The following is a 144,138-nucleotide window of genomic DNA, read 5'->3' as shown; positions in this document are numbered from 1 at the left end:
ACGATTATCACGAGACGACGGATAAACTAACGGTAAACGAGTATCCTATTGAAAATCGCCACTCCCGCCGCATCGCGCGGGTAAGTGACTAGTATATATATATATATATATATATATATATTATTGTTGCCACCTCCATATTTATGTGTTTTTATCTTTTATCACTATACAATTTGTTAGTCTTAATTATGTATCTTGTACTATCTCTATATAAGGTTAGGATATAATAGGAAGTTTAGTTGGGTAGGAAGCCTAAGAAGTAATCTTGACCATCCATTTATTTAATCAATGGCTAAGATTAAATGAGTGAAATTGAAGGAAAAAAGGAGGCGCGTGGGTTTGTTTAGAGGCATTCTAGTCAATTCAAGGCAATAGTTTCTCTCTCCTCCAATTCCCCCCCCCCCCCACCCCCCATTTTTTAAACGTTAATAACTCTTTCATACGACATTATTTTTTTATAAAAATTGCACCAAAAAAACGAGCGTTTTTTTAATCTTTAAAACGAGTATACTATTGCTATAATTTCAAATTTTTTTTGAAAACCCAGTTGCGTACAACGCAATGGAAAAAAAAACCTAAAATATGACATTTTTCTAAAACGCAATGCACAAAAAACACAAGGAAATGTCTTACTTGTAAAACGCAATGGCCAGAAAACACAAAGAAATGTCTTCTTTCTAAAACGCAATAGCCTAAAAACACAAAAGAAAGTGTACTTTCTAAAACGCAATGGACTGAAAACACATAAAAAAGTGTTTTACCTAAAACGCAATGCACCAAAAACACAAACAAATGTCTTATTTCTAAAACGCAATGGCAAGAAAACACTTAAATGTCTGTTTTCTAAAACACAATGGACTGAGAACACATAAAAATGTGTTTTACCTAAAACGCAATGCACCAAAAACACAAAAAAAATGTCTTATTTATAAAACGCAATGGCCAGAAAACACTTAAAAATGTATCCTTTCTAAAACACAATGGCCTAAAAAAACAAAAGAAAATGTTCTCTCTAAAACGCAATAGACTAAAAACACCTAAAAATGTGTTTTACCTAAAACGCAATGACTAAAAACACTTCAAAAATGTGTTTTTCTAAAACACAATAGCCAGAAAACACATAAAAATGTCTTAGTTCCATGGTTGTAAAAGTCCCGCCTAGGCTCTGAGTACTCCCCGAGTACTCGCTACAAGGTAGGCTGCCGAGGTCTGAGTACTGTTCGCCTAGGACCATTACTCCCCGAGTAATCCCCGTCTAGGCCAAGTACTTCCCGAGTACTCCCGAATCCAACTAGGGAGCGCCTAACGACTTTTGCAACCATTCTAAAACGCAATGGCCTAAAAACACCAAAGAAAGCGTTCTTTCTAAAACACATTGAACCAGGACAATAGTTTTGTCTGTGAATTGTCTGAACCAGTAAGTAGGAGATCAAAAACTGTCTACGAATGCAGCTCAACCCCAGCCAGGGGCTCTGCCCCTTGGACCCCGCCAGGGACTGCCGCCCCTGGGACCCTGCTAACAGGGACGCTGCCCCCGGACCCCCGCCAAGATCGTAAAACGCAATGACTAAATCAAAAATCCAGATCATAAAAATGAAATTAAAGAATTTCTTACGTGGATCGAAGCCGGTTTCTTCAATGATTGACGAAATTTGAATGATAGAAACACTTATCAGCGATCGAATCGAATGGATCTAGTGATTATCTTCAAAATCACAGGAAAAACGAGATTTTGTATGAAATTAAACTGGGTTTTCTTCAAGAAAGCTGAAGAACACGTTGATCGGGTGTTTGATTCAATGATTGGTGATGAAAATCGCACTATAATGTAGTGATTATTGAAAGTAGAAAGTGAAGAAATGGTTGAAGATGGTGGGTTTTGAAAATGGTGGGTTTTGAAGTTACTGGGGAGAAGAAGGAAGAAGAAAGGATACGATTGACTAAAATACCATTCCTCTTTATTTTAAATTTTGCCACATGGCATAATCCTATTACTTCCTATCCTTCCTAGCCAAAATAAACTTCCTATTTGATCCTCACCCTCTCTATATATAAAAAGATACATTATGAGTTATTTCAACAAAACAAAAATGTTGATCACCATACATATCTTGTAGTTTTATCGTGTATATTACATGTGTGCTTAAAGGGAGGATGTTAAAATACCAGTATAAACGTGCCTGTACTTTTATATTTCCTTTGTTACATTTGTCTTAATTATTTCCCTTTTCTTTTGTTTATGCGAGGTTTGGTCTCCACTTATTTAATGGGCTTATGTCTTGTTGATTCTGGGCTTATGGCTGCTTCATACTTGGGCTCGTGACAACTGGCTCATAGCTGTCTAGGGCTTTGTGCGTATATCTATAAGGAGGATCCAGAGGCAAAGCATTCATTCAGCTTTCTCTTTCTCTATCGCAACCTGCTCTTCCTGTTCATCTTTTACCAACGTCCTCACAAGTTCATTCGTGAGAGTTGAAGGTTCTTATTTTGTAAATCACTTTGTTTGATTCACCAGTCAATCTGTGATGACTGGTTCATCATTTACCTGTATTTGATTCTGTGATTAAGCAATAAATCTGTTCTGTTGATTGATCCTTGAGTTCTGACATGGTATCAGAGCTCCGAGGTTGAATCGGTGCTCTGGTGTTCTTCCGCTGCATATCTCGAAGGTCTGTTTCACTGTGAATCAAACTAGGGTTTTCTGATTGGAGGCAAAGATTGTATTTCCGGTAAAATTGAAGTCTTGGTAGTCCATAGGGTCTGTCGGCTTCAATCTTTGCTGATCCCCTTCTCTTGCTGCATGTACCATTACGGTGTTTGAAACCCTAATTTCTAGGGTTTGGTTGTTCTGATTCTAAAGTATTGGCTTCTGGGAGAAGGAGCTGCTCTTGGAAGATTGAAACCCTAATTTTGGTTTCTTCTCGGGTACATTTGAAGAAGGTCCTCGTTGGTCCCTTTTAGGGCAAACCAACAGGACTTGTGCTTGGTTTTCTAATCAAGAGCTTGTAACCCTAAGTGAAGGTTACAATCCGTTGGAGTTTACGCAACCACTGTGAGATCGTTCCTCTCTCCGTTTTACCTTTTTTTCCCTTTTGCATCACTGAGTCTTGTGTCTAGGCATATTGATACCGGGTTTTAGGCAAGACCGACTTGATTTGGGACATAGAGAGGATTCACTCTGTTGCATTTGGTTGTCTGGTAGTTGTCGTGTCTGGTCTATTGTATTGTGGCTCCCTGGTTACCATCTATAGAGGCACCCTTGAGTGACGAACCTCTGATCGGACCTCTGTCCAGGCTTCGCCGGCCCCTTCTTTGTGCTTTATTTTTCCTTTATCTGGTTGTGTTTTATTTGCTTATCTGTCTTCTTGGTTCATAACACTGTGATTATTTGCTTGTCTGATTGTTTTCCCTATTTGCTTATATGGGTGACAAAACTGAGACCTCTGTTACTTTAGTTAGCAAACTTGATGCTAGTGATCCTTTATATCTTCATGCTAGTGACTCAAGTGGTCTCACTGTAGTCAATATAAAGTTAAAAGGGACTGAAAACTATGTGGTCTGGTCAAATTCTATGAGGCTTGGACTAATGGCTAAAAACAAAATAGGCTTTATTGATGGTACATGTGTTAGGTCTAAAACTGATGATGTTCTAGCTAGTCGATGGGGTCGTTACAATTCTATTGTGTTTGTCACACCCCCAAAATCCACCTGCGGAGTATCACCGCTTGGGAGCGTGACTGACCAGGATCAAGCCACCAATCATATTGAACAAGTAATTAAATAGTAAAAGTTATCCATCAATACGAAGGGTGTTTATCAAAACCAACATAAGTAAATGTAGCGGAAGCATTTATGTAAAACCCAACCAAAAGTATTAATGTTTGAACACGACATAAGTGTTTAAAAGTAATCACGATCCATCTGCCCACAACGACCTGCTCCTCCTTGTGCAAGCTCCATTAGTACCTAAGGTCCTGCAAGGCATGCAGCAGAGAGTCAACAACTAGTTGAGCGAGTTCACAGAGAGTATATGCGTAATAGTAAGTTCATGAGTATCAGGTGGCTCTACTGGGCCAACATATGTTTCTATTGGTGGGGGCTTCCCATGTTATTAATCCACTAGACTATGCGTAACCATATGTGTTCTTCACAACCGAGAACAGTAATACGTACAAATTTACGCAGGATTTACGTAAGTATCCTTCACAACCGAGGATTGGGTACGTGGGGGTTCACGTAGGTTTTACGTAAGTGCCTGACACAACCGAGGCAGTAGTGAGTATCCGTTCACGCAGGTTTTACGTGAGTATCCTTCACAACCGAGGATAGCGAATAGCATAAGTGTACATAGGTTTTTCGTACGTGTCCTGCACAACCGAGGACGATGGTATGGTAGTCTAGTAATGGTATCCGTATGAATCTATTCAACCTTATCCTTTCAATCCCATTCCCAACACCCTGGGAATCCCATGCCTTGGTAAGAGTGTGAACTCACCTTGGGTTGCTCGGCAGATACACACTAAAGGGTTCTTGAACTAAAGTGGTCAACCACGTCCTATCAGGGTTACCATACAAGTCAGGTTTTGACTTCAAGTAATGCACGTATGTATCACATGGGTTAACACGTTACAAACACATATAGCTCATGGCAACAGTTTATAATCAAAGCAAATCCACTCAACTTGTGCAAATAATTATTAGCCCAAAAGTACCCCGGCCCAGCATATAAACAGTCCAATTAGCAGATACGTGAACAAGTCCAGCTACCCGGCCCAGACAATTGGGCCCGTGACAGTGCAAGGCCCAAATCCGTGTGCATGTGTAACTGGTCTCGAGTCGCAACAAGAAGGTCCCGAGTCGCAACGGGACTCGCAACCCTGGTCTCGGCTTGTCATGGTCCGGTTTCGAGTCGCAATGGGACTCGCAACCGTGGTTTCGGCTCGTGCTGCTGTGTGAGGTTTCGAGTCGCAACGGGACTCGCAACCATGGTTTCGGGTTATGCTGCTTGTGGTCTCGAGTCGAGATTGTGAGGTCTCGACTCGCAATCTATGTCGCAACTAGGTGTGTTACTGGTTTCCATAATTCATGCAACAATTATTCCGTGATTCTAGCAAACATATTTGGCAGTTTCGAAAATCAGATCAAATCAATTATCATTCCATATTCAAACATGTTCATGATCATCATCAATCAACAATTAACAGTTTCATAGCATGCTAATACCCGATCAAATAATCAATGATATTACTAACTCGTATGAACCCTAATCCAATCATGTGAACAATTTAACAAGCATGAAACCGATTACATAACAATTATATCATCATTTATCAAATCACAGCCGATTAACACCTAGTATCATTCAATTCGATTCATAGCATGTTATCTATAACCATAATCGTTTATCATACCATCCCAACCATCAAACCGATCATGAGAATTACAATATCATGCAACACACAAAAACGCAACAGAAATCATGAAACAATTAGCAATACACTAACCGATTGAGTGTAGAAAAGGGTGACCCGAACTAGAAGATGATCGCCGATTGCCTTGTGCCTTGTGCCGTCGGGTTTTAAGCAAACGAGAGGGAGAGAGAAGTCTAGGGTTTCTTGTGTGTGTTGTGTTTTGTGACAAATGAGAGAACTATCCCTAGATGGGTGTTTGTTTGCGTACAAAACAAGTGGGCCGAACCCAACTCGGGTGCCCTATGGGTCCGCGTACAAGGTGTGGCCCAAGTGGGCTTTGTGCGATTGAGCGGTGTTGTGCGGCTCGGGTTGTGATTATCATATATACGCGTAACACATATAGCACATGACATTTATTATTCACAAAGTTCATATAACATATATAACACATCATTCACATAAAATTCAATTAATAACGTTCTCATAACCACGTATCGGTACACAAAGTAGGTCTAAAGTTCGAGTTGTCACATTATCCCCAACTAAAAAGAAATTTCGTCCCGAAATTTGGTATGCACTCACTGAGGAAGCTAGGTAAGTTCAATCGTTCGTTCACTGCTTTTCCTGGGGTGTCACATCCTCCCCCCGTTCATCTGGAATTTCGTCCCGAAATTCCAAAGTAGTAGCTTCAGCCTCAGTAGTGGTTGCATTGGTTCCGAATAACTGGGGGTACTTTTCTGTCATCCTGTCTTCGCGTTCCCAGGTGTACTCTGGGCCACGTTTGGAGTTCCAACGTACTCGAACAAGAGGGATTCTCTTGTTTTTGAGGACCTTTACATCCCGGTCCGTTATTTCAACTGGTTCCTCGACGAACTGCAACCGCTCGTCGATAGTGAGTTCTTTGAAAGGAATGATAAGGGTCTCATCTGATAGGCATTTCTTCAGATTCGACACGTGGAATACATTGTGAACTGCACCGAGTTCAGCTGGTAGGTTCAACTTGTAGGCTACCTTGCCTATTTTCTCAATGATTTCGAACGGTCCGACGTACCGCGGATTTAGTTTGCCCCGTTTGCCAAAACGAACCACACCCTTCCAGGGTGAGACTTTAAGTAAAACCCGGTCCCCGACCTGAAATTCTAATGGCTTTCTACGCTTATCCGCGTAGGCTTTCTGACGGTCGCGTGCTGCCGCCATGCGTTGTCGTATCTGTGCAATCTTTTCTGTGGCGTCCACTACAATCTCTGGACCCGTAATCTGACTATCCCCCACCTCTGCCCAACAGAGAGGTGACCGGCATTTACGTCCGTACAATGCCTCGAATGGAGCGGCTTGAATGCTGGTGTGATAGCTATTATTATACGAGAACTCCACCAAAGGGAGGTGCTTTTCCCAGCCGTTGCCGAAGTCTATAACGCATGCCCTAAGCATGTCTTCAAGTGTTTGAATCGTTCGCTCAGACTGCCCATCCGTCTGAGGATGATATGCTGTGCTCATGTCTAACCGTGAGCCGAAAGATTTGTGCATTGCTTGCCATAGTTCTGACGTGAATCGTGCATCGCGATCCGAAATAATGGAGGTGGGCGCTCCGTGCCTCGAAACAACTTCTTTAAGATAAACGTCTGCGAGAGTGGAGAAGTTATCCGTTTCCTTTATAGCCAGGAAGTGTGCAGACTTGGTGAGTCGATCTACGATCACCCATATGGTATCATTTCCACGCTGGGATCTAGGTAGGCCTGTAACGAAATCCATGGAAATTTCTTCCCATTTCCATTGCGGTATCTTAGGCTGCTGAAGTAGGCCCGCTGGTTTCTGGTATTCCACCTTGACCCTTGCACAGGTCAAGCACTTGCCGACATAGGTAGCGATGTGAGCCTTCATACTAGGCCACCAATAAGTAGTCCTGATGTCGTGGTACATTTTGTCCGACCCTGGATGTACCGAATAGCGAGACTTGTGAGCTTCATCCATTACAAGTTCGCGTAGACCGCCATAAAGTGGGACCCAAATACGCCCCGTTAAATAGTAGGCGCCGTCTGCCTTCTGTTCTAATCGTTGTCGTGAGCCGCGTAGGGCTTCAGCCTTGACGTTTTCTGGTTTCAATGCTTCTGCCTGAGCATCCCGTATCTGTGCAGGAAGGCTAGACTGAATTGTAAGCTGTAGCGCTCGCACGCGCCGAGGTAAAGTGTCTTTCCGACTGAGGGCGTCAGCCACAACATTGGCCTTGCCTGGATGGTACTTGATAGCGCATTCGTAATCGTTCAGTAATTCAACCCATCGCCGTTGACGCATGTTCAAATCCTTCTGCTTAAGGATATGCTCGAGACTCCTGTGATCGGTGTAAATCGTGCACCTGGTACCGTACAGGTAGTGTCGCCATATCTTAAGCGCGAAAACAACAGCTCCCAGCTCTAATTCGTGCGACGTGTAGTTCCGTTCATGAATCTTAAGTTGGCGCGAAGCGTAAGCAATGACCTTGTCGCGCTGCATTAACACACATCCAAGACCCTGAATGGATGCATCACAGTATACTACAAAATCGTCCGTGCCCTCTGGCAATGAGAGGATAGGTGCGCTGCAAAGTCTATCCTTTAGGTGCTGAAAAGCAGTCTCCTGAGGATCTCCCCCAACGGTAGGTGACACCCTTCTGTGTCAGTAGTGTAAGCGGCTGAGCAATCTTTGAGAAATCCTTGATAAACCGTCTGTAATAACCCGCCAGACCCAAGAATTGGCGTATTTCCGTTGGCGTACGTGGTGCAGGCCAGTTTCTGATCGAGTCTACCTTGGATGGATCGACATGGATCCCATCCTTGTTCACTACGTGGCCTAAGAAGTGGACTTCACGAAGCCAGAAGTCGCATTTCGAAAACTTAGCGTACAGCTGTTCCTTCCGTAGGAGTTCCAGAATAAGGCGTAGGTGCTGCTCGTGCTCCTCCTGACTCTTGGAGTAGATCAGAATGTCGTCGATGAAAACAATGACGAACTTGTCAAGATAGGGTTTGCACACCCTGTTCATAAGATCCATAAATACGGCAGGCGCGTTCGTTAACCCGAACGGCATGACAAGAAACTCGTAGTGGCCGTAGCGAGTTCTGAATGCTGTCTTGGAGACGTCCTCTTCCCGGACTCTCAGTTGATGATAACCTGACCTCAGGTCTATCTTCGAATAGTAACACGACCCTTGCAACTGGTCGAATAAATCATCTATGCGTGGAAGAGGATAACGGTTCTTCACCGTCACCTTGTTCAGTTCCCTGTAGTCTATGCACATTCTGAACGTACCGTCTTTCTTCTTCACGAAAAGTACTGGAGCTCCCCATGGCGAAGAGCTTGGACGAATGAAGCCCTTTTCCAAGAGCTCTTGTAGCTGCTTTGACAGTTCTTCCAGCTCTGATGGAGCTAGACGATATGGTGCGCGAGCTATTGGTGCTGCTCCTGGAGCGAGCTCGATTTGAAATTTGACCTGACGGTGAGGCGGTAAGCCAGGTAAGTCATCAGGGAACACCTGAGGGTAGTCGCGTACGATTGGAATATCCTCCAATTTCTTTTCCTTTACTGATGCGTCTGTAACGAGTGCTAGAATGGCAGTGTGCCCCTTTCGTAAGCATTTCTGAGCCTTCAAGAAAGAGATGATGCCAACCACAGCACCACTCTTGTCGCCTTGAACTTCAAGAGGTTCTTGACCAGAACGAGGAATGCGAATTATCTTCTCACTGCATAAGATTTCTGCCTGGTGTTGGGATAGCCAATCCATCCCAATCACTACGTCGAAGCTACCCAATACTATGGGAATGAGATCGATAGAGAAGGCTTGACCAGCTAGGATAAGATTACAACCCTGAACTACGTGCGTGGCTTCTAGACTTTTACCGTTAGCTAACTCTACTACATGTTTGGTGGGTAAAAGTGTTGGTGCACGTTTTAGCAGTTGACACATTTTCACAGACGTATAGCTTGTATCCGCACCCGAATCAAACAAAACGGTAACGTAAATATTGTCGAGGAGAAACTTACCCATAACTACGTTGGGATCGTTCACTGCGTCGCCTCGACCTAGTACGAATGCACGACCCCTTGCCTCGTTGCCGTTGTTGTTTCCCCCGTTGTTGTTGTTGCCATTGCCCTGATTGTTATGGTTGTTGTTCTGGTTCTTGTTTAGCTGAGGACAGTGCCTCTTGAAGTGGCCTTCTGCCCCACACTGAAAACATACTTTGTTGCCCTGTTGCTGATTCTGCTGTGCCTGTGGCTGCTGCTGGTTCTGGTTCGCAGGACGAGGGCTTCTACAATCCTTAGCCTCATGACCCATCTTGAGGCATCTTTGACAGCGACCCTTGTTACACTGGCCACCGTGGTGTCTGCCGCAGTTGTTGCACTTTGGGAGGTTCCCTCGATATCCGCCCTGCCTGTGACTACCTGAGGAATGCTGACTAGGACTCTGATAATTGTCAGTCTTCCGCTGCTGGGCCTGAGACTGAACTGAAGCTGATCCCTTGCTGGAATCCCCATCCCATTTTCTCTTACCGTCACTGGGAGTAGTAGGAGTAGCTGAAGTAGTAACGGTAGCAGTAGCGCTGATACGTTTAGGCAGTTTGTTCTGATCCACTGCCTGGTCTGTAATGCGGTGAGCGAGGCGTTGAATATCCTGGATGTTATCAAGATTAGCCGAAGTAACATGGCTCTAGATCTCTGGCGCCAACCCTTTGAGATACAACTCAATGCGCTTAATCGGAGGGTCCACCATAGTTGGACACAGTACGGCCAGTTCGTTTGACCTTTTGGTGTAAGCTTCAATCTCCGATCCAGTCATCTTCAGATGGTAAAACTCATCCTCCAGCTTATGGATGTCTTCCCGAGTACAATACTCCCTCTTGATCAGTTCCTTGAAATCATTCCAGGGTGTGGCGTTAGCAGCTGCCAACCCTAAGATCTGAACTTGGGCGTTCCACCAAGTTAGTGCTATTCCTTCCAGTGTGCCAGTGGCGTATTTCACCCTGCGAGCCCCAGGGCATTCACACATCTCGAACACTGACTCCAGCTTCTCAAACCAGTGGAGGAGTCCAACTGCCCCCTCTGTGCCGCTGAAAGTACTTGGACGACAGTCCATGAAGTTCTTGAAGGTGCAGACAGGTTGCTGCGCTGGTTGACCTATTGTGTACGAATAGGGCAAAGTTTAAATACAAGGGCTAGTTTAGGAATGTAGGATCTAAAGATCCTAGTGTGTGCTATACTGCAGGATATACTACCTGCTTGAGCAGCTGCAAGTGCCGCAGCAACTTGAGCTTGAACGAGAGCCTCTAGCTGGGCTTGAGTCATGTTAATCCGTCCAGACATGGTCTTCATTGTAAAAGTAATGTAAGTGAGAGTGGTTCGCGAGTAGGGTGATGACAGAAAAGTGTAAGCACGTAGGTATTCTCATGTAATAGAGTCATGTGTATCTAAGCGTAATACGAGCAAAGTTCTAAGCAGTTCTAGCATACAGGTAATAAACATAAACCATATTACCTAGGATGTCGAGTCTTGCACGTGGAGCGAAGCGTCGTTGTGGATCGTTGAGAGCACTGTTCTGGTTATAGTCTGGTTTTAATAAAAACGTTTTCCCATATTAAAACCAAGTTCTCTATAACCAATGGCTCTGATACCAATCTGTCACACCCCCAAAATCCACCTGCGGAGTATCACCGCTTGGGAGCGTGACTGACCAGGATCAAGCCACCAATCATATTGAACAAGTAATTAAATAGTAAAAGTTATCCATCAATACGAAGGGTGTTTATCAAAACCAACATAAGTAAATGTAGCGGAAGCATTTATGTAAAACCCAACCAAAAGTATTAATGTTTGAACACGACATAAGTGTTTAAAAGTAATCACGATCCATCTGCCCACAACGACCTGCTCCTCCTTGTGCAAGCTCCATTAGTACCTAAGGTCCTGCAATGCATGCAGCAGAGAGTCAACAACTAGTTGAGCGAGTTCACAGAGAGTATATGCGTAATAGTAAGTTCATGAGTATCAGGTGGCTCTACTGGGCCAACATATGTTTCTATTGGTGGGGGCTTCCCATGTTATTAATCCACTAGACTATGCGTAACTATATGTGTTCTTCACAACCGAGAACAGTAATACGTACAAATTTACGCAGGATTTACGTAAGTATCCTTCACAACCGAGGATAGGGTACGTGGGGGTTCACGTAGGTTTTACGTAAGTGCCTGACACAACCGAGGCAGTAGTGAGTATCCGTTCACGCAGGTTTTACGTGAGTATCATTACAACCGAGGATAGCGAATAGCATAAGTGTACATAGGTTTTTCGTACGTGTCCTGCACAACCGAGGACGATGGTATGGTAGTCTAGTAATGGTATCCGTATGAATCTATTCAACCTTATCCTTTCAATCCCATTCCCAACACCCCGGGAATCCCATGCCTTGGTAAGAGTGTGAACTCACCTTGGGTTGCTCGGCAGATACACACTAAAGGGTTCTTGAACTAAAGTGGTCAACCACGTCCTATCAGGGTTACCATACAAGTCAGGTTTTGACTTCAAGTAATGCACGTATGTATCACATGGGTTAACACGTTACAAACACATATAGCTCATGGCAACAGTTTATAATCAAAGCAAATCCACTCAACTTGTGCAAATAATTATTAGCCCAAAAGTACCCCGGCCCAGCATATAAACAGTCCAATTAGCAGATACGTAAACAAGTCCAGCTACCCGGCCCAGACAATTGGGCCCGTGACAGTGCAAGGCCCAAATCCGTGTGCATGTGTAACTGGTCTCGAGTCGCAACAAGAAGGTCCCGAGTCGCAACGGGACTCGCAACCCTGGTCTCGGCTTGTCATGGTCCGGTTTCGAGTCGCAATGGGACTCGCAACCGTGGTTTCGGCTCGTGCTGCTGTGTGAGGTTTCGAGTCGCAACGGGACTCGCAACCATGGTTTCGGGTTATGCTGCTTGTGGTCTCGAGTCGAGATTGTGAGGTCTCGACTCGCAATCTATGTCGCAACTAGGTGTGTTACTGGTTTCCATAATTCATGCAACAATTATTCCGTGATTCTAGCAAACATCTTTGGCAGTTTCGAAAATCAGATCAAATCAATTATCATTCCATATTCAAACATGTTCATGATCATCATCAATCAACAATTAACAGTTTCATAGCATGCTAATACCCGATCAAATAATCAATGATATTACTAACTCGTATGAACCCTAATCCAATCATGTGAACAATTTAACAAGCATGAAACCGATTACATAACAATTATATCATCATTTATCAAATCACGGCCGATTAACACCTAGTATCATTCAATTCGATTCATAGCATGTTATCATATAACCATAATCGTTTATCATACCATCCCAACCATCATACCGATCATGAGAATTACAATATCATGCAACACACAAAAACGCAACAGAAATCATGAAACAATTAGCAATACAATAACCGATTGAGTGTAGAAAAGGGTGACCCGAACTAGAAGATGATCGCCGATTGCCTTGTGCCTTGTGCCGTCGGGTTTCAAGCAAACGAGAGGGAGAGAGAAGTCTAGGGTTTCTTGTGTGTGTTGTGTTTTGTGACAAATGAGAGAACTATCCCTAGATGGGTGTTTGTTTGCGTACAAAACAAGTGGGCCGAACCCAACTCGGGTGCCCTATGGGTCCGCGTACAAGGTGTGGCCCAAGTGGGCTTTGTGCGAGTGAGCGGTGTTGTGCGGCTCGGGTTGTGATTATCATATATACGCGTAACACATATAGCACATGACATTTATTATTCACAAAGTTCATATAACATATATAACACATCATTCACATAAAATTCAATTAATAACGTTCTCATAACCACGTATCGGTACACAAAGTAGGTCTAAAGTTCGAGTTGTCACAGTGTTAACTTGGATTCTAAATTCTGTTTCTGATGAATTATATGTTGGGCAAGTATACTCAAAACTTGCTTCTGAAGTCTGGGATGATTTGAAAGATACATATGATAAAGTAGATGGTCCAGTTGTTTTTGGCTTGTATCAAAAAATCAACTCTGTTAGTCAAAATGGTGCTAGTGTTTCTGAATATTATCATAAAATTAACACAATGTGGAAACAGTTTGATGCCATGCTTCAATTACCCTCCTGCACTTGCAATGCTTCTACAAAGTTTAATGAATTCAATCAGCTAATCAAACTTATGCAATTCTTAATGGGATTAGATGACATTTATCAACCTGTTAGAACCAATATGTTAACAAGAGACCCTTTACCGACTATCAAAACTGCTTTTTCAATTATCTCTAGAGAAGAATCTCACAGAGGATCAAACAATATTTCAAAAGTTCCTAATGTTGGTTTTGCTACAAAATCAAACAATTTCAATGATAACAAGAAAAAAAAATTAACAAAAGCCCTAATCCAAATCTAAAGTATTCTCATTGCAACAAGATCGGGCATACTGTTGATAAATGCTTTGAACTACATGGTTATCCTTCAAATTATAGACCAAAACCAACTCAAAGTGGTCACCAGTGGTCTAAGTCTAATAACTCTACTAGTATGGTACTGGTTCCTCTATGAATAATAATGTGAATGATAAAAATACTAGCTCTTTGAACTCTTTGACCGCTGATCAGTTTTCTAAGTTGCTAGGGATGCTGAATGAGAATAAAACAGAGGACACAAATAAGTCCAATGTAGGAGGTAAATGTTTTAGTTCTTTCTCTTCTTTAGGGGGGTACAAAAACATTTTTTGTTTCAACTCAAAACCTTTTTCATCACAGAATCTAAATTGGATTATCGATTCTGGTGCAAACCAGCATATGGTCATGTCTAGCAAAAACATGTTCAATCTAGTTGATGTCTCTGAATATAATATAACTAGCATCCAAATGGAACTGATGCGAAAGTCACCCAAATTGGTTGTTTTAAACTTTTGGATTCTGTGATTCTAAAAGATGTGTTTGTCGTTCCTGAATATTGTGTGAATCTCATTTCTGTATATAAGCTAGCTAAAGACAGTAAGCTTAAAGTAGTGTTTGATGAAAATACTTGCTACATTCAGGATTCATGCTTAAAGAAAACCCTGGTGACTGGTAGACAAACTAAGGGTTTGTATTTCTGTGGTAACTCTCTTAGTTCTAGTTTTTCCTGTCTGAGTAAGGCTGAAAAAATAAAGTTCCGGCACTCTAGGCTAGGTCATCTAGCTGAACAAGTGTTAAATGTTCTTCAAATTAAATCTAAGTCTGCTTCTAACCCTTGTGATATATGTCACAAGGCTAAAGAACACAGGGCTCCTTTCCCACTCAGTGACCATAGGTCAACTAAGGTTGGAGACCTCATTCACCTAGATGTTTGGGGTCCTTACAAGGTCACTAGTGTGGAAGGATACAAATATTTCCTTACTATCGTTGATGACTTCACCAGATCTGTTTGGGTTTATCTGATGAAATCTAAATATGAGGTCTTTGAAAATATACAAAGTTTTTACAATCTTGTTAAAACTCAATTTGAAGTTAACATTAAGATATTCAGGAGTGCTAACGGTTCTGAGTTCATCAATTCTCAAATGTCTGCCTTTGTTAAACTAAAAGGAATCATTCATCAAACATCCTGTACATATACTCCACAACAAAATGGTATTGTGGAAAAGACACATAGACACTTGTTAAATATTGCAATAGCTTTACTCTTTCAATCTAATGTTCCTCTTAGGCTCTCGTCTGAATGTGTTCTTACTGCTTCTTACTTAATTAACAGGCTTCCTTCTTCTGTGTTGCATGGCTGTTCTCCTTATGAAATGTTGTTTGGTTTCAAACCTTCTCTTGATCACTTGAAAATTTTTGGTCGCCTTTGCTATTTTACAATTTTGGATAATCCTGATAAACTTGAAGAAAAAGCTGAAAAATGTGTTTTTATGGGATACTCTAACGTTAAAAAGGGATACAAAGTCTGGAGTTTAGAACAGAAAAAGTTCATTTTCTCCAGGGATGTTAGTTTTCATGAAACTACGTTTCCCTTTAAGAATGAACCACATTCTGGTCTAGAAAGTCCAAATAACTTAAATCAATTAAACTTTTTTGATAACTTTGAATTTTCAAGTGATTTAAATCCCGATGATGAAGAGAAGGGTTCCATTGATTCAACTACTTTGACTCAGCAACACAGTGATGAAGTTGAATCAACTGTTGATAGTAATGCTCAGCAGTAATCAGGGACTGATGATATGTCTGAGAGTAATGAGTCTTTAGGTGCTGAAACTGGTCATGTGAGGGCTGAGTCTAGTAGTATTAATTATGAGTCAAACCTTCCTGAGGGTACTTTACCTACTAGAAGATCCACTAGATCTACGTCTGCTCCAAAAAAATTTGATGACTTTATTGTTGGCAATGCTAGATATAGTTACGACAAGTTTGTTGATTATTCTAATCTGCCTAGTGAAAATATATGTCTTGCTGCTAATATTAATAAAATCATTGAACCTTCCACTTATAAAGATGCTATTAAAGATAAAAAGTGGATTGATGCTATGAATGATGAATTGTCTGCTCTATATAAAAAACAACACTTGGGATATTGTTGATCTCCCTAGTAATAAAAAACCTGTTGGGTGCAAATGGGTGTTCAAAGTAAAATACAAATCTACGGGTGAAGTTGATAGGTTTAAGGCTAGGCTTGTTGCAAAAGGGTTTAAACAACATGAGGGCATTGATTTTGAGGAAACATCTCTCCCGTCGTTAAAATGGTAACCGTGAGGTGTGTTATTAGTCTTTCGGTTCAAAATGATTGGCCACTATATCAATTTGATGTAAACAATGCTTTCCTCTATGGTAATCTTAAGGAAGAAGTTTACATAACTTTACCTGATGGTTTGACTATTGACAATCAGAATAAAGTTTGCAAATTGAATAAGTCCTTATATGGCTTAAAGCAAGCTCCACGTATGTGGAATGAAAAACTTGTTCAAGTGTTAGTTAAAATTGGTTTTGTCCAATCAAAATGTGATCACTCGATGTTCGCTAAAACTGAAAAATCTACCTTTATTGTTCTCTTGGTTTATGTTGATGACATTGTGCTGACCGGGAACAATGAAGTTGAGATAAAAAGGATTAAGAATCTTCTGAAAAATGAATTTTTAATTAAGGATTTTGGCTTACTAAAGTTCTTCCTTGGTATTGAAGTGATTAAAGTAAATGATGGTATTTGCCTATCCCAAAGAAAGTATTGTATAGATTTATTAAATGAATATGGGATGAGTGGAAGCAAACCCTCTAGTTGTCCCATAGAACAAAATCATGTTTTGACAAACTTAACTATGAAAGACTCGCAAGTTGTTGATGTAACTCAATACCAAAAAACTGATAGGCAAACTCATTTACCTATCACACACCAAACCTGACGTTGCTTATTCGGTTCATTACTTATCTCAGTTCATGCATAAACCAACTGAGGCTCATACTCAAATCGCCTTCAAGGTGTTGAGATACCTTAAAGGTGCCCCTGGCACCGGGATCCTGTTTAAAAAGGGCCATACTTTTCATTTAACCGCTTTTGCAGATTCGGACTAGGCTAAATGTGTGGACAGCAGAAGGTCGATCACTGGTTTTTGCATATTTCTTGGTGAATCTTTGGTTTCATGGAAAAGCAAGAAACAAAGTGTCGTTTCACGGTCATCTGCCGAGGCAGAGTACAGGTCCATGTGCAGTGCCACATGCGAAGTGTTGTGGCTGATAAATGTCTTAAGGGAACTACACGTTGATGTAGATATTTTCGTTGTGTTGAAATGTGATAACACTGCAGCCTTGTCTATTGCTGCCAATCCTGTTTTTCACGACAGAACCAAACATTTTGAAGTTGACTTGTTTTTTTAAGGGAGAAAATTGCTTCGGGCCTAATCAAGACTCATGGGGTTAAAACCGAGCATCAGCTAGCTGACATATTCACTAAAGGCTTGCTGCCAAAGGCACATTCTGAGATGTGTAAGTCGTTAGGGCTTACTAATTTTTTTTTTGCACATTTAAACTGAGGGGGATGTTAAAATACCGGTATAAATGTGTCTGTACTTTTATATTTCCTTTGCTACATTTATCTTAATTATTTCCCTTTTCTTTTGTTTGTGCGAGGTTTGGTCTCAATTTATTTAATGGGCTTATGTCTTGTTGATTCTGGGCTTGTGGCTGCTTCATACTTGGGCTCGTGACAACTGGCTCGTAGCTGTCTAGGGCTTGGTGCGTATATCTATGAGGAGGATCCAGAGGCAAAGCATTCACTCACAGCTTTCTCTTTCTCTATCGCGACCTGCTCTTCCTGTTCATCTTTTACCAACATCCTCACAAGTTCATTCGTGAGAGTTAAAGGTTCTTATTTTGTAAATCACTTTGTTTGATTCACCAGTCAATCTGTGATGACTGGCTCATCATTTACCTGTATTTGATTCTGTGATTAAGCAATAAATCTGTTCTGTTGATTGGTCCTTGAGTTCTGACAGAGGAAGACTGTCATTAGGATTTAGGATGGCATAGAGAACCAAGGGGCCACGATTTAGATGAGACGTTGAGTTACTTAAATTGTTGCAAAGTCTTTTCCTAACCAACATAGCAAGAACAAGTGGATGTGGTCAATGGCCGACATTAGAGACTACATAGTCAATGCACGCGCGTTGATCTTTGATCATGTAACACTTGACATATGTGGTTCTATCATCAAGACTCGGCGGACCACCGCGTGAAGAAAGTATGCATTTTTCTATGGTGTGCACCACAAGAGAAGCTCATATGGTTGGTGGGTCTAGGTGGTCAGGTGTTTGTATTGTTGCTTCTACAACTTGAAGGATGTTAATTAAGACTTAAAAGGGTGAAGTTCGTGTATGTCATTTTAGCAATCTTAATATTAATTATTCACTTATATAGTAAAACTCCACACAAGTTTTTATGGGTTTTACCTTATATTAAACCTAAAACTTTAGATATAACTTGTCTGACTTATTTGTCCTCACATTTCCTTCAATTCTTCATACTTTTAAGTGCATGAATTTATTTATCATAGTGGTTTTTGCTTTTCAAAAGTTTTTTCTTTCTAAAAAAAACCTAAGGAATTCTTTTAATTGTCAATAAAATGTTAATAAAAAGGTGAAAAGGGACAAATATAGTGGGATACTAGAAAGATTGTGATTTTGTGACACTACTGGCCAAAGCTAATAGATACGCTTTTTCGTTTTCACCAAAGTGTAAAGGTATAATAATAATAGAACATAGAAAGTAACCCAAAGTCTGAGCAAATTTATGAAATAATTGACGGCTTTTATGTAATAAAATATTTAAATTTCAGGCTTTTTATATCCTATATATTTAATTTAACGGCCAAGAGAAAGATTTATTAATACTAGCAAGGTACTAGGCACCACAATTACAAAAACATGAATCCGACGTTACACCAATACACGCCACTTGAGTGGACCAAACTACTTAAACTAGACAAAAACCGAGAAGCTACTCCAATCTTCCCACGACAAGGCTAAGTCTTTCAATCTATTTTTTACATAGAGAAAGCCAAGATATTTTACCTCCTCGAGCACTTTGTAAACATTCGGCCAAATATTATTAAAAATGGTTTCATTGCGTGTTTTTCATATGCACTAGACAATGATCAGAGCGATAGCATGAATGACCTTCTTTCTTTTACATATGTCGTCTTTCGTCCACACGGATGCATCCTCCACAAATTCCTACGTACGTTACCGCACAATGCTCGTAAAGAGAGGTATCAAGAACAACTATTAATCTCATTACTGATTATGATACCAGATTGTCTATATATAGTAGACTAACTACTCACTAACAAGTATCAACAAACTACAACAACCATAACTGACTGTTATACATACAAACTGTATATATACTCTAATATGCCCCCTCAAGCCAAACGTGACGCAACAACGTGAAGCTTGGACCTAAGAGTGTCAAAACGATCCATAGACAGCCCTTTGGTCAAAAGATTAGCAATCTGAAGTGTAGTAGGCACATAACGAACACATAGAGCCCGAGCTATCACCATATCACGAATAAAATGCAGATCAATCTCTATATGTTTTGTACGCTGATGAAACACATGATTTACTGCAAGATAAGTGGCCCCAATGTTGTCGCACCAAAGACTAGGTGAACAAGATAAAGAAATATGTAGCTCCTGCAACAAAGACATAATCCATCGAACCTCAGCAGCTGTATGAGCAAGTGCACGATACTCAGTCTCTGTACTAGAACGAGCAACAATGTGTTGTTTCTTGGAACTTCAACTAATAAGATTGGGCCTAAGAAAAACACAATAACCAGTAGTCGATCGTCGATCATCCGGGCATCCAGCCCAATCAGCATCAGAATAAGCATGTAAATCTAGACAATCAGATCGACGAATACATAATCCATGAGATATGGTACCCTTGAGGTACCGCAAAATACGCTTGACTGCAACCCAGTGACGATCAGTAGGTGTTTGAAGAAACTGAGACACCTTACTAACCGCATAAGCAATCTCAGGGCGAGTCAAGACAAGATACTGCAATGCTCCAACTGTACTCCAATATAGTGTAGGATCAGACAAAGGATCACCTGAATGACGAGAGAACTGTCGACCCGAAGAAAACGGTGTAGATAACGATCGACACTCAGCAAGCCCAGTACGCTGTAATAAGTCAAGTAAGTAGCGTTGCTGACATAAATGTAAGATGTCTCCCGAAAAGGTAGTGTGAACTCCCAAGAAATAGGATAACTCCCCCAAATCCTTGAGCGCAAACTGAAAATGTAAGCGCTCAATCAACCTAGTAACAAAATCTGAAGAACTCCCAGTAATAATGATATCATCCACATACACCAGAACATAGCACACAATAGAGTCTCTGCTGTAGATGAATAGAGAAACGTCGGATAAACACTGTGAAAATCCAGCAGTAGTAAGAGCAGAGGATAGCTTGGAAAACTAAGCTCTGGGAGCCTGATTCAGGCCATAAAGAGCCTTCTGCAGTAGGCAAACATGATGTGGTCGAGAAGTATCAACAAAACCTGGTGGCTGTGACATATACACAGTCTCTGATAAATCTCCATGAAGAAAGACATTGTTGACATCTACCTGCCTGATGGCCCATCTGCGGGAAAAAGCAACAGAAAGAACAAGACGAATAGTAGTGGGTTTAACCACTGGGCTAAATGTCTCAGTATAATCAATGCCCTCAGGCTGATGAAAGCCCTTGGCAACAAGCCGGGCTTTGTATCGACTCACAGAACCATCAGGATTGTGCTTAATTCTATAAACCCACTTACAACCAACGATGTTGGCATCAGTGGGAGTCGGAACCAGACGCCAAGTCTGGTTGGCATGTAAAGCACCAATCTCAGAACGCATCGCATCCCACCAAACAGACCACTGCTGAGCCTGTCTAAATGTGGAAGGCTCGGTGGTGGGAACAGTGGAAGCATTAAAGAGAACATGATCAAGAAACCAACGAGGTTGTCGAGTGTGATCGCGAGAACGAGTGACCATCGGGTGAGTGTGATCAGGAACAGGAGGAGGAGGAGGTGGTGAAGGAGGAGGAGGAGGAGGAGGTGGAGAAGAAGAAGGAATAACAGGAGAAGAAATAACGGGAGATGATGGAGAAGGAATAATAGGATGTGCCGAAGAAGAAGCAGACGAAGAAGAAGAAGTAGATCTCGGAAACGTAGGAGGAGAAACACTAAAAGGAATAGAATCAAAAGAAGATGTGGGAGCAGTGGAACTCCCTGGAATATCAAAAATCGTCTCATGGAATCGAACGTGACGAGATGTATATGTACGAGACGTATGTGGATCATAACAAAGATAACCAAGGTGAGATGGAGCATAACCAACAAAAATAAAAGGAATAGACTTGGGTGAAAGTTTATCCGCCCGAGTGTCACCTAGAAACGGATAACACAAACACCCAAAAGTACGAAGGATAGAATAATCTGGCCAAAAACCGAACAATGTCTCAAATGTCTTATGGGCCGTGCTCTATCCGTCGATATCACATTTGCATCTATAGGGTTCTATAAAAAAACCCATTGTAACCACTCTTTATATAGCAAATAAATGTCTTACCTTCTTCACATTAGAACATTATAAATAATACTAAAAGAGTCAAGTTCAATACAAAGGTAGACAAACCGAATATTTCAATATGTACGTTTACCCATATATGTTGACAAAATGTACGTTTTACCCATTTATTTCATATGCAAGGACACCAAAGTACCAAAAACGTATATTTATCAATGTTTAATATTATATGTAACAGAAAAATTATACTTTTAGTTAACAAACCGAATAATATATTTTTTTTTCTACAATCCATTTATAATGTGAGTGTAAAATCCAAAACAAATCAAACACCATCGTCACATCCTCCAAATGCTTGGGCACCAAAAACAGCTTTAAACAAAAGTTTCTTTCTTTTTCTTTAATGTCCCCTTTACCGTTGTGACAAAGAACACACTTGTTCTCCTTGTTATAATAAACATTCACCTTCAGTTTTCGGTTGTAGATCGAATCGGAGGGGAGCTTTGCCGTGTAATCTCGAGGTTAGTTTTTATGCTTAGTTAGTGATTCAATCCAAAATCGTTCAACTCATAATTCATTGTTTGTTCCTGAATGCTCGTCGCTACATTTCGTTAAGAAATTGCCTGAAGATAGATGAAAATCATGATTTTGTTTAAACTTATGTAAATTTGCGGTTTGTAAACATGGAAAAGGTTTCTATTATGGAAAAATCACAAATATGTATTTTTATGGGTATATTTAATTTATACAATGGTGTTAATATTACACAACCTTTTAACTATAAAATATGTAACACTATTTTGTGTATACAGTTTATATTCGTGAACTTTTAATAAACAAACTGACTAGATCACCTTATACTTAAAAATGATCTGGATTCTAAAAAAAGTTCTTGTATTTATACAAATTTAACATATATTGTATTTACTATTTAGGGATGGTAATCTAATCACGAAAATAAAAAGTACATACATGAAACGGATTATTTGGAGTTAAATCAAAATTCAAAACATACATACATTTTTTTTTAATGGCAGAATATATTAACCACAAAAACCAACTAGCGAGAAGCTAGGCCAACACAAAATACAGAAAAATGGAAACAAATTACATAAAATTAAATGCGCACCAATCCGACCAAACTAACAACATCATTTTAGCTCGGTTTTTCACCCAAAGAAAGCTTGTATTTTTTTACATCCGCCACAAGCCTCAAGATATCGACCCACTTGCTGGAAAATACCACTTCATTCCTTAATTTCCAATACATCATAAATATTTTGATTTAAAGCTAAAAGCTTAATCGATCCAAGTTAAGGGCCTAACTGAGTCACATTTACTATAAATTTCTCGAATGTGTTAGAAGCTTAATATTAATCGATCCAAGTTAAGGGCCTAACTTTCGCAAGCTTATACGAGCAAAATAGTTATATAAGTATACTATAGCATAATATGCAATTATATATATGCTCATTTTTATATTTTTTATATATATGATTTTTTTTTCAATTTGATGGAAAACGATATAGACCAGTCATTATGTTACTTCCGACCTGCCGCTGTCGAAGTACCCCACTTGCTACCATTCTTCCTGTCTCTTTGATTCTCACAATATTTTTCTCATCATAACTAGATATTTTTTCTCTACATCAAAATAATAAAAGAGAATATATATCACCATATGCTAGATATTTCCGAATATATAGATACTCAATGTTTTAAAAACCGGTAAATACCGGCCGGTTATACCGGTATTACCGTTTCTAGATGTAAATCCGGTACGAAACACCCCGGTAAATAAGTGAAACGGCATAAGGTTTGTACCGGCGGTAAAATCCGGTATACCGGTTTAAAACGTAATACCGGTATGGGCCCATGGTTATTTTACTTTGGGTGTTACTTATTTTTATTATATATGTTACTTATCTAACGCAATTTTTATATATTATGATTATTCGTAACTAAAAGTTCTTATTTAATATTGTATGAAACGAAAATATTTGATGTACTCAACACTCAAATGGCTTAAACATATCGTACACTTTCATTTAAAAGAGCTTGTTGGAAAATTGAATGATTTTCGATTATCTTTTGAATTATGTTTTATTATGGATTTAGTTTTGGATCATATTTTAATATGTAATCATGCATTTTTGGATTAACTTTTGAGTTGGTGTTGTAATTTATGAAATTATTGAGGTAGCTAGTCAACCCGGTTGAACCGTACGGTACAACCCGGTTCAACCGGTTGAACCATTTTTTAGCCTAATCCGGTTTGATTTAAAAACCGGTTTTTAAAACATTGTAGATACTAGATAATATGTGTCTTTTATTACATGTCAACATTATTTATGTCATGGTTTTTTCTATAACTTCATAAATATATAAATAGGTAGAGGATCCAATACATTAATCTAGAAGTGTGAGAAGTGTATTATAACACTATATAACACCATATAAACACCGTATAACACCATATAACACTATGTAACACTATATAACATTATATAACAAATATAACACTATATTTTGTCTGATAACATGTCTATGATAGATGTACAGTGTTATATATTGTTATATGGTATTATATACTGTTACATAGTATTATATGGTGTTATACAGTGTTTATATGGTGTTATATAGTGTTATATATAGTGTTATAATACACTTTTCACACTTCTGAATTAATGTACAGTATCCCTACCCTAAATAAATATATGTATAATTTTAAAATTCATCTTTAATTAGTAATTACATTTCTAAAGGTTGTGATTCACGCTTTCTTCATCTACCTAAACATGTGAAACCGAAATACGGTTGACCCTTGAAAGCAATGTTGTTTGTTACTAGCTAGTACTTTCCAACACAATAATTAAACATGTTTGATGGTTAATACTTTTGCTAACATAAAATAAAGGAGAAATGATTTGCATGCTTAAATGACATGCTTAAACTGTGAAACATCCTATAAATAAAAAGATAAATTTAAAGAGGGAGAATGTAAAAATCACGTGTTAGCCTTTGAATGAATTAAATATACCTTTTGGTTGATTTATTAGGGTTATAAATCCTTAAATGAATTAAATATACTTTAGATTGATTTATTAGACTTATAAATCACTCATGGGTGATAAGATTGTTGTCATATGATCTGGAGGTTACGAAGTCGAGTTATTAAAACATGCTCTTGTGTAAATGCATGATAAAATGCGTAGATTAGGCTTAAAGTGTCTCACCACCTATAGACTCTATGGATGCGGGAGCCTTATGCATCGTGGATGCCCTTATATATCACTCGTGAGATATCATCTATAATCACCGAATAAATAAATTTGAAAAAAAAATGGTAACATATTAATGATACAATTAGTTAAAAAAATAGTTGGATTAACTTGGTTTCCAGTCTAGTAACTAAGTGTGGATGAAAATAGATATTAACTTAGAGATAAACTCATCCACATATTATTTTTTTTACTAAATGGTGTCTTATAAATGAAAAATAAAAAAAGTAAGATGAACTATAAACTATGAATCTCATTATTCAATGTATATAGCCAACTTCACATTTATTTTCACCTTTTTAAAAACCTAATCAGACAAATCAGGTGAGCTGTCAAAATTAAGAATCAATTGTATAAACGGTTTTACTTAGTTCACATGAATCACCATACATTTAAATTGACCGGTCATCAGTCGGACAGACTGAACAAGCAACCAAGAAGAGTTTTAGACTGCATTTCAACGTTTTTTAAATACATTTAGTTCGAAGATCTCATTTACTTCTTAATATACGTTTTAAATCCCCACACATAAATTATTTATGATGTAATCCGTTTTCCATATACAATGTTAACCAACCAAACTAATAAGACCACCAAATCAATAACCAGTCCTGTTTCAAAAACATTTTTTTTATTTTCCATAATATTTGCCACAATTATATGCAAGAAACGAGAAAGTGGCAATAATTCTTTTTATTTTTTTTCTTTTTTTTTTTTTTCCTTTTGACAATTACAAGAAACCCTCCATTTCGGTTACTTAATTCCATTACGTGTGACGTAAGCAATCAATAAATAAATAAATTCATAAATTTATTCAAACTCAAGTCTCAAAAAACACACAATTAATTAATCACATAAATAAATAATAAATAAAATAATATAAACCTCATCATCACTATAAATCTGTCTTCCACCACCTGCATGGCTCTGTAAAACACACCCAAATCACACACCCTATAAACCTCACCACTTTCCCCCTTCCGGCAACCTTTTTCCGGCCACCCACCGGCCAATCTGCTCCTAGATTCTTCACATTCCAACTCAATTTTAGTAAGTCTGTGTTAAACTTTACATTTTGACAATCTTTCGAATAGGGTTTTCTTCATTTCTTGATTTTCTTGATTTTTGTTTTGTATGGACATGTTTTTGTTTGATTTTATGTAACATGTGGCTGCAAATATATGTTCCCCTAATTGTCGGTAAATTAGAAACGTGGGTATTTACAAATCTTGGACCAAAAGTAGTAATGGTAGACCCCAGATAGATTTATGTGATTCCGATTTGTTCTTTATGTTATCTGTTTCTTTAATATGTGTTTTAAAAGTTAAAACAACTGATGTGTAGATCATAGTTATGCCTGCAAATCATTACAATGGCAATTCGAGTGATCGAATACAGAGACTGTTGAGAGACAGAGAGATGAGAAAGAATAGAGCGTATTCGGGTTTGAACGAGTCGAATGGGTGCGGTGAAAGTATTGATCTCGAGTCGAATAGTTATGTGGAACAGTTTTTGGAAGGGGCGTCTGCTGCGCGGGAGCGGTGGGAGAAGCCGGATGGAGGGTTGTTTACGCAACGGTTGTTGGTTGTTGCGAATAGGTTGCCGGTTTCGGCGGTTAGGAAAGGGGAAGAAAGTTGGTCACTTGATGTTAGTGGTGGTGGACTTGTTAGTGCTCTTTTGGGTGTGAAGGAAGTTGAGGCGAAATGGATCGGGTGGGCGGGTGTGAATGTGCCGGATGAGCCCGGGCAGAGGGCGCTAACGAAAGCGCTTGCGGAGAAGGTAAAGTTTAAATCTTTTTGAAGTTTAGATTACTAAAGATTGTAGTGTTGTGAGATGGGTCATTGTTATAAGTTTATAATGAATAGTTGTAAAGTTGGCAAGGTGAGAAGAGGTCAACTGGTCAAAACGGATTCGGGTTCAAATGGTTCAAGTTGGGTTGACCGGCAAACAGTTTAATTTTGTCCTTTTTTAATATAACCTATTAGCCGATAATAATCCAAACTGTCAGTTTACTTAGTGTCGCTCCTAACTTTCACTTTCGTTACCAAGGGCAATCCGCTCACATAATCATCATAGATTTACACTAGATTTGCACTTGATTTTTACTCAATTTCACTCACAAGGAAGATACGTTTCTCCATTTAAATCGTACTCATCCATATGTGCGTAATCGAGTGAAGATCAAGTGTGTGCAAGTGGGATTGCACTTGGAAATGAACCTAAAAGTTCGGAGTGTCATTGGTTAAATTGTCAGTATGGACTATTCTCGGCCAATAAAATAGTTTCGATTATGAAAATCAAATTAGCGTATCTTGTATTAGTAATGAATGTGTTAATATGATTATATATAAGATATTGTTACATTATTAGTTTGAATCTTTGAATGCGTTAAAACGGACTCATTTGTGTATTGTAACGCAGAGGTGTATACCCGTATTTCTCGATGAAGATATCGTGCATCAATATTACAACGGTTATTGTAACAACATATTATGGCCTCTTTTCCATTATCTCGGTCTTCCACAAGAAGACCGTTTAGCAACGACCAGAAGCTTCCAATCTCAATTTGCGGCATACAAAAAAGCAAATGAAATGTTTGCTGACGTGGTATGCGAACACTATGAGGAAGGTGATGTTGTTTGGTGCCATGATTACCATCTTATGTTTCTCCCAAAATATCTTAAAGAACGTAACCCTAACATGAAAGTCGGCTGGTTTCTTCATACACCATTTCCGTCTTCCGAAATTCATAGAACGTTACCTTCTCGTTCCGAGATTTTACGTGCGGTTCTTGCCGCTGATTTGGTGGGGTACGTTTGTAATTTTCTCATTTTCGTTAGTCGATGGATGTTAATTTAATAACTTGATCGCATAAACATTAACTTGTTATATAGGTTTCATACGTATGATTACGCAAGACACTTTGTGAGTGCGTGTACTCGTATAATGGGACTCGAGGGTACGCCAGAAGGAGTAGAGGATAACGGGAGGCTTACTCGTGTTGCTGCTGTAAGTCAAAGTTGACTTCTGTAAAGTCAGCCTTTGACTTGATCTTATATCTGACGTTGGATTTTTTGGATGATGAAACAGTTCCCAATTGGTATAGATTCCGACCGTTTTATTCACGCTCTCGAAAATCCTGAAGTGCAAAAACATATTGCAGAACTGAAGGAACGATTTTCCGGAAGAAAGGTAGTTTCGACTTTTGACTTTAGATAGATAAGTTCAGTCGTTATGTTTAGCTATTTGACCACTTTTGACTTTTTTTCGTTCTTGTTGTGATAGGTGATGTTAGGTGTTGATCGACTCGATATGATTAAAGGGATCCCTCAAAAGATACTAGCGTTCGAGAAGTTTCTAGAAGAAAATCCATATTGGTGTGATAAAGTTGTTTTGCTACAGATTGCCGTACCAACAAGAACCGACGTTCCCGAATGTATGTTTTCACAATATTTATCTTTTAGCTATAACTATATAAGTTGTCGTTATGTTTGTTTCATGCTATAGTGAGTTGTCCCTTATACGTTACACAAAATATCGGTCTTTGATTATCTCATCTTGCAGATCAAAAACTCACAAGTCAAGTTCATGAAATTGTGGGGCGGATAAACGGTAGATTCGGGTCATTGACTACTGTTCCGATTCACCATCTGGTTAGATTTTTGTTGTTTAATTAATGATTAGAAGATAAGGTTTTTTAACTAGTGATTAAAAATTTAAAAAAAAAATTCCGTCATGTGATATCTGCAGGATCGGTCGCTTGACTTTCCTGCTTTATGTGCATTGTATGCTGTCACTGGTACTTGTCTTTTCTCATTTTGTCATAGTTTATAGAGTCAAGTACACGGAGAGTCCCTGTGATTTTATAAATTTTTGGATTTGGTCCGTAGCTTTCTAAAAGTACACAGATGGTCCCTGCGGTTTGCACTTTGTAACGCATTTAGTCCACAGCCAACAAATTTAGAGGCTTTAGGAGGTCCGAGTTAGGGACTAAATGCGTTACAAAGTGCAAACCACAGGGATCATCCATGTACTTTTGACAAAAGTTGGGGACTAAATGCGTTACAAAGTGCAAACCAACGGGACCATCCGTGTACTTTTAGAAAACTAGGGACCAAATCCAAACTTTTGGAAAACCACAGGGACTATCTATGTACTTTACTCTAGTTTATATGATAAAACATTTGAAATAAATATTTTAACGTCACAACTCACAACGGTATATTATTCGGCTCGTGTTGCCAGATATAGCACTAGTCACATCTTTACGAGATGGAATGAATCTTGTCAGTTATGAGTTTGTTGCATGCCAAGATGCTAAAAGAGGAGTGCTCATTTTAAGCGAGGTAATTATTTATCACTATCTTTATTAGTTATTATTACTTGTAAATTTCAATAAAAATATTCGAGCAAGATCTATCGTTTTATTTAAAATAAGCCATCTTGTGGTACGCTTGTAGTTTGCTGGTGCGGCACAGTCATTGGGTGCGGGGGCCATTCTTGTTAACCCGTGGAATATAACCGAAGTTGCAGCTTCCATAGGCCAAGCTTTAAATATGTCGGCTGAAGAACGAGAAAAACGCCATTTGCTTAACTTTTTGCATGTCACGACCCACACGGCTCAAGAATGGGCGGAAACTTTTGTCAGGTATCTTTTGACCTTTTAAATAACAAAAAAGAATTCTAAAGAAATGAATATAAAGGAAGTAATGGAATCGATATGGTAATAAAATGTATTCATTCCGTTATCATGGTCGTTTCAACACAAAACTGATCTTAGATAGGAAATCACATAAAAGTTTGTATGCATCGCTTTATGATACAAAAGGCGGTTACAAACAACATAACTACCTCTTTCTCTCTCTTTTATTATGTCTTACAATCATTACGTACAGATATATATGCGGTTCTACCAACTCTTCCCTTAAAATTGGTTTTCTATATATATGTATATTTATTATATATACTTATATAGATGCAGGGGCGGATACACCTTGTATCAAGGGGTAGCCTCCGCTACCGTTTGGTCGGAAAATTTTTGACGTTTTTAGTGTAAATTTGGAAAAATTTGACGTTTTTTCGATTTCGTTACCGCCTATTTATAAAACGTTCCCGCTTGGTCGGAATCCTAGATCCGCCACTGTATAGATGTACAAGTATATATGCCGTACCAACTCTCTACTTAAAATTGGTTTTCTATATATATATATATATATATATATATATATATATATATATATATATAGGACAAAGATCCGTTAGGAACCACCCTTTATTGCGAGAACCGCGAGAACCAATGTGAACACAACCAAAAATGCCTAAAAATAGCTAAAAAACACTCAAAAAAATTTTTTTTTTAATATTTTTTATAAAAAAATCGCTACTTTTAGTAGTAAAAATTTTTTTTTTTTATTTTTTTTGTATTTGGCTACTAAAAGTAGCGATTTTAACATAAAAAATATTAAAAAAATTTAAGTTTTTTTTTTTGTTTTTTTAGATTTTGGGGTTTAGTTTTTAGCATTTTAGCTTGGGGTGGGGGGGGGGGGTAGGTTTTTTTTTAGGTTTTTTGGGGGGTTTTAGTTTTTAGCATTTAGCTTGGGGGGGGGGGGGTGGGGGTTAGGTTTTTTTAGCTATTTTAGGTTGTGTTCACATTGGTTCTCGCGGTTCTCGAATTAAAGGTGGTTCTCGCATGAACCTTACCCTATATATATATATAGTGTATATATATAGTGAAAGTGTAAAATACAATATCCCTACGTACGAGATGAAATAATAACATGCGTGATTAGTTTTATAACATGCGTTATTAGGGGTTTACCCCATGCGTGATTTCTGATTTTGTACATGCGTGATTATGTTTTTTCAACATGCGTGATTAGGGTTTTGAGTTTTATAACATGTGTTATTTCATCTCATACGCATCGTACGTTAAGGAATATTGTACGTTAACCAACCACTATATATGTATATAAAGATCTGTGTTCAATATAAAACCAATTTTAAGTAGGAAAGCGCATAAACACTTGTACGTAGTGTTTGTCAGACATATAGTGTATCTTTTATCTCTATTTTATACATTTTAATGAGGTTTTAACAACAATAAAGCTCATTAAAACAATAAAACCTCAACTAGGAGTCTAGGATTATTAATTAAAAGCTATATTTTCTAGTTATATACTGAAAAAAAAATTAATTTACTGATAAAAAATTGAACTTCATTTAAAAAAAAGCCTAACTTTTTTAACTTCATGTAGTGAACTAAATGATACCGTAGTTGAAGCACAACAAAGGCGTAGAGAAGTTCCGCCACCTCTTCCCGTTGAAGAGGCTATCGAGCGTTATTCGCAGTCAAGTAACCGACTTCTTATACTGGCAAGTAAACAAAACAATTTAATTTAATATTATTAAATATGAACTTTGGCATATAGAATATTCATTTTTGACTACAGGGATTCAACGCTACATTGACCGAACCGGTTGATACACCTGATAGACGTGGCGGCGATCAAATAAGAGAAATGGATCTTAAATTACACCCTGAGTTGAAAGAACCTCTAAGAAAGCTTTGTAGTGATCCAAAAACAACTGTTGTTGTCCTCAGTGGAAGCGAAAGAGCTGTATTGGATGAGGTATGTCAACTTTCTCGGTGGCAAAACGGGCAAATTGGGTAACGGGTCAAAACTGGTACTTTTATGTGTGGGTCAAAACGGGTTGGGTCGATCCGCTATCCTTTGTTTTTGTAAATATTTAATGGAGTAAATTTTCATATTCGTCTCTGAGGTTTGGCCACTTTTGCAACCTTCATCCAAAGGTTTGTTTTTTCGCATCTGGGTCCTCGTGGTTTCAAAATCTTGCCATTTTCGTCCCTGTGGTTTGATAATTTATTGCGACTTTTGTCCCTCTAAGTTTAGCCCTCAGAGACAAAAATGACAAGATTTTTAAACAACGAGGACCCAGATGCGGAAAAACAAAACTTTGGATGAAAATCGCAAAAATGGCCAAACCCTAGGGACAAAAATGACAATTTACTCTATTTAATGTCTTACATAAATATTACAAGAACTGCGGTATTATAATAAAGAATCATTTAAGAACGATAATGACATATGTAATATGTTTAACACGTTCGACCCATTTGACCTGATTCATTTTTAGCTAATTTTCTATGTTTGACCCGAAGTGAACTATACCATATAAACATATGTCGATTTTCCCAGAACTTTGGAGAGTATAACATGTGGTTGGCAGCTGAAAATGGAATGTTTTTACGCTCCACAAAAGGTGAGTGGATGACAACGATGCCTGAACATTCGAATATGGAATGGGTCGACAGTGTAAAGGTAAACACGACAATATGACATGTTATGATCTTCTAAGGTTTAAGGTTTATCGTTTGTCTTCCATTTTGTCTTTTTCTGTTTTTATATCTTTACTCCATAAACTTTCCACAGCATGTTTTCGAGTATTTCACTGAGCGTACACCTCGTTCTAATTTCGACCTTCGCGAGACATCACTCGTTTGGAACTACAAATATGCAGGTATGTATATGCACGACTGACGATTCTTTCTTGTGTGTGCGCGCATGTGTGTGTGTGATATTATATGCTTGTGTATGTAGATGTGGAGTTTGGGAGGCTGCAAGCCCGAGACATGTTACAACACCTTTGGACGGGCCCGATATCTAATGCGTCGGTTGATGTTGTACAAGGAAGCCGGTCTGTGGAGGTTCGACCCGTCGGTGTTACAAAGGTGCCTGATTCATTTTTGGTCGTTGCCAACTCAGCACTAATTCTTAGATAACTAATTAAACATATTTTATACGTGAAAACAGGGTGTTACGATTGTTCGTATATTAGGAGAGATTGTTCATAGTAAATCAATTTCGGCACCAATTGATTATGTCCTATGCGTTGGTCATTCTCTTGGAAAGGTATGTACTCGATATCTTAAGTCTTAACTATATTTTATACATGACGAGTGAGAAGGTTGAGTAAGATGCCGAAACATGTTCGTGTCAGTGATCATTTTAATACCTGTCAAACGGGTTCGGGTCAATGTAGCATTGAATCCCTGTAGTCAAAAACATTATGAGAACCAAACGGCCCGAAGATGTGAATTTTGCATATGTGTCTTCCTCTTTTAGTAATATATCATTTTTACAGGACGAAGATTTATACACATTTTTTGAGCCAGAGCTTCCTGTAGACGGCATTGGCATCACGAGACCGAAGTATAGTGATGCAACAAAGCCGTCTGCAGAAAGAAGGTCTGGAAAATGCGGGTCAAAGACGTCTCAAAAACAATCTCACCAACGCCATACTGAAAATAAGAGAAACGGCAACAGTAATGGTAACTGTAACGGTAACGGTGTTGTTGCGAATGGTTCTAGACGGTCATCACCATCCCCGGATAAAATAACATGGAATGTACTTGATCTGAAAGGAGAGAATTATTTTTCGTGTGCGGTTGGACGAACGCGCACAAATGCTCGGTATTTACTTCAGTCGGATGCGGTGGTCTCGTTTTTGACAAATCTTTCTAGAGCATCATAACATGTAACTAGGAAATAGTTTTATGTAATAAATAGGTTTATGTAACCATGTAATGTGGATATGGATTATGGATTAGTAGGTAACTCATAAACATATTAGTATCCTTTGTTTGGTTTTGCAGTTAGAGGCTGGCTGATAACTTCTGAATGGGTAAGTGCTGAACCAATAAGAGGTCTGAACCATTAAGTGTTAAATCAGTAAGATGTGTCTGAACCATTAAGAGCTGGTATAATGCTTGACCATTCAGAGGCAAATGTCTGACCAATTCAGATAAGAGTTCTTAACCATTCAGACTTAGTATAATGCTTAACCATTTAGAGTCAAATGTCTGAACCGTTCAGACATTTCCTCGCGAAACAAACAGTCTGAACCATTAAGTACTAAACCAGTAAGAGATCTCAACGATTAAAAGCTGAAACAAATGACCCCTTAGTTATTTATTTCTTTCTTTGTGGTATATCTACCATCGTTCCCTTTACCCGATTTTGGGTAGATCTAAAACTAGTGAGGTTGGTTTAAACCGTACACAGTCCTTTTAGTTAAACTAGTATTAGTGTGCGCTAAACGGCCAGAAAAACTAACGTCCACATTTGGTGGCAAAAGTCAAGAGCCACAAAGGTCATGGCGCAAACCAGCGATGGGTTGAATCTGTTCTCTTTTAACTCTTGAAGGGGAAAAACTGCACAACAAACAAAAGTTTAGTGATCAAACTCAACGTCTACTGGCGCGATTAAGTTGTTTTTATGTATAATAATAATGCATCATGTACTAATATAGCAACATGAGCATATTTAATAATTGGGCTACACAAACCTTTTGGCGTAATTAAATCTAAGCAGTTAAATACATTAATGACATGGCGCGATATGACGTAATTAAATCTAAGCATTAAATACATTAATGACGTGCACAATATGTATAAAATGACACGTTTAACATGATAATTTAAAGGGATGGCTTCACATATGTCCTTAAAACTAGGTATAATATCACCTTAAAACTAGGTATAAAGGGATGGCAAAAACACATTATGTACACAATTTCAAAGTTATTAAAATGGATGATAGGTAGGGATGATAATGGATCAGGTATGTTAATTATTTAAATGTTGTATTGATTTTTTTATGATATATTTAACATGTTATATGCATGGTTTCTGTTCTCCACTTTTTTATTTCTAGCAATTTATTTTCATAAAACAAGATGTCAAGAAACCATTTTACTTGACTTTTATATAAACATTTGAATTTATATAACCCTAATAAGCTTTTATCCATCAAACACACTGCACTCCCTACCCACCATGTCTTATCCCTAACATCTAATTATTTGTAATTTTTTAATTCACTTTAATTTTACTACATGTCAACTATCGTAAATCATGTGTTGTTGACGACCAAATCTGTAAATATTCATTCTATAAATAAGCAGACTTTCTCATCATCTTTCTTCACCCCATCTCTTTCTCTCTCTACAAAACCCTTCACTTTCATTTCAATCAACAATTGCAACTAGGGGTGTAAACGAGTCACGTCGAGCCAGAGCTCGACTGGGCTCTAGCTCGGCTCGTCATGTTTTTATGAAGCTCGAGCTCGACTCAGTTCGAGCCTACTTATTTGAGCTCGAGCTTGGCTCGCAAGTGAAACCCAAAGCTCGAGCCCGGCTCGAGCTATTTTGAGAACAACCTCAAACGAGCTAAAAGCTCGGCTTGAGCTCGCTTCAATATCACTTAAACGCGCCAGAGCTCAGGTCGAGCTCAGCTCGCCAATGTTATAATCATTATTATTATATTATATAAAAAAATAAATAAATTTTTGTTTGGGCTCGTTTAGACTCGCGAGCCTAAACGAGTTTTGTATTTCAGGCTCGAACTAGGGCTCGATAACTAAACGAGCTCTAATTCAGGCCTCGAGCTCGGGCTCGGGCTCGTTAAAGCTCAGCTCATTCGACCTTTTAATCGAGCCGATAACGAGTAGCTCTCGAGCCTCTGGGCTTGTTTACACCCCTATTGGCAACAATGGTAGCAATTTTTTTAGAAAATCAATCGTTAACGTAGCTAAGGGATCATCAAAAAGCTTCAATTATCGTGGAAATGCTTCTACTTCCACGTTCCGTAAAAAAAATCAGTCTTTTTACTAGACCCACCACCGAGCTAAGATATGGTTTTGTTTCTTTAGTAAACAACAAAACCTTTTCGTCTTTAGCTCCAAACTCCGAGAATTTGATGAATAATCAGCTTTTGGAGGCATTTATGGACCCTATCACACATGAAAAAAATCCAGGCCCGTCTCCGAAAATGTAAAAAAAAAAACAGGTCCTGTGCGAGATAAAAAAACCGGGCCCTACCGTATCCGAAGATGTTTTTTAAATGTATATCAAACCATAACTCGTCATCCAGAGAGTCTCAATATATTATATTTTACAATCAACAGTGTAAATCAGTTAGCTCCCTTTGCTTATCAATAATCATATTTTGTACACAATGTTACATAGTCGCAATTGCGTAATAATTTAAGCAAATCTTAGCCGCTTTGCATTGTTTATTCCATTTGAACCAGTAAGATGTCTGAACCATTAAGTGTTGAACCAGTAAGATATGTCTGAACCATAGTCACAGGAAACGCAGATCCCTCCTCGAATCCCGAATCGGTTCGGCCGTACCAGAATCGGGTACAGAATCGAACCATTTGGCCCGGGTTCGCGAACCAGATCGGAAAAAAGGTCGTACCCGATTATCACAATACTCATTCCGAATCACTGAAAAACGTGTTTTCGATTGAAAAATTCGCCGTTTCGGAACGATTCGATTCGCGTACCAGTCAATAGATGCACGAATTGCAAACGTGTTTAGACACTTTTCCCGTCTTTTTAATGGATTATGCTATGAATTATGCTTATGAACTGCTTTTGTTTTATGAATTTTCTATTATGAACTTATGAATTATGATTATGGTTATGAAATGCTTTTGATTTTTGGATATGATTATCAAATTTGTTTTTCAGATTGTTTTTTTTTTTTTTATAAACTATATAGTAATAATTGTTTTATATACGATACGACGCACCAAACTATATGGTACGCCGTACCGCGTACCGAATTGGCGTTCCGAATGAACCTACCCCCTCTCGTACCGAATTTTAAAATTTCACGAACTACGTACGCGTTTTCGTTCCGCGAACCGGAGCGAACCGCGATCCATGTGACTATGGTCTGAACCATTAAGAGCCGGTATAATGCTTAACCATTCAGAGGCAAATGTCTGACCAATTCAGATAAGAGTTCTTAACTATTTAGACTTAGTATAATGCTTAACCATTTAGAGTCAAATGTCTGAACCATTCAGACATCCGCTCGCGAAACAAACAGTCTAAACCATTAAGTGGTGAACCAGTAAGAGGTCTCAACGATTAAGAGCTGAAACAAATGACCCCTTAGTTATTTATTTCTTTCTTTGTGGTATATCTACCATCGTTCCCTTTACCCAATTTTGGGTAGATCTAAAACTAGTGAGGTTGGTTTAAACCGTACACGGTCCTTTTAGTTAAACTAGTATTAGTGTGCGCTAAACGGCCAGGAAAACTAACGTACACATTCGGTGGCAAAAGTCAAGAGCTACAAAGGTCATGGCGCAAACCAGCGATGGGTTGAATCTGTTCTCTTTTAACTCTTTAAGGTGAAAGACTACACAACAAACAAAAGTTTGGTGATCAAACTCAACGTCTACTGACGCGATTAAGTTGTTTTTTTTATGTATAATAATAATGTATCACGTACTAATATAGCAACACAAACATATTTAATAAGTGAGCTACACAAACCTTTTGGCGTAATTACTAAGCAGTTAAATACATTAATAACATGGCGCGATATGTCGTAATTAAATCTAAGCATTAAATACATTAATGACATGCACAATATGTATAAAATGACACGTTTAACATGATAATTTAAAGGGATGGCTTTACATATGTCCTTAAATCTAGGTCTAATATCACCTTAAAACTAGGTATAAAGGGATGGCAAAAACACATTATGTACACAATTTCAAAGTTATGACTAAGGGTGGAGGGAGTGGTCTCGGGGAGTGTTTCGGGGAAGGGGGTTTACCGATTGGGGAACCATTGCCGGTGGATGTTCGGTGATTGGGGAGAGGAGGAGGCGGTGACTACTCACCGAGAGAGACACCAAAAGAGAAGAGAAGAGATTGAGGAGAGAGAGGGTTACTGGTGGACCCCATCATTTTTCAACCAATCACAATTTTTTTTTTAAATTGTTTACCACTCTCCATGTGTTTGACAATCGTTAGTGATTGAGTGCAAAATGGGGAGTGGAGTGGGGACTATAGCTGTAATTTTAGAAAGTTAGGGACTAAATTTGAAAAAAAAGGACAAACCACAGGGACTATCCGGGCATTTAACTCATTTCTAGGTGATGTGAGAGTGTGAGGCTGTCACGGAGCAAACAAGTAGGTGGAGATAGGGATGTTCAGGATTCGTTTTGAATTCGAAAAATTCGAAATTCGTTTAAATAATATCGAATTTTCGAATTATTCGCAAGAATTCGTTTCGATTATAAGAATTCGAATTCGATTCAATTCGAGTCAAGTAAATCGAATACGAATCGAATACGAATTTATAATTTCAAATTCGATTCGATTCGAAATTCGAATAAAAATTATACATTTTTATTTATTATTTTTATATATATTACATATATAACTTTTATTAAGCTATACTATAAATTATTTTCTAAATTTTTTCCAAGTATTAAAATTTCCCATTACCAAACCTATTACATGACCCATAAGTAAAATAGATTTCTAAACATAAAAATATTAACTTGTAATATGGAGTGATTATTCCCGGCTTCTCGTTTTGAAATTTTAGACTTGTGGTACTTTATTTGAAAATTTTAATGTGATATCGTGTTTTATGGCTGCTTTAAAATTTATGTTTCATTTTTATAGTTTTTTACATGTTTTAAAGAATATGAATTAAATCGAATTTATTCGAATTCGAAATTTTAATCGAATACGAATCGAATACGAATTGGGTTTTTTATTCGAATACGAATTCGAATCGAATTCCATAGGTTTTAATCGAATTCGAATCGAATACGAATTCAAGGAAAAATAAAAATTATTCGAACAATTCGATTCGAATAATTCGAAAATTCGATATTCGATTCGATGAACACCCCTAGGTGGAGATTAGCATAATATCTTGAAAACATTATTTTATTAGCATGTTTAAACGTGCCATGGCTTTATACCCTAGTGGCATCTTGGGGGTGGGATAAAGCTTTGAGACCAATAGGTCCTGAGTTCGATTCCCACAAAGGGGGTTTTCCCACATTTATTGGGTTTCCTCCTGAATTGGTGTATAGGCATTATGTCTAGTGGAGATGGATATGATCGGGTGGTTCCGCTGGTGACACGATGATACTCCAGTGGTCCATCAGTGATCCAAAATTTGCCGTTCAAAAAAAAGTTTGTTTAAACGTTTTTTTAAGCAACAGGTAGGGTATTAAACAAAAATGAATAGAACGTTAGATAGAAAATTTGGTTATGTTAGGTTATTTAATAAATGTTTAACAGAAAATTTGGTTATGTTAGGTTATTTAATAAATGAATGAATTTGAACAACATTGTCTATTCATTTAATTAAAAGAACTGAAAATATCCTTAGGTTATGCGGTATGGTGATGGTTCTCTTTTAGAGGATAATGCGTCACGTAGGCGCCACATCATAGTCCCTTAAATGATGATCCGCCATGGTAAAACACTGGAAATGGGAGGATGATCCTACCCCACCAAATTTACTTATTTTTTTTAATTCATCTACTTTTTTTAACATTAAATTAAATAAGGTAGAAAAATAAATTCATTAATATTAAAAAACAAAACATTACATAAGTTAAAAAAACATAAACTTAAAAAAAATTCCTAACTTTCATACTTTTCATGATTTTCTCTTACATTTTTTTAAAGTAGCGCGTTTTTGTTCGGGGTAACTTTCAACATCGGTCGTCGTTATGTCCCATTCTTTGAGTTCGTTTTTTTCTTTGTCCACCCGAACCTTTTCTTCCGCCACCCGAACCTTTTCTCCCGCCACGCGTACCCTTTCTTCCGCCACGCGTTCCTTCACCTTTGCCTTTTGGGCCGTGACCTCTATGTAAGCTTTGAATTGGGCCATAAACGCCTCCATCTTCGAATCGCCCCCCTTTTCGTTTTTTTTCTTTATAGCCGCCTCCTTTTTTGATTTGTCCCGGCCCGGGGGACGTTCCTCCGCTCGTACGGCGTACTCTTCTTCGTCAAATTCGGCGTCGTCGTTTAAATTAATTTGACATCTTGCGTCCGAGCTGCCGGCACTAAAACTACCGGTCTTCGAGGTTTTTTCGTTTTGCCATCTCAACCTCATTCGGAACCGGCGCCCACTTGTTGGCCGTTCGTAAAACTTCCCAAGCCCGAATGTGTGGGAAAGCGGTTCTATGGTTCGTATTGTATTTATCCATTGCTGCTTTGATTCTTTGAATACATCCTCGTCGCTCATCCCACTACGGCGCCCACTTGTATATAATTTATTATATTCCTCCGAAAACCGGTTCACGACCGGATTCATCTTTCGCCACTTCGAAGATATCGAGTCGAGATCTCGATGTGGTCCTTGTTCCATTATCTTAAGGAACTTTGATAATACCGCTTTCCAAAACCCCTCGTCGGTTTGGTTGTTACCTATATTTAACAAAAGTATATATTAAAAAAATTAAAATTAATATTAAAAAGTATATACAAAAGAAAATTAACTTTACATACCTTTAACGGGGTGTGTGGATGTGCTAATATATGCCTTCGCTAAGGCCTCCTCCTCGAGCGGCGTCCACTGTTTTGTCTTCGGTTTCGAAGGTTGATTTTGGTCAACCGCAACTTGCTTTCCTTTTTTACGTTTAGAAGATTGCGGTTGCGTCTCTGGAACGACTTCAATGTCGTCTTCATCGGGTTCTAGTGGTTGAGAAGTTTCAACGGGTTGTGGTGGTTGAGAAGCTTGAACGGGTTGCATGTTAAACGAGTTTCGCATCAAGTTTTGTAACGCTAGAGTTTGTTGCGTACTCGAAAAAACGTTCGGAGAATGTTGGAAACCCGCAAAAGCGTTGGAGGAAAATTGCAAGAAAGGGTTAGGTTCCATTGTAAAAAATAGAAGAATGTTTTATAAAAAAGAAAAAGGTTTTATAAAAAGTTGAGAGAGAGATGGGGTTGTAATGGGTTAAAATTGAGGTAAAAAGGTTGAATTTATATAAAAAAATTAAAAGATTTTGGGTTTGTTTTGAATTATAGTCGTTTGATATATTTAAGGCAATAATTTTTTTTTTTTTTTTTTTTTTTTGCAACGGCAACTTCATTGAAAAAGGGGGGAGTTTTGTCTTTTTGTGGCCGCCGGGCTCAAACGTCCCCCAGCATACGGAGACGACGCAGCTGGGGGGGGGGCGGGGCGAAATGGTGTACCACCCGACGCCCCAAGGCCGGAGCTCGTACAGACTGGCCTTAGTTCTTTCGTTTATGCTTCGTCAATAGTAACCATGTTTCATTTTTGTTTCACTAAAATCACTTAAACGTTTTTTTTTTCTTCAAAGTCACTCAAGTTTCATTTTTTGTTTCAGTTTTGCATATTAATGGGTTATCACTTGATGATGTGTTAAATAACCTTTTTCTTAATTCTTACTGCTTATGTGGATTATGTAAATAATGACATGGCATTTTTAATATAAAAATTTTAAAAATACTTTTATTTTTTATTTTTAATGGTTAGAAAAATATTCATACTTTATTTCTTTTATTGTTCTTGAGCCAGAAACTATTCCTCCATCGTTGTATGCCTGTATCGCACTATTGCTTCATAAGCATTTTTTTTTCTTGATTGTCATGGTAATAATAAATCCAAATAAAACACCTGTTGTAAAAACCTAAAAGGAAAAAATTACTGAATCGTGATCCGTTCAAACAATTCTTGTTCCCCGAAATGGATCAAAGTATGAACTGAGTGTTGATGGAGGTTGTAATTTTGATAATTTTTTTTTATTCAAGAAGTCATGTAAGGACATTTAAAAAAAATAATTGTGACCTGACACATCATCAATCAACCCTGGAAATTTGATAATTACATAAGATTGAGACAATAAATCAAACTTGAGTTACTTTAGAAAAAAAAAAAGTTTGGATAACTTAATTGAAACAGTTAACAAACTTGGTTACATTTCTATGACATTTTCCTTTATTTTTTAACAATCAATTACTATTTTTAAGCAAATAAGACTATGGGGTATGAGGTGGGGGTTGGGTACAAACGCCCACGTCACCACTCCGGGTGGGCTTGGGTTTCGGCGTGGCCCCTTGGGCGGGGGTTTCAGCCCGGACGTTGGGCGGGGTTACGAACATGACATGGCGGAACCTCGTTGGCCAAGAGCACTAGCCCTTTGAAATTAGTTTTTTTTCCACGCCACCGCAACCACGCCCCACCATACCCCTTTGAAATTGGCTTTTGGTCTTGGGTACCCCATACTTCACGTGTCGCACCATGCCCTCAACCCACGCCCCACGGTCTAAAGGGGAGGCTCTTTGTATAAACATCTTGATCAAAAGGAAGCCTAGAAACGTCAACCATGTCATCGTCTGTCCAGGTTACCCCTCCGACAACCAAAAACGTCCAAAAAAATACCACATAAATTTAAAAACACCCTTAAAAACATTCCTTAACTAATATTTGTGGTTCCATGTTCTAAGCCTTATTTGTGGTTCTAACACAAAATAATTTGTGGGTCCAAGTTTTTATTATCTCCGAATGGTACAAAAAATATCCTGTTGCCGGCGGACACCTACTCCACCGTATATATAAAACGCACGTTTCAGTTTATAAGGGTATACCTAACACCAATAATATTGTGGTTGTGCAAAATCAATATCATTCATTATATTTCCAAACAATTACTACCTTTGAAAGGCTGTCATTGCATTTCTGAACGTGAATTAATTACATATCTGTATATAACATTTTGAATATAATTTAAATTTAACAAAGTTTGTAATAAAAGATTCTCTCGGTTTAGAAAATGTTTGACCAATTGGTGTCACTCCAGTATTAGATATATAAATAACAAATAAAAAACATATTCGAATCATATATATAGCATACAAATCTTTTTAATGATGTCACGCGACAATTATGTTATGTTTGTGACCAGGGGCGGTCTCACATAGAGCGGGTCGGGTTTCTCGGACCACAATGTTTTTTTTTTTTAAATAGTAGAATATGTATTAAATTTTATAAGGACCCCGTAAATATAATTAGGTGAACACTATAAAAGAAAATGAAAGCTAGTGTAGTAGTAAACTTCCGTCTTTACCAACAAGAGATCATGTGTTTTATCTTTGTATATTTTCATCTAATTCAAATCTAGGGTTTCTTAAACAAACAAAAAAGTGAAAAAAAAAAAAAAAAAAAACAAACCGATCTTCTTTACAGGTAAAACTAATTGATTTTTTTTTTTAGTTTTATAACTTGAATTTTGTTACTTGTCTATTTTTTTAAGGATTTGTTACTTTGAATATTAAGTTAAGAAATTAGAATGCCAACGTATTTTTATTGTGTTTTTCTAATAAGTAATAATTATATATCGACTTGTCTATTTGTTTAAGGATTTGTTACTTTGAATATTAAGTTAAGAGATTAGAATGCCATCGTATTTTTATTGTGTTTTTTCTAATGAATAATAATTATATATTTTTGTTATATGTTTCTCGCTCTGACCCGACCCGAAAATTTTAACGTTTTATTGTGAAAATTTTCAACACCGGAAAATATGGACCCCATTAGAAAAAAATCTTGAGTTCGCCACTGTTTGTAACTCATATCTTTGCATACGTCGCATAGTGAATTTCTTGATTAATTACCATGTGTTTATGGATTGTATAGGTGCGTCATTGTATTAGCGAACACATGCGCTTACGCGATCATATAACCATCTGTTAGCAAAGTATATGAACGCAAGGTGATAAGAGAATCCACGTTGATAAGATATCCTTCAAATTATAACGATTTACACATTTTTTTATTATTCATTTGTTTATATTTTGTCAACTTGCCATCTGAAAGCGATAATATTTGTTAGGGTGTTTTGTTTTTTTGAACGACAAAATAATTTCCTAGTTAAGTCGAAGTTGCATGAATGATCTTCAGGTTATTATCTTCTTTCAGAGTGAGTCCTTTAACTATTAGTTACTACAGTTCAATCCCTTGAATAACATTTATCAACTCAGGAGTCCTCTTTGATTTTTTTTCTTATTCAAATGGTTATATGCTTTGATTTGTTAACTTCTATGCCTGAGATTCATATTCATAATTACATATATATGAAAAAATAGAATAAAAAAGGTTAAGAATATGTATAATAAAGTATAAAAATGTGTTAATGAATAGTGAAAAACTAATATATGATCAAAATTGTAAACGTGCTGTACAAATTACACGTAATTGCATGTGTGTGAACATTACAACTGGCCAGTTATTTGGAATAAATATATTTCAGTTAATATATTATTGAGTTTGATTTTCTATAAGAATAAAACTAATAAACATAAATTGGCCGTTAGTTATAATTATACGTCAATAGGCTCTTAGAGGGTAGAGGTGGTCATCACTCATCATTCACTCACAACTTTCAATCAAGTTCCGCCATGTCATCAACCATTATCCCATCACTAGGGATGGATTTTAGTGGAAATACCCATCACTCACCACCACACCCAACAATTTCCTTCAAAACCAACAATTTCCCTCACAACCCAATATCCCATCACGCGTCAAAAATACCACGCCTTCTAAAATTGACGCGTTGTACATTTGAGTGGCGGTGGTGTTTGGGAACTCATCACTCGTTATATAATTCCATCACGGGGGATTTGCTTTCCACCCTGGGTCCCCTTAGGGGACTAGGGGTGGAATCACTAGTGATGGATTCCATCACTCCCACTATCCAATCAACTAATGCCATGTCATCAATCCAATTTCCATCACTAGTGATAGAAATGTAGGGGGGGGGGGGTGGAATCACTAGTGATGGGGATTCCAATATACAAGTATTAATGCACAATGTACAAGTCATACCCTATAAAACTCAAAAGTTTAACGCGTAATGGTGGTAACGCGTTAGATATATAACGCGTAATGGTGGTAGCGGCGGCGGTGTGCTTTACGGCCATCACGCGTTCTTTTCTCCCATAACGGGACCGCCCCGTCCTGCCTTAGCCTAATGACATCAGGTTTTTTTATCTTTGTTAAGGTGGTACGAGTTCACCTTTCACAAAGTAAGCATTACATGGATTTTTAAGAGTATGTTTTTGAGACGATGTTTGTTCGTTCTTAAAAGTGTGTGTCCGTTGTTAAGAATGTCATATTTATACATTTATAACTTTAAAAGTATATAAATATTATAGTTTTTAGTTCTTCTTTTATTGAACGACAAACTAGCCTACTATTAAATACTCTTATACATGCATCATGTATGATTTGAACCATCTAGTGAGACACCTTACCATCACATCATGTACTTAAGGACATAGTTGTTAGAGAAAACTCTCATTTTAGTCCTTATGGTTTACCACAAATATCTATTTTAGTCCAGAAGATCAGTTTTGAATTTTAGTCCAATTCACTACCTCTATTCATTTTTTTTGTTAACTTTTTTTCTAAAATACTAAAATACATTTGTATAAAAAATTAGCGAATATAAGTTATTAAAAATTATCAAATTAACTAAAAAGCAAATATGATTCTAAAAAGGTAAAAAAATTATTAAAAATAGAAAATAAATGATAGAAGAAATATGGTTTAAGAAAAGAAAAAAAAAGTATGAAAATATGTTAAAAGTAAATATAATAATTAAGTATTACAATATTAAAACACTATATATTATATATTTAAAATCACTATTCATGGTTCTTCGTCAACAATATACATATTTATAGAATGTCGAGGAAAAAAATTAACAAATGTAAGCTATTAAAAAATTATCAAATCAACTAAAAAAGAAAATATGATTTTAAGAAGGAAAACAGAATTATTAAAAATAGAAAATAAATAATTGAAAAAATATGGTTTAAGAAAAGAAAAAAAGATACAAATATGTTAAAAGTAAATATAAAAATTAAGTATTAAAATATTAAAAAACCATATATCATTATAAATTTAAAATCACAAATGGTTCTTCCTCACCAATATATATATAGGGGATGGATCATGAGAAAACTAGTTTAAATAAGAAAACCAAAAAACTAACTAAAAGAGCCTAAAAAACCTAAAAAACATACCAATTTTTTTTTTTATAATTTTTTATAGAAAAATCGCTACTTTTTATGTATGGAAAAAAAATTTCAAATTTTTTTTTTTTTGTTGTACTGCACATGTGCACTAATACGAAAAGCCTAAACCACTTAACCCACCCCCCACCGACACCCCCAAAAAACCTATACCCCCCACCCCCACCCCCCAAAAACCTAAATTCACCCTCCCACCAAAAGCCTAACCACCCAACCCCCAAAAACCTAAACCCCCCACCCCACCCTCCCGACAACCTAAAACTAAACCCTAAACATAAACCTGAAAAAAACCTAAACCCCCACACCCCCACCCCCCAAAAACCTAAACCCCCCTCCCCCCACACCCAAAAACCTAATCCTAATCCTAAACCTCCAAAAAAACTAACCCTAAAAGCTAAACTAGACTCAAAAAGCTAATTTTAAACATGTAATGCACATTGTAGTACATGTTATATTGCACATGTGCACTACTGTAATAATAGTATTGAAAACAAGACGACACCATAAATCTTTTTTTATGTCATAAAAAATATGCTCGAATATACTTGAATGAAAGATAAGAAAATTTGTGATCTTATGGTGCCATTTTTGTTTTAAAATGATAACGTATGGAGAAATGAGAAATGTTTGAAAAGTTATATATTTTTTGTTCCAATTTTACCCCTACTTCATTAAAAGTCTCCCCCCTCCTTTTTAGTGGCTTTTAATTAGTTTTCTTGTTTTCTCATATATATATATATATATATATATATATATATGTAGTTTTCTCATGATTCTCTCCCTATATATATATATATATATATATATATATAGGGCTTGGTTAGATAAGAAACCCCTTCTTTTTAAGAAAACTATGGAAACCCATTCTGAACCATTGATTAGCTTACATCTAAGTTGATCAAAGGCCATGATTATTTTGGTGTTAATAAAAATAAAAGGAAATACAAAAGACTGCCAACTTGTACCATCCAAGGGCATTTTCGGTAGGTAACATAAACATCAAATCACCATAAAAGCTTCTCTTTCTCTTACCTCTTTCTCTTACCTCTTTCTCTTTCCTCTTTCTCTTTCCCATTTCTTCTTCCCTGATCTTGAAGACAACCATAGTCACAACCATAAAAGCTTATCCGGACGGTTTGAAGACCCTTCTTCGTGTTCAGGTGTTGTTGATTAGAGAAACAATAACCTTTAGAGAGAGAACGATGACAAGATAAATGTTTTTAGAGAGAGAAAGTTGATGTTTTAGAGAGAGAGAAACAACAATCTTCATCATGTTCATCTATAATCTTTATTTTTTTAGAGAGAGAGAGAGATTTGAATGTTCAAGTGTGTGTGAGAGAAGAAGGTTTGAAGACCCTTCTTCGTGTTCATCGGACGGGTATAGATCCGGTAAGTGTTCTTGAAATATCATTTCACACTTGATTTTTTGTTGAAATGGTTGTTAATATGTTTTTATGTGCTGAAAGTGTTTTAGTAATGGTTAATGGGGTATCCATGGTTAATGTTCATGTATTTTAAATAAATCAAAAACTTTAGGATGAAATTTTGAACGAGTTTTTTTTGTTGGTTTGGTTGCTTGTTAGGGGCTTTTGATCTTAACAGTAGCTGTTCTTATGTTGGTTTGGGTTGCTTGTTTGGGTTTATGATCTGAACAGTAAGTGTTTTTTTTTTTTTTGGTTGCTTGATTCACAGACTCAGGCCCATAACATGTGTTAAGCCCCATGTTAGAATCTTATATAACGTGTGTTAATTTATAGAAACAAACCCATAAAGATATTCAATTGACAAGCTTGATGGATTTAAATAAATCCAAAACTTTAGGATGAGATTTTGAACGGGTTTTTTTTGTTGGTTTGGGGCTTTTGATCTTAACAATAATTGTTTTTTTTTTGTTGGGTTGCTTGATTTACAGAGACAGACCCATAACATGTGTTAAGCACCTGTTAGAATGATATATAATGTGTGTTGATTTACAGAAACAGATCCATAAAAGATATTGAATTGACAAGCTGGATGGATGTAGGCGACGTTAATGCGGGGACATTGAATAAGTCACATCCTTTGGGAAAGATGTCTTCGTTCATTTATAGCATGTGTTGGTGGTTCATGCTGTAACAGAACACCATGATGTAACGTGTAATATGAAACGAGCCATTTATGGTAACACATGTACCGGTAATTTTGGAATATATAATATTGTATTCATGTATAAGCTAGTGGTTTACAAAACACCATGATGTGTATATACTGATCTAACATGTGTTACAATTTGTCTGTTCGGAACATGTAATTGCTTAACATGTGACAAGGGTGAAAACAGTCGACGGGGGCGATGAGTTTAATGGGGAGCTTAGTTAATATCGTAATCTTGTTGTAACCCCACTTGTCTACATATGATAACATGTAAGCATCCATTATAACCCGACTTGTATTCATGTATATGAAAGTGGTTTGCAAAACACCATGATGTGCATATACTGACCGTAACACGTGAACAAGTTAACATGGAACATACAAGTTAATATCGTAACACCGTATACCTGAATAAAATGTGTTAAGCCTCTGTTATACCTGAATACATTAGTATAAGCTAGTGGTTTCCAAAACACCATGATGTGTATATACATACTGTAACATGTGTTAAAGTGACTGAAAATGTATAACGTGTGTTAAGCATCTATTATAACGTGTGTTAAGACTTCCATAATGGATGAATAAACTACAATAGTAACTTAAAAACAACAGAGTAAACATGATATAACGTGTGTTAAGCTTCTATTATAACATGTGTTAAGACTTCCAGAATGGATGCATAAACTTCAATAGTAACTGTAACAGTAGAGGTACAAATACGGGCGCCTCCACCATTATAATCTTGTTGTAACCCGACTTGTATTCATGTATATGAAAGTGGTTTGCAAAACACTAAGATGTGCATATACTGATAGTAAAAACGTGTACAAGTTAATATGGAACATACAAGTTAATATCGTAACACCGTATACCTGGGATAAAATGTGTTAACCCTCTGTTATAATCTTGGTTTAACCTAACATGGTGTCATGTATAAGCTATTGGTTTCCAAAACACCATGATGTGTATATACATACTGTAACATGTGTTAAGCGACTGAAATGTATAACGTGTGTTAAGCATCTATTATAACGTGTGTAAAGACTTCCACAGTGGATGAATAAACTCCAATAGTAACTTAATAACAACAGAGTAAACCTGATATAACGTGTGTTAAGCCTCTATTATAACATGTGTTAAGACTTCTAGAATGGATGCATAAACTTCAATAGTAACTGTAACAGTAAAGGTACAAATACGGGCGCCTCCAACAGAAAATGTGTTAAGTCTAGACCGTTTTAAAATCGTGTACTAGAGAAAACAAGAAGAGTCTCACATTACATATTACTAGTAAACAAAAATACATAGCACTAAGAAAATGGTGGAGCTTCCTTTGAAAGTCTGCCTTAGCTTTTCAGCGGCTACCTTTGTTGCCTTAGCTTTCCAACGGTCCCGAGAATTGGATTTTATTTCCCTTGAATCCATCACCAGCCTAATAACAAAAAGATAAGATAACCGTTAAGTCGTTAACCAAACATAAATACTAACACATTGATAGCCAGAATTTTTTTTCTCAGATAACATCACAAAAAACAGTTACTATTCAGATCAAAAAGCCCCGAACAATTTTAACAATTTATTTTTAAGTTTATTAAAGACAGAAACTGTATCAATTGTCATTCCATAATTTCATAATTTATTATTACTTTTTTTTATAAATATGTTTTTGATTTAAGAGTTACAAAGTACAAATATCCACCGGCAAAACCCATGAAAAAAGATTAAAGATTTAACCATTTTCAACCTGGGGGTCAACTGCTAGAACATTCATGATATACTTTCTTTGAAAAAACATATTTTTCATTTGAAAAAATGAAAAATAATGAAAAATTGAAAACCCACCATTTTTTCGTCTTTTTTTTTGAAAATTGTGAAAAAGCCAATAAACAAGATTAAATATTTCAGAGATTTAACCTGGGTTGCCTGGAAGACTTCTTTTTTTCTTGATTAGTGGTTGAGTTTGATTTGGAGGAGGATGAGCAAAGTAATTTTGATAATTTGGATTATAACTGCTTCCATTTTCTTGACCTTTATTCTCAAAGCAAGAATTAACAGTAGTTGCATGAAGATCAGATGCAGAACTCAAATCATCTTCAGAATCACATTCTGCTGTTTCATCATCTTCTTGACTCACTAGGGTATTTTGGAGGGGCAGTGGTGGGGGTTGTGCAGCGGGGGTCGGCCGACGGTGGTAAAGGTGCAACGGTGGTGGGGGTTGAGCAACAGGGTTGGAGGTGTTTACGGTGGTGCCGGAGGTACAATATTGATGGTGGTGATGATGGTGGTGGTGCGGTGGTGATGGTGGTGTGGTGGGAAAAAAGATAATGATGAGAGAGAGATTTGATGAAGAGAGAGATCTGAATATGAATGTGAATAAGTGTGTGTGAGAGATATGTGTGAGAGAGAAATGTGTACTAACATGTCAATGTCAGGAAGAGAGAGAAAGGGCAATGTAAAAAGACCAAAATACCATCCATTTTGTCCTCTCCAATCAATGACGTGGCCAATTGTAGGCCTTGTAATGGGTTTGCTAAGTTTCCTAAAAAAATGAGGTTTCTTGTAGAGCATTATCCTATATATATATATATATATATATATATATATATATATATATATATATATATATATATATATATATATATATAGGGGATGGTTTAAATGAAAACCACTTTTATTGTGAAAACTCGAAAACTAACTAAAAAAGTCTAAAAAAACCTAAAAAACATACAAAATTTTTTTTTTTTACAATTTTTTTTTAGAAAAATCGCTACTTTTTATATATGGAAAAAATTTTCAAAAAAAAAAAAAAAATTTTGGTTGTACTGCACATGTGCACTAATACGGAAAGCCTAAACCACTTAACCCACCCCCACCGACACCCCCCAAAAACCTAAACCCCCCACCCCCCCCCCCAAAAAAAAAAAACCTAAATTCACCCTTCCACCAAAAGCCTAACCCCCTCCCCCCCCCCCAAAACCTAAACCCCCCCACCCTCCCGAAAACCTAAAACTAAACCCTAAACATAAACCCAAAAAAAACCTAACCCCCCCACCCCCCCCCCCAAAAACCTAAACCCCCCTCCCCCCACACCCAAAAACCTAATCCTAATCCTAAACCTCCAAAAAAACTAACCTTAAAAGCTAAACTAGACTCAAAAAACTAATTTTAAGCATGTAATGCACATTGTAGTACATGTTATATTGCACATGTGCACTACTATAATAATAGTATTGAAAACAAGACGACACCATAAATCTTTTTTTATGTCATAAAAAATATGCTCGAATATACTTGAATGAAAGATAAGAAAATTTGTGATCTTATGGTGCCATTTTTGTTTTAAAATGATAACGTATGGAGAAATGGGAAATGTTTGAAAAGTTATATATTTTTTGTTCCAATTTTACCCCTCCTTCATTAAAAGTCTTCTCCCCCTCCTTTTTAGTGAGTTTTAGTTAGTTTTCTAGTTTTCATAATAACTAGTGGTTTTCATTTGAACCTTCCCCTATATATATATATATATATATATATAACTTCATTCATAAATAGTAATTTCATTCATAAATTGATTCGTTTTTTTAATTTAATAATTATGGTTACCATTTATGGAAGGATCATTTGTTGATACAAGTAGGTCAATGACAAGAATATGAAGTTTGTAAAAGTAAAAGGACTGATTAAGGGCTGATCAAAAGTAGAAGTCTAATACTATAATTACCAACCACAGCTGGAATCCGAGGGTACTATATACGACACACATGATGAACAAACAATCACTGGACCACTGAATCCTCTAACTCGTAAAATAAAATTAATTCCTTTGAATCGAATTTGCTACCAGTTGTTGTAGCGATCAACGAAAACAAACAAAAATTTGGATTATTCAGTTACACGAAGAAGATCATCAAAGAAGAAGTTCAAGAGTTACTGCAAATGGCTGCTTTGAGTTCACCTCAAACGTTTGAGGCTTACAAGCAGGCTGCTGGAGTTGCTGGTTCGTATCTCTCCATCTCTTTTATTCAATTCACTTCACTCTGTGTTTGTTTGTTTGTGTGTCTATTAAGTGTTCGATGAAATGTCATATAGAGATGTTACGTCAAACTTGGTGATTTGTAGCAATGTGGGTTTAATTTCTCGTCTTTTTTTTTTTGCTGTTTAAAATCTTTGACTGTTGTTGATTAGTGTTGTGATCGGTAAGCCGTGGCGGATCCAGGAATCTTTTTTGGTTGGTTCAATTTTTTAGATACTCTAATATACTAGGACCGTATGTAAAAATATTCGGGTCGGTCCGACGGTTCGGGTCGGGTAAAATTCATTATAAAAATAAGATACCCTAATAAAAAAAAACATGGTCATTAGAAATTAAAAAAATATGTAATACAGATACGACGGTTCTTACAAATTAAAGGAAAGTACCTATTTCCCTATGAGTTTTCATCTTGAAAACGTTGCATTACATCTTCGAGTTTTCGAGCGAAACTTGTTGAAAGAACTCCATTTCGATGTAACAAATGCAAGCATCGTTCATATTTCCATCACCCATCCTATTACGCAATTCTGTCTTCACATGCTTCATTGTTGAAAAACTTCTTTCAACACTAGCCCTTGCAACCGGTAAAACTAGTGACAACTTTATTAAACGATAAACCAACGGATGATCAATGTATACGCTTGTTTCCACCATCTTTTTGGCAAGATCACTTACCCCATTCAAGGATTCAGAATGAATGTGAGCCGTGGGTTGTGAAATCGTGAATTCGAAGTGTTCTTGACGTTAATTGGGGGTTAATTTGCTTAGAGAATGCGAGATTTGGTAGGGTGTGTCGAAAAGGGAAGTGATAGAACAGAGGTCTGATGTGCGTGTTTTGAAAATGGGGCTACTCGGTCGAACCCGTAAGTATCAATGTAGATCCGCCCCTGTCTGTAAGACCACCTTGTTATCGCGAGCGTGAGGAAGAAGATGGTGGTGGGCCCCTCTTTTAAATTTATTGGATTTAAATATTATTTTTAATTAATGGTGTGTAGTGAAAATTTGTGAAACGATTACTAAAAGTGAAAAAAAGTGAGCGAGAGCTCATGACTACACGACACTGATGATGTGACAGTAACTTTATGACGTGACAATAAAAAATTGTGAAACAGTAACACATAGCCTAAAGGGTTGAGGGTAAATAGCTTAGGATTGCATAATTACATTTAAATGGCTTGGGTTTAATGATCTATTTCTAAAGCTAGACCTCGACTCGTGTATAATTTTTCAAGCTCGAGCTTGAGCTCGTTTTTTTTAATATTTTATATAGTTATATTATATATGTTTATTTATAATTATAGTTTTATATGTAACATAATATAAATTATTTAATTATTTTTATCCTATATATGTATATATGTACACATATAATCATATTTATTATGTAATTATATATTGATTATATTAATTAAAAATGATTATGTTAATTTAGCTTTATTATATGATCGTTTAACTTTCCAAGTGTAGTGAAGCTCGGTATATGAAGCTCGAGTTTGTTTATTAAATGAGCTAGGCTCTAGTTTGTTTATCTAATCATGCAAATTCTTGTCAACTTTTGCAGGGAACATATTTGCTTTTGGGCTCTTTGTGTCACCAATGTAAGTATTAACAATTTACCAAATGTAGTAGGTCTATTCAGAATAAATTTTCTAAAAAAGTCCTTTTATAAAAAACCTAACTCTTAAAAACATATTTATTTCGATTTCCAGACCAACCTTTCGAAGAATTATCAGAAACAAATCAACCGAACAATTCTCAGGAATCCCATACATCTACGCCCTCTTGAACTGCTTAATCTGTGCATGGTACGGCTGCCCCTTCATATCATACGATAACTTGTTAGTTACGACAGTTAATTCAGTTGGTGCGGTTTTCCAACTGTCATACATAATTATCTACATAACCCATGCTGAGAAAACCAAAAAGGTTAGAATCCTATATTTTCATAAACATATTAGAACATTATTTAAATCATCTAAACATGTGACCTCGTATCTACAGTTCAAGATGTCGGCATTACTGCTAGCAGTATTCGGTTTATTTGCAGCCATTGCGATTGGGAGTTTGCTTGTTACTGATCTTGAACTTAGGCATTTGATTATCGGGTTTTTAAGCTGCGCGACGCTGATATCAATGTTTGCCTCACCACTGTCTGTAATGGTATGTTCTTCCCATGTTGAACGCGTATCATAATCTAATCACTTTGATTAATTTTATAACTTATAATGAATCTTTTTTCTTCCAGAATGTAGTGATCCAGACTAGGAGTGTTGAATTCATGCCGTTTTACCTCTCACTCTCCACTTTCTTGATGAGCACCGCGTTTTTGTTATATGGATTATTCAATTACGACCCATTCATTTATGTAAGCTTCTTATTTTTTTATTTATTTATGTTTCGGATGATGATAATGATTATTATTACTAGGTAGGTAGAGGATCCTGTACATTAATTCAGAAGTGTGAGAAGTGTATTATAACACTATATATAACACTATATAACACCATATAAACACCGTATAACACTATGTAACACCATATAACACCATATAACACTATGTAACACTATATAACAACTATAACACTATATTTTGTCTGATAGCATGTCTATGATAGATGTATAGTGTTATATATTGTTATATAGTGTTACATAGTATTATACGGTGTTTATATGGTGTTACATAGTGTTATATATAGTGTTATAATACACTTCTCACACTTCTGAATTAATGTACACTATCCCTACCCATTATTACTATGTCTATTAGCAACTAACATCGCTGTTTTTTTTTTTTTTTTTTTTTGTCAATTTAAGGTTCCAAATGGCATAGGAACTGTCCTAGGAATTGGACAGTTGGCTTTGTATTTCTACTACAATGATAAATCAAAACAAGGAAACAGAGAACCGTTAATCGAATCGCTTGCGTAACAATTTCATGTTCATATCTTTCATAGGAAATCAATCAAACCCACATCAATAATTTGCTTATGTGAACTTGATTGGTTCTTGAGTTTGATCTCTGATTATCATTAAAGAATTGGTGAGGAATTGTCATGTTTGTGTCAATATGTGAATTTTGTAGTCCAGTTGTGCATTTGTTTGTTTGTGAAGATGAAGTCTGTGACATCTTTGTTATATCTTTGTTTCCATTTTGTCTTGTATCCCAAAGTTGTGAATTTGTAAGTTTTGAAATTTAGTGCATTGATGATGAATTTAGGCAAGGGCCGAAGCTCGAGCTTATGTCTCGGGATCGAGCTCAGCTTGTGAGTAATTTTTTAAGCTCGGCTTCTGAGCAATTTTTGAAGCTCGAGTTTGACTCGGGACAACTCATGTATTATTTATATTTATTACTTGTTTATATACATTTAGTTATTTTTACATATATTATTTATAGCTATAACATAATCTATATTATCTGGATATATATTTTCATAATTAAATATAATAATATTCGGTAGGTAAATCTAAGTTTATTATAATATATACAAATTATTATACTATATAAATAATAGGCTCGTTTAGGCTACTGTAGCTTGTATTTGAAGCTCAGGTCTGGGCACATTGATTGAATTATTTCCAATTTCAGCTCGAGCTTGTTGGTTAACCCCTACTCGATTTGAGTTTTTAACGGGCCGATCTTGAATAGACTATAGAGTGATGATATATACAAATTTGCCAAAAGAAAAATCGTTATCGAGCTCTTGGTCTTACTTCATGAAGTTTTACAAGATTTAAAGAAAATATGCGACTAATTACATTCGTATTTTGATACCAACAAGAACGAAAAATGATAATGAACTACAGAAGATCTCTCAAAGTAGCTCTTACAGTGGGTTGTACTTGTTCCTGTTCCTGCAATCAAACAAAAAGTGCAACATGTTCAAATGTGATGTAAACTTGTGATACATACTACATAGTATATGTGACACTTATAACTCATTCAGTTATACAGTTATATACGAGTCGATTTGTGTATACATAATGCATACCTGGACATCAGCAGAGTTGCCCTGATCTAATGGCTTCCCTCTTTCATCATATAGAATGAGCCCACTAAACCGCGGAAACTCGCATTTCTCCCCCATTAATATGGGCCGCTGCCACACCGGAGAAGCTGCATTATGGCTCGGCCACCCCACCTCACCCCCACCTCTAGCAAGCAACGGTGTGGGCTGTTCTTTCCGGCTTGCACTCAAATTCCCATCCCATTTACTACCTTTGCTCCATTGAACCGACCCGACCAACCCCTTCTTCACCCTAACCCATTGACCCGGTGACCCTTTTTGCTCAACCACACCGCCACGGTCTTGAACTTTTTTTGTATATCTCTTCCTATACGTCGTGGCGACACAAAGCCCGATAACTACGACGACTAGAAAAGCGGTCCCGGAAAAGAAGATTGTAGCTTCTTGTGTTGAAAGCTTCCACTTATCTTCTAAATTCCAAAGTGCTTCCATTGATGTGAGAATTGTAGGAAATAACTCAATAAGTTTTAAGTTTGTAGAGGTTGGGGGTAACCGACAATTGGGCCTGTTTTGGGCCTGATTAGCATGAAGTTGGTGTCCGGTCTCTTTCATTTAATTAGCCGTTGGGAATTTAATTATCTCGTCACGAGGATGTCGGAAGCTACGGTGGATCATTAAAGAGGGTACAAAAAACAAATGTTTTGAGTTGCAAATTTGATCTTATAAAGAACATGCATTTAAATGTGTGTTATTTTTATAATGTTGATGTCACAATCTTGGTTTACTAGCTTTCTATTAATTAAAGCTATAATATATATATGTATTAGGTTGTTTATTTTTTAAACGTTTGAATTTTATTAAAACGGGAGCTAGCAAGTTGCTAAAACCCCAACCACATACAGTGATTCGCTAATCGAGATACATATCTATTGCAGTTCAAACACCCCAGCCACCCTTTTGTTTAACCCACACCCCACGTTGCCTTTGACCCGATTGAAACAGCAAGGAAAAACTGCTGCAAACGGCTCCTCGCCCACCCACCGATCCATCCAGAAAAGAATATTTTCCCTTGTACTCGCGACCCCCATAATTATCTTCCTTATATGTATGTTAACATGCTTTATGTCTTCAACTATTTTAAAAATACCTTTCTAAGTGCCAAATATGGATGTTGATAACGGCATAGAGTCACTCGCCCCGCTATTGATAGTGACTTTGTCTTTTATCTTGAGAGCCTTGTTTGAAACACATCCATTACCTCTTGCGTAGGCACATAGAGATACCCCCTAAACTAGAAAACTATTCTAGATGGTTAATCTTATGGTTTTCGGTTTAGTTCTTGTCATCAGAAATAGTACAAGTTTAACAACTATTAAAATCAATTAACTAAGGTGTGCATCCTTTCCTGATGGTTCGAGAGATAAGTCGGGATTGCTAGGTTATTAGTTGGGCGGTGTTTGGTAATTGGGTGACTGTAGAGGTATGGTATTGGACCCGACTCGAGCGGTCAGACTTTCCCGTTACTTGTTGCTTTTTTATTAATTATTTATTATTGTGATGACTAACCCAACCGCGAGGCCCAACGCGTTGTAGTATATACTACATTGGGCTAAAGACTTGTAGAGATAACCCCTAACTGGGCCTGGCCCATTGAGGTTAGGGGAGGCCTATGTCCCCTATATAAGGAGGTGTTCACCTCATTATTAGGACAGGACAAGATGGAGCCGCCACACTTTTGTTACTGGAAACAGGGGATTCTTTCCCCTACCGGTCATCTCTACAAGCTCCACTTTCTTGTCTTCTTCATTGCAGATCTAAGTTCAAGAGGAGGAATAAGGTGTGATTCTTCACCCTCATGGAGAAAGCGGTCCAATCATCCCGACGGTGATTCCGTGTTTCAACATTGGCGCCCACCGAGTTTATGTTAACCATCTGTTGATCACATCTTGTTTTATCCTCAGATCTCTAGATCTGTGTTCTTAGAGCCACACTCCCGATCTTTGAATGGATAAACCCCACAGATCTGTGTTATGTTTTCAAAAACTTCTAGATCTGTGGTATTTCACTTGTTTCGGTGCTTCAAAATCTCCAGATCCACATTTGTTTCAAATGGGATTCACAACCTCATATACAAGGGAGCTCAGATCTGTTGTCGTACAAAGACTTCCTCAAAATAATCAAGAGATTCCTGTTTTGAGGGGTCCAATGCCTCGTTATAAAGGTTAGCCGTCATTTATTCATGAAATAAGGTAACTTATTCCCCTCCTTTTCTCGGATGAAAGCTCTTGTTAAAACAAAAATTGAAAACAGTCATGAGAAAAAGTTTTGCTAACTGGCAAAGTGATGTTACAAAAGAAAACAAATTGTGAAGTTTTCCCTTACGTCACTTCAAAAGTTCGAAAAGCTCATGATAGTCGTTTAATATTTTCTAATCAACATTTAAAAGGTCAGAGAATATTTTGTTAATGGCATCTTTCATTTCTTTCTCGACAAGAAAAAGAATCGAGAACATTTGCCACAATTATTTTTATTATTAAATTATTAATAAAAGGAAGCAGTCACCTTTTTGAAACAAAGCTTTACAGCTGTAAACACCTAATAAGGTGTCAGGCACAGCTTTACACACAGATCTATTTCTTCTAAAAAAATAAAAAATAAAAAAAATCGTTTTTCACACAAAGAAAAATGGTTACCTTTACAGCTGTCAACAGCTAATAAGGATAGACACTATAAATTTAGTCCTTTACAAAAATAATAAAATATTGTTTTTACAAAACACCTAATAAGGACAGACCCTATTTTCAGCCCTTTACAGCTGTCAACAGTAAAGTTGTCCTAATAAAGCTTCACACCTTTTGGTTTTCAAAAGACAAATGGTTTTTTTTACAAAGTCTGCAACCCTTGTTACACCCATGCTCCTCCTACGTTTGTTATCAGCGCCAAGTTGAAGTTGAAATATGAGTGTTCATACTTCACCATAAAAAGAAGGTTTCAGTGAAAACCACTGTGCATGGCAAGCCTCTACTCCGACACGCCGTGCGCCATACATCTGATAAGCTCAAACGCGCGGCGGCGCATGGTGCACAGCTCCGATACGCCGTGCGCCATCCGTCCGATAAGCTCAAACGCGCGGCGGCGCATGGTGCACCAGCTCCGATACGCCGTGCGCCATCCGTCCGATAAGCTCAAACGCGCGGCGGCGCATGGTGCACCAGCTCCGATACGCCATGCGCCATACATCTGATAAGCTCAAACACGCGGCGACGTATGGTGTGCACCAGCTCCGACACACCGTGCGCATCGAGCAAGCTCCGTTGGATAACCACAAACGCGTGACGGCGCGTGGCGTGCACAAGCTCCACCAACAAGACACACGAACAACACTCGCCTCACTAACATTCAATCATCAACAATCAAAATTACAAACCAAAACGTACAGTCTTTCCCTTAGTTCATGGGTATTTTTAGGTGTTCCAAGAGTTTTAACCAGACGTTGAAACGAGTTAACGGCCGTATTGATCTGAAATATCCCGGACGCAATAGCTTGGGTCAGATCTTGTTGCTTGAATCCATTGGTGTATTTGACGCCGGCGCGTGTTGTTGTTTGTATGTATTTGACGCCTCACTAACAGTTCATCAACACAACGAACTGTTAACACTCACGAACAGATCTATACAAGCTAAGCAAGATCTTTAACACACGATCTTTAACATATGCTCTGAATCTGGTCAAAGGGTAAAAACCCAAAGTGACTTTCGAAAGTTAGTAAATGAAAGAAACTTCTGTGAAAATATCTCTACTGATTGATTAACAAAGTTAGGTGGGTATTCTCTTATATCCGGTTGTTAAATAGATCTATACTTGGGTCTTTAGCACACCGAAAATAAGTAGCAACCAGCCCAACACCGAAACCCAGCAGCCCAAAGAGCCCAGTCAACATTCAGCATCAACATAACCAAAGTTAGCAAATTAAAACTGATTTAAACAAAGTATAAAACTGATAAGTTTTAAACTGATACAATATTTTAACAATACCTCGCCAGTGCAACCTTGTGGGTGGCTATCTCTTAATAATCGGAAACATTTGCTTCTATATTTAAATGAATTCCGACCTATGCTTTCTATACACCTCGTTTTCTAGAAAGAAAGGCATTGGAATCATTTAATATAACGAATAAATGGACATTTCGTCTTCTATACGACAGTTTATTGTTTGTGTGATGCTCATCATGATGTCACTAACCAAGAAACTTGAGGGACACTTTCTATACTCCCTAATTTAACAGTTATAAAAAAAGGGGCATGCAAACTAGTTTTTACATATATATATTCTTTGGAAATGTCTCTTTTTGAATAAACATGCCACACACTCGTTACTTATGGCATGTTTTCGAAAGTTGAGCTTAAACTCAAGACATTTTCACATAGATAAATAAATCCCATACAAAGCCAAACCAAGGTAACAACTCTAGTTACGATGTTGACGTTTTCAAATAAAATATCAACATTCGGTCGCTTTCAAATAACATTAATGTTTTGATCCGTTGCAAGTAAAAGCATAAAAGTGATATTTTATCATCACTATACCGTCATGAGTCCGTTTTTGTTTAAGCAATCATGTGACAGATGCATTACATACGGCACATTTATACATTTGTTACTTATCTACAACTAAAATGTTAGTTCACATGTCAACTTTATAATCTTGCACCATAACTTTCATTTTATGGCTAAAACACATTATTACGTGTTACAAGAGTCGGTGTATGACCTTTAAGTATGCATTGGGGTACATATCTGTCACGACCCCCGACCCCATCTGGCCGGAATCGGTGCCGTGAGCAGTCCAGTGGTACCGGTGATTATTTTTGAAAAACATTGCAGCGGAATTTTCATCAGGACCGTGAGTTAGGAAAAAATATCAGAGTTTATAAAACACCGGATTTGATTTAAATGGGATAAACCCCTGTTTTACAATGGTAGCTTTAATAAAGATAAATTTTATTTCATAAAACAATATTTCTTAATTTGATTAAAATAAGCCATTTCTTGATGCCTTTCAGTGCCGTATCCAGCCTTTACTCCAATCTATTGTAATTACCTGAAACATGTTTGAAAAAGGTTTTGTCAGCGGAAAATGCTGAGTGAGATCATTCCATTTTTTATAAAATATATTGTTATACCTTACAGTATTAAGGTTTTTATATTTATTTGTATTTACCTCACTCAATCAGTATTTTGTCACATGATGGCAGTTCCAATATAACAGCAATAATATCACTCATTGGCTTACTTTCGTCCAATAGTGAATTTATCAAATAACTATACTTTACTATTATTCAATTTATCTGTCATTAGGCGATTCCTATGACGGGGTCATATCACTGTTGATCATTCTTTCAACTAGTGACTCTGTTTATACCACTGTTGATCATTCTTTCAACTAGTGATTCTAATTATAACACTGTTGATCATTCTCTCAACTAGTGTCTTTGGTCATATCACTGTTGATCATTCTTTCAACTAGTGACGCTGGACATGATGATGTCTTATGACATTACTTTGTCAAATATATTATTTATGGCACAAAATCATGTAATCCAGAATAATGACATTTTATGTCAACTATTATAACTTATCCAATATGTCAATTCACTAATTGTAATACCATGATATAGTAACCTGACTACAAATAGAATACATTATACTTGACCTTATTATGGTATCCACCATTTAGATTTATTCTTAAGCATACATTAAATTTTATTAACAATTTAAGATAATATTAGTTATAGTTGTGGTCATGCTAATATTAGCTAACTTTTTGGTTAATCGTAAAGAGGATCAAATAATGCATAAAACTTCCCATCCCAGCAGTTATTACAAAATATAATAATTTAACCACTGTAAGTATAACTGGTAATCATTTAGGATTTTTAGAAAGCATTTGTAATATAATTGTATCACAAAAAGGTGATAAAATGTGATAAAGGAGTATGGACTCACAAACGGTGAGAAAAGAGAAATGAACTCACATTGCAGATTTCTACGGGCAAAGTTTAGTCTATAGGTAAGCCTTGATATATTGCAGATTCAATTCGGGCAGAGTCTAGCCTACTGATTATCCTAATAACAATTCACACAAACGGGGTTGTAACTAATACAGCAGTTACGACAATTCACGAGATTAAACCCTCACAACGATTAACAAGTGCAATACTTAACAATTCAATCGGATTCGCAACGAATAACAGAGCATAGTCCGAATTCGAACAGCACTCAAATATTCAAGTCGAAATCACGACGAATAATCAAAGTACAAGCTCAATTTGAGCAGCACCCGGATAATCGTTGGATAGTTACAATCGATCGGACGTTGAATCGTAATAGCGATCGAGTTATTACCCTGATTGCGGCAGCGTTTCGAGGTGTGTGTGTTTGGATAGTAGAAGAAGTATAACTCGACGTCAATTTGGAATTTGAGCGTCGTTTTTGTGCCCATAAGCAAGTCCCGAAGCCTGCTATTTATACACGAATTTGCTCCTGCTTACGGACCGTAAGCCTGAGCCCTTACAGTCCGTAAGGGACACCTATAATTCTTTGGCTTGCCCCCCACGGGACTAGCCCTGATGAGTCAGAAATTTGGTCCAATTAAATTTTAACAACGAGTTATTTTAGATAACTATCAACTAGGGTTTGCCCCCCTTGAGTTTTAGGGGCCCTGATTCTGATTCCGATTGTTCTGAAACTTTCAGGGTTTGTGTAAAATTACTTGGGTGTCTTAATTAGGTTTTCCTATTGAGTAAAATAATATAATAAATAGTGGTTTTGACGAGGGTTGTTACAATATCACTTTAGCTAATATATGGACAATGTTCATATGTAATCGGCTGTGAACACTTGAATTATTCAGAAAGGCATCGTTACACGTTTTCCCCGATAACATAAACCGGCTAACATCTAGCAAATGAAATTATTTAACGACATGGCTAGTAGTTCATCGTTTTAACGAGCATTAACCTTGCAATATTTCTGGCGCACACTAGTATCATTGCTTATTATTATTCAACTTCAATGCTACTGACATTTTTTAGCAGCTAAAATAAGCAAACGGGCTAGCATAGTCCAACACCATTCCGAAATTCGAAGTTGCTTTCACATATTACGGAGTTTGGATACATAGAACGAACTTCTCATAAGAACAAGGTTTCGGTACAATGCTTTCATATATCAAATCCTTTGTTCTAAATTACCTTGTTGACTTGTTTGCAGGGCAAACAATATACGAGCACGTAAGTCGCCATACGCGCCTGCTCCTTCTACATACGAGCGAGCACACATGCGTTTTGCACGCATGCTCCTCTATTTATGAGTACGTAAGCCGCTATACGCGCATGCTCCATTACAAACGAGCACGTAAGTCACCACGCGCGCATGCTCCTTCTACATACGAGCGAGCACGCATGCGTTTTGCACGCATGCTCCTCTATTTATGAGCACGTAAGCCGCTATACGCGCATGCTCCATTACAAACGAGCACGTAAGTCGCCACGCGCGCATGCTCCTTCTACATACGAGCGAGCACACATGCGTTTTGCACGCATGCTCCTCTATTTATGAGCACGTAAGCCGCTATACGCGCATGCTCCATTACAAACGAGCACGTAAGTCGCCACGCGCGCATGCTCCTTCTACATACGAGCGAGCACACATGCGTTTTGCACGCATGCTCCTCTATTTATGAGCACGTAAGCCGCTATTCGCGCATGCTCCATTACAAACGAGCACGTAAGTCGCCACGCGCGCATGCTCCTTTACTCACGAGCGAGCACGTAAGTCGCCACGCGCGCATGCTCCGTTACTTATAAACACATAAGTCGCCATGCGCGCAAACTTTTTTGCATACCAGTACGTCGGCCTCCATACGAGTCTAGTGTTCTACATACGATCATCTCAGTCTCCATGCGAGCCTAACGCCCCACACATGAGCACGCCATTCTCCAAGCGAGTTTGCTGCTACACATGCAAGCATGCTAATCTCCATGCGACCCTACTGCCTTTACATACGAGCGTGTATGCCATCCGCGCGCATGCTTAGCCATATATGAAAATGCTCACAACACGTAAACCGTGCTACAAATGCACGCACCACTTTGGGTATACGCAAAAACACATTGGCTAAAATAAAGTTTCGTTTACACCTACAATCTTCAAGACAAGCCACATCTCCTTGCTTCACGCCACATTGTTGTTGTGGCACAGAGGAAGATTAGCGCAGGCTCAGGTTTCCACTTCATTATCCTAACGCAACTTTATGCCAATTCTCATTCGCGATAACCTGACTCAAAGTGGATTAACACGTGCAAATATTGTAGACAATAGTTTACAAAGATTTAAACACCAAGTATATGTATTCCATAAGGTTAAACATGCGCGCGCCTTGCGTTAACCAACAGAAGTCACACCCAAAAGGTGAATATTCTACAGAAGCCACACGACTGTGCGCGGACCGCTAAAGCTAGGCCACACTCGAAAATCATCCGAAGGGAAGACACTCATCTAGTCCAGAATTCCACCCACTTGCCATCCGCGCGTGGGAGCAACACTGGACTAGGGGGACCTGAAGCGGTATGGTCCCAAATGCTGCATCAATCATACGCACGTTGGACCCTAACCACACTCAACCGTCAAAACTCAGCCAGTTCCAAGACTCGTGCACAAGACCTAACCACGTACGCACAACCTTAACAAGCTCATGGTAATGCGCAAATACAAATGGCAACTGACTACAGCCAATCAGCATGCGCCAGGTTTGCCCAACCAATTTCCACGATGAACAATCGTGGGATATTCACTGTTATATTATCTCTACTCGCAACGAAGGACAGACGCAATAAACATGGCCAGCAAAGCCCTTGCGCCTCGGCGACAGGTAAACATAGAATTAATAATTCTCATTTCCCAACACTCCTAATAAGTCTAGTGCTCCTCCCAGCGCTTGCACTCGTGAGCAACACTAGACTGGGGGACTTGTAGAGGTATGGTATTGGACCCGACCCGAGCGGTCAGACTTTCCCGTTACTTGTTGCTTTTATATTAATTATTTATTATTGTGATGACTAACCCAACCGCGAGGCCCAACGCGTTGTAGTATATACTACACTGGGCTAAGGACTTGGAGAGATAACCCCTAACTAGGCCTGGCCCATTGAGGTTAGGGGAGGCCTATGTCCCCTATATAAGGAGGTGTTCACCTCATTATTAGGGCAGGACAAGATGGAGCCGCCACACTTTTGTTACTGGAAACAGGGGATTCTTTCCCCTACCGGTCATCTCTACAAGCTCCACTTTCTTGTCTTCTTCATTGCAGATCTAAGTTTAAGAGGAGGAACAAGGTGTGATTCTTCACCCTCATGGAGAAAGCGGTCCAATCATCCCGGCGGTGATTCCGTGTTTCAACAGTGACCGTCATCTAATTTTTCGCGTCTAGAATTTCCTAGGATTTCAGTTATTAGGGTTAAATCAGCTTCACAATTTGAGGATTTTGGCACCACAGTTGCTATATATCTGATAACAAGTTGGCATCAACCCGCGCGTTGCAGCGGGATGTTAATTATTATTGCTCATTTGTACAAATACAGTTAAAGATACGGACAATTGCCGCTTTCCTAAAAACTGTAATTTGAATTTAGCAACCAAACACAAAGGCCTTTTGAGACTATAATTTCAATAGCTTATTTCCATGTGAAGACCACAAATTAGTAAAGCAATTTGTTTTTTTATTCCTGTGTGGTTCTTAAATTAGTGGTATATGTTACTATAGCGAGTATCGGTATCAAAACGAACTCGACCAAACTGATACTAACTGAGTTACCGCAGAATAGCGCGAGGGAAAACCAACTAGTTGGGATTAACAATAAGCATTAAACAATAGTAACCAAATATGGGATAATTTGACGTCACCGAAATTAAAAGTTAAAATTTAGAATTATGTTCAATGAATTCAAACTTTTCCATGGTCCTTTTTTTGCTTCTTGAATTTAGTTTATGTTTAAGGGATTGAACCTTTTCCATAGTTATAGTTTGTTTAATTCTTATATCGCAATTAACATGAATCAATTAAATTCAAAGATACCTAGAAATTCAATGTCACACCCCCAAAATCCACCCGCGGAATACCACCGCTTGGGAGCGTGACTGACCAGGATCAAGCCATCAATCATATCAAACATAGCATTTAATAATAATAAAAGTAATTAACGTAAGTCACCATGACATGATTGATGTTTCAAAACCAAATACTGTTTTAAGTAGCGGAAGCATAGTAAAGTAAATTCAAAACGAGTTATGAGTTCGACATCATTAACGATCCATCTGCCCACAACGACCTGCTCCTTCCCTGTGCAAGCTCCCAAGTATACCTAAGGTCCTGCAAGGCATGCAGCAAATAATCAACAAACTAGTTGAGCGAGTTCACAGAAAGTAAGTTCATAAAGTAATGCATAAGTATAGCTAGTGGGGGCTTCCCATACTAGTGTGTAATAAAGGTGGGGGCTTCCCATGTTCATCCTGGTTAATGAGGGCTTCTCATTAACGGTACTTACTAGACTAACTTCCGACCATGTGTTCTTCTTTACCGAGAACAGGAAAACGTACAGGGTCACGTAGGCTTTACGTGACGTGCCCTTCCCCGAGGACAGTGGTACGCGTGGGGGCTACGTAGGCTTTACGCAGCGTGGCCTTCCGATCTGGAAGCCAGTGGAGGGTATTGGGTTACGTAGGCTTTACGTAACGTGTCCTTCCCGACCCGGGAGACATATGGCAAAAGATCTGGGTTACGTAGGCTTTACGTAACGTGTCCTGACTAACCTGAGGACGATGGTCTATAGTCTGGTATATGCGTAAGTACGAGTAATCATTCCATTTCATCATATCCAACCCAATTCCCAACCCGGGAATCCCATGCCTTGGCTGTGTGAACTCACCTTGGTTTGCTCGGCAGATACACAGAAAGTACAAGTAGCAAGTAAATGATCACTCACGTCCTATCATGGTTATTATACGAGTCAGGTTCGTATATAGCACGTATATAGTAATCACGTATAGTCATGGCAAACATGTACGCACGTAAACAGATAAGACATAGCATGTGAGGATCCAATTGTTCTAAGTCCATTCATACCCGGCCCAATGACATAAGCAGCCCAATAACAAAACAATCCAGATTCTCAATCGGCCCAAATAGCAAACACATACAAGTCCATTAATAAACAGTCCACAATTCAAATCGTTGGGCTCAATAGATTGGGCCCGTGACAGTGAAGGCCCAACAGTGTGCGTGTAAAGGGTGGTCTCGAGTCGCAACGGAGATCTCGAGTCGCAACCGGAGATTACGAGTCGCAACAGCTGGTTGCGAGTCGCAATGGAGATCTCGGTTCATCATGGTCTGGTTACGAGTCGCAACGGGACTCGCAACCGTGGTTTCGGCTGGTGCTGTTTGTGGTTTCGAGTCGAGACGGGGAGGTTTCGACCCGCAATCTGAGTCGCAACTGGCTGTGTAACTGGTTTCCATAATTCTAGTCAATTAAACTCCGTGATTTCAGCAAACACTTAGGCAGTTTCGGAAATCAGATCAAACAAGGATTGTACAACATTCAATCATATTCATAATGTCTTCAAACCTTCATCATTTAGCAAATTCATAACCGTATCAAATCAATAATCGGATTATCAACCAACACTAAACCGAATCCTAATCATAACACCATCCTAGCATGCACCCTAATTCGCATGTACAAACAGAATCATCTCAGCCGATTACAAACATCAATCCGGACCAATTAACAAATCACTCATGCAACCTATTTCGTATGAAAACATGATCATCATTCACAGAAACCGATTAACAAGAGCACAATCAAATAACTCATACCAACCGAATACTAAATCATACAATCCGATTTATCATGGCATCACCTAAGCATAAAACACATAATCATAGATAATATACTAACCGATTACAAGTAACGAGATGTGATCCGAACAAGAGGGTGGTCGGATGGCCTTGTGCCGTCGGTTCCTCAACAAGCCGAGAGAGAGAGAGAGCAAAGCTTCTAGGGTTTGTGTGTGTTTGTGATTTGCAAAAATGGTAAAACAAAACCCCTAACTCGGTTTTGTGTTGCGAGTGGGGAGTGGGCCGAGCCCACTTGGTTGTCTAATGGTCCGCGTGCACAAGGAGTGGCCCAAAGGGCTTTGTGTGGCCGGTTTGTGTAGTTTGGGCTCGTGCAACACATAACATTCATACATACACAACACACGTAAACAATTATTCATTTAAAATCATATAATTCAGTTCTCATGAGCACGTAACGTTACATCAAAGCATGTCTAAAGTTCGAGTTGTCACATTATCCCCAACTAATTGGAAATTTCGTCCCGAAATTTGGTATGCACTCACTGAGGAAGCTAGGTAAACTGTACTGTTCACTGGTTTTCCTGGGGTGTCACATCCTCCCCCCGTTGATCTGGAATTTCGTCCCGAAATTCCGAAGTAGTAGCTTCAGCCTCAGTAGTGGTTGCCTTGTTCCCGAATAACTGGGGGTACTTTTCTGTCATCCTGTCTTCGCGTTCCCAGGTGTACTCTGGGCCACGTTTGGAGTTCCAACGAACTCGGACAAGAGGGATTCTCTTGTGTTTGAGGACCTTCACATCCCGGTCCGTGATTTCTACTGGTTCCTCAACGAACTGCAACCGCTCGTCGATAGTGAGTTCCTTGAAAGGAATGATAAGATTTTCATCTGATAGGCACTTCTTTAAGTTCGATACATGAAAGACATTGTGAACTGCCCCGAGTTCAGCTGGTAGGTTCAACTTGTAGGCTACCTTGCCAATCTTTTCTATGATTTCAAATGGTCCGACGTACCGCGGATTCAATTTACCCCGTTTGCCAAAACGAACCACACCCTTCCAGGGTGAAACTTTCAATAAAACCCGGTCCCCGACCTCAAATTCCAATGGCTTTCTACGCTTGTCCGCGTAGGCTTTCTGACGGTCGCGTGCTGCCGCCATGCGTTGTCGTATCTGTGCAATCTTTTCTGTGGCGTCCACTACAATCTCTGGACCCGTGATCTGACTATCCCCCACCTCTGCCCAACAGAGAGGTGACCGGCATTTACGCCCGTACAATGCCTCGAATGGAGCGGCTTGAATGCTGGTATGGTAACTGTTATTGTAAGAAAACTCCACCAAAGGGAGGTGCTTTTCCCAGCCGTTGCCGAAATCGATGACGCATGCCCGAAGCATGTCTTCAAGAGTTTGAATCGTACGCTCAGACTGTCCATCCGTCTGAGGGTGGTATGCTGTGCTCATGTCTAGTCGTGAGCCAAAGGATTTATGCATTGCTTGCCAAAGTTCTGACGTGAATCGTGCGTCGCGATCCGAAATGATGGACGTGGGCACCCCGTGCCTCGAGACAACTTCTTTAAGATAGACGTCTGCAAGTGTGGAGAACTTGTCCGTTTCCTTAATCGGCAGGAAGTGTGCAGACTTAGTGAGTCGATCAACTATGACCCATATCGTATCGTTCCCACGCTGGGATCTAGGTAGGCCTGTAACGAAATCCATGGAAATTTCTTCCCATTTCCACTGAGGTATCTTAGGCTGCTGAAGTAGACCAGCTGGTTTCTGATATTCGACCTTGACTCTTGCACATGTCAAGCATTTTCCAACATACGTAGCAATGTGGGCCTTCATACTAGGCCACCAATAGGTAGTGCTGATATCGTGGTACATTTTATCCGACCCTGGATGTACCGAATAGCGAGACTTGTGTGCTTCATCCATCACAAGTTCGCGTAGACCGCCATAGAGTGGGACCCAAATCCGGCCCGTTACATAGTAGGCGCCGTCTGCCTTCTGTTCCATTTGCTGCCGTGAGCCGCGTAAGGCTTCAGCCTTGACGTTTTCGGGCTTCAGTGCTTCTATCTGAGCAGCTCGTACCTGAGCAGGAAGGCTAGACTGAATCGTAAGCTGTAGTGCTCGCACGCGCTTCGGTAAAGTGTCCTTTCGACTAAGGGCATCAGCCACCACATTGGCTTTGCCTGGATGATACTTGATAGCGCATTCATAATCGTTTAGTAATTCGACCCATCGCCGTTGACGCATGTTCAAATCCTTCTGCTTAAGGATATGCTCGAGACTCCTGTGATCGGTGTAAATCGTGCACCTGGTACCGTACAGGTAGTGTCGCCATATCTTAAGCGCAAAAACAACAGCTCCCAGCTCTAAATCGTGCGTCGTGTAGTTCCGTTCGTGAACCTTGAGTTGACGAGAGGCGTAAGCAATAACCTTGTCGCGCTGCATTAACACACATCCCAATCCCCGAATGGATGCATCACAATATACTACGAAGTCTTCTGTGCCCTCTGGCAATGAGAGAATAGGTGCGCTGCAAAGCCTATCTTTTAAGTGCTGAAAAGCAGTCTCCTGGGGCTCTCCCCAGCGATAGGTAACACCCTTCTGTGTCAGTAGCGTAAGCGGCTGAGCAATCTTCGAGAAGTCTCTAATAAACCGTCTGTAGTAACCTGCCAGACCCAAGAATTGGCGTATTTCCGTTGGCGTACGCGGTGCAGGCCAGTTCCTGATCGAATCTACCTTGGATGGATCGACATGGATCCCATCCTTGTTCACCACATGGCCCAAGAAGTGGACTTCACGAAGCCAGAAGTCGCATTTAGAAAGCTTGGCGTACAGCTGTTCCTTCCGAAGGAGTTCCAAAATAAGGCGAAGATGCTGCTCGTGCTCCTCCTGACTCTTGGAGTAAATCAGGATGTCGTCGATGAACACAATGACGAACTTGTCGAGATAGGGTTTGCACACCCTGTTCATAAGATCCATAAATACCGCAGGCGCGTTCGTTAACCCGAATGGCATGACGAGAAACTCGTAGTGACCGTAACGAGTTCTGAAGGCTGTCTTGGAGACGTCCTCATCCCGGACTCTCAACTGATGGTACCCAGACCTCAAGTCTATCTTCGAGTAGTAACACGACCCTTGCAATTGGTCGAATAAGTCGTCTATGCGTGGAAGAGGATAACGGTTCTTCACCGTCACCTTGTTGAGTTCACGGTAGTCGATGCACATCCTGAACGTACCGTCTTTCTTCTTCACGAAAAGCACTGGAGCTCCCCAAGGCGAAGAGCTTGGTCGTATGAAACCCTTTTCCAAGAGTTCCTGCAGTTGCTTTGACAATTCCTCCAATTCTGATGGAGCCAGACGATATGGTGCGCGAGCTATGGGTGCTGCTCCCGGAGCGAGCTCGATCTGAAATTCGACCTGACGATGAGGCGGTAAGCCAGGTAAGTCTTCAGGAAACACCTGAGGGTAATCGCGTACAATTGGAATATCCTCCAATTTCTTTTCCTTTACTGATGCGTCTGTAGCGAGTGCCAGAATGGCAGTGTGACCCTTACGTAAGCATTTCTGAGCCTTCAAGAAAGAGATGATGCCAACCACAGCACCACTCTTGTCGCCTTGAACTTCTAGAGGTTCCTGACCAGAACGAGGAATGCGAATAACCTTTTCGCTGCATAAGATTTCTGCCTGGTGTTGGGAAAGCCAATCCATCCCAATCACGACGTCGAAGCTACCCAAAACTATGGGAATGAGATCAATAGAGAAGGCTTGACCAGCTAAGATAAGATTACAACCTTGAACTACGTGCGTGGCTTCTAGACTTTTACCGTTAGCTAACTCGACTACATGTTTGGTGGGTAAAAGTGTTGGTGCACGTTTTAGCAGTTGACACATTTTCACAGACATATAGCTTGTATCCGCACCCGAATCAAATAAAACAGTAACGTAAATATCGTCGAGGAGAAACTTACCCATAACAACGTTGGGATCGTTCACTGCGTCGCCTCGACCTAGCACAAAAGCACGACCACGAGCTTCATTGTCGTTGTTGTTCCCGTTGCCCTGGTTATTGTTGTTGCGATTCTGGTTCAACTGAGGGCAATCGCGTTTGAAGTGACCTTCAGCCCCACACTGGAAACATCCCCGGTTTCCACGCTGTGGCTGCTGCTGCTGCTGCTGGTTCTGTGGAGCTGGTTGCTGAGGCTGCTGATTCTGATTCGCAGGACGAGGGCTCCTGCAGTCTTTGGCCTCGTGCCCCATCTTAAGACACCTTTGACAGCGACCCTTGTTACATGGGCCGTGGTGATGCCTGTTGCAGTTGTGGCACCTGGGTTGACTACCCTGATATCTCCTCTGTCTGTGACCACCAGAGGATTGCTGACTGGGACTCTGATAGTGGTCGATTTTCTGTTGCTGAGCTTGTGGCTGAACGGTCGCTGAACCTTTACTAGAATCTCCATCCCATTTTCTTTTACTGTCACCAGATGTAGCAGGAGTAACTGAGGTGGTGACGTTAGCAGTAGCAGTAACACGCTTGGGCAGTTTATTCTGATCCACTGCCTGATCGGTGATACGGTGAGCAAGACGCTGGATTTCTTGGATGTTTTCGAGGTTAGCCGACGTCACGTGGCTCTGAATTTCTGGCGCCAATCCCTTGAGATACAACTCAATGCGCTTGTATGGAGGGTCCACCATAGTAGGACACAGAACGGCCAGCTCATTAGACCGTTTAGTATACGCCTCGATTTCCGATCCAACCATTTTCAAGTTATACAGCTCGTCTTCTAGCTTGTGAATATCTTCCCGCGTGCAATACTCACGCTTGATGAGTTCCTTGAAATCGTTCCATGGGGTGGCGTTAGCAGCTGCCAACCCTAAGATCTGGACTTGGGCGTTCCACCAAGTCAATGCTATCCCTTCCAAAGTACCGGTAGCAAACTTGACCTTGCGAGCCTCAGGGCACTCGCACATTTCGAATACTGATTCTAACTTCTCGAACCAGTGGAGGAGTCCAACCGCTCCTTCTGTGCCGCTGAAAGAGTTTGGACGACAGTCCATGAAGTTCTTGAAAGTGCAGACTGGCTGCTGCGCGTGTTGACCTATTGTGTACGAATAGGACGAAGTTAAATACGGGAGTTAATGTAGGATCTAAAGATCCTAGTGTGTGCCTATACTGCAGGATATACTACCTGCTTGAGCTGCTGCAACTGCCGCAGCAACTTGAGCTTGAACGAGAGCCTCTAGCTGGGCTTGTGTCATGTTGATTCGTCCAGACATGATCTTCATAGTAACAAGTAGCATACGTAAGAATGGTTCGCGAGTAGGGCGATGACAGAAAAGCGTAGGCATATAGGTGTTCTCATGAAATCAAAGCACGTGTATCTAAGCGTAATGCGAGCAAAGTTCTAAGCAGTTCTAGCAAACAGGCAATAAACATAAACCTTATTACCTAGGATGTCGAGTCTTGCACGTGGAGCGAAGCGTCGTTGTGGATCGTTGAGAGCACTGTACTGGTTATAGTCCGGTTTTAATAAAACGTTTTCCCATATTAAAACCAAGTTCTCTATAACCAATGGCTCTGATACCAATCTGTCACACCCCCAAAATCCACCCGCGGAATACCACCGCTTGGGAGCGTGACTGACCAGGATCAAGCCATCAATCATATCAAACATAGCATTTAATAATAATAAAAGTAATTAACGTAAGTCACCATGACATGATTGATGTTTCAAAACCAAATACTGTTTTAAGTAGCGGAAGCATAGTAAAGTAAATTCAAAACGAGTTATGAGTTCGACATCATTAACGATCCATCTGCCCACAACGACCTGCTCCTTCCCTGTGCAAGCTCCCAAGTATACCTAAGGTCCTGCAAGGCATGCAGCAAATAATCAACAAACTAGTTGAGCGAGTTCACAGAAAGTAAGTTCATAAAGTAATGCATAAGTATAGCTAGTGGGGGCTTCCCATACTAGTGTGTAATAAAGGTGGGGGCTTCCCATGTTCATCCTGGTTAATGAGGGCTTCTCATTAACGGTACTTACTAGACTAACTTCCGACCATGTGTTCTTCTTTACCGAGAACAGGAAAACGTACAGGGTCACGTAGGCTTTACGTGACGTGCCCTTCCCCGAGGACAGTGGTACGCGTGGGGGCTACGTAGGCTTTACGCAGCGTGGCCTTCCGATCTGGAAGCCAGTGGAGGGTATTGGGTTACGTAGGCTTTACGTAACGTGTCCTTCCCGACCCGGGAGACATATGGCAAAAGATCTGGGTTACGTAGGCTTTACGTAACGTGTCCTGACTAACCTGAGGACGATGGTCTATAGTCTGGTATATGCGTAAGTACGAGTAATCATTCCATTTCATCATATCCAACCCAATTCCCAACCCGGGAATCCCATGCCTTGGCTGTGTGAACTCACCTTGGTTTGCTCGGCAGATACACAGAAAGTACAAGTAGCAAGTAAATGATCACTCACGTCCTATCATGGTTATTATACGAGTCAGGTTCGTATATAGCACGTATATAGTAATCACGTATAGTCATGGCAAACATGTACGCACGTAAACAGATAAGACATAGCATGTGAGGATCCAATTGTTCTAAGTCCATTCATACCCGGCCCAATGACATAAGCAGCCCAATAACAAAACAATCCAGATTCTCAATCGGCCCAAATAGCAAACACATACAAGTCCATTAATAAACAGTCCACAATTCAAATCGTTGGGCTCAATAGATTGGGCCCGTGACAGTGAAGGCCCAACAGTGTGCGTGTAAAGGGTGGTCTCGAGTCGCAACGGAGATCTCGAGTCGCAACCGGAGATTACGAGTCGCAACAGCTGGTTGCGAGTCGCAATGGAGATCTCGGTTCATCATGGTCTGGTTACGAGTCGCAACGGGACTCGCAACCGTGGTTTCGGCTGGTGCTGTTTGTGGTTTCGAGTCGAGACGGGGAGGTTTCGACCCGCAATCTGAGTCGCAACTGGCTGTGTAACTGGTTTCCATAATTCTAGTCAATTAAACTCCGTGATTTCAGCAAACACTTAGGCAGTTTCGGAAATCAGATCAAACAAGGATTGTACAACATTCAATCATATTCATAATGTCTTCAAACCTTCATCATTTAGCAAATTCATAACCGTATCAAATCAATAATCGGATTATCAACCAACACTAAACCGAATCCTAATCATAACACCATCCTAGCATGCACCCTAATTCGCATGTACAAACAGAATCATCTCAGCCGATTACAAACATCAATCCGGACCAATTAACAAATCACTCATGCAACCTATTTCGTATGAAAACATGATCATCATTCACAGAAACCGATTAACAAGAGCACAATCAAATAACTCATACCAACCGAATACTAAATCATACAATCCGATTTATCATGGCATCACCTAAGCATAAAACACATAATCATAGATAATATACTAACCGATTACAAGTAACGAGATGTGATCCGAACAAGAGGGTGGTCGGATGGCCTTGTGCCGTCGGTTCCTCAACAAGCCGAGAGAGAGAGAGAGCAAAGCTTCTAGGGTTTGTGTGTGTTTGTGATTTGCAAAAATGGTAAAACAAAACCCCTAACTCGGTTTTGTGTTGCGAGTGGGGAGTGGGCCGAGCCCACTTGGTTGTCTAATGGTCCGCGTGCACAAGGAGTGGCCCAAAGGGCTTTGTGTGGCCGGTTTGTGTAGTTTGGGCTCGTGCAACACATAACATTCATACATACACAACACACGTAAACAATTATTCATTTAAAATCATATAATTCAGTTCTCATGAGCACGTAACGTTACATCAAAGCATGTCTAAAGTTCGAGTTGTCACATTCAAAATCATGAGCTTGAGAAAAAAGAGATATTGCTTAGTGATAGTTGATGATTTTTCTAGGTTTACATGGACTTATTTCTTACACTCAAAAGATGAGACTACAGGTATTTTAAAAGAGTTTTATCACAAATGTCGAAAAACAATATGATCTATCTGTAAAGTCTCTCATGAGTGACAATGGGTCTGAGTTCAGAAATCAAGAACTTGATGATTTCTGTGTGTCAAAAGGAATAGTGATACAATTCAATATTCCAAGAACACTAAAACAAAATGGGGTTGTTTGAAAGAAAAAAAAAACATAACCCATATTGAGGCTGCAAGAACTATGCTTGCAGATTCTGATCTTCCATTGCCCTTTTAGGTAGAGGCCGTGAATACTGCATGCTATGTTCAAAACAGGGTCTTAATAAACCCCAGGCATCAAAAGACTGCCTATGAAATTCTTTTCAAAATAACAACATTAATATAATTCTTTAAAATCTTTGGTTGTCCATGTTATATATTGAATCTTAAAAATTATATTTCAAAATTTACAGCTAAAGTGGATTGTGGATATTTATTGGGATATTCTTCTACAACTAAGGCCTATAAAGTGTTTTAACACAAGGACCATGACTATAGAAGAAACTTTGAATGTAAAATTGAATTATCATCCTTTAAAATCTCTAAAATTTAGTGGAACATTTTGATCTTGATAAATTAAATTTTGAAGAAGTAACTACAAAGGTTAAGGTTGATATAGGTAAATCAAATGCAGTACAATAGGATTACAGAGTTGACATTGAAATGCCATTTCAATATAAAGTTTATTCTGATCCACAAAGTTCAATTGCACAAAACAACAGTGAGTCGACAAAAACTGGAACCATTGTTAACCAAAGTCAACCCCAAACCACTGATGATGTGTGTGGTCAAACCACTAATCTATCATCTACATCTAATTCCGCACTTGGGCCAATCCCACCACCACCACCATTTCAAACCTTTGTTGACCATACCACAATGGCAACAAAGGTTTCATTAGAAAATTTCCAACTTTGCCCTTCACCACAAAATTCCATTATTCCATATACTGGAAACACTATCTTCCACAGATCTCATCCATAAGAACAAGTTATAGGAGATATCAATGCAGGTGTGCTAACAAGAAGCTAACACAAATGTCTGCCTATTTGCTGGTTTCCTATCTTTAATCCAACCTGTCAAATACCAAGTGGCATTAAAAGACAACAATTGGGTAGAAACTGTGCAAGAAGAGCTTCTTCAGTTAAAAGAAACAAGTATGGGAACTTGTACGATTACCAAAGGACCCGTATCCAATTGGTACAAAATGGGTCTCAAAAAATAAAACAGATGAAAGGGCACTGCTAATAAAAACAAAGCCAGGCTTGTGATTCAATGGTACAGACAAGAAGAAGGAATTGACTATGATGAAACCTTTACTCATGTAGCAAGGTTGGAAGCAATAAGACTCTTCTTGGCCTTTGCTGTCAACCACAACACGAAGGTGTATAAGATGGACATAAAGTGTGCTTTTCTCTATGAAAAAAATCCAATAAGAGGTCTATGTGTGTCAACCACCTGGATTTGAAGACACGTTTCATCCTGATTATGTCTACAAGCTAAATAAAGCTTTGTATGGACTAAAACAAGCACCAAGAGTCTAGTATGATACTCCATCCAGTTTTCTCTTATCGAATGAATTCAAAAGAGGTAAAATTGATAAAACTCTATTTCTAAAATGGAAATGGAAAGCTCTGTTAAACTAGTCACGTTTATTTTGTTTCAAAGTTATAATATGTGGGTCATAATCATAGGTTATGTTTATTTGTTTTTAGAAGCTTTCCGCATGCAACTTGTGCATGGGTCAGTAGTATTTAGTTGATGTTTAGGGTTGTTATTTGATAGAGTTTTTGTCTTACAGCTTTGGTTTAATTAAAGAAGTGTCGAGTCGGCTTACTCAAATTCTTTTTGGGTTTCTTTGTTTTTCATTCCTGATCAAAGGCCTGAAATCCAACATTTGGTATTAAAGCCTAGGGCTCATATTGTGGTAAGTAGGTTTGAAGATCGGAGATAGACACTGTAGAATGTAGTCAGGTATGTCGGTCGGCGGAGGGCATGCATGAGAAGGGGGATGGGGTCACAATTGAGAGAGGAGTAACAATAGAAGATGGAAATGGTAAGGTATTTTGGGCCAACCGTTGTTGTGGGGAAATACCGTTTGAGATGAAGACAATGATAAGTGATGAATATCAGCGATAAGTGGTTGTTATTAGTGATCAAAGGGGAGGAAAATAGGTAGTTTCCACTGATTTAAGTCGTAACGAGAGGTTGTTACTACGCTCAAATCAGGTTATGGGTACAAAAATTAAAGGGATGTGGTTGTATTAATCCAATAGCGGTGCTTAGCCAGGATGAAAGAGAAGGAATCGACTTGTTCGGGTGATAATCAGAGTCTACTGGTATGTGGAAAAAACGAGCACAAATGATTCACAGTATAAGAAATTGATCAACCATGCTTTGTTTATTACAATAAGACATATAAATACAAGAAGAGAAAACTAATTCTAAGGAATACATTTAAATTACAAATATATGCAAGGCTATAATGTGGGAGACAATCACTCAAACGGTTTTGACTAATTAATGTGATGGACTTGATTTTCTCTTTGATCATCTTGAGTTAGTTATTTTCCTTAATATGCTCCCACAAGATGGATGACCGTAGGATAAGTCCAATCTTGGTTAACAATGGATGAGTGTGGTATTTAAGAAAGAGACGAAGTTGATGAAGTTGAAGATGTAAACGGAGATGAAGTAGATGAAGCAAAAAAAGATATATTTTGTTGTTTTTTTTATAGGGTGAATGCAATAAAACATAAAAGATAGAATGATGGTTGCGGCAGTGATATGATTATAGGTTTTGCAAAACCTAACTCATATTGACGGAGAAGTTGTGTTTGAAGATGTAACCATGTGTAACGGTGATGTAGGTCGATGGTTTTTTTTAAACCTTTCTTTTGTTTTGTTTTGTTTTTGTTTTTTTTTTTGAGAAACATATGGATGGAAAATGGATTGTAGGTGACAGAGGGTGGTGGAGTTTGAGGAGAACAGACAGTTATGGTGACAACGAGGGTGAAGGTAGCGTTAGGTATTCTATTCTGATGGTTATTGTCGTGTGTGGTGGAGAGGAGTAATATTGTGATTGTAAGAGATATTACTTGAACATAGAAAGAAGAAAGGAGATTTTGAAATCTACGGAAGAAGAGAAGGGTCAGGATGTTGAAGTGAGAATGGAGGAGAAGTCATTGCTAGTGGTAGACTTGTTTAGGAGTGTTGGCTAAAGAAATGATGGTTGCAAGATCAAGAGCTTCTCGGTGGAGATAAGTGCTCTGATACCATATAAGAAATTGATCAACCATGCTTTGTCTATTACAATAAGACATATAAATACAAGAAGAGAAAACTAATTCTATGGAATACATTTAAATTACAAATATATGCAAGGCTATAATGTGGGAGACAATCACTCAAACGGTTTTGACTGATTAATGTGATGGACTTGATTTTCTCTTTGATCATCTTGAGTTAGTCATTTTCCTTAATACACAACAAGTGGCTTTGGATTAGGTTCGTTTGGCAGGTGAAAGAAAATGGTAAAGGATAGTAAGTGGCCTTGATTTCTAAAGTGGTGGAAGAAGGGTATCGGAATAAAGTTTAGTGACGACTTTAGACATGACCGAGTGAAGGTTGGGTGTCTGGGATAGGTCGAGTAGAGGGAAGACTTTGGACGTGACTGAGGTGAAGGCTGAGTGTCTGGAAAGGGTCAGTATGGGTCAAGACGAAGGCATGTTTTGACGAGAACGTTGCACGAAAGAATAACATTAACAAACAATAATTACAAGGGTGAGTGTTGGGTTAATTGAGTTGTTCACGGGTCATAGGTCATGGGTTCATAGGTTGTGTTTTGGATACAGGTCATTTTTTAGCCCCAAACTTGTAGGAGAAGGAGTTTAAATTAGTCATGTTTATTTTATATCAAAGTGTTAAAGAGGTGGGTCAAAATCATAGGTTATGTTTACTTCTTTTTAGGAGTATTTTTTGTGCAACTTTTGCATGGGTCATTAGTATTTGGCTGATGTTTAGGGCTGTTATTTGATAAAGATTTTGTTATGTGGTTTTGTTTTTATTAAAGAAAATTGTGGAGTACGTTTACTCAAATTCCTGTTGTGTTTCTTTTTTTTTTCTTTTCCGATTAAAGGCCTGAAATCCAAAAAACTAGTTAGCACATATCGATGGTTCTTCTTCTATTTTGACACCCAAAATAACTCAAGCTGGTGACAAGACTATCCCTAACCCTCTCTATACCACATGGGTCTCGGCTGATTAGAAAGCCATTGTTATACTACAAGCTTCACTTTCAGAGGAAGCCGAGGCTGAGATAATCGACATCTTCAATTGGCTTACAACGACACCTTCACTGAATGCGTCCAAAATCATCGAGATAGTCGATCTTGAACACTCCCAGTCAAATGGTCAAGGGTACAACCTCTGTTGCGAAATTTGGTCGGAAATTCAAAGGTATATATGACCAGTTGTTTGCAATCGGTCAGCTGATAGATGTTATCCATGAATACAGTGGGATTTGGAAGTTTGTTTTTGTTGGGACTTCGGGCAAAAGGTGTTAAGGGGTTCTATATATGTATGAGAGGACCCGTAGTTAAGTGGTAGCTTAGATCCGTAGCTTGTTGTGTGATTATTTGTAACTTGTGGTAGTTTATATCTTTATTTTTTTTTTGTAAAAAATCCCAAATGTTGTGGAGGACATTTATAGAAGCATTGTAGAGCTATGGCGGTCTCACAAGAGATCTACTTGGGGATTTGCCTAGGTAAACTGCTTCATTGCTACGTTTTTGTGTTTTGTGTGTGATGCATGCATGCCCAACTTTAAGGGAGGGCTGGGTGAGCGACAGCCCAGGGTCTCCCCGATAGCGAAGATTTTTTATTTATTAAAGACTTTAACCCATTAACATTTTTTTTTTATTTTAAGTCCATTAAACATTAAAACCTGTTCTAAATTAAGTCCGTTACTCTTTTACTTATCAATACCCATTAGTAAAGTTTAAATCTAGTTAACATTGGACCAATGGTCTAAATTAAACCTATTTAAGGTTTAAACCCTTTTAAAAGTGACCCAATAAGGGCCGTATTTTCTATTCGCCCCAGGCCAAAATGTTTTAAGGATTCTCGGGGACAGCCACGAATACCGGTATATATAATTGGCGATGGAGATGAATCCCGATATCTCAACACAACTCTATGCGTTAAAGAAAGTGGATGGATGAACATGAGAATGCATATATATCTTAGAATTTCCGGGTACTTTTGCTCTATTACATTCATACACCATTTTCCATAATTACCCATAAGTCATAAATTTTGTTAAATATTTTGATGGGACCTTACTTACAAATATTTAGTAAACATTTGCATAAACTGTGAAGGTCAAAGTGTCTGACTATCATATTTGAATAAAACAATATCTTTTAGCATGTTAAAATACGATATTATATATAGACTTACCAAAATTGGTTTCAAAATGTTGCAAGTGAGTGGATATTCTTTTAGCCAAATTAACAGTACCTTCAATCCTTCATATATAGATGGTTCATGATGTATACAATGACGAGAATCATATCTATACTATGATAAAAAGGAGAAGTGATGTACACAAACGTAATTTTGCCATATGTAAAAGTTTTGAATCAGTATGTACAAATAAATCTAAGCATATAGAATAGAAAGTGGAACAATTTTTTAAGACACTAAAAGGGCAATATAGTAATTTTACCCATCATAAATGGAGAATTTGATTCCCTATCATAAATGTATTGTCAACCCATTCATAGCCTTCGACTGAGTGATGGTCTCCTTCACCGCCTCACAATCAAGTCATGCATTAAATATCTCGTCTCTTCCTTCCCCTAACGGATCAAAACCCTAACAATTCATAAACTTCGTCTCATCGGCTCCTATCTGTTATTATTTCAGTACTTTCCCCAACAGAGAATGGGTTGAAGGTGATTTTAATTGTGACGGTGGAGGTGGTGGGTTGAAGGTGATTGATTGGATATTCCCGGTTTCAAGCTTCAACTTTCAACGTTTAACAAGTCTCACCTGCCATGCTGTGTGTGTGAAACCACCGTGATTGATTGATTGGAATATTCTACGAACCGACAGACGCCAAATCTTCCTGAATCCTGACGGTAAACTGCGTTCTCGATTGATCGATTGTTTGTTCGTTTGTGTACCCATAGTGCCAAACGCCCAAACTTGGTACTTGATTGATGTAGCTTCTTCGGCTAGGAAGAACCCATCGGCACTTTCACGTCCGGTAAGTGTTTGATGAAATGTCTCAGTCAGTAAGTGTTTTAAAGGGCTCTTGTATTTGTCTTTTTAGTCACTTGTTTAATGATTCTTGTTGAGATTAGTCATTCTGAAGTGATATTCTTGATGGGTATGTAAGAAATCCTGGAGATACGTTCCTATTTTCAAATATTGTTGGTAAATTAACCCACATTCAGATCTTTATTTGTTGTGAATCGTTAGGTGATGGAAGGAACCTTCTTGCTTTCTTGTTACGGTGATATATTGAAGGAACACATATAAATTGTTTGTAATGATATTGGTTTGTTTACGAGTTGATTGGTGTTATATGCAGTTGGGGAATCATTGCATCTGTTTGAGGAATAAAACTACTAGGCAATGGAAAAGATGGTAAATTGAAGTCTCTTCTTTATTTCTTTATTTGTTTTTCTTTCTTTTTTGAATTATTTAGTTGATAGTTGTTTATATTTAGTTGTCAGATTGTTACTTGCTTAATTTGAATATGGAGTTTATATGTATAGCACTATTGTATCTTTCATTTTCTATAGCATTACAAAACACTTTTTTTTGAAGATAGGGTGTGCTAAATTTGATTATTAAAGTTAGATAGCTTGAAAAATATCAGTCACATTGTTCTATAATTCTATTGTCCACAATTGTAAAGGGTATTCGGTTATTGATTGATCATATTTTACATTTTCAGTGCACGATTGAGGGTTTGCGCATGACTTTTCAACCTCAGCCTCAAGTTTCAATTGGTATGGGTGTGAACAATGAACTATATACACAGGTACTTATTTGATATATTGTTTATATGCTCACTTATGTTTTTTTTCCTCTCTCATTTGCAATGCTTATGTCTTTTTGTCATGTTTTTAGGTTGAAATAGATGGGGATGTGTGGGGTAAGGGAGTTGGGATGAAATGGGATGAAGCTAAGATGCAGGTACATATCTGTTCTATATTACTCATAATAACGTTTTTTTTTTGGCTTAAATGATTTAAGAGGTCTTATTCAATTAATCCTAGGGGTGTTATAAACTGTTAAACCGACTGTACTAACCAAACCGAAGCAAGTCTGCCGGTTGTGGAAAACGGTACTACGAACAATTACGGTTTTAGGAGTAGACTGAACCCGAAAATACACAACAACAACATATAGACCTCATCGGAACATGATGGTTCGCGACTGATATAGTCCTAGATCAGAACTTGGTCTGCGGTGGACCTGAACCCACTCACATTAAGAACATTAATGTAAACAGAAGTATTTTTCTTTTAACTAACCTCTTCATTTAACCTGTATAATTTTTATCACAAACCCACTTAAAAAATGAGGTTTCTGCATTCTACTCTTTAAATGACTTGTTTACGACTGTCGCAAAATTTTTTGAATTCGCCATTGTTCTGTGCTTTAGTCTAAAATCCAAAAGAACCTCCTTTTGTTTACGATTTTCAAAAAATATTTTAAATTCGCCATTGTTCTGTTCTTTAGTCAGAAGTCCAAAAGAACCTCCTTTTGTTTACGATTTTCACAAAATATTTTGAATTCGCCATTGTTCTGTTCTTTAGTCGAAAATCCAAAAGAACCTCCTATCGAGTATAAACCCTATTAATAGCTAAGAAATCTATTTTCATGATAAACATTAATGTAGATTTGGAGTAGCTTTAAACGTTGCATGAATTAGCCATTCTAAGAAACCGGAAGAGTAAAGAGAGAGCGCCTGCATGGAGGAATAAGATCTGGTGGCGGCTAATGACGACGGTGTGTATCGATCGTCATCAATCATCATCGATGTCACGATTCAAGATTAGACGGCGGCTCCGGTGCTTGACCAGTGGACGCATACTCAGGTAATAAAAATCCCTATTGAATTGTTTTTACAAATTGATGCTTGCAAGCGTTGTGTATGAGTTCAGTTTTCCCAAAAAAACACCTTAATCTGAAAAAACCCCATTTCAGACCAGATGCCAAACCTAAAATTGAGGTCGTCAGTTTGATGCTTTGCTGTTATTGTCGTTGCGATGGTCAGAACTCTGCATCAAGATCACCTCACGGCCTCCACTACCATAGGTGTTCATATTTCCAACCAACAAGGTATGTTTTTTTGTTCACCTCGCGACTTTGCTTGCAAGGAAGTGCAGATCTCTTGAATGAATATTATGATTACAATACTCTTAAAAAATGACCCAAAATGGAACTTTATATGTCATGTATTTTTATCAAAACCCATTGTGCTTAGTTTGAAAACAAACAAAAGAGATCTAGGAAGTGTAGATTTCTTAAATAATGATTATTACTGTTGAATGAGATTTTGTATTTGCAATATTTTATAGTATATCTTATCAGTTATCATCATAAAACTTTTTATGTTTTCTGGTCTTTGTTGAGAAATATACCATATTAATCAAGTTTTGTGTATTGTATGCATTAGATCTTGGCACCAATGAGTCTAGAAAGGTGAAAACTCCTAACTTTGTTCGCACTTTGCGGGGATCTTCTAACTCACAAGTTCGCTTGGTAATATTTTTTTGATATCATTTTGTTGTTGAACTTCTTGTGGAAATAACCGCTATCTTTTTATGTAGTATATTCCGAAGGAATTAGCTTTACAAAATGGATTAACTAATGGAGAATTGATCCTAAAAGATATGAAAAATGAAGGCGCGTGGACTATAACATAAGCAACCATTTGGGCAGATTCTACTACATTCATACAGGATTGAACGAATTCTGTATTGCAAATGGCTTAAAGAAAGGAGATCATGTTAAATTTGAACTCATCCGGAGCGGGAGAAAACCAATTGCCATTTTTCCAAGTATAACTTTTTGTTATTTGGGTTGAATTAATTTTATTTTCTATGATTTTGTTATAAAAGATATCTGATGGGTTCATGTATTTTTTTTAGTATACAAAGTGGCTTCTGTGCAGTCACTCCGGACCGCTTGCTATTCGGTGAAGTTGTGATTCGGGTCAAACATGCCTATAAACTAGAAGAGCATGCTCATGAGGTGTTGAAGAATAAAAGTGATTGAATTAAGTTAAGATTTTAGCCCATGTTTGCCCAAATGTTTTTTTTTTCTTTTTGTGTATATGGATTTAGGGCATTTGGCCTGTTAGCTGGAAAAAGAAATAGGGTAAATGAATATGTCATTTACTCGAAATATTAAATGTAAATTTAAGAAATGTGTATAGTTATGTAATAAAAAAACATATACACTATTAGGCTATAAGGTGTGGTAATGACTAATGACCCTCATTACCCTCTACATTAGTGCCACGTAACTCATCTCTAATCCACTATCCAAAACCACTACCCTAAGGGTGTGCTCATGACCCAAACCACTAGCCCCTTATTTATTTTACTTTATCTTTGTGTAAAAAAAAGAAAATGATTTAAAAAATAAACTATGTGAACTCGTTGGGCAACGTACGGCAAAAAATCATAAATACCCGCGGCAACGCGCGGGCCTTCCCACTAGTATCATTACAAAAAACCACTAAAGTTTATTTTGAACACATGAACCATTCATTTTTTGGTCAATGAAATGGTTAAGAAAAAGTGTCTTGTTTTCTTCTTTGAGAGATGGTCGGCCACATGTTTCTCATACTTCTTAAATAACACATGAATGATGGAATTTCCGAAATGTGAAACCAACAATGGTTCAAGAGCCACTCTAAGCACTTTTGATGTGTTTTTCCCATGGACTTGGCTGAGCTCATTAGAATCATTCATGTTTGTGTAATCCGTGTCATGTGGGTCCCAATTGACTTTAAAAACATTCAAGTTTTCAATGGAAAATGATCCCTCAGATTCAATAATGTTCCTAACTTCATCCTCACATGGAAAATACAATGGGATATTGAATGAGTTAATATCTTCTCCTTTAACCAATCCCTGTCTTGTCAGTTAAGCTTAATTCGTTAGTCATGTAAGCAAAGCAGATTAACTAGAACTTTTGACCAAAATAATCTTCTATAATTTGAGTTCGAAATCGGATACAAAAGAACCACATATATATACCTCTTTGACCATGTCGATAAGTGATTGCCTGAGTAGGTCAATGGATGCACAACTATCATCAGAAGCTGGATCAACTAAACTTCGACTAAGAATTGTTAAAACCATGCTTCCACCATGTACTACTTCCTCAGACCGCATTCGTAAAAATTTTGTGAAATCAGTGTGAAATTGTTTTCCATATGCTTGGTATACATTTGGAGGACTAGTTTTCGCCATGTATATATTTGATCCATTATTTTCTACTCCTTGAGGCATCTATAACATGTTATATGGACTATAATTTATATCTCAATATTTTAGTGCAAGCACTTTAAGGTATAATTATATATCGTAAGAGAACTAAAGATCTAGTTGAATATTAATATTATATGTACCTGAGAAAGCCAATGATTACTAGTAGCGCAGTGGACAAGGTGCAAACTTTTGTTTGGGAATAGTCTGCTGTAGAAGGAACCTGGAACAGCCGAAACGAAACAAGGGCCAAAAGCTTCTCCTTTGTTCTTCTTAAGATTTGCATAAAAGTCAGGTAATGATTTGAAAATAGTATTAAAATCATTACCAAAGAGGTCATTTAAACAAACTTGAAATTGAGGTACTCCACGGTTATTTTCTTGGCACACCTCATGCACTATATCAATGATATTAGACACAACCAACAACGTATTTGTGCCAGATGAGCATCCTAAATCTGCAACGGTGATACAATCTTTGAAGACACCATAACTAGCTATACCCTTGATTGAATGCTTTAAAATTGGTACAGCATTCCGTATCGCGGTTTCCTAAAGAGAAAATAAGAACAAAGAAGATGAGAACCATTGTTAAATGTATGCAAACGTTGTGGTGTTACTCAAACCTGAAGCAAGGAGTTATTGGAATAGCTTAATTCCCCATCTCCAGGATTCATATGTAGTATGTTTACCAAGGCCATGCTTATTATTCTTTACCTTTTGTTACCCTTCTTTGTGTTGCTTTAAATAGGCCTTCTTTTTCTTGCTCTAAGTAGGGCTAATACAATCTTGATCCTTAATCTTTTTCTATAGGCAAACTAAACTACTCCTAAATACTTCTATATTTACACATTGCAAGATTAAAACCCTTCACCTCATGGACAGAGGGGAGAAATGTTACCACCACATTGTCTTTTAGGGACTCTTGATACTTATCTATTATATTTTTAATTAATTCTCACGGATTTCTTATTACCTAAGAAAAAATATCAGAATTTCTCAAAGATTCTGCTAATAAAATAGTTTTTTAGTTTATTTTATTATTTCGTATATCACCATCGTAAAGAAATTATGTCATAAATAATGTTTAATTAAAATACATCAAATATGGATTGATAAAAAAATATCCAAACAACTTGCAAAGTTGTTCCCTTACAAACGGAAGGAGTTAGATTGATGTAATAACTAATAGATAGTTTGTTCTTTAAATACGATAAACATAAACACGAATCACCAAATAGAAAATGTAAAACACTTGAATTAATTAAATTAGACCTTTTCTTTTCAAGTGAGATAACTGGTATATATAAAATGTTATTATATTATATATACAAATTGACAATCTCTAAAAAATCTGACCGAAAAAGCCCAATAATCTTATAATACTCTTCTTTTACTAAACGGAATACATCATTTTATTATAAAAACCCATCTTTTAGATTAAAATAAAGTATCAACTGGAACAGGGCCGTCTATGAGGGGGTGCAGGAGGTGCCTGTGATCAGGGCCCAAATCAATATAGGGCCCGAAAATTTTTTAAAAATTATATATATATATGTATATTTTAAAAAAAAATCTGGATGTTTGTATAGATAAGGGCTTGCTAAAAGACCCATAATTTTTTTTAAATAAGGGTCGATTTAAAAGTTTTAAAAAATGGCCCAATTAACAAGCCCAAGTGACTAGTCTAAACAAAGATAAGAGCTTGTATACGGAGTTGAAGTTGATTAATACATTTTTACCGAGACACATTCATAAAGGACGTTTTTTTTAATTTACTCTTATATATTTGATTGAATGATTGATGAGTTTATATTATATGAAGATTTGCGAATAGGGCCCAAATTTTTTTTATCTCGAACAGGGCCAAATTTTTTTTTTTGTGATTTTCAGAGACGGCCCTGAACTGGAAAACGTGATTACATATAAAATTATTTAGCAAACTATTATTATATTATATTATATTATATTATATTATATTATATTATATTATATTATATTATATTATATTATATTATATTATATTATATTATATTATATTATATTATATTATATTATATTATATTATATTATATTATATTATATTATATTATATTATATTAATTCACTCTCTTCATGAACAGTAACAAAAATTTCGATTTTTTGTTATTACCATCACTAAAGAAAGCAATAGTTTATTCCATAGAAAATAGGTGACAGATATCTAATCGATAACGTGATTTTGGTTTTCAACCGTAAAGAACTCCAAAAGATTATATACACTCTCATTACTTAATTAGGTAATTAATATTTTTATTAATTATAATTATATTATTATTATATTAATTTTATTAGTCATAATATCTTAATATTATAATGATTAATTTTCAATATATTTTGTTTTTTAATAACTTTTAAGATATGATACGATGTTTTACAAATTAACGTTGTTTACCCTTTTTTTTATCCTTATAATAAAGAATAATGCCTTACAAAACTTTGAATATGCGTTGCAACATGTTTATTTTATCTGCTTTTCAATAAAGCTTTGTTCAAAACTGAACGAGTCAATTATATTTTTTTTTGTTCTTTACCATGAAAAACCAAATCGATATTGTCCAAACACCTCGGTAGCGGTGTAGAGTACCTTTCATATCATAAGCTATAAGCGAGTGTCGATGATGAAAAAAATTGATATCATCCGATCAACATTGGTACCATGTCAATTTTAACCGAACATCGGTCCCGATGTTTGTACTTTTCATACCTTAATCCATATTCATTCTTATATTTTTTTATTGATTTAAAACATGTGTCAATTTTCTAACGAGCACATCATGACTTTATTTTTTTGTGGTTTATCTTTCGGTCGCTAAATGCTGATCATGACATAAATGCTTTATCTAATCGAACCGATGATTCGGTCGCTAAGTGTTGTTCATGATATAAATGCTTTATCTAATCCAACTGATGATACCAACCGACTTCCTACTGCAACGCGTGGGGGGAAGTCCACTAGTTTTACATTAAAGTAAAGTATCAATTGGAAAACGTGATTGCTTACAATATTATTTAGCAAACGAATTTAGAAAACTTTATATTAAAATAAAGTATCAGTTGGAAAATCACTTTTCAAAAGGTTTGTTAAACACTCTAGAAACTCGGCTACCTAATGATTATTTTCTTGACACACACCTCATGCACCATATCGATAATATTAAACACCACCGATTGTGTATTTGTGCCAAACGACCATCCTAAGTCTACAACCGTGAAACAATCACTAAATACAACATAATTAGCTATACGCTTATGGATTATCATAATTAGCTATATCCTTATGGATTAGGATTAAATACAAAAGGTAAAATAACTAAAAATGATAAGAATGATTTTATTCCATCGATCTTAAATTTAAAGGTTAAGATTAGTTCTATAGAAAAGAAACTAGTGGAAGGACATAAAAGGTAATCCTATATTTATTGAGTTTCTCTCCCTATATGCAAGACACATGTCAATTCTACAGTCAATTTAAAATGTACACAACTTTTTCATACGATATTTAAAAAAAAACGAAGCATCAGTATGTTAATATATGTGTCTTATATGATTAAAATAGTCAAGAATATTCTAAGTAACCTTGTTTTATACTTAAACCGCGTCTTATACCGATTGTGCTGAGGGTGATTGTGGATTTATTAGAGGTGGCTTGAACCACAACAACAAATTATGAGCGGAGAGGGAAAATCAATAAGTGAATTCGGAAGGCCGGGGAGTTTTATGAGTGAGATGAAACTAAGGGAAGCCAAATTACAGGGAGTTACAGGAGTTCCAATTTCAATAGAGAATGCAAAGTGGAATATAAAGGGAGAATCGGAGTAGAACGTGGGAGTGGAATTTGGAAGAGGGTGAAAAAAACCGCTCCGAACCGCAAACAATCATGGCTGGATTAAGTTAGTTTAGGTAAAACATCTAAGTGTGTCCACGATTAAGCAATAATGAAACTTTTGTAAGTGTAGCATTATATTTTAAGGTGACAAGTTTTGATGAAACAATGTCTGGTACAAGATGTGTAAATTGAAGTAATATGAAGTTTTCACCCCCCCCATCTCTTGCAACTATTGTAAGTTATTATTAAGACACTTAATTCTCCCACTGATCTTTGATATTTCTAGAAATGCTACAAGAGAAATTTCAAAGAGGTACGTGACGTGGAAATCTATCATATATATGTTAGAATATATTTGATTTCCTTAGTATCCAGATGTCATAGGAAGCTTAGGGACATATTTAATAGAAATCATATCAAGTATATATATAAACAAACTTATTTTAAGACCATGGGCCATGTGAGGCAAATTTAGATACAAGTTGATAGTCTTTAATTGATAAATGAATTATGTCTGAATATTCCATTTGGAATAAGTTCCACGAATGTCAATGAATAACTTATGGTCATGGTTGTAAAACAAGGTTTCCAAGGCCGAGTACTCCCCGTGTAGTCGCTACAAGGTAGGCTGCCGATGCGACTTTCTCTAACTTCGCCTAATTACTCGGAATCGATCAAACGCGGTCAACCTCGACCAAAATCAGATCTAGTAGGTCAATTTGGGCCGAGTTTGACTTAAAAAATAATAAAACATAATTTATATGACTATCATATTAAATAATGAATATCATTTTTACGTATTTTGTTATAAATATTAGTAAATTTATGTTATTAGACTTATATTTAATTTCCGAAAGCTAATTTCTTTATAATTTAACATGTCCGAGTACTCCCTGAGTACTCTCCGCCTATGTCGGGTACTCTCAACTCCCCGGTCGACCGACTAGGGAGCGCCTAGCGACTTTTGCAACCATGCTTATGGTGGACCCATACTTATTCCTTATGCCAAGTAATATTTTAGGGCTTTTAACATCATGATTTAAAACCACTTAGAATGGGATTAGATGAAAAATCATACTCATTAACCATGTCATGATTTTTCATGAATTTCGGTTACAATGGATGAAATTTATAGGTCTCATTTTCCTTTTGTCAAATTCTCATATAACAAAAGTTGTGAAAGTGTAAGGTATCATCTAGTTTCATCTTATTAATGTTTCTATCTAGATATTGAGAACAAATAATATGAGAGTTTAAGGTAAGTGTGACTTTATGTTGGTTATGCAAATCTCACAACCTTCATGTCATAGCTTAAGTATGGATACTATATTCTGATTAATCTTCAGAATATGTAAGGTATCGAGAAGCGTTGTTAGAAGACTGCTTATTATGGTTCTTATGGCCTTAAATTTAATTCGTCACTAACTTTCATGTTAGTTATTTATTGAGTTCTGGTAAGGGGACATTTAGAACTAGATTTAACTTATCATGTGTTAATTGAAATATTAAGATTAGCAAACTTAAATATCATTAGTAGGTGACTACCTAATTAATTTATCCAACTGTTCTTTTGAATCATGAGTAGTCTCGTTGATTATGCCTAGTCTAATGACATGCAATGATATTCTCCCTTGAAGAACCTTAACTTTGGAATTTTGTACTTGTATTTGGACAATGGACCTTAGAACTATTCTCTCTTAAGATTTAAGTGGTTGTAAGGTGAATAACATTTTATTCTCCAATTTCAAAGATTTATTTCTTTGTACATATGTTGCTTATCAACACACGCCATTTCCTTTGGAAATTTTGAGTGTTATAGTTGATTTTTTAATCGATGTAAAACATCTGTCGATTTTCTAATGGGCACATCATGACTTTGATTTTTGGGGTTTATCTTTCGGTCGCTAAATGTTGATCACAATATAAATGCTTTATCTAATCGAACCAAGGATACCAACCGACTTCCCACCGCAACGCGTGGGGGGAAGTCCACTAGTTTTACATTCTAATAAAGTATCAATTGGAAAACGTGATTACTTACAATATTATTTAGCAAACGAATTTAGAAAACTTTATATTCAAATAAAGTACCAGTTGGAAAATCACTTCTCAAAAGGTTTCTTAAACACTCTAGAAACTCGGCTATCCAATGATTATTTTCTTGACACACACCTCATGCACTCATCATCATCATCATCATCATCATACACAGTAAATTCCACCAATATCAAAGCAAAGGTAGGGTCTGAGGAGGGTAAGATGTAGACAGCCTTCCCTCTACCCCATAGGAATAGAGAAGCTGCTTCCAGTGAGACCCCCAGCTCGATAGTACTTTTGCATCAAGCCTTGGACATAAGGCACATAACACTCAACAATCGGGACAAAGACCGATTAGTGCATGTACCCTTTTGTCTTTCAGCTATCAACGCCACCACATGATGCATGATTAACCGTCCCTCAGCTTTTAACGTTATTTTCATGAAATTAGTAAAATAACGTTAAAGTTAGTGCACTTTCACTTTTGCCCCCGATGGCCCATACATATATACATTATATGCGTATACCACAATCGGGGCGTAACACCTCATGCATTATATCGATAATATTAAACACCACCGATAGCGTATTTGTGCCAAACGACCATCCTAAGTCTACATCCGTGAAACAATCACTGAATACAACATAATTAGCTATATGCTTACGCATTATCATAATTAGTTATACCCTTATGGATTAGGATCAAATAAAAAAGGTAAAATAAAAAAAAATGGTAAGAATGATTTTATTCCATTGATCTTAAATTTGAAGGTTAAGATTAGCTCTATAGAAAAGAAACTAGTGGAAGGACATAAAAGGTAATCCTATATTTATTGACTTTCTCTCTCTACATGCAAGACACATGTCAATTCTACAGTCAATTTAAAACGTACACAACTTTTTCATACGACATTTAAAAATAACGAAGCATCAGTATGTTAATATATGTGTCTTATATGATTAACTTAAGCTTTCGTTTTGGAACAACTAAAGTCGTATCACTATTAATGTTGAATGTGGTAGTTAAGTATTTATCAATTATTTATGAATGGTTCAACATGATTAGTGGTTGGATCCTTGTTTATCACACGCCTCGCCGTAAAACCACGCATGTGGAATTTGAGGGTGTGATAGATTGGTATCAGAGCCATTGGTTATAGTGAACTCGGTTTAAATTTTCGAAAAACCAGACTATAACCTTTTTCTTTCAAAAAACTATAATGACCCTACACTCCAAATTGCATGGTGTATCATTCCCATGCATACACTACACATATATCCACTTAGCACTCATACATGCATTGCATTTCAGATATGTCTAATTCACAACACAGTAGTTGTAAGAAACCAGTCGTTACCTATTCACCCCACCGCCCCCAGATCCTACCCTGGGTCTAGGTTAAACCGACGTGAGAAGCGCCTACTCAAGATTCCTACTCATGAGGAGCCTACTCAGAGATTTAGAAACTATTAGAGAGACAGGCTGCCATGGAGTAGGCACACAACAATTTGCTCGCATGTGCTCGGGATACATTTGATCTGCAACATGCTCATGCAAACATTCAAGAGCTAAATACAAGACTCAATGATGCGTTAAACAATGTTGAGGATGAATAAGACCCGGAAAAAGAACCAGAGGAGGATCCGAAGGTGGAGCCAGCTGAAAGTGACGATGAAGGATCTGTCATCTCCTTTGTTGGTGATGACGTTTCACATCACCATCTATTCTTTCTATTTTCATACTACATCTCTTTTAAACTTAGATGGGAAGGGTTGTTCCCCATCCGACAGATAATTATGGATTTTGTTATTTGACTCAAAATATATTTGTGATGCTTACAATTAATTCTAGCAAAAATTATTGGGATATTATATGTCGTGGTTTTATATTCTTCTATTTTACTTATGCCATCATGATGAATTATATATGTTATATTTTTCTCATTTTTGTATTTTGTGAATGTAAAGACAATGAGAAGACACAATGGAGGACGTAACAGTGGACGTGGTGGACATGGAAACATTAACATGACACAGGCCGTGCTCACGATCCTAATCAATGAACGTGTCGCAGAAGCTCTGGCGGCATATCAAGCTGCTCATCCTAGAGGTATGTTCGTTAGTATATACTGTTCTAGAATATTAAATTCTATTTCAATTCTATCTTAGCCCTTATATCCTCAAACGCGCTAAATTCTCAATCTAGGTCAACCTGCTCAACCACCAGTCGGCACCTTTAAGACTTTTATGGACTGCAAACCCCACCCCTTTAATGGCACCGATGGAGCTGTTAGCCTCGTGCACTAGTTTGAGAACGTGGCATCACCCTTTCCAAGGTGACACCTTGAGTAAAACTTTATCACCAACCTCAAACTTGAGAGGTTTTCGCCTTTTATCAGCATAGCTCTTCTGCCTATCCCGAGCAGCTTTCAGGCGGTCACGAATCTGGACAATCTTGTCCGTTGTCTCAAAGACTATATCAGGACCTGATAATTGAGTGTCTCCTACTTCTTTCCAACAGATGGGCGTTCTGCACTTTCTACCATATAATGCCTCAAAAGGTGCAGCCTGAATGCTGGTATGGTAGCTATTGTTGTAGGAGAACTCGACCAAAGGTAGGTGCTTATCCCAGCTACATCCTAAATCAATCACACACGCACGCAGCATGTCTTCCAAGGTCTGGATGGTACGCTCACTCTGCCCATCCGTCTGAGGATGGTAAGCCGTACTAAAATTCAATTGCGTGCCCAGAGACTGTTGGAAACTTTTCCAAAAATGCGACGTATATCTGGTATCTCTGTCTGAGATAATAGCCACTGGTACTCCATGCAGAGATACGATTTTATCAACATACAATTGGGCTAACATGTCAGAGCTATAAGTCTCTTTAATGGGTAGGAAATGTGCTGAGTTAGTCAGTCTATCAACTATGACCCAAATAGTATCATTTCCTTTCTTCGTCTTTGGCAGCTTGGTGATGAAATCCATCGTCACCATTTCCCATTTCCAAGTGGGAATTTCATGTTGTTGTAGCAAACCTGACGGCTTCTGATGTTCAGCTTTGACTTGAGCACACGTCAGACATTTGGCTACATAGGCAGCTATAGACTTCTTCAAGCCTATCCACCAATAGTTTGCCTTTAAATCCTGGTACATCTTATCAGCTCCAGGATGAACGGAATATTTGGAACTGTGGGCCTCCTTGAGGATAACATCCCGAAGTCCTCCATAAACAGGAGCCCATATTCTTCCATTTAATCTCAGGATTCTGTCCTTGCCATAGGATAACTGTTCTTCAGTTACTCCTAGCTTTTCATTGGGATAGTTAGCTTCCAACACAGCTTCCTTTTGTACAGCTAACAACCTTTCATTCAAACTGTTCTTGATCTCAATGCTCTTGGCATTAATTCTTATCGGCTTTACTCTTTCTTTTCTGCTCAAGGCATCTACGACTACATTAGCCTTGCCTGGATGGTATCTTATTTCACAGTCATAATCATTCAGAGTTTCCATCCAGCGTCGCTGCCTCTTGTTCAAATCCTTCTGATTGAACAGATGCTGAAGGCTCTTGTGATCAGAATAGATCACACACTTGGTTCCATATAAGTAATGCCTCCATAGCTTAAGTGCAAATACAACGGCACCCAGTTCCAAATCGTGGGTGGTGTAGTTCTTCTCATGCACTTTCAATTGTCGCGAAGCATAGGCAATGACCTTGCCTTTTTGCATAAGCACACACCCCATTCCGGTGTGTGATGCATCACAACATACTACAAATTCTTCAATTCCCCTAGGTAACGTCAGCACTGGTGTCACGACCCCGACACACCCTGGACGGAATCGGGAGCCGTGAGTAGCCCAGTGGTACCGGTGATTATTTTGAAAAATATTGCAACGGAAATTTCATCAGGACCGTGAGTTAGGAAAAATATCAGAGTTTAGAAACACCGGATTTTATTTAAATAGATGGAATAAATTCCATTTTTACAAAGGTAGCTTTTAATAAAAACAATATTCTTTAATTTGATTTAATTAATAAAATAAGCCACTTCTTGAAGTCCTTTAGTGCCGTATCCAACTCTTATTCCAATCTACTGTAATCACCTGAAACGTGTTTTAAAAAGGTTTTGTCAGCGGGAAATACTGAGTGAGTTCATTCAGTTTGCACAAAAACATATTTGTTATAATTTACAGTATTAAGAGCGATTACAATGTTTCTGATATCAACCAACTACCCACAGTATTTGTCACTCGACCCATTGGCCCATTCGTCCAATGGTGTCTGTGACTATGGTCATATCACCCCTTGGCTAACTCGTTGTCCAATGGTGAAGATTATCAAGTAATGTATACAAAACCCCACATACCGGCTGTAACTTGGTGATTACATAGACTTAATCCCTGTAATTATAACTTTGAAAATAATTTGGAGTTTTGTAAAACAGTTGATAAAAAGAGAATGACTCACATTATAAGCATGCAGTATTGAATTAACAAGCTTCCTGATTCAGATTCTTCTGAGAATTAGTATCTACTTTGATTGTAAGTGTATAGGGTGAAGTTTAGCCTATTGGTAAGCCTGATAATCTAATTTAAGCGATAATGCACCCGAAACTAGGTAATTAACTAATACAGCATTTACGATAACTCACGAGATTAAAACCCTCACGACGAATGACAAAGTGCAATCACTTAAACATCAATCGGATTCACAACGAATGACAGAGTATTCCCCGAGTTCGGGTGGTACTCAAACATCCTGTCGGAATCACGACTAATGACAAAGGATAACTCAATTTGAGCAGCACTTAAACATTCATCAGATAGTTTAGATCGATCGGACATTGAATCGTAGCAGCGATCGAGTTAATACCCTGTATTGTAGCAGCGTTTCGGGATTGTGTGTGTTTGGTAGTAAAACGGCTATAACTCGAAGTGTAAGACGAATTTTTCCGTCGTTCCAACTCCAGAAATCAAGTCCCAAACACCCCTATTTATACACAAAATTTGACCCCCCTCGCGTGATGCGAGGGGTACCCCCTTGGGCGTCGCGTGGCGCGAGGGGTCACCTTATCTCATATGGTTGCCACGTGTGTTTGGAGTTCAGCTGAGTCGACGGAATTGATATTCTCGAATTTGACAGCAAGATATGTGGATAATCGTCGAGTAGGGAATACCCCCCCTGAGTTTTAGGGGCCCTGATCCTGATTCTGAGTATTCTGAAAATTTTAGGAGTGGTGCAGGATTACTTGGGTGTCTCAACTAGGGTTTCCTATTGGGTAAATAAAAAATAAGTATGACTTTTGATGAGAGTTGTTTACAAAATAGAATAATAAATAATAATTTTGGGTAAATCATAAAAAGGAAATAAGATGGTGAGAAAAGAGAATGGACCCACTTTATAACTTTAGGGTTCAATTAGAAAATCTCCTGGTATAAATTATGGGTATAACTTTTGGGCTATTAAGAATATATATTGCACTCGTGGTAAGTATAGTACCCCTAATTCAACCTTGTCCCGAAGTCCTGAGACAGAATCCCAACAACTTAGTCGGGCAGAGCCCTGACATAAGTTATGAAGCTCAGATCAATCGGAATGGGTAGCGGTGATCGGGAGTTAAAACACTTAAAACGAGGCAAAGCTTTATTATTATTTATAGGAAAAATAAAAAGAATATTAATGAGAGAAGGAGTTCGAGAGAGATGGGATGTTTGGCGAGGTTGAAGCAATTTTGGATACTGCTCTTTCATTCTTATTTATAGTAGATTGAAGGCTATTCTACTAAGGACACTTGTCCTTATTTCAATTTGTCAGAAATACGTGTATTGCATGATTCGTTCTTTTAGTTTTTAAAGTTAATATTATTTTATTTAAATGGGACAGGTAATGTTTGAAAGCATATATTATGTCTGACACATGTCCCACTTTCTAAATTTCCAATTTAGTTATTATTATAAATAAATATATAAGACACGAAATGACAGTAGCCATTGGTTTTATTTTTTTATTTTTATTTATTATTTAATATATATATATATATATATTATAATTAATTTAACTGCTTTACTTATTTGGTGTGTATAATTTTTAAAATATAACGTTTTATCAAACAATAAATATGTCTTTAGAATGAGAATATTTTTGTCTACATTTGGGTCTAAGTTTCATTAAAAATAGAGTAGGTTTAAATACAATGTATTTTTTATAGTTTAATTATTAAACGGTTCCTGGGTCCGTCCAGGTACTTCATATTTCTAGTAGTCAACTTACCCATAATCTACCCGTCTAATAATATAAGTTTTTATATACTTTTATTTTATTATAAAGGTCACTCATATATAGGCCAATTTATTACTATATAAAATAGTGTTAAAAACTATTTGAGTTGAATATTTATATTAAAAATAAACTAGTTACTAGTTACTAGGGGTAAATGAATTTAACCAAACCTATAATTCTTATATATAAAAATAGGAATGTTACATCCTCCCCACCTTGTTTTAAATCTCGTCCTCGAGATTTGGGTTACGATATTTCTTTTAGATTTATGTCATATTTTAGTCAATAAAAATAATATTAAGGTAGATGACACAGAATTAAAATATCAAATTTTGTGAATACGAGTTGCACCATAAGTAGGATTCAATGGTTCAACTGAATTAGTTTAAGAAATCAATGTCAAACGAATGAGATGAAATGATATAATTTTCAAAGTGACTAGGTTCAAGCCAAAAGATATATGGTCAATAGATATTTAAAATGAATGTGAAGGATTTTTAGAATCAATAAAATTCATTGTCAAAAGAAAGCTTACTTTGATTGGCAACTGAGGAAGAGTTAGAATTGACAGGTTTAAAATGAAATAAAAGCATGAAAAAGAATTGTCAAATATTAAATTATGATATGAGAAAGTCAATATGCTGAGATGAGTGAATTGCAAGGATACACGAAAGACAATAGAGTTAGTGTATTATTGTTTTAATATATAATTGCAAAAATTTTATTTTCCTTGAATAATATATATTTATATACACTTATGTCCGGTGCTTAGTCGAAATTATATAATAATTTTTTTTATTATTATATTAGATGTATTGTAAAAAGGAAATACTTATATTTGGAGCCCAGTTCACATTATTCAATTCAATTATAGTAACCTATGTAAAAGGAAACTTAGATCCAAATGTGTACTCGTATATAATATATAGTATTTACTTAATGTGAAATTATTACTGTGTTTGAATACAGTATATAACAATTGTTTTGTATAGATTACTATAGTAGATTACTTTGACTATTAACATTATAAAATGTTTATTTAATAAATATATATATTATAATGAAAGTAATATATTCTATTTTTCATATACTATGATTATATTTTAAATCTTAGTCACGTCAATATATTAAAATATTTTAATTAAAAATGTTTGATCAAAGATAGGTGATATTTTAATTTATTAAATACCTTTTCTTTTTATTTTATCATAAAGTAAAATAATAAATTAATATAGATAGTTTTTTTTATATCAAAACCCGTGGAAATTTTGACAAAATAATGATATATGTTTTATAAATATGTTTAATCAAATATCTTAGAACTTACGATTATCATTTTTTTAAAATCAAGTGTGTTTAACTATAAGATTTTACAATAAGATATTTTAAATCATAAAAGTAAAATAACAAATGTCTATTTTAATATCCAACATACTTAAATATTGGCTTAAGTGAATAATTTTTTTGATATTTTAATATATTAAAATACATATATTATAAAATAATATTTCTATAAGTATTTAATAGTTTGTGGAACATAAATCAAGATGAACAATTACTTATAAAATGTGTTGTTCATGACTACTTAGACAGTTATTTAGATAATTTTATTTGTCCCTCGAATTCTTACATCATTTTATGAAAATATGTCTTTTCTTTGTAGTACAAAGTATATATATTTTTATATATACAAAATATTTTTACATATAATTAAAATTTACTAAATAAGTATGATGACTTTAATTTATATATGTTAACTAGTTATTATCATGGTTGGATATTGGTTAGTGCTGCCTTGTTTAAGCATGGTTGATCAGTCCATGCCTAACTAAGGCTAGGCTATCCAATATTTGCCCTTGACAATAACCCTAGTACCTAATAATACTAATACTACTACTATTAATATATTATTACTAATAATAAAACTAATATTAATTACCAAAAATAATTAATAAATAACTAAACATAAATTTAAATGAGATTAGCGCAATCTTCAAATTTGTGAAAATGTCTCCACAAGGTGATCGTGATTAAAGAAATAATTCAGTGAAGTCGAAAGCCAAGAAAGCATGTTATAGTTTAATAGAATCGAAGTGCTTGTTGGGATTATTTTGAATTTGAATATGATGGCTTAAAAATATCATATGGGACCTGGAATTGAATAAGTTAACTTGGTTTGAATAAAACGAGTTTTAATAAGGAAGTTCAGACATGATCACAACAGAAACCATGTATACCCTTCAAATGAAAATCGAGTTTTTTTCAATAAATTCATTGATTCAATATCAAAGAATTATCGTTTTGCAAAAATGCGGTTTACAACGCAAAGATCAAGTATAGCAAAACGAGATTTGAACTTATGATAAAACAACAAATTGGAATGGTGCCCTCCTACGGTCTTCATAACTTAAACGAACCACATGTGCAACAAATAGTGCATGTGTAACGTGTGGATTTACCAAGAAATGAAATGGATTAATATTTGTTACTATGAAAGAAATCCTCCTGGTATGATGACTATCTAGGGGAAGTGGAAATGCGAAAGTCAACTCATTATAGGCAGAAGTCAGAATTGCAACGAAAGGAATATAAGAACTTTATCTGGAATTTCGTGTGATAACTGTTGTTAAATGACATTACCAGGAATGTTGAATGAAATGAAACGAAATAGGAAATTTGCAAAGGTATATGACTTCTTTTGTAGTGCTAATAATTATGACTCTGATTAGACTATGTACTGCTGGTTGTGAAATATTGTTCCAACGTACCTCAGCGAGATTTAGATCGCTTGTAGGATCATGTGGCAAAGTGCCGCTTTTTGATTAGTAGTACTGACGGAATTAGTATTGCTATTATCATGCCCAATTATATTTTCTAAAGGTCTTGCCTTGAAAGTCGCGTGTGATATATTTCGATGTCTGTGATTATATAGTTTAAGTTCCATGTGTTTACTTGTGCACTAGCACAACTTTACATGTTTCTTACTTACGTTAATAGTTTATGATAATGCTTTGGAAATTCTTTATATTTTTGATGGTGTTTCAACTTAAAGGGTTTTTATTGTCTATTTTGTCACACGAGCTAGGAGACAAATAATCAAACGAAATAATGTTTGATATCGGAAAAGAGATTCCTAATAAAGAAATCTAGACACATATGCTTGTGCTTTATTCCTATTTGGCTTTTGGAATTCCTTATAGATATACGTATCTATATAATCATATATTTCACATGTTGTAATATACATACCCTTTATAAGGTCAATGTATTTAGCAGATTCATATTTCCAAAAATAAGTCGGATATCAGGTCAAGATATTATTTAGGGAAATCTGGTCACTGATTTGATATATTATTTACCCCGTCTTATCCGGTTCGCACCGGAGAGGTAACCTCAGTATATCCGGACAAGCTGGAGAGTCTGCTACTCTATACCCAGTTTTACCGGAGAAAATTTTCTATTTCCCATAAATAGTATCTTTTCAAGATTTTAAAAGTGCCTTTTTTATTAGGGCTTTTATCCAGAATCAAGGAAATTTGTATTTCCGTAACATATCTTATTCTAGACCAAATAATATCACCAAGCAAGAATTAATAGTAATTAAGTGTTATTGTTTTTTTTTAATCATATCTTGCAATATTCTAATTACCATTCTTATGGTAGATCAATTATTCCTTACATTATACTTATATAAGTAATTTATCTTGAAGCTTATATTAAGGCAAAATTCTTAAGTTCAAGTCTAAATATCATCCGGAGTGCTATCAGATAATATTAAGTTCCTAACTCTCCGTTTAAACTTATGTATTATTACAACACCTAATTGCTTAAACAAGTGGCTTAGCTTTTACTAAGGCATCTTTTCTTATGTTCAAGTCTAAATATTATCAGATGTGCTACTAGTTAATAGCAATCTCCTAACTCTTTTATTTAAGCTTAAGTATTATTATCACAACACTAATAGGCTTAAAGCAGTGGCTCTGATACCACCTTTACTGTCACGACCCCGACCCACCCTGGACGGAATCGGGAGCCGTGAGCAGCCTAGTGGTATCGGTGATTATTTTGAAAAATATTGCAGCGGAAATTTCATCAGGACCGTGAGTTAGGAAAAATATCAGAGTTTAGAAACACCGGATTTTATTTAAATAGATGGAATAAATTCCATTTTTACAAAGGTAGCTTTTAATAAAAACAATATTCTTTAATTTGATTTAATTAATAAAATAAGCCACTTCTTGAAGTCCTTCAGTGCCGTATCCAACTCTTATTCCAATCTACTGTAATCACCTGAAACACGTTTTAAAAAAGTTTTGTCAGCGGGAAATACTGAGTGAGTTCATTCAGTTTGCACAAAAACATATTTGTTATAATTTACAGTATTAAGAGCGATTACAATGTTTCTGATATCAACCAACTACCCACAGTATTTGTCACTCGACCTATTGGCCCATTCGTCCAATGGTGTCTGTGACTATGGTCATATCACCCCTTGGCTAACTCGTTGTCCAATGGTGAAGATTATCAAGTAATGTATACAAAACCCCACATACCGGCTGTAACTTGGGGATTACATAGACTTAATCCCTGTAATTATAACTTTGAAAATAATTTGGAGTTTTGTAAAACAGTTGATAAAAAGAGAATGACTCACATTATAAGCATGCAGTATTGAATTAACAAGCTTCCTGATTCAGATTCTTCTAAGAATTAGTATCTACTTTGATTGTAAGTGTATGGGGTGAAGTTTAGCCTATTGGTAAGCCTGATAATCTAATTTAAGCGATAATGCACACGGAACTTAGTAATTAACTAATACAGCATTTACGATAACTCACGAGATTAAAACCCTCACGACGAATGACAAAGTGCAATCACTTAAACATCCATCGGATTCACAACGAATGACAGGGTATTCCCCGAGTTCGGGTGGTACTCAAACATCCTGTCGGAATCACGACTAATGACAAATGATAACTCAATTTAAGCAGCACTTAAACATTCATCGGATAGTTTAGATCGATCGGACATTGAATCGTAGCAGCGATCGTGTTAATACCCTGTATCGTAGCAGCGTTTCGGGATTGTGTGTGTTTGGTAGTAAAACGGCTATAACTCGAAGTGTAAGACGAATTTTTCCGTCGTTCCAACTCCAGAAATCAAGTCCCAAACACCCCTATTTATACACAAAATTTGACCCCCCTCGCGTGACGCGAGGGGTACCCCCTTGGGCGTCGCGTGGCGCGAAGGGTCACCTTATCTCATATGGTTGCCATGTGTGTTTGTAGTTCAGCTGAGTCGACGGAATTGATATTCTCGAATTTGACAGCAAGATATGTGGATATTCGTCGAGTAGGGAATACCCCCCCTGAGTTTTAGGGGCCCTGATCCTGATTCTGAGTATTCTGAAAATTTTAGGAGTGGTGCAGGATTACTTGGGTGTCTCAACTAGGGTTTCCTATTGGGTAAATAAAAAATAAGTATGACTTTTGATGAGAGTTGTTTACAAAATAGAATAATAAATAATAGTTTTGGGTAAATCACAAAAAGGAAATAAGATGGTGAGAAAAGAGAATGGACCCACTTTATAACTTTAGGGTTCAATTAGAAAATCTCCTGGTATAAATTTTGGGTATAACTTTTGGGCTATTAAGAATATATATTGCACTTGTGGTAAGTATAGTACCCCTAATTCAACCTTGTCCCGAAGTCCCGAGACAGAATCCCAACAACTTAGTCGGGCAGAGCCCTGACATAAGTTATGAGGCTCAGATCAATCGGAAAGGGTAGCGGTGATCGGGAGTTAAAACACTTAAAACGAGGCAAAGCTTTATTATTATTTATAAGAAAAATAAAAAGAATATTAATGAGAGAAGGAGTTCGAGAGAGATGGGATGTTTGGCGAGGTTGAAGCAATTTTGGATACTGCTGTTTCATTCTTATTTATAGTAGATTGAATGCTATTCTACTAAGTACACTTGTCCTTATTTCAATTTGTCATAGATACGTGTGTTGCATGATTCATTCTTTTAGTTTTTAAAGTTAATATTATTTTATTTAAATGGGACAGGTAATGTTTGAAAGCATATATTATGTCTGACACATGTCCCACTTTCTAAATTTCCAATTTAGTTATTATTATAAATAAATATATAAGACACGAAATGACAGTAGCCATTGGTTTTATTTTTTTATTTTTATTTATTATTTAATATATATATATATATATTATAATTAATTTAACTGCTTTACTTATTTGGCGTGTATAACTTTTAAAATATAACGTTTTATCAAACAATAAATATGTCTTTAGAATGAGAATATTTTTGTCTACATTTGGGTCTAAGTTTCATTAAAAATAGAGTAGGTTTAAATACAATGTATTTTTTATAGTTTAATTATTAAACGGTTCCTGGGTCCGTCCAGGTACTTCATATTTTTAGTAGTCAACTTACCCGTAATCTACCCGTCTAATAATATAAATTTTTATATACTTTTATTTTATTATAAAGGTCACTCATATACAGGCCAATTTATTAATATAATATTTCAACCAACTATATAAAATAGTGTTAAAAACTATTTGGGTTGAATATTTATATTAAAAATAAACTAGTTACTAGTTACTTGTGGTAAATGAATTTAACCAAACCTATAATTCTTATATATATAAAAATAGGAGTGTTACAACTGGAGCGTTGCTCAACTTCTGCTTCAAAATATCGAAGGATTCTTGCTGCTTAGGCCCCCAGTTGAACTTGCTATTCTTGCGAGTGAGAAGAGTTAGGGGTGCTGCAATCCTTGAGATGTTTTCAATAAAGTGTCTGTAGTATCCTGCCAATCCTAAGAAACTGTGAATCTCCGTAGGCGTCTTCGGCTCTAGCCAGTTCATGACAGCTTCAACCTTAGCGGGATCTACTTGGATACCGCGCTCACTCACAACATGTCCAAGAAATTGGACTTCTCGAAGCCAGAACTCACACTTAGAAAATTTGGCATAGAGCTTTTCTTGTCGAGGCAGTTTTAGAATGCAACGGAGATGCTTCTCGTGGTCAGCTTGATTCTTCGAGTAGATGAGAATGTCGTCAATAAAGACGATGACAAATTTATCCAGATAAGGCTTGCAGACGCGATTCATGAGATCCATGAATGCGGCAGGTGCGTTAGTGAGCCCAAAAGGCATCACTAGGAACTCATAATGACCATAACGAGTCCTAAACACAGTTTTGTGTACATCTTCATCCTTGACCTTCAATTGATGGTAGCCTGACCTTAGATCAATCTTGGAAAAGTAGCTCGCTCCTTAAAGCTGATCGAACAGATCGTCGATCCTGGGCAAAGGATACCTATTCTTTATAGTGACCTTATTAAGCTCACGGTAATCGATGAACAAATGCATCGAACCATCTTTCTTTTTGACGAACAAGATTGGCGCTCCCCATGGAGACGAACTAGGTCTAATAAAACCTTTGGCTAGCAGATCATCTAGCTGCGTCCTCAATTCCTTCATTTCTGTTGGTGCTAGTCTATAAGGCGCTCTTGTAATAGGTGCAGCTCCTGGAATGATGTCAATTCTGAATTCCACTTGTCTATCTGGTGGCAAACCAGGTAGTTCTTCCGGGAAAACTTCGGGGTAGTCAGAGATGACTGGAATATCTTCAATCTTGGGTTTCTCCTCACCAATGGTTACCCGTGCCATATAAATGGCACAACCCTTCTTCAAACATCTGGATGCCTTTAGCATAGTCACTTGCTCAGGTAATCCATGCTGAGTATCTCCCTGAATGGTAAGTGGTTCATGATGGGTGGTCCGTAGGACAACCCTTAAAAGGTTTAATACAACGCACATTCTATACTTATTTCGGTTAATTGCTTGAACTTGGTAACCACTATATGTGTGATGATGCAGGTGTTAAAGTGCTTAAGATGTGGATTTTATGATTATTGGATGGAAAGTGCAAGCGGTGGAAACAAGTTTGGATTTCCTTTAGAAGTAACAAGAAAACAAGGAAGAAGGACTCAAGTCAGCACCGTAACCTATGGCTAGGGGCCGTAGGTTACGGCTCCCATGTTTTTGTCCAAATGCACAGCCGTAAAACAGGAGCAACTGGCCGTAAGATTCCACTAATCGCCGTAACCTACGGCAGGTGGCCGTAGGTTACGGCCCTATGTTGACCTGCTGAATATGCTTGCAGCCGTAACCTACGGCTGGGGGCCGTAGGTTACGGCTCCGACTGATCTCAACTTGTAACTTCTGCATTTAATGGTCTTTTAATGGAGAATTATGATTCTTAATCATGTTTTTCAGTTACAACCTGGTAATGACCGAATTTTGGACTATTTCTAGGGACTTGGAGGGAAGGAAACAATATCTTATCATCTAGCTTTCATCTAGTTTTTGTTGGTGATCTTTGTGAACAATATTTTCTTCTACTTTTTGCATTATGATGTTTGTTGAAGCCATGTGTGGCTAAAAACTTTATGGTCATCCTAGGTGAAAGGTTTGTGAAACTATTGTGCTTATTTTATATTTCTAGAATGATAAATTAACTTATGTTTTGTTTATCATGGTGTGTTCTTATTTGGTTGTAAGTTGTTGATGTTTACAATTATTCTTCTTTGAAACCATACGTTCTTGGTGCCATTGGCAATCGAGATATCATGGGTAAAATAAGGATGGGGTAAGGGTCAATTGGTCATCGGGTAACAACCTCACGTTCTAGGAATCTGAGTACTTAGTTCCCTTTTATCACAACAAGTAATTTCACATGAACTATGTCTATGTAGTTCTTTCTAGTAAATGATAGCACAATTGTTGAAGCAAACCGGAAGCTTAGGATGGTCATTTGTCTCTAAATTGTTTACAAACTCAATTCTCATTTTGCAAATTAATTAGTACTCTTAGTTTTAAAAGAAACCAATCCAATCAAACCAACTCTTGAATTTTACTTTTCTTGCAATTAGTCTAAATTTAGTTAATCTAGATAAATTCTCCAATAACACATTTTCCACAAACTCCCTGTGTTTGATACCCACTTACCGCTATCTATTTAGTTGTATTTGGATTAAATTTGATTGTGACCACGACATCACGTCAGTTCACCAGACGGAGTCTTGATCACCACTTGTTTCTTGTTGCACACTATCTGAGCTTGGTTACGCGATAACCAATCCATGCCTATTACTATGTCGAATCCGGCTAGCTTAAAGGGTAATAAGGACAGAGGAAAAGAGTGGTTCCTAATGGATATGACACATCCATCTAACACAGTCGAAACTGTTTCCATGGTTCCATCAACTAATTCCACCTCGTATTTCGCACTTAAGGCTTAAACAGGTAATCTTAACAATTTACAAAACTTATTATCTACAAAGGATTTATCTGCTCCAGAATCAAACAATACTCTTGCGAAAACATCATCAATGAGAAACGTACCGGTTATAACATTGTCGTTCTGGATGGCCTCCTGAGCATTCATTTGAAAGACCCTGGCGTTGGTCTTTTTCCCTTCTTCAGCTTTCTTTGCCAGTTTTGGGCAGTTGGTCTTGATATGCCCTTTTTCATTGCAACTATAGCAAGTTGCATCCTTTAGCTTTTTGCAATCAAGGGTCCTGTGCTCAGAGGACTTGCAAATCCCACATGCCTTCGGCTGGGATTGGGATTTCTGCTCGTACCTGCACCTCCCAAAGTGGTGCTTCTTGCAAATCTTGCACTTGGGTCTATCACCCGTTTGCTGATCACTTTTCTTAGATCCTGACCCCTTTTTGTGATCCTGATTTCCCTTATGCTTCTTGCTCGACCGACGTGAATTATCATCTTCACGTTTCCTTTTCTCCGCATCCGTATTTCTCAGTGATCTCTGTCTCACTGCATCCAGTGTGAGGGACAGAGATATATCAGCTGCGGATCTAAATGTAGTGGGCCGAGAGGCCTTCACGCTTGCCTTTATTTCTGGGGCCAAACCCCCAATGAAACGTGCAATTCTCTTGGGTTCCGGGTCACTAGGTAAGGAACCAACCTTGACATAGTATTAAAACTTGTGAGATAAGCCTGGAAATCCAGGTTCTTCATGACTAGAGATAGAAAATCAGATTCTATCTTTTCAACCTCATGCTGAGGGCAGTAATTTTCTTTGATAAGAGCAACAAATTGCTCCCAAGACATGTTGTACAATGGAACTTTTCCAGAAGCTTGAATCAATGATCTCCACCATGCTAGGGCTTCACCCTTAAATGACTGGGATACAAACTTTACAATGTCCCTTTCAGCACAACCACTAATGTCCACAACAGTGTCCATTTCATCTAGCCAAGTCATGCAATCCACAGCGCCCTTCTCCCCAGTAAAATCTCGGGGCTTGCATGAAACAAAGTACTTGTATGTGCATCCCTTAGCGCGAGGTGCATTATCGAACACTATCTTCTTGGGGTGAACACTGTTCGCATTTGAAGAATGTCGATCATCATCTTTCTTAGACTCATCCTTCTTAGACTTAGGTGGGGTAGGTGGTGGTTTGCTGTGAGCCTCAGAATGGGTCTTAGGCTTAGAATGTGGTGTAGACAGGGTTCTACTTTGGGTCCCAGAGGACTCACTGTTCTGTCTATCTGAAGCTTTTGTGACAGCATTATCCACTAGCGCTTGCAGCTCCGCACCAGTTAACTGTATTCTAGCGTTATCGTGGTTTTCCACCGGATGACTATTCGCGTCATCCGACCCGGCCATGTAGCTTCAATTGCTACATATAAAAATAATGGGCAAGGTTTTATTTAAGAGCTTTTACATTATTTTATATTCCATTAACCATGGTTTTAAATTGCCATTTTAGGTTAATTTGCTACAAATTTTAGGATCTTTATCATTACCCTAAATTTTAAATTAATAATAGCACATAAGGCCTGGTGACAAGGACAATTTAATCTAATTATAAACCAGGATTTTATAGTATCCAGGTATTTAGGTTTGAACCACAGTTCATCACCTTTTCTTGACAGGGAGTCGTAAGCTACCACTGTCCTTAATCCCGGAGGACATTTAATTATTGCCTGCAGGCACTTCGCCTTTAAGGGGCGGTTATATAATTAAGGGAATTTAAATTAACCCTTGTTAAAAGATGGCCTGTGTGACTTTACTGATTCACAATTTGCCAAGAATGTTAACATACTCAGAGATGTTAACAAAATTTAGAATCCTTTGGACAGGTTCTACCGTCTTGGCCATGTCTACAATGACACGTGGCTAGGTTTTACCCCCAAGATTCTTTTAATAATTAACGCAGAGCAATCCTAATATGTTAAATTTGATCTAAATCTAATTATGGAACTACCATCTTGGCCTTGCTTTATGATAACATATGGCTAGGTCTTGTCCTTTTTAGATTTTTACCATTTTATTATAATGATAGATCTAGTAATTATTTTCATTTATTTTATGTTTCATGCATATAATTAATAATAATTAAAATGAAAATTTAAATTAAACATCTCATAAATAATTTTCAAACAAGTACATTTTGCCCTAAACGGGACTTCTACAAAAAGACATGCCCACGCAGGGGCGAAACAAACAACAAACCCACGCAGGGGTTAACTAAAAGACATGCCCACGCAGGGGCAGAATACTGAAAAAAAACAAGCCCATGCAGGAGCTGAGTACAGGAACAAAAAGTCCACGCAGGGACTAATTACAACTAAACAAACAAACAACAAAGGTCTTTAATGACCCCTTCTCTTGGACTTCCCTTTGAGTAGGTCTGACAGACCCTTGAAGAAACCTCGGTTGTTCTCCCGTACCGTTGGAATTTCCTCTTCACAGTGGCCCAATCTATCGAGGACCTCATGCTGGCGCTCTGGCGGAATCAGCTGCGGCTGCGGCAGCAGATACAGAGGTTGAGGAGGTGGCGGATGCTGGTACCCATAAGTTGGGTAACCAGTGGTCCAAAGACCACCATAGGGTCCCTCTGGGTGACGAGCATTGTAGTCCCATGCCTCCTGGTATGGGTCCACATTAGCATAGTCATAATGGGTATGAGCCGGCTGCTCAAAAAGGTTATACGCCGCTGAACCGGCGTATGTAGGGATTGGGTTATCAAAACCAATGGTGGCGCCATAGGCGCAGAGTTGATCTCTGGGATGGGGTTTGATGGACCCCCCATCTGCGGGTCTTCTTCTTCCTCTTGGAGTGGTGGATAATGACTGCCACTCGAGGGCTGAGGAGTGCTGATGCGGACTCCTCCTCGCACGGACATCCGTGCGTTTGACCTTCTCCGCCTCGGTGGCTCCGGAGGCGGTTGCTGTTCCACTAGTGGTGGTGGTGGCGGAGTGACTGCCACAAATCGAGAATCCTCGGAAGGATCCTGCTGCTGTTGCTGCTGCTGCTGCTGGTAAGGGGACGAGTGGTGAGAGGGAGTGAAGTACCAGTCAATCTGCCTGAACCTCGCCTCGTAACTGTCAGGACCACGGTAAGGTGATCCATGAAAAGATGACCCACCGGAGATTTCGATGGGGTGGTTCGGGGTCCCAGTGGTAGGCTCCATGGGATCCATATCTTCATCCATGTCATTTTCACCCGAGAAGTGATCCTCGGGTCCTAGTGGGCTGAAACCCACGGGTTCTTGAATAAAATTAGCCGGGTTGAACCAGCTTTAGAAAGCAGGGGTAGGGTCACCAAAAGAATGGTGCGAGTTTGACCGCTGCAACGGTACGAAGGAAGGCGGAGGGTGGTCGGGCTCATTTTCGGATTGCGGCCCGAAAGAATGCAAGTAAGACGTTGAGGAACTTAAGGAGACTGATCGCCTCCCGGGTTCAACATAAACCCTCCACGGCTCCTGAGGGCTAGTGCTCATCGTAATTGATGGGGTACGCCAGTGCGAAGGCCCGACTTCATGGTCGTGGCCCGTAACTGGGCCCTTGCCTCGTCCTCTCAAAAACCTTGGCGGCATTCTTAACCTGCAAACATGATTAAGATAACAACAACAAATATATAAAATACAGACCAAATAAAGCAAAACAAAACAGAGTTTGTCCTATGTTCTTTATCTAGACTCGGAACTCGAGGAATGTGCAATTTTGTGCACTAAGATTAAACACAAAAGGCTAGTGTTTAATTCACTCAGTGTTGGCTCTGATACCAACCTGTCACACCCCTAATTTCCACGTGTCACCGGTGGGGGATTATCGTGACGTAATTGATATCATCATAGTCAAACAACACAAATTATAATGCACAGCGGAAGCAAAAAGATAGATTTATTTCAACCAACAAATTGTAATATCCAAGTATCACAAGTAGTCGAAACAGATCCATAGGCGGATCAAAATAAAAAGGAGAATTGTTCAACAGATTCATTGCATCCAAGCTTGCGAGACTCTAAACGATGCTAAGAAGAGGCCAGCCTATTACGTGTAGAACCTGCACTTAATATTTTTGGGGAAAATACGTCAGTTTACACTGGTAAATACAATTTAACTGACTCATTTTGAAAATGTTTTAAAAATTGATTTGAATGCACATGGCACATAACTTTTTATAACTTGGGATAATTAATAACATTTAAACTTGTAAAAGAATTACATGTTTGTTATGCGTTTAGTCTGTGACAACCCTCAAAATTTCAGGTACTGTACAATTAATTAATTTTAAATTACGTGCTTAATGACTGTGCTTGATAACAACTGACACTTTAAACTACTTACTGATTTATGTTACGTACATACATGTGCATCACTTTACATACAGTCGCTCCATTTATTTTTATACAGACTCTTAGTGACAGACCTGATGCACAAAGCACAGTTAGCACAGTGAGCGGATATCTCAGACACGTGCTGACAATGCCAACACTTAGACAGACACTATTTTTAGGCCAGTATGGGCCAGGGATAAAACACTACACCAGTATGGAGTGTAGGGAAGTGAGGACCATAAGACTATGTCACTAGGTGATAGTTTGAGTGCCGGAAAGTGCCTAAAACGCAATTTAATTACAGAATTCCGCATTTTCAGTAACAATTCAGCTTTTAACACACTCATATTATACAGAGTATTGACTAAATGGTCCTGGACACTTTCCTAAGTGTTGGAATTAAATTCGTTACAAAAAGATGCACAAAAGACGCTTTACGGGTCAATTAAACGCTTTAACGGAACGATGCGAAACCGAACAACCAGACATTACCCGGGACATGAAAATATTGTTAGAAATATTATTTTATTATTTTAAATTAATCATGGTCACAAATATCCCCATGCACCATGCAAACATGACATACACCCACTATACTTGTAAATACCCTTAACCCTTTTATAATTACCTCATAATTAACAAAAATTTACACTTTGCCCCCCCCCCATAACCGAAAATCTGCCCTAATCATTAAGATATATTTTGTTTAAATCTTTTGTAAAGAGAATCTTGAGTTCATTGGCCAAATTTCATGTCATAATTCTCCTACAAGCTAGATGCACATTTCCAAGAAATATTCATCATTTCCTCAAGATATACACCTCTCTCTCTCCTCCCTCTAAAATCGGCTCATACCCCCCCCCCCTCTCTCCACAACTGAATTCCATCACTACCATACATCAAACCTCCATTTCTTCTCCATCAAGCTCACATTCAAGTGGTAAAGATCCTCCGTAGAAGTGAGAAGTTGGAGTGCTCTCAAGAAGCCTTGTTCAAGCTTTTCTCACCATCATTCTTTATCATCTCATCCTAAGATTTCAACCCTAGCCTTGTGCTAGTAGTAAGTCCATTCATACTCTTGTTCCACTTTGATTCTTGTTCGATTGTTGAATGTTCTTCACACACAAAAGCTTAAACAGCTTGCTGAGTTGGATTTCCAGCCAACTTCAACAGGCTGTAACGGGATCACTTTAAAACGAAAAACGGAATTTCTAAAGCCTAAAATGAGTATTTTGGAATAACTAAACAAATGGCACTGGAATCATAATTTTTCGAGACCGTTTACTATTTTTAAAAGGTTATTTTTGGACAGCAGCTCAAGCTGCATTTTTACTGCAGAAAAAGTGGGTTATTTTCGGAGTCACAACTTAAAACCTGAGTAAAATCAACTCATGAAAATTTTACAGTAGATAGACACCATTGTCAGGACGACCCTCCAACTGGAATTTCGTCAAACGGACTTACGGTTGATTTTTAGTGAATATTTCCGTAAACTGCGATCAGAAGGTAACAAATCTGATTGCAGTCGAGAAAATGATTTTCTATAAAATATGGGTAACGAATTGAACTTTGATATTTTTACACAATAGACTTTGGAACATGTGTGACATTCTGTGAAAATTTGGTAATTTTTAGAAAAGGTTAACTATTTTATAAAAATCCTCGAAAACAGTCTGGTTTTGAGTAATAAAGCTGAAATAAAGTAAGTAACGTTTTGTTTGTCGATATGTCGGTTTGATGATTGAAAATGAACTATTGGATATATATAAAAGGAAATGATATGCTATTTAAGCATGGACACCTCTATTTACAGAGGAGACTCTGCCGAAATTTTCCGAGAATCCGAACACTTAGTAAAACATTCGAGAAAATAAATACGAAATAGTTGTCTAACTATTTTTCTAATAAAGTTAAAATAATTATTATTATTTTAACAACATAATGCCAATGTAACGTAACTCAAAACACTAAACTCTAAGCCAAGGCACGACCCGTCCGTCTAATAGACGTTAGACCATTGTAGGTAGTCGTGTTTGCTGAGGAGATTTGGGTTACGAGTACCGAAGACGCAATACTGTGAGTTCATGTCCCCCTTTTCTCTTAACCGTTTTCAGTTTTATACTTCGGGGGTGAAATACGTGTTACAATTATTACAGACATTTACAGACTTTTACAGACATTTACAGACATTTACAGACCTTTACAGACATTTACAGACATTTTTATACATGGTATGATTAGCTAAGGAACTTACTGTTAGATCACGTGAATGGATAGGCTATTATCGTAAGACCATTAATCCTTGTATAAGGACCGAGAGGCATGAGTGATAGATCTATTGTGTGTTGCCCACACATGGGGCAGCGTGTGGCTGCATGTGGTGACTATGTCGTTCCGCCGGAAGGACCGGTATGAAATACGCGTTACAGGTTTGAGTGCTTCCTAGACCATGTCACTTATTAATGTATTAGCTACACATTAATTGATCTGTTTTTCCTTATTGCTACATACCAAGGACATACATTTTTACAAACATATTTCACAATCTATACAGACACACATTAATGATTTATACAGACTCACATACACATGAACTCGCTCAACTTTTGTTGATGTTTTCCAAACTACATGTATTTCAGGAAATTAAGTATGGATCTGGCGGGCGTTGGAATTTCAAGTCATGTTAAGTATAAAGATGTCATCCATGGTCTTTGGGTTTGGCCAGTGTGTCTTAATCCTGGACGAGACACGTCTTCCAAACTTGGATTACAACTGTTATCTTTGACGAGTCCTTAGCAAACTTTTACACAATTTATTTGGTTTGTAAAACTTAAATTTTGAAGTCTACGTTTTAGACAATGTTGTTATGTTTTAAACTCATTTTATGGATGACAAATCTTTGGTATTATCATATAGATTGTTTGATATGGTTGAATGCAATGATAACAAGTAAGTCACCCCATAATCACGCTTCCGCAAAAGTCAGGGTGTGACAGCTTGGTATCAGAGCTTCGATCGTAGCGAACTAGGATTCATTCTCGAGTCTAGACTACGATCAATAGGGCTCTCACGAAAACGCTTTTACAAACATGTTTTCATTGCATACACAAAACGCCCAGATCCAGGGAACAAACCTTTTTACAAACAAAGGGCACAAATACACATTCCAAAATATATGTTTATAATTCAGTCTTAGAGACTGAGGGATTCAATCTTAGAGATTGAGGGAGGTTTAGCCTTAGAGGCTGGGGAGGTTCAGTCTTAGAGACTGAGGGGTTCAATCTTAGAGATTGAGGAGGTTCAGTCTTAGAGGCTGGGGAAAAATTTAGTCTTAGAGACTGGGAGGTTTGGTCTTAGAGACCAGGGATTTAGTCTTAGAGACTGGGAGGTTTGGTCTTAAAGACCAGGGATTTAGTCCTAGAGACTGGGGAAGTTGGTCTTAGAGACCAGGGAGTTGGTCTTAGAGACCAGGGAGTTGGTCTTAGAGACCAGGGAGTTAGTCTTAGAGACCAGGGAGTTGGTCTTAGAGACCAGGGAGTTAGTCTGAGAGACTAGGGAGTTCGGTCTAAGAGACTGGGTGAGATAGTGTAGGGAAGACTAGGATGATTACTTGCTTACATTGCTATCGCATACATGCTTAATTGTTGATTATTGATAAACGTGCATATGTGGAAACTGTCTTAATACATACTATGACTACCATATACCGATACGCATGTCGCCTTGATCAAAAAGCGAGTTGTCAAGCATTGACGACCCTACCGCCACCGCCACAGATGATGAGACTGTACCTGCGCCGAAGATATTTACGTCAGACACTGAGAGTGACCCTGACATATTGACCAAGAACGAGGACGACTGCCAACCATCCGCGCTGCCAGACTCTGGTGATGAATTACCCTTGCTGATGGCTTCCTTGACAAGAAACTTCCTGTCATCCTTGTTTCGGTCCACGACCACCTCCTCATTTGGACACTTCGATGACGAGCACATTGTGGCTCCGATTCTCGACGCCGTACCGCTCATGATTATTTTCCCCAAGAATCTACCTCTTTGACAAATTGTTCGATGACGACGTTAATTTGCTTATTGATGATCCTTCCGTTGATACCCAGGATGATGGAAAGTTAGATGAGGACGTTGTTACTAACTCTACGTTTTGAGATCCCTATTATCAAACTATCCTCTGATTCTAGTATACACTCGATTTCAGACTCCTTTGAGTCTGTGACATTTACGACTTTACCAACAGGCAGATTACCGCTTTTTGGCTCCCGACACGGACGACGACGCCGCTTTGACTACTGCACTAACACTTGCTCAAGATCACATACCCTCACGCTTCCCAGGACCTACCCCTGAGGCAGCTCCAGTTCCTTGTGGGCCAGCTTGATGTTGCACCTGCTGAACCTGTTTAAACGTGATATTATTTCCTTTGGACTACTATACCTTGCACTCCTCTTACCAAACCCGGTACCTGCACCTATTGAATCTCCTTTTGTTGAGACATTTCTACCGCACCTGCACCCGCTGATGTTGCATCTATGAAGACTGACGTCCATTGCACCGACATGCCTACCGTTCTCTTTCAAGACATACCCGCACCCCGGGAAGGCGCTCCAGGTCAGCACCCGCATAACGATTCTTCAGCTACGGCAACATTTTTCCTAAACTTAACAAGACGCACCGTTTGCTACATTCACCTCTACAACGCTGGACAAGTCATTTCGATGGATCCCTATCCTACACTATGTTGATTTTAGACCCTTGTCATCCCTCACATTATGGAGGCTACACACGGGATGAGTACACCTGTCACATGAGCTACAGTTTGAGGATATGATTCGCAGAGTGTTGGAGCTTGAGCTGACACCACATTTGGTAACTTCAAATGCAAAAACATTGCATAATTGAAAACATGATTTAAGTATTTACATCACAAGACAGCATATTGCCTGCAAAGTTTATGTAAGACACCACGCCCTCCACCCTGTCTATTGCCAGTATACATTGAACCTCCACATATATCAAGGTTCCTTTTTGCGCTCTCGACCGTTGCTATCACACCGTTCCCAGGATTCTGATACTCATTTCTTTACTATCGAGCAACAGAGCAGACAATTACTTCGACGTGTACACAAGCCCGAGGAGGAAGTCCACGCGTGTTGACGGTTTACTTTCTTTTCCTCCTCTTCCTCAGTCACCAGTATAGTTGGTTTCTGGATTCATGCAGATTGCATTACACTTTGGTAAAAACACTAATGATAAGCCGGGTCTATGGAGACTTTAAAGACCACTTCTGACTACGTAATTTTGATGCACTAATATACTTGTTGGACAAGGGTAGGGTGACCTTGCGTTCCTTCTGATATGATACGTTTTGTAAAACACGGTGATTGTGGTCGGAGGATGACGAAAGCCCAATCATCTTTAAACATGCGACAATACTTATGACTAATAACTAATGAAAAACTCGGTCGCTATATTCCCACTAAGCACGCTGTTGATCTGCATATTTGTGCTATAACTATAATACTACATGCTTACTTGCTACGTTCCTATCTACAAGATGTGCTATAATTGTGACGATATGTGATTGATTGTTATAACAACTACGTATATACATATATGTAATACACCCCCTGGGTTTCAGTCATTAAGTAGATGCTTTTGTGCTTATGTTCTTAAAGAAACCTGACCTATCCAATCTTCCTCTTAGAAGATGTCAATTCAAGGAAACACCGATACCAACAACCCTCTGCCGACTACAGAGGCGGAATTTCAAGAACGCCTCTTACAGGTCATCGTGCAGTACGAGGCCCTTCGCTCTGAGCGCAGCGGAGGTACCTCGGGAAATAACCCAGCCAACGGTTGTACCTACAAGCAGTTCTTAGGCTGCCAGCCCCTACTTTTCGACGACACTGGGGGTGCCGTAGCTTTCGTGCGCTGGGTTGAGAAAACGGACACTGTTTTGCGTGCGAGCAAATGTGCCCCAGAGCACCAGGTCACGTACATTTCCGGACTGTTCCAAGATGGGGCTCTGTCATGGTGGAAACTCCAGGTTCAAACGATGGGCGAGACTACTGCGTATGCTTTATCGTGGGACGAGCTGAAAGAGCTAATGCATAAAAAGTACTGTCCGAGAACAGAAAGCCAGAAGGTGGAAACTGAGTTCTGGAACTTGAAGATGGAAGGTCCAAAAATAGCTGAGTATGTGGAGAAGTTCCAAGTGCTGTCGCGTATCGTTCCTTACATGGTAGACCCAGAGTTTAAGAAGATTGAGCGTTTCATTTGGGGATTGGCACCCCAAATCATGAGCATGGTGACGACATCGAAGCCTATAACGATCGCTGAAGCCATTAATCTAAGTGTGGCCTTGACTGAAGAGGCAATCAGGATGAACAAATTTTCAACCTCTGAGGAGAAGAAGGAGACTCATGTAGAGTCATCTGGAGACAACAAGAGGAAGTTCGCAAACTTCAAGCAGAGTACTCAGACGAATAGCAACAACAAGGTCAAAAAGAGAAAAGAGTACATGGGTAAACTACCTAAATGCGACAGGTGCCGACGTCATCATACCGGGCGATGTAAAAATGGGAAGTGTGACAGCTGTGGCAAAGTGGGACACAACAGGGAAACGTGTTGGAGTGAGACGAAGCGTGGAAAGAAAGGAAAGGGGAAAGATAAAGGATGTTATACCTGCGGGGATATGAGGCACTTTAGGAAAGATTGCCCAAGGGAGATTAAGCAAAATCATGGGAAAGATGTCTAACACCGGAGCTAGAGAAGCACGCCAGAAATCCAAGCATGGATATCGGTACGTCCCATACTACTCAATGTTATGCATCTTTATTGCCAAATACTGTTGCAAATTCTACGATTCGGACCTCTAAGAGTTCGAGAGTATAATTGGTTTAAGCAGCGAGTAAGTAGATATTCCAATACCCATTAGAACTAGCTTAGGGGAAGCTAGTGGAAGCCAACACAGTAACTGGAATCGGCAAGATAGAACACGGGAAGCGTAAGATTACACTTGATCTACTGCCAATGAATTGGGAGACTTCAACAAGGTAGTTGGAGGGATTGGTTGACAAATGACCAATAGGAGATTGATATCCGCACCATGATGGCGAACGAAGAAGTGATCTTGACTCATGAAGCAGGATACGCCTCTGCAAATTACAAATCGCTTGAAGGCACAAAGAATGTTACGAAAAGGATGGGTTGTTTTATGGCTCATGTCGGGGACAAGGGAGCCGAAGAACCAAAACTCGAAGATGTCCCTGTGATAAAAGAATATCCTGAAGCCATCCCCGAAAACTTGCCAGAATTATCTACTCAGTGACAAGTTGAATTTTGCATCGATTTGATTTCCAGGCGCCGTGCTTGCAGCCAATACACCTTGGCAATTTACACCTTTAGACATGCAAGGATCGACAGTGTAGCTTCAGTAGCTGGTAGAGAAGGAAGATAACAGACCAAGTTTCCCATTTTGGGTAACCCCAGCTCTGCTCATCAAGAAGAAGGATGTGACTTTCAAATGAGCATCAATTACTAGGAGCCGAACGAGCTAACCCACGAGAGTCGGTGACTCTCGCTAAGGATTAACGAATTACGTATTTAACTAACTGTGAGGATCCAACTACTATTACATGACTAATTGACGATCGAGTGTCTTTAGCAATGAATTCAGGAAGAAGGTATACCGGGGAAATCGTGGGACGATAACTTGTCTTTAGACGCACACAAGATGGTGTTTCCTACATAATGCACAAAACCGAGTTACACAGAATATGAAACCTTGAGGATCTAGAAAACATATGATTAGGACCCTTGGGAACCCAGGTCCAAACGTGTAAAGGTTGTTACTTAGACACCATATCTATTAACTCAATCGAACACCACTAACCTGACATATATGCCATTTCAGTTAACAGAACAGAAAGTACTTGAAATTCTTTCGTTTAAATCTTCATTTTTGCTTCTAGCCGAGTAGATGTTTGCATCTCTATTCCCCTTAAAGTAGTTGTATCGCTTTGATTTTCTTCGGTGAGAGCGAACACACATTTGCTTCGATATTTGGTCATTACCTCATACTCATTGTGTCATTACTTGAAAACTCACATATTACGCATGCACCTTTTGCTACGCGTGCGGTTTCATTTCAAACGCTTCATTGAAATTCGAATATTATGTTGCTAAATCTAACTACTGGTTTGTGATTCGAATGGCCTACATTATTGTAACGGTTGACTCTTTGCTACCAGGTCAACACACCTTCTCGAAAACTTCTTTTGTTTCAAGATACATTCATGGTTTATTTTTGTAACCATGTTGGGATTCCCTTGTTGATACATACGTTTATTGTCGGGTTACGCTGAAACTAAGTTCAATTGTTTGAACTTATCCATTTCACACGTTTGATTTGAGACACAATATGATGTATTGGGAGCATCATATTCAAATATTCTTGCAAAAGTTCTTTCATTACGAGTCGTAGTAGATTCGGTCGGTCTATGACTCCACTAAATCGTTTGATTGGCTTCGACACCTTGAGGTGATATTTTCACAAAATTGAAGCTTGCGCTAAGTTGGTTTCTCATTTCATACACGGATTTTAATTATTTAATTGCTCTAAATCCGTCTCGTTTATCACAATTAAAGCAGTCTCAACACAGTTGTGTGTTAAGGCAATGGTACATAGATTCATTTCATAAGCCCAATGTACCTCCTGACGATACTTTCATTGACAAATCGAATACCTTGTGGTATTTAATATTTTTTTCACCTTCGATCAAAAACAGTGGCTCTTTGATATTCTTTGTTCAACTGGAAACTTTACGACATTGTGTAAATCAAACCTTCAGGTTGTCTTTGTACACTTTCATTTGATTTCAGGCACGATGAACTTGTTCAGTCACCATTATTATCTCTCGTCATTTCAACACCTTGTGGTGTCATTACAAATTTGCAGCTTGTGCTAATCATGGTCGATCGTTTTACACAAAACTACATATACTTTTGTTTGAACTAAGTCATTTAAACATTCCTGATGCAACTACGAATCAAGACAATGATACACCAGATTCACTTGTATTTCATTCAGTGTATTTTCGCAATTCGAGAATGTCAGCACACAAATTCTTATCATTTACTCATTCGAAAGCTGACAGGTCATTTTCATCTCCAAGTGGTTGATTTTGAGTTCATATAACGGAGGCTATGGTTTGTGAAAACTCGTTTGCATATCGTGACCGATTGTTTGAGAATCCTATTGGACAAAACTCCTCTTTTGTGGAACCCCTGTAACTGTATTACACTAGACTACACATCAATACGACTTATGCCTTTGACATTAAATGCTAAAAGCACATACCTTTTGACCATTAGACTCGTGTTGTTATATATATTATTGGACTCACTTGATGTGAATAAGGTTTGATTCGGTCTGATGATTATCTACCTCGGTACTATTCATATACATACATGCATAACAAAACCCTAAGGAATTAAGGTAGTACAAATTTCGAGGACGAAATTTTATTAACGGGGGGAGAATGTGACAACCCTCAAAATTTCAGGTACTGTACAATTAATTAATTTTAAATTACGTGCTTAATGACTGTGCTTGATAACAACTGACACTTTAAACTACTTACTGATTTATGTTACATACATACATGTGCATCACTTTACATACAGTCGCTCCATTTATTTTTATACAGACTCTTAGTGACAGACCTGATGCACAAAGCACAGTTAGCACAGTGAGCGGATATCTCAGACACGTGCTGACAATGCCAGCACTTAGACAGACACTATTTTTAGGCCAGTATGGGCCAGGGATAAAACACTACACCAGTATGGAGTGTAGGGAAGTGAGGACCATAAGACTATGTCACTAGGTGATAGTTTGAGTGCCGGAAAGTGCCTAAAACGCAATTTAATTACAGAATTCCGCATTTTCAGTAACAATTCAGCTTTTAACACACTCATATTATACAGAGTATTGACTAAATGGTCCTGGACACTTTCCTAAGTGTTGGAATTAAATTCGTTACAAAAAGATGCACAAAAGACGCTTTACGGGTCAATTAAACGCTTTAACGGAACGATGCGAAACCGAACAACCAGACATTACCTGGGACATGAAAATATTGTTAGAAATATTATTTTATTATTTTAAATTAATCATGGTCACAAAAATCCCCATGCACCATGCAAACATGACATACACCCACTATACTTGTAAATACCCTTAACCCTTTTATAATTACCTCATAATTAACAAAAATTTACACTTTGCCCCCCCCATAACCGAAAATCTGCCCTAATCATTAAGATATATTTTGTTTAAATCTTTTGTAAAGAGAATCTTGAGTTCATTGGCCAAATTTCATGTCGTAATTCTCCTACAAGCTAGATGCACATTTCCAAGAAATATTCATCATTTCCTCAAGATACACACCTCTCTCTCTCCTCCCTCTAAAATCGGCTCATACCCCCCCTCTCTCCACAACTGAATTCCATCACTACCATACATCAAACCTCCATTTCTTCTCCATCAAGCTCACATTCAAGTGGTAAAGATCCTCCGTAGAAGTGAGAAGTTGGAGTGCTCTCAAGAAGCCTTGTTCAAGCTTTTCTCACCATCATTCTTTATCATCTCATCCTAAGATTTCAACCCTAGCCTTGTGCTAGTAGTAAGTCCATTCATACTCTTGTTCCACTTTGATTCCTGTTCGATTGTTGAATGTTCTTCACACACAAAAGCTTAAACAGCTTGCTGAGTTGGATTTCCAGCCAACTTCAACAGGCTGTAACGGGATCATTTTAAAATGAAAAACGGAATTTCTAAAGCCTAAAATGAGTATTTTGGAATAACTAAACAAATGGCACTGGAATCATAATTTTTCGAGACCGTTTACTATTTTTAAAAGGTTATTTTTGGACAGCAGCTCAAGCTGCATTTTTACTGCAGAAAAAGTGGGTTATTTTCGGAGTCACAACTCAAAACCTGAGTAAAATCAACTCATGAAATTTTTACAGTAGATAGACACCACTGTCAGGACGACCCTCCAACTGGAATTTCGTCAAACGGACTTACGGTTGATTTTTAGTGAATATTTACGTAAACTGCGATCAGAAGGTAACAAATCTGATTGCAGTCGAGAAAATGATTTTCTATAAAATATGGGTAACGAATTGGACTTTGATATTTTTACACAATAAACTTTGGAATATGTGTGACATTCTGTGAAAATTTGGTAATTTTTAGAAAAGGTTAACTATTTTATAAAAATCCTCGAAAACAGTCTGGTTTTGAGTAATAAAGCTGAAATAAAGTAAGTAACGTTTTGTTTGTCGATATGTCGGTTTGATGATTGAAAATGAACTATTGGATATATATAAAAGGAAATGATATGCTATTTAAGCATGGACACCTCTATTTAAAGAGGAGACTCTGCCGAAATTTTCCGAGAATCCGAACACTTAGTAAAACATTCGAGAAAATAAATACGAAATAGTTGTCTAACTATTTTTCTAATAAAGTTAAAATAATTATTATTATTTTAACAACATAATGCCAATGTAACGTAACTCAAAACACTAAACTCTAAGCCAAAGCACGACCCGTCCGTCTAATAGACGTTAGACCATTGTAGGTAGTCGTGTTTGCTGAGGAGATTTGGGTTACGAGTACCGAAGACGCAATACTGTGAGTTCATGTCCCCCTTTTCTCTTAACCGTTTTCAGTTTTATTCTTCGGGGGTGAAATACATGTTACAATTATTACAGACATTTACAGACTTTTACAGACATTTACAGACATTTACAGACCTTTACAGACATTTACAGACATTTTTATACATGGTATGATTAGCTAAGGAACTTACTGTTAGATCACGTGAATGGATAGGCTATTATCGTAAGACCATTAATCCTTGTATAAGGACCGAGAGGCATAAGTGATAGATCTATTGGGTGTTGCGAGCCCCACACATGGGGCAGCGTGTGGCTGCATGTGGTGACTATGTCGTTCCGCCGGAAGGACCGGTATGAAATACGCGTTACAGGTTTGAGTGCTTCCTAGACCATGTCACTTATTAATGCATTAGCTACACATTAATTGATCTGTTTTTCCTTATTGCTACATACCAAGGACATACATTTTTACATACATATTTCACAATCTATACAGACACACATTAATGATTTATACAGACTCACATACACATGAACTCGCTCAACTTTTGTTGATGTTTTCCAAACGACATGTATTTCAGGAAATTAAGTATGGATCTGGCGGGCGTTGGAATTTCAAGTCATGTTAAGTATAAAGATGTCATCCATGGTCTTTGGGTTTGGCCAGTGTGTCTTAATCCTGGACGAGACACGTCTTCCAAACTTGGATTACAACTATTATCTTTGACGAGTCCTTAGCAAACTTTTACACAATTTATTTGGTTTGCAAAACTTAAATTTTGAAGTCTACGTTTTAGACAATGTTGTTATGTTTTATACTCATTTTATGGATGACAAATCTTTGGTATTATCATATAGATTGTTTGATATGGTTGAATGCAATGATAACAAGTAAGTCACCCCATAATCACGCTTCCGCAAAAGTCAGGGTGTGACATAGTCGCCCGGTTCGTGCCGGGTTTAAGATTAATAGACACACCACATAGTATAAACCTGCGGCGGGAAACCAGCGGGTATACCTTAATAATTATGGACACACTGTCGGGTGTACGCCTACATCCGCGTGTCAAGGTCGTGGCCATTTCATGAATGATGCCAAGGATATCCGGGACATGGTCATTAAACTCCCAAAGGCGTAAAACAAACAAAACCAATTTTCAAACGGGTCATCTTGATAATACTTAACCACTAATCGATTAAGGTCAAATGCCCGACCAAGCGCGGTATTTTATATACCGTACCCCAAGCACGTATGAGGGAAAATAAGTTAAAAGTATTTACCTGAGCAAGTACAAACCACAACAAGCAAGTGCAAGTTTCTTTTACTGGATATCCTATTCTGGAACGAAGGTTTATAATAACCTATTAGAATCCTAACGGGTCTTTTAGTTTAGCCTAAGCTTAGACCGGTTAGTTTTCAAGGATGAATACGGTCCAATCGCATGAAAGGCGAAAACCGGTTTAGAATGTGGTTTTTGACCCGACAAGCTTGCATACTTGTTTAATATGGGTAACTAAATCACATTCTGGATTTTGAGACAAAGATGATATGGTTTGACCCGTTTCGGCTAATATGTGTAAACTAGTTACTTAGCCGATCCGAACGCGAAAAATGCGTAACGAGTAACCATAATAATCATATACAAGTTTGCTAAGTTAATATGCCTTAACATGTTGTGATATCAAACAAGATATCTTTCATTATGCCCCAAATGGTTTTAAACCCAAACTATGCCTCATAAGGGCATTTTGGTCATTTTAAAGGGTGTAAAAGAGTTAAACTAGTAACCTGAGTTACATATCTGAATAAATCAGTAATTATACTTAATTTATTATGTTATAACATTAGGGTATCATATATATGTGAATTTTATTAATTATAACCATCCTATGCACCGAAAGGGCATTTTGGTAATTTCACATAAGCCTAAAAGGTCAAAACTGGAAACCTGAGTTTAAAACTTTAGTTTACTGTTATAATATAAAAATTTACTGAATATATCAGTAGTATCGACCCTTATACATATAAACTAGTTTTGATACGTACTATGTCGTAAAAATGCCTAAAAAGGCGATCTGGAGCCATTTTCGGGTTTTGTATAAAAAGCTGATATTTTTAATATTCCCGAGGGCTCAACATAATTATTTTAACATAATAAATCAGTAGAAAAAGGTTTGAGGTCAAAAGGATTTATAAAACTCATTTTATAGCCCAAAAGGGCAAAACCGGCATTAGCCGAAATAAGCTTAGAACACTAAGTTATTCTCAGCCTAAAATTAAATAAAAATCTTTAAAAATCCTAAAATATTATTTTATGTCAGTAGGTATAAAGTTTTGTATAAAAATTTGGGTTTAGATAGGCCATATGCAATTTACGCCATTTAATTACTTAAGAAGCTTCTAATTACGCTAATGAGCATAACTCTTAATCTATACCTCAAACTGATCTCAAATTTTTGGTGCAAGCTTATAAATCAGTAGCTAAGGTGTCTACCCTTTTTTATTTTCAAAAATCATATTTTAAGGTCATTTGGGCATAATGGTCAACATATAAGCATTTAACGGAAACATGCATGTGAATAGGATATCTAATGAACCAAGTTGTATAATCACAGAGGGTTATACTAACATGTAAATAGGTCCAAAAGAAGCTCTAAGGCAATCCTAAACTTGGCTTAACGGGTTAGAACTGAAACTCAAAGCAGAAGTCAAACTATGCGACTTTCGGTTCCAAACCGAGCCTAAACTAAAAATTGTCGAGTTGAACATGTTGGGACATGTTCTTACATTAATTACCAAGTTATATTAATGATCAAATAGGTTGCATGTATCCTACATTGCTAATTATGCATTAATTTGAAGGATAAACATTCTGTTGACTTTTTAAGGTAAGCTTTGACTCGACAATTAACATAGTTAGAGTGGGAAACTGGAAATACCCTTTTAATGGTTTATTACACACATAATTACCTACTTATAGGTATTTTTAATTCGAGATTTGACTGAGCAATTATTGCTTAATCTCGAAGTCAAACCTTAATTACGACGGTTTGACTTTTATTTAAATAACTAAGCTAAAAGACTTAAGGAGAATTTTAAACACTTACAAGAGTCCTAAGTGGGATTAGGAACCTAATAGAAATTTGGTTGCTGTCCAGAGAAGCTCCAAAGATGCTTGAACAAGTTGTAAATGAGCAAATCCAAAGTTCACCACTTCAAGCTCTTATATAGTGCACCCAAGGTTACAAGATTGTGCCAAGTAACTCTACAATTGAAGTGAGATGATCCCAGGTGCCCCTATGTAGCTAAATACTGCCTAGCAAGTCCTTGATTTCGAAAACCACTCATGAAAGGTAGTGGAACTGGCTGAACAGGCAGCTGTCCATTTTCTGCTGCCAGCGACAGCCTTACGGACCATAAGCCAAAGCTCTTGTGGTCCGTATGCTCCTCTTGCGGACCGTATGATTATACGGTTACGGTCCGTAACCGACCCTGGTCAGATACGCCCAGATATGCACCTTGCGGACCGTAAGCCTAGGGCCTTACGGTCCGTAATCCGCTGACCAGAACCAAAAGTTTTTATAAATTTCAAGCCTTGACCATGCAACTTCGTAGACTCTGAATTTCATGCTTTTACTGCAGTAGGGGACCATCTAGTTAGCCATTGCATGTCTAGCCATGCATTACACTCTTTTGGGATCTTGTGGGAATTTTGAAATAATGGAATCTCAAGAATTTCTCTTAGATTCTCATATAGTTGGACATGAATTAAATTTCAGGTGTAATCCCCCTAATCCAGAATTTATTTACTGAATGTTACCGTAACAATTTAAAGAATCCAATTTTCCATATAAGAATGGAAGTATTTATTTAGAAACAACCGGCTAGTATATCAGATGTTTATCAAACGATTTAAGGATCTTGGGATTTATAATTTGGGTCACTCAGAGGTGTTTTAATAACATGTCGCCCTTGGGTTGTTCAGAGGTATTTTAATAACATGTCGCCCTTGGGTCGTTCAGAGGTATTTTAATAACATGATGCCCTTTTTAAATCCTACCATACATCCTTATTTGATCCGGGTTCCTGACACGTTTGTCTCACATGACACGTGTCTTTATTCTATTGGACATGAATTTTCGAGGTGTTACAGTGATGTTAACCTATCACGAATAGAGCTTTAGTACTTAATATAAATAGATCTCACATATTAGAGATCTATTTTACCACCTCACACAATCTCTTTTGTACGAATAGTTCTAGTGAGTAAGCAGGCTGAGGGGAAAATTATAGAATCATTATTGTAAAACTTTTGAATCATTTGAATAAATGAAAAACAGTTATTGATAATATCTCTCTACTTGTGAATTGTATTGTTTTTATGAGTGTTCGTTTACAAGTATGAAATTCAGACCCTAATAATTGGTATCAGAGCTTGGTCTATGACAACCCTCCTAAAATATACCCTAAAAATATTCATAATATCCCTAAGCGTCCTAAAATACACCCCGTATACAAGAAATAGGCACTAAATACTTTACTTTTACAAAAATAAAATAAAAACAAGAAATTAAAGGCGCTGCCTTTGGCTAGCTCTCTCGCGGGCTGCGACAGCTAGACCACCAGGCGAGCCCCTAAGCCGCCACGTGTTATGATCGTGTCGAGGCTATGGGTCCGAATCAGCATAGCTAGGCCCTACACATCCTACGTTGCGGGGCGCGATGACCCCTTATGTATCCTTCGCGGGCCGCGAGGAAGTCCAGATCAGACCCTATAAATAGATGGGATCAGCATTCAGTCGAAACCATTAAAAATCTCAAACTCTCTCACTTTCTCTATAGTATAAGTACTTCCCGGGCATAATACCCACTAAAATAGCAAAGTTCTGCCTCGATGTAAGTATCATAACCCCCGGTTACGTATTAGATATGCTGCCCGATTGATCTAGTGCTCCGTAACGGCTGTCGAGGTTCTGCCCGACGTAGTCGTTGGAGTTTCTATCTCGGGGAGGGTATAACTAATGTAAATTGGGTTATTATACTAACGCGTGTGCACTGTTTAATTATTAGATAATAACCAGGAAGTCACAGGAAAAACCCTAAAGTAGCAATGTGAGTAATCTCCTTTTTGTCAATATTTTTGCAAACTGTTTTTACAAAACCTTAAATATTTTAAAATAATTAGCAGTAATTGAGTATTTGTAATTCTTCAATTACTGCCGGTATGTTGGGGTTTTGTATACAAAATGTGGAACACGTTACCATTGGACAATGAGATAGCCAATGAGTAATATGACCCACCAGTCAGAATTGACAGTACTGAATGGGTAATTGTGTAGATATAAACATTGTAATCGCTCTCAATATTGTGAATTAATAAAACCTGTTTTGATTAAGCTGGGATTCACTTACCAGTATTTCCCACTGACAAAATATTTTTAAACGTGTTTCAGGTAACAAAATGTGAAAGCCAAATAGACACGAGCTGGACAGCACTAAAGGCTTGGAAAAGTGGCTATAAAAGTTACCTAATTAAAGAAAGATGTTTTATTCAATAAATTAGGGTTTATCCCTATAAACATGTTGTAATGGAAACTTGGGAATTTCCCATATGTTTATTATTATAAAATTGTGGTATTTTACTCTGATAAAATATTTCCTAACTACGGTCCTGATGTAAATTCCCCTGCCAAATTGATAAATACCGATACCACTGAAACTGGCTCGCGGCCGCCCGTTCCCAGAATTAGGGGCCGGGGGTTGTGACAGAAGGTGGTATCTGAGCTACAGCCACTGATTTCAGCCACATAAGTGTTTTGCTGACACCAAAATTTTATCTGTTATGTTAGGAAATTATCTACGAGATTATGTGCGTATATTATTGTTTTGTGTTATTTGACAATTTGTTAGTTTACAGTATGAGTGACAAGGACCTTCGGACGCTTACCGTCAACTGTCTAGTTCACCTAAGGACAAAGGAACTTCTTCCCAGTCTACCCCCTCGGGGTACTCAGCTGACACAGAAGAAGCGATCTTTGTATTTAAGGCACAGTCCGAAGAACCATTCCCTCCCAAAAAGAGAGGATGGTTCAGTTAGGGAGCGCACGAGCGTAGAAAAAGAATGAGGAAGTTGCAGCAAGTTTGGATGAACCCCTATCAGTAATAGTAATAGTAATAATAATAATAATATATATACATATATGTTTGCAAGTTGAATATATATATATATATATATATATATATATATATATATATATATATATATATATATATATATATATAGGATAATGCTAGATAAAAAACCCTAAAATTCTTAGAAAACTCTGGAAACCCAAATGGGAAGCCATTTTTACCCAACCTCCCGACATTTTTTTTTTTGAAAAAAATTACACATGTAATATACATGTTTTAGAGTGTTTTGGGCCAAAAAAAAAACAAAAAAGCGCCGAAGGGATTTTTTTAAAAAAAATAAACAAATTTCAGCTCCTAACACGTGTTAAGCAAAAAATCCATAATTTCGCTGAAAATTGCTGAAACTTGTTTTTTTTTTTTAAAAATATCCCTTCGGCGCTTTTTTGATTTTTTTGGCCCAAAAGTCTTAAAAACATGTATATTACATGTGTTATTTTTTTCAAAAAAAAAAAATGTCGGGAGCTTGGGTTTTCTCGGGTTTTTTATATATATAGGGTTTTCTATCTAGCCCTACCCTATATATATAGGGTAAGGTTCATGCGAGAACCACCTTTATTGCGAGAACCGCGAGAACCAATGTGAACACAACCTAAAATAGCTAAAAAAACCTAACCCCCACCCCCCCCCCCCAAAAAAAAAAAACCTAAACCCCCCACCCCCCCCCCCCCCAAAAAAAAAAAAAACCTAAACCCCCCACCCCCAAGCTAAAATGCTAAAAACTAAACCCCCAAAAACCTAAAAAAATCTAAAAAAAAAATTTTTTTTTGGCTACTAAAAGTAGCGATTTTTTTATAAAAAATATTAAAAAATTTTTTTTGTGTGTTTTTACCTATTTTTAGGCATTTTTGGTTGTGTTCATATTGGTTCTCGCGGTTCTCGCAATAAAGGGTGGTTCCTAACGGATCTTTGTCCTATATATATATATATATATATATGTATATATATCCCCTAAAATAGATAATAGCTACGGATGCATACTTGTATTGTACTTTAAATTTCAGTTACAGTTTGTAATAGACGCATATATATAAAATAGAGTAAAGGTCGCAATGTACGACGATTTTGATCAATGTGTTTGTTGTGTGATTGTTTGCATTAGATATTGTCCTGTGATATTAATACGTGGTAAATGTTTATAATCCAGATGGACAACGAAGTGAATCAAGAAAATCCGAATAACGATAATAACGGAAACCAAGTAGATAACAGCGCCATCCAACACATAGTGGCACAAGGGATTATAGACGCAATGCCATATATTATCAAAACAGTTAAGGAAGCGGAAAATAATAAAAGTAACAATGGAAGTAAACGACCACCTACTGAACCCAGTCATTGCGTAAACAATGGACCGTTACTTCAAGTGCCTATTCCAAAAAAAAGAAGAACCATGTCTTATGGTTATTCTTACAAAGAATTCTGGTCTTGCAAACCAATAGAATTCTCGGGTAATGAAGGAGCCATTGCAGCTCTATGCTGGATAGAAAAGACTGAGGCAGTCTTAAAAATAAGCAAGTGCGCAGAAGAAGACAAAATCATGTTTGCCTCCAATTTGTTTAAGAACTCAGCTCTAGAATGGTGGAACACTATTCTCCAGTCTAGGGGAAGTGACAAAACCTATAATATGGAATGGACTGAATTAAAGAATATGGTTGAAAGGAAATTTTGTCCTCCCAATGAAAGGGAACAGATAGCTAATAAATTCTTAAACCATAGAATGACTGGAGTAGACTATAAGAGTTACACTACTATATTCTTTGAATATGCTAGAATAGTGCCAACCCTAGCATCACCAGAACCAGTATTAATCTCCCGTTATATCTGGGGATTTATCAGTGAAATTAGACATGTAGTCAAGGCAGATAGACCACAAACCATAGAAGAAGCTGTAGAACTAGCAAATACCTTGATTGATGAACTAGTACGTACACAAGAAGAAAACCAGAGGAAGAACCTAGCTCAAAAGCTTACCCAAGAATTTCGCTATGGTAATTCCAATCGTGGGAAAAATATAGGTTTTACCTCTACTCCTTATTGCAAGTACTGCAAAAGGAAGCATTTTGGAAGATGCTCTATATATTGCAATTTCTGCAAAATATCTGGACACAAGGAAGAAGACTGCAGGAAGAAACCTAATAATAAGATATGCTACAATTGTGGAGAAAATGGACATATTAAGCCGAACTGTCCAAAACTAGCTCCAGCCATGAACAACAAGACTACTAAAAATGCTAGAGCATTTGTTCTGACAGCCGAAGAAGCAAAGATGATTTCGAACATGATTGCTGGCACGTTTTTAGTTAATGATGTTTTTGCTAAAGTATTATTTGACTCTGGTGCGAACCAAAGTTTTATTAATACTTCATTTTGCAAACTTCTCAATCAACCATTAACTAAACTCCAACAAGAATGTCTAGTAGAGACCGCAAATGGAGAATCCATTAAGATTACTAAAATCTTGCAGGGAGCAAGAATAGAAATTTTAAACCAAAGTTTTCTTGCAAATCTTTACCGAATGAATCTGGCAGGATTTGATATTGTATTAGGAATGGATTGGTTAGTAACTAATAAAGCCAGTATTCTATGTGATCAAAAGTCAATACAAGTAAATTCACCAAAGGGTGAAAATATCACAGTTAAAGGAGATAAGCCATCTAGATCCACAAAATTCATCTCTGTGATGAAAACAGCAAGTTATGCTAGAAAAGATCATTAGTGTATATGATTTCCCTAATCATTAACACTAAAGGAAAGGAACTGAAAGATATTCCAGTAGTATCTCAGTTTCAAGTTGTGTTTCCAGAAGAACTACCAGGACTACCGCCGGACAGGGAAGTTGAATTCAGAATTCATCTGCTACCAGGGACAACACCAATTGCAAAAGCACTCTACCGTTTGGCACCAGCAGAAATGCAAGAGTTAAAGAAACAGTTAGACGAACTTTTGGAGAAAGGATTCATACAACCCAGTTCATCGCCATGGGGAGCACCAATCTTGTTCGTCGAAAAGAAAGACGGGTCAATGCGTATGTGCATTGATTACCGAGAATTGAATAAGGTCACGATTAAAAATCGGTACCCATTACCGAGAATCGATGATCTGTTTGATCAATTGCAAGGAGCTCGATTCTTTTCAAAGATCGATTTACGTTCAGGATATCATCAGTTAAAAGTGCAGGAAGAGAACATTCCTAAAACCGCTTTTAGGACAAGGTATGACCATTATGAATTTACTGTCATGCCATTTGGTTTAACCAATGCCCTAGCCGCATTTATGGACATGATGAACCGAATATGTAAACCATATTTGGATAAATTCATAATCGTCTTTATAGATGATATTCTTATTTACACTAAGAGTAAAGAGGAACATGCAGCGCATCTGCATGCACTCCTAAATTTGCTGAGAAAAGAAAAGCTTTATGCTAAATTTTCAAAATGCGAATTCTGGTTAGAAGAAGTGCAATTCCTTGGACATTTAGTTAATCATGAAGGAATTCATGTGGATCCCACAAAGATTGAGGCAATTACTAAATGGAAAGTCCCTGAATCACCAACAGAGGTTAGAAGTTTTCTAGGACTAGCCGGTTATTATAGACGGTTTATCCGAGATTTTTCTAGAATAGCCATTCGCTTAACAAAATTGACCTATAAACCAACGCACCCATATCAGCATTACTAGAAGGAACAGAAGACTTTGTACTGTATTGTGACGCTTCTAAGTTAGGTTATGGATGTGTGTTGATGCAACGTCAAAAGGTTATAGCCTATACCTCTAGACAACTTAAGAATCATGAAGAGAATTATACAACCCATGATCTAGAATTAGGAGCCATAATTTTTGCCCAGAAAATTTGGAGACATTACCTTTATGGTAGTAAGTTTACCATTTTCACCGATCATAAGAGTTTAAGATATGTTTTCGGGCAAAAAGAGTTAAATATGAGACAGAGACGCTGGATGGAAATTCTCAGTGATTATGATTGTAATATCCAGTATCATGCAGGAAAGGCTAATGTAGTAGCCGATGCTTTAAATCGAAAGTATCATGAAAAGCCAAAGAGAGTACGTTTTCTTAAATTAAATCTGCAAATAGATTTAAGTTAACAAATTAGAGAAGTACAGGAATCAGTAATCAAGGACAATACTGAAAATTGAAAGGAATGATTAAGGAATTAGAACAAGGAACAGATGGATATGGAGATTCCATAAGAAAAGAATGTGGATACCCAAACAAGGAAACCTACGCCACCGAATATTAGAAGAAGCCCATAAGTCTAAGTACACGATACATCCTAGAAGTGACAAAATGTACCAAGACTTAAGAAAGAATTTCCGGTGGATAGGAATGAAAAAGGATATAGCCGCTTATGTTGCCAAGTATCTAACTTGTTCACAAGTTAAAGCTGAACATCAGAAACCTTCATGTTTATTGCAGCAATTAGAAATGCCAGTATGGAAATGGGAATTGATAACAATGGATTTTGTTACCAAATTACCCAAGACAAGAAAAGGCAATGATACAATCTGGGTGATTGTAGATAGGTTAACTAAGTCTGCTCATTTCTTACCAATGAAGGACACTTCCAGTATGGAACAGTTAGCCAAGTTGTATGTAAATGAAATAGTTTCATTACATGGAATTCCTTTATCTATTGTTTCTGATAGAGATAACCGTTTTACCTCTCATTTTGGGACAAGTTTCCAAAAAGCAATGGGAACCAAGCTAAATCTAAGCACAGCTTATCATCCTCAAATGGACGGACAAAGCGAAAGGACAATTTAGACAATGGAAGATATGCTTAGAGCTTGTGTAATTGATTTCGGAGGAAGTTGGGATGATCATTTACCATTAATAGAATTTTCTTACAACAACAGCTATCACACCAGCATCAATGCTGCACCATTCGAAAAGTTCGAGATAGATTTCAAAGGAACCAAAAGATTACTCTATAATAGATTTCAAAAAAGTTCGAGATAGATGCCAAAGCACTCATTATAATTGAAAAGGTTCTACCAAATGAGATCTATGCAGAGCTATTACAATTTAATAGTGCTAAAGAGTTGTGGGATGAGTTCAAAGAGAAATTCAGTAAAACTGACAAAATTGATAAAAAACAACCAGAAACTTCTCAACATACAATATGTTGAGAATATATCTAACCCATTACAAACAACGGTTTGTAAAAAGGGGAACGATAGATTTGTAAAAATCAATGATCCTTATAATTTAACTAAAGATTAGGATAATTGTGAATACGCATTCATGGCCACCAAAATGGGAGTCTCTACATGCCTAGATAGCCAATGGTATGTAGATAGCGGGGGATCCAGGCATATGACTGGATACAAAGTTCTACTAACAAACTTTCATACTCATGGAGATGGTGACATATCCTTTGATAATAATTCTAAAGGAAAGGTGATGGGGTAAGGGACAGTGTAATGAACATTGGTGTTGCCTATTTAAAAGGTGACGTTGTGTGGTGTAGGTATATATTTTTAGATATATTTTAGCTCCTTTTACTCACAAATTCAAGTTTGAAATTTATAAAACACGATATAGCACTATCACTCTACACACACGTTAGGGCAAGTGCACCCATCCCAGACGTAGTATAGTGATGGCAAGATACCAAGGTCGTCCAAGGACACAAGAGCTTTTAATACCGGCTTATCATTAACGTCTAATCTAACCAAATTTTAATAAAAAGGTTTTAAAAAGTTATAAAAAGATAAACTAAAAAGAAAAAAATAAAATGAAAGGAAAAACAGAAGGAATCACTTGGTTCCAACTCCTCTTTTATGTATCCTTTAATGATTTTCGCACTTTGGGCATTTTAAGAGATTATCTTTAAGTTATAGTAGTAGGCTCCTTCTTGGCAGCGTTACCCTCAACCTATTGGTCTGAGTCAGCAGGGATACAGTCCCGCAAGGTCGGATTATTGAAAGATAATTAAGTAAGTTATTAATGCGAAAAGTGGTAGGCCCCTTCTAGGCAGCGTTACCCTCAACCCTTTCGTCTGAGTCAGCAGGGATACTCTCCTTGCAGGGTTAGTTTAAAGTTTTAATAGTAGTTTATAGATATGGGATTCAAGCGGTTCTTACTTCTCCCAAGGCAGATGGTACCGCCCACTCGTGAAGTCTTACTAGGCTTGAACCAGCTTCTCGCAGGATCTATACACTGAACGAGACATAAAATTACCCAACCACCCTTCTAACCCCCTTCCAAGTAGTTAGCAAGCTTTATATAGACCGTAAAGACATGAATGTGTGAATCAACGACACATGAAGAATGGTTAAAAAAAATTGCCTTTAATATAAAAAACTAGTTATTAAAGTCATTAATACATACCCAGATAAAAAGAAGCCAAATATTGGAAATCAAAACGTAATATATAAAAGATTTGTCTTCACCAAGTGATGTAAGAGTTTAGCCAAGCATGGTCTTTGTTTGACAAGAACTCTTACGATCGATCTTGGATCCCGAGACTACTACACACTCTAAATGATGGAAGATGGATGATGGTGGTGGGTGTTGGTGTTCTAGTGGTGGTGGAGTGGTGGCAAGTGAGAGAAAAGTGATTTGCCAAGGGAGGGATTGGAATGGAACCAAGCACCCCTATTTATAGCTAAAGTCAGACGATCAACACGGCCCGTGTCCGCCTGGCACGGCCCCGTGGCCATCTTTCTCTCTCTTCCTCATTAACTGTAGTGTTAGGTCTTGTACTAACATGGCCCCGTGTGTCAACGGCACGGCCCGTGGCCATTGTACTTGTTGTACTATCTCAGATTATGCGAACCTTAGAGTTGACCACGCCCCGTGTTGCCTTAGCACGACCCCATGTTGGCTGTCTAGTTTGTCCTTTGTTGTTGTCTTTTCTTCTGCAGAGAATCTTGCCTTGGGCATGGCCCATGCCTAGTGGGCACAACCCCGTGTTAATCCTCCTTTATTGTTTTTATGTTGGTTTTGCTATTATTTTGCTCCTTTTGTGCGTTTAAGCTTTTTTAACACTGTAACTACAAGGAACAAAGAAACAAGCTTTTTCCAACATTAGTACTAAAAAGGGTTGAGTTTACGTCGTATTTTATATAATTTACATGTTGTAGTTTACACACATCAAAGGTTAACAACATAAATCATCATACAAACCCGTTGAAGAGTCCAAAACAAGCCAATGTTTACAATTGTTACATATGGATTTGTTTGGCCTAATAAAAATCATGAGCTTGAAAAAAAGGAGATATTGTTTAGTGATTGTTGATGATTTTTCTAGGTTTACATTGACTTATTTATTACACTCAAAAGATGAGACTACAAGTATTTTAAAAGAGTTTATTACAAAAGTTGAAAAACAATATGATCTATCTGTAAAGTCTCTCAGGGGAGACAATGGGACTGAGTTTAGAAATCAAGAACTTTGCTTGTCCTCAAGCAAAATTTGTTACATTTTGTACACATCAAATACCCCCACACTTGAATCTTTGCTTGTCCTCAAGCAAAACTCTATAATGTGGCTTACACACCCAAACAGAATAGGTAGAAGAGAAGGTTTTGGACTTATCTTTAGAGTGACGGAATCCAAGTTCTAAATTTATTTTGTTTTTATTTTATTTACATTCTTATTCGTCATGATTTATTTAAAACACAAATTAAGAAAAATTATTTGTTTTGGGCATAACATGCCTTTATAAATTTATATTTAGTTATATACATATTTACACACCTCACAAGTGGTCACTCAACACTCTGCCGAAGTTATGTAAGTGAAAACGCTCGTGCTCGGTTTGGAACTTACTCCTACCATAGGCTTGACAAACAATCAAACCTCCTCCTTTTGGCGTTTAATCCTTTTAAATATCAAGAGAGCTTTAACGGGTAGGTTGTGGTTCAGGTAGGTGTGTTTTATTGAAATGGCGAAAAGGCGTAAAATGTATCAGTTTTTTTCCATTGCTTTTTGGCTTAGCAAAAAATACTTTGGTTTTTTTCTTTTTGCGAAAGTTGAAACTGAGCCGTACTTGTATTTTAATAAATGATATTTTTACAAAAATCGAAAGTGAAATTAAAAGGGTTTGCGGATGTAGGTGTTTTTGCAAAAATATGTATTTTTACGGGTTTAGAAATGAAAGGGTTAAGGCTCAAAGGGTTTATCTAAGGGGATGCTTTCGGTAAAGAAAAAGAAAAATAAAGGTTTTGAAGTGAAAAATGGGTTTAATCCTAATGCATCGATCATTTACTTACTTGCCTTTGTGTCGGTAAGGACTTGGAACGTATTATACTGGCAAGTTCTAGATTTGTAAGAACCAAACGGGCTATGCACACAAGAAACGAAAATTGAGCAATTTGTATAGATGTATATTTATATGCTCGGTAAAGGCTCAAAACTCACTTTTGTGGGAAAAGGGGTTATAGTGTAAAAATGTATATATAATCAAATTTTACAAAGATTTGTTATAGCCGTTTTTATAATTTTCTTAATTGGTTCTTTTTATCACGACGTTATCAGGTGTAAATTAGTAAAAAGATAATTTTTAAAACTTATTTTACCTAACTAAACCAAGATAAATAAAAGAAAATAATTTTGTTTTGAAAAATGGGGTGATTAGCAGTTTTCCAAGGCGAGTTTTGTGTAAGGCTTGTTTTTAGGACAAACGATTCAAGGTTTTATCATCCCCCGCACTTAAATTACACAATGTCCTCAATGTGTCCCAAATAGAATTTATTTTGGCTAAATGTGTAAAAAGTGTGTGAAAACAACAATTTTTTTGGTTACTCGCACTTGCAGCACGGGGGCGTGCTATGGGTACACGACCCCGTGTCCAAAGTGCCAGTAACAATTTTGAACAGAAGACTTACAGTGTGGTGGACACGGGGGCATGCTGGATGAGCACGGCCCGTGCCACCTTCTCGGCAGAAAATTTTTGGACATCAGACAGTTGAGCATGGGGGCATGCCTGGTGGGCACGGCCCTGTGCAGCAGACACTGGTTTGCAGTTTTTTTGAGTCGGGAGGCTCTGGTTTACGTGCATGGGTTTCATTTTTCATCGTCCGACATCCTCTTTTGAGTGTGCTTTATTCCTACAAAGAGAAAACTTATAAGAAACATTAAACTAAAGATTAAACTAAGATTTAAACTACTTAACAAATGGATAGTCCATGGAATGCCTCCATGGTGCGCCACATTTATAAGGGTCCTTGGCTAGACCCAAAGTTGGTCAAATGTTACCCGAGCGGGATGACTCACATCTCGAGCTGCATCGTTGAAGTGTGTCATCTAGGCTTGAGTCAATCGCTTGGATGTATTTGACCGGATCATCCTCCGTCGTTGTCCTACCTCGAAGTTGATCTCTTTTTCACCAACCCTCAATGTTAGTCATCCATCACTTATATCCACCATAGCCCGTGCGCTGGCAAGGAAGGGTCTTCCTAATATGAGCGGGATTTCGGTGTCCTCTTCCATGTCTAGGATAACAAAGTCGACCAGGAAAAAAATTCTCCGATCTTTACCAATAGATTTTCTATGACACCTTGAGGGTATTTTACCAACCTATCCGCAAGTTGTATGCTCATCCTTGTACAGAGTGGCTTTCCTAACTCGAGTCGGTTAAACATAGAGGCCGGCATTAGATTAATACTAGCCCCTAAGTCGGCTAGTTCATTTCTTATTGGTGATCCACCAATAGAGCAAGGAATGGTGAAGCTTCCGAGATCAATTTTCTTTTGCGGGAGTTTGTTGAGGATTGCCACCAAGCATTCTTCACTTAATGTGACTTGTTGAATGCATTCAATCTTCCTTTTGTGAGTGAGGATGTGACAATTCGAAATTCCAAGGTTAGTAATGTTTAATCTTGCGATTCTAACGTTCCGTTATCTATTCCTTCTTCAATGTGTTAGATAATCTAACTCCGTTAAGCTTAAATTTTATCGAACGACAACTCGAATAATATATATACTTGTGAATGTGGGCCGTATTTGTGACATGTACCATTGGGCCTTGGGCCGTCACCATATTCATTTATATATACAACTTGGCCCAATTCATTTATCTGTTAGCTTTATACTCGGTCTAATCCCTTTTCATTCTAATACATAAAGCCTACTTATATGAAACATGCAGTTATTTGGGCTTAAGCCCATATCGGCCAAAGGAAGGGTAACCGCCCAAACTAGTGTTTATAATACGTATAGGATTAGGAGAATTATAAATATAAATTAAAACAAACCCTATTCTTCTCTCAAGATCACATCACGAACGGCAGAAGGTTCCCCCTCTCATTATTTTCGAGCATTCATCTTCTACAATCAAGTTCTTGGTTAGTAGTTTTATGGTTACGCTAACTTATAAATTGAGGATCTCGTTTATGTGCAATATATGTGTGATCGTTGTTAGCGACTGGATTTATAAATGATGAATATATGTTAGTTTCGTATGATTATAGAAATCCTTGTGATTAGTTCTGTGATCGTGTAATCGTGATACGAACCGCGATATGTTTGTAAACTAAGATAAGATTAGTGTGAATCAATGATTTAACCGACAACTATTAAATAATTATGTCAATATTAGCCATTATATTTGTTTTAACTAAAAGATTGCATGTAAAAGATAGGTGTTGTCATATCCACATCAGTGCTTTAAGTGATCATTAATTGTGTTGTCAGTTTCTATAAGTTAATACAATTGTTTTTCATTAAGCCACTCAATCCATGTGATTTGTTTTGAAAAGTTGTCAGCTCAACAATATTGGTCCAATAAAAATGTTGATGCATTTAGTGCTTTAGATTCATCACGTGAATAATGGCTTAAATTCTTGAGATATCAATCTTTCATGTAAGGTTGCATTGCAAAGTTGTCGGCCTTGTGTGCATAATGATTGGTGTGATATTAGGATCTACCAACATGGCTATATTAATTGATGCTTTGATGTTTTATTAATTGAGATCATTAATCCGGATGTTAACAGGAGGTGTATTGATTATGGATCTTGATTAGATAAGGCTAGGGTCATAACGAATAGTGTTTAATATGGTTAGTATTGTTGTTGTAAATTTTAAAAGGTAACATGTTAGTAATATGTGTTGTTACATACGTTAATGCGTGAACACGAACCCAACAAGGGGCTGTGGGCTGCCACGGGTTTGGGCAGGGTTAGTGCAGCCACATAAGTTAATGGGTTGGGTCTAACATGAAGTGGCCCAGTAGCCAGTAAGCTGGTCGGACTGTTTTGGGCTGGCTGCGAGGGTAACGGGCTGCGCAACAACTTATCACAGTCTGTTGGGCCCAAACTCAACTGGGCCAGGTTGTCTTTTATACTAGTAATACCAATATGTGATAATCCTAATGTTTTTCCATGTGTGTTAAGTATGAATAATCCTTTGGAAAACGTTTTGTTGGAATGTTAATGGGTGTTGGGCCGCACTGGGTTGGTCGCGGATCTCAATCAGTCGCACCAATGCACTTGCACTTTAGTTAAGAGGCGTACACTTATAATGGGTCATTTTGGTTTGGACCGCATACATAAGCTGCATGTGACTGAACTCGTGTTGTGAACTTGCGTGAACTGAGATGTCATACGTGCTACGAGATGATCAATATGTGTTATCAACTTTATAGAATAAGTGAAAATTCGTGCATGAGTCTGATGGATACTGATAACTGTGTTAGGATTGATTTGAGCAACTTGAACACGTAACTAGTCTTTCCGAGCAAATCAAAGGTGAGTTCATTGCACTTTCTCAAGCATGGATCCCAGGGAAGGGATAACGGGTAACGTTCCGAGGAGGAATGCATGGGTAATGGGATGTTGGTTATTGTACTCAGTTTTCTATCATTGTAAGACCACAATATCTACCGGCACGTTGCTTGTAGGGCAACGGGGGTTATTAGTTGATAGCGCTATTAGGTTTGGCACCCTCACGACGTTCGAGGAGAACGGGCGTGAACTAATTACCTTAAAACATGACCAATGCTTTGATAGAGGCATTGGGGTTGGTAATCACATATCATATGGCCATTCGGTAATCGAGTAATAACAACATCGAAACATCAAACATCATAACAACAAACAACATATTGTCTTGTAAACTGTTTTGCTCACCTGATTGGTAACACTACTTGGTAAACAAACACAAACCTTGAACTCACCAGCGTTGTCTGACACACTTGTTTACATGCTTGTAGGTAATTACTGAAGGAACTTGGGAGCTTGCCGTCTGATGCTGCTGGAGTGGTTGTGGTCATAATAACAATTATATTGATTTGGTTTTCTTACATTTATACGCTTAAACATTTATGCTTCCGCTCGATACTTTGGTTTTGGTTTAACTTTCAAACGATACATTTCTTTCAATTGGGTATTTAAGTACATTATAACCTGCGTTTGATATGATTGGTGGCTCTTTGTTGGATCGTCGCATCCCCATTAGGGACATGCCCTAGGTGGAAATTTGGGGGTGTGACAGAGGAAGTCTCTCATGAACTTGGAGTATTTTGGCATTTGAGTGTGGACTTCCACAAAAGGGAGATTGATGTGAAGTTGTTTAAGCAAGCTCACGAACTTGATGAATTGCTCGTCGGTCTTTTGCCGAAGTAAATGACCGAGGTAAGGAATCAGGGGTGGTTTGGTTGTGTCGGTATTTTAGGGTTGAGTATTTTCTTGGTTATTGGTAATAAGTGTTTTAGTGGGGATTGGTCGAGTTGTTGTGGTGTTGATTCAATTTCGGGTCCTACCTTCCGGCTTCTTAGGTTGATTACGTTTACTTAGGCTTTTGTTTGTTTCGGTGTTACTGGGTAAGGCTCCTTGCGGTCTCTTAGCGAAATTTTGGGCAAGTTGGCTTATTTGTTTTTCTATAATTTGAACACTAGCCCGCTGGTTTCTAATTTCAGCTTCAGTTTGTAGGAACCTTTCCGAGTATCTTTTATCGGATTCGGAGAAGAGACGAGTGATAATATCCTCAAGCCTTTCTCTTCCTCCTTGTTGTTGTGGTTGGAAACCTTGTTGCTCATTTCGTGGTTGTTGTTGAAAGTTAGATCGTTGATTTTGATTTTGTTGGTTATTACCCCCCATTCCCTCCTACTAAAGTTGGGATGATTATGCCACTCAGGAGTGAAAGAGTTATTTGGAGCTCTCGGTGGTCGTGGCCGGTTATTTAGGTACTTTACCACTTCCGTTTGACTTTCTAAATCTTTCATACAACTCCAGTTTTCGTGGGGGCCGCCGCATCATTCGCAAACCATAACCGAAGCCGTTTTATTTAATTCAAGTTTCTTTATTTTAGTAGCTAAGGCTTCGATTTAGGTTTGTAAAGAAGTGGTTTCATCCAGTTTGTGGGCGCCCCGGTTTATGGATTTTGAGCCCCTAGGAATGTGCCATTGAAAACTGTTTTGAGCAAGTTCTTCAATTTGATTATAGATTTCCTTGGGACGCCGATTCCCAAGGAGTCCCCCAGAGACGGAATCAAGGATTTGCCTTGTGTGCGGCAAGAGTCCGTTGTAGAAAGTGGACACTTGTTGCCAACGTTCAAGACCGTGGTGTAGGCATTTCCTTAATAGCTCCTTGAATCTTTCCCTGTCTTCTTGAGAGTATGTATTGATCTCGATCATGAGTTTGGCGGTTTTAGCGGGAGGGAAATATTTATAGAGAAATTTTTGGGCAAGTTCATCCTAAGTGTGTACGAACCAACTTGGGAGGGTGCTTAACCAAGCTTTTGCTTGGTTTTTGAGAGAAAATGGGAACATACAGAGCCGAGTAGCATCGTTGGATGCTCCGTTGATCTGGAAGTTATCACATACTTCCAAAAAGTTGGTAATATGTAAATGGGGATCTTCATCGGATAGGCCATGAAACGTGGCGGAATTTTGGAGTATTTGGATTAAGTGTGATTGAAGCTCAAAGTTATTAGCATCGACATTAGAAGGGTTAATAGCTGCTCCAAGATTACCGACCGTACGCTGTAGGTAATCCATGAGAGTGCGTTGATCCGCCATAGGGGGGTTTTGGGTTGAGGCTTTTTGTTGGTTTTTGGCTTGGAGTCTTTTTCTCCAAAAGCGCTCGGGTTCGTCAAGCGGTACTTTTATGTATTTGTCGGAGGTGGAGGTCATGCACCAAACTGTATCTCCTATGAATTATACAGAATTGTGTGATTTTCTGTGAACA

General features: G+C 37.7%; 4 protein-coding genes and 1 long non-coding RNA gene across 11 annotated transcripts; 3 read left to right on the top strand and 2 right to left on the bottom strand.

Moving 5' to 3' along the window:
* The first annotated feature begins 21,850 nt into the window (after window positions 1-21,850).
* LOC110889842 (alpha,alpha-trehalose-phosphate synthase [UDP-forming] 1) lies at window positions 21,851-33,433 on the top strand. Of its 2 annotated transcripts, none has more exons than XM_022137408.2 (17): window positions 21,851-22,000; window positions 26,105-26,539; window positions 27,182-27,570; window positions 27,655-27,769; window positions 27,851-27,952; window positions 28,046-28,196; window positions 28,325-28,413; window positions 28,511-28,559; window positions 29,006-29,106; window positions 29,221-29,408; window positions 31,015-31,132; window positions 31,210-31,389; window positions 31,978-32,100; window positions 32,212-32,299; window positions 32,380-32,510; window positions 32,593-32,691; window positions 32,924-33,433. In XM_022137408.2, the coding sequence occupies exons 2-17, from the start codon at window positions 26,114-26,116 to the stop codon at window positions 33,311-33,313; spliced, it is 2,739 nt and encodes a 912-aa protein (XP_021993100.1). In that variant the 5' UTR covers window positions 21,851-22,000; window positions 26,105-26,113; the 3' UTR covers window positions 33,314-33,433. The 2 variants fall into 2 exon arrangements, with proteins under 2 accessions (XP_021993100.1, XP_021993099.1); XM_022137407.2 differs by lacking the exon at window positions 21,851-22,000 and adding an exon at window positions 25,658-25,810.
* Window positions 33,434-51,551: 18,118 nt separating this feature from the next.
* On the top strand, window positions 51,552-55,056 carry LOC110889843 (bidirectional sugar transporter SWEET2). Of its 2 annotated transcripts, XM_022137411.2 has the most exons (7): window positions 51,552-51,808; window positions 53,406-53,442; window positions 53,554-53,770; window positions 53,846-54,004; window positions 54,090-54,209; window positions 54,659-54,798; window positions 54,834-55,056. In XM_022137411.2, the coding sequence occupies exons 1-6, from the start codon at window positions 51,748-51,750 to the stop codon at window positions 54,770-54,772; spliced, it is 708 nt and encodes a 235-aa protein (XP_021993103.1). In that variant the 5' UTR covers window positions 51,552-51,747; the 3' UTR covers window positions 54,773-54,798; window positions 54,834-55,056. The 2 variants fall into 2 exon arrangements, with proteins under 2 accessions (XP_021993103.1, XP_021993101.1); XM_022137409.2 differs by having other exon boundaries at window positions 54,659-55,056.
* A 459-nt stretch (window positions 55,057-55,515) lies between these two features.
* Window positions 55,516-56,479, bottom strand: LOC110891868. 2 transcript variants are annotated; one of them, XM_022139383.2, is made up of 2 exons: window positions 55,834-56,479; window positions 55,516-55,690 (listed from the first exon to the last, which is right to left on the bottom strand). In XM_022139383.2, the coding sequence occupies exons 1-2, from the start codon at window positions 56,419-56,421 to the stop codon at window positions 55,643-55,645; spliced, it is 636 nt and encodes a 211-aa protein (XP_021995075.1). In that variant the 5' UTR covers window positions 56,422-56,479; the 3' UTR covers window positions 55,516-55,642. The 2 variants fall into 2 exon arrangements, with proteins under 2 accessions (XP_021995075.1, XP_021995074.1); XM_022139382.2 differs by having other exon boundaries at window positions 55,516-55,696; window positions 55,834-56,475.
* Window positions 56,480-81,203: 24,724 nt separating this feature from the next.
* LOC110889844 (benzoate carboxyl methyltransferase) lies at window positions 81,204-87,042 on the bottom strand. Its single transcript, XM_022137412.2, has 5 exons — window positions 86,844-87,042; window positions 86,362-86,769; window positions 85,988-86,242; window positions 85,446-85,861; window positions 81,204-81,272 (listed from the first exon to the last, which is right to left on the bottom strand). Exons 1-4 carry the CDS (start codon window positions 86,916-86,918, stop codon window positions 85,493-85,495), a joined length of 1,107 nt encoding a protein of 368 aa, XP_021993104.1. The 5' UTR covers window positions 86,919-87,042; the 3' UTR covers window positions 81,204-81,272; window positions 85,446-85,492.
* Window positions 81,467-85,140, top strand: LOC110889845. Of its 4 annotated transcripts, none has more exons than XR_002564000.2 (9): window positions 81,479-82,218; window positions 82,297-82,352; window positions 82,666-82,752; window positions 82,842-82,907; window positions 83,617-83,815; window positions 83,925-84,059; window positions 84,397-84,482; window positions 84,551-84,781; window positions 84,872-85,140. It is a non-coding gene; the product is annotated as an uncharacterized LOC110889845 (long non-coding RNA). The 4 variants fall into 4 exon arrangements; XR_002563999.2 differs by having other exon boundaries at window positions 81,480-81,969; XR_002564001.2 differs by having other exon boundaries at window positions 81,480-81,997.
* Window positions 87,043-144,138: the final 57,096 nt, after the last annotated feature.

The sequence above is a fragment of the Helianthus annuus genome, chromosome 11, assembly GCF_002127325.2.
Source record: "Helianthus annuus cultivar XRQ/B chromosome 11, HanXRQr2.0-SUNRISE, whole genome shotgun sequence".
NCBI classification, from domain to species: domain Eukaryota; kingdom Viridiplantae; phylum Streptophyta; class Magnoliopsida; order Asterales; family Asteraceae; genus Helianthus; species Helianthus annuus.
This window is presented reverse-complemented; position numbering and strand designations above follow the sequence as displayed.

What these genes read in the sequence shown, in the direction of transcription:
- LOC110889844 (XM_022137412.2), bottom strand. Translation starts at nt 86,918, where the DNA reads ATGGCCTTGGTAAACATACTACATATGAATCCTGGAGATGGGGAATTA. An exon ending in CCAATAACTCCTTGCTTCAG is followed by an intron (nt 86,770 to 86,843) that starts GTTTGAGTAACA and finishes TTTTCTCTTTAG; the next exon opens with GAAACCGCGATACGGAATGC. An exon ending in TTATCGACATGGTCAAAGAG is followed by an intron (nt 85,862 to 85,987) that starts GTATATATATGT and finishes CTGACAAGACAG; the next exon opens with GGATTGGTTAAAGGAGAAGA.
- LOC110889843 (XM_022137411.2), top strand. Translation starts at nt 51,748, where the DNA reads ATGGCTGCTTTGAGTTCACCTCAAACGTTTGAGGCTTACAAGCAGGCT. An exon ending in GCAGGCTGCTGGAGTTGCTG is followed by an intron (nt 51,809 to 53,405) that starts GTTCGTATCTCT and finishes CAACTTTTGCAG; the next exon opens with GGAACATATTTGCTTTTGGG. An exon ending in ATTACGACCCATTCATTTAT is followed by an intron (nt 54,210 to 54,658) that starts GTAAGCTTCTTA and finishes TGTCAATTTAAG; the next exon opens with GTTCCAAATGGCATAGGAAC.
- LOC110889842 (XM_022137408.2), top strand. Translation starts at nt 26,114, where the DNA reads ATGCCTGCAAATCATTACAATGGCAATTCGAGTGATCGAATACAGAGA. An exon ending in GAGTGCTCATTTTAAGCGAG is followed by an intron (nt 29,107 to 29,220) that starts GTAATTATTTAT and finishes GTACGCTTGTAG; the next exon opens with TTTGCTGGTGCGGCACAGTC. An exon ending in AAAGAGCTGTATTGGATGAG is followed by an intron (nt 31,390 to 31,977) that starts GTATGTCAACTT and finishes CGATTTTCCCAG; the next exon opens with AACTTTGGAGAGTATAACAT.
- LOC110891868 (XM_022139382.2), bottom strand. Translation starts at nt 56,421, where the DNA reads ATGAAAGAGACCGGACACCAACTTCATGCTAATCAGGCCCAAAACAGG. An exon ending in GCAACTCTGCTGATGTCCAG is followed by an intron (nt 55,697 to 55,833) that starts GTATGCATTATG and finishes GTTTGATTGCAG; the next exon opens with GAACAGGAACAAGTACAACC.